Source organism: Talpa occidentalis, unplaced genomic scaffold (assembly GCF_014898055.3).
Source record: "Talpa occidentalis isolate TD23 unplaced genomic scaffold, MPIMG_talOcc4v2.1, whole genome shotgun sequence".
Lineage (NCBI taxonomy): Eukaryota > Metazoa > Chordata > Mammalia > Eulipotyphla > Talpidae > Talpa > Talpa occidentalis.
Window position 1 is genome coordinate 148,421,489 of NW_026555331.1, and position 137,638 is coordinate 148,559,126.

The 137,638-nt window shown below is 53.2% G+C and overlaps 7 protein-coding genes, 1 non-coding gene and 1 pseudogene across 13 annotated transcripts; 7 read left to right on the plus strand and 2 right to left on the minus strand.

Annotated features, from left to right (window-relative positions):
* The first annotated feature begins 529 nt into the window (after positions 1-529).
* Positions 530-2,988, plus strand: TMEM139 (transmembrane protein 139). Its single transcript, XM_037514954.2, has 4 exons — positions 530-542; positions 824-971; positions 1,607-1,856; positions 2,068-2,988. Exons 3-4 carry the CDS (start codon positions 1,624-1,626, stop codon positions 2,465-2,467), a joined length of 633 nt encoding a protein of 210 aa, XP_037370851.1. The 5' UTR covers positions 530-542; positions 824-971; positions 1,607-1,623; the 3' UTR covers positions 2,468-2,988.
* An 860-nt stretch (positions 2,989-3,848) lies between these two features.
* CASP2 (caspase 2) lies at positions 3,849-20,778 on the plus strand. 4 transcript variants are annotated; one of them, XM_037514974.1, is made up of 11 exons: positions 3,849-3,950; positions 7,172-7,322; positions 7,639-7,824; positions 7,922-8,033; positions 8,544-8,638; positions 8,846-9,022; positions 14,040-14,168; positions 14,295-14,385; positions 17,982-18,131; positions 18,268-18,377; positions 18,507-20,778. In XM_037514974.1, the coding sequence occupies exons 1-11, from the start codon at positions 3,877-3,879 to the stop codon at positions 18,636-18,638; spliced, it is 1,407 nt and encodes a 468-aa protein (XP_037370871.1). In that variant the 5' UTR covers positions 3,849-3,876; the 3' UTR covers positions 18,639-20,778. The 4 variants fall into 4 exon arrangements, with proteins under 4 accessions (XP_037370871.1, XP_037370881.1, XP_037370899.1 ...); XM_037514984.2 differs by having other exon boundaries at positions 7,952-8,033; positions 18,507-20,777; XM_037514993.2 differs by lacking the exon at positions 3,849-3,950 and adding an exon at positions 4,408-4,473 and having other exon boundaries at positions 18,507-20,777.
* Positions 13,219-13,361, plus strand: LOC119251892 (small nucleolar RNA SNORA43). The gene has a single exon (XR_005126637.1). It is a non-coding gene; the product is annotated as a small nucleolar RNA SNORA43 (small nucleolar RNA).
* Positions 20,779-24,005: 3,227 nt separating the features above from the next.
* LOC119251757 (U6 spliceosomal RNA) lies at positions 24,006-24,106 on the plus strand (annotated as a pseudogene).
* Positions 24,107-26,064: 1,958 nt separating this feature from the next.
* Positions 26,065-53,486, plus strand: CLCN1 (chloride voltage-gated channel 1). The gene is made up of 23 exons (XM_037521969.1): positions 26,065-26,244; positions 28,669-28,789; positions 29,154-29,285; positions 29,829-29,957; positions 30,194-30,327; positions 31,324-31,401; positions 32,342-32,420; positions 37,546-37,671; positions 37,974-38,058; positions 38,265-38,366; positions 38,680-38,764; positions 39,011-39,160; positions 43,256-43,325; positions 43,524-43,634; positions 45,546-45,759; positions 46,000-46,133; positions 48,409-48,653; positions 48,980-49,091; positions 49,381-49,460; positions 49,694-49,732; positions 52,295-52,399; positions 52,488-52,574; positions 53,041-53,486. The coding sequence occupies exons 1-23, from the start codon at positions 26,065-26,067 to the stop codon at positions 53,401-53,403; spliced, it is 2,961 nt and encodes a 986-aa protein (XP_037377866.1). The 3' UTR covers positions 53,404-53,486.
* Positions 53,487-55,219: 1,733 nt separating this feature from the next.
* Positions 55,220-63,226, minus strand: FAM131B (family with sequence similarity 131 member B). Of its 3 annotated transcripts, none has more exons than XM_037522093.2 (7): positions 63,184-63,226; positions 60,912-61,021; positions 60,586-60,621; positions 60,204-60,297; positions 59,747-59,944; positions 58,211-58,354; positions 55,220-58,003 (listed from the first exon to the last, which is right to left on the minus strand). In XM_037522093.2, exons 1-7 carry the CDS (start codon positions 63,209-63,211, stop codon positions 57,531-57,533), a joined length of 1,083 nt encoding a protein of 360 aa, XP_037377990.1. In that variant the 5' UTR covers positions 63,212-63,226; the 3' UTR covers positions 55,220-57,530. The 3 variants fall into 3 exon arrangements, with proteins under 3 accessions (XP_037377990.1, XP_054547906.1, XP_037377956.1); XM_054691931.1 differs by having other exon boundaries at positions 60,912-61,382; positions 63,184-63,221; XM_037522059.2 differs by lacking the exon at positions 63,184-63,226 and adding an exon at positions 61,865-62,025.
* A 13,726-nt stretch (positions 63,227-76,952) lies between these two features.
* On the plus strand, positions 76,953-86,217 carry ZYX (zyxin). The gene is made up of 10 exons (XM_037515038.2): positions 76,953-77,045; positions 77,810-78,035; positions 78,455-78,654; positions 78,806-78,898; positions 78,982-79,542; positions 83,347-83,467; positions 83,568-83,737; positions 83,837-84,015; positions 84,813-84,933; positions 85,386-86,217. The coding sequence occupies exons 2-10, from the start codon at positions 77,822-77,824 to the stop codon at positions 85,488-85,490; spliced, it is 1,764 nt and encodes a 587-aa protein (XP_037370935.1). The 5' UTR covers positions 76,953-77,045; positions 77,810-77,821; the 3' UTR covers positions 85,491-86,217.
* On the minus strand, positions 86,034-100,310 carry EPHA1 (EPH receptor A1). Its single transcript, XM_037515058.2, has 18 exons — positions 100,229-100,310; positions 99,253-99,320; positions 95,280-95,561; positions 93,968-94,376; positions 93,411-93,566; positions 92,791-93,135; positions 92,487-92,614; positions 92,144-92,294; positions 91,556-91,652; positions 91,262-91,320; positions 90,351-90,476; positions 89,478-89,663; positions 89,305-89,366; positions 88,990-89,196; positions 88,676-88,825; positions 88,251-88,444; positions 86,447-86,602; positions 86,034-86,370 (listed from the first exon to the last, which is right to left on the minus strand). Exons 1-18 carry the CDS (start codon positions 100,308-100,310, stop codon positions 86,292-86,294), a joined length of 2,937 nt encoding a protein of 978 aa, XP_037370955.1. The 3' UTR covers positions 86,034-86,291.
* Positions 100,311-121,829: 21,519 nt separating this feature from the next.
* On the plus strand, positions 121,830-122,729 carry LOC119251228 (taste receptor type 2 member 134-like). The gene has a single exon (XM_037518631.1). The coding sequence runs from the start codon at positions 121,830-121,832 to the stop codon at positions 122,727-122,729; it is 900 nt and encodes a 299-aa protein (XP_037374528.1).
* Positions 122,730-137,638: the final 14,909 nt, after the last annotated feature.

Below are 137,638 nucleotides of genomic sequence, written 5' to 3' on the forward strand. Positions count from 1 at the left end.
CAACTCTGTCTCCCGGACAAAGGACAACTCTCGTCACTCAGCACTCCCAGCACCTGCCTCACCTTCTGACCCACCCACTGAGGCTGGCCTAGCACTGCCAGTGTGGGGGGAGACCAGCAAAGGGGGACCTCCTGATAAAAGCATTCCACTGGGTTTAGTGAGCACCCATGGGGTCAGGGACCTTGCAAGAGATGACTGAAACCATCACCTGCCTTGAGCTCACAATGGAAGGAAGGTAGGCAAATGGAAAATTATCATATTAAGCCAGTTGATGGAAATGGGGAGTTGGCAGTGGAAGCCTGGCCGCCATGCCACACCTGGAGGGGCACACGCAGGGTGCAAGGCACTGTGTGCTACAGAGACAGGCCCTGGTCTCTGATCCCAGGCCCAAAACATGTCCCCCAAGGCTATGGCAAACAGCTGGAAACACTGCGCACACAGTGAAGGAGGAAGGAAAGGGGATTTCACGCTGATCCCAAGTACCAAGACGAGTGTCCCCTCCCCCCCGCCGAGCTCTGTGATTAAGGCACTCAGGCTAGGAGGTGGGTGGAGTGAGTAAAACCCAGAAAAATCAAGAATTCAAGGTGGGGCAGTAGGCAGGAGGTCAGCCTTGAGGAAAGGGAGGAGGGAGCCTGGGCTGGGACAAGGGACCGGGCAGAAGGGAGGGAGGGGCCTGCGGGCTCCAGCTCCTCCCTCCTCCGGTTCCCCAACAACCCTTAGGCGGAGCCAGGTTCGGACAGGTGAGGGAGGAACTCCTAAGACCGGAGCCCGGGAGAGCGCTGGGATTGGGGTTGGGTGTAAGGAGAGGTTTGGGCCTTCGCAGTCTCCCACTCCTTGCTGCAGCGCTCAGGGAACACCCGACAGCTGGTTTGGGGGTGTGGGCTGCGAGTCACTGTGTTGCAGAGGAAAGAAAAGGCTTCTCTTCACCAGCCTCCCAGCCACTGTGGTAACCCCAGCAGGAAACTTGAAATGTAAGTTTACTGGGTTAGAGCCAGTAGAGGGGGTGGGGAAACCCTCATAGGTATGGGGTGCAGGTATGGGGTGTCTGGGCAGCTGTGTCCAGGCCTCTGTTGTGTACATGAACGCTTGCTCCCTCCAATAGGGGCATGGGCTGACTGCAGAAAATGGCAAGATGACGTCAGGGGGTGTTCTCTCCCCAACTGGGTCAGACCGAGGTCCTAGTGGGGAGGGGGGGGAAGGGGTAGAGGTCCAGTTCCAGCAGTAATGGAGAAAGGGCAGGGCCTGCCCCATCACCTGGATTCCAGAGAGGCCATGAGCATAGAGGCCCCAGTCACGGCCCTCCCAGGACTGGCTCCTGGGTGGTGGGGAAAGATAAAGCAGGAGAGGCTGCCTCAGGAAGGAAGAAGGAAGGGCGGCAGGCGTGCTGGGTGTCAGAACTCCTGGGCTGACTTCCTGCTCACCCTGGGTCAGTGGTGATCCAGGACAGAATGACAGACCTGGAGGGGACCCCCCCCCCCGATCATTTTTTGGACCATTTATTTGATTTGCAACTGAGAAACCTGAAACCCAACCAAGGGGTCTGACACTCCACCGCGCGCGACGCCCACTGCTGGCTCAGACACAGCCACTGTGTGTCTCTTTGCAGGTGCCTGGGGCGGGGCCATGGTGCCCAGCCAGTGGTGGGGGAGACTGCAGAAGCCGCTTCTCTACCTGTGCTGCACCTCCTTCCTCCTGGGGCTGGCTTTGCTGGGCATACGGCCGGACCTCGCCCCTGTTGCTTATTTCTTTCTCGCCTTGGGTGGCTTCTTCATGTTTGCCTGCCTCCTGGTCTGTTTTCTGGAGTGGGGCTTCCGATCCAGGCAGACCGAGAGCCCGGGGGCCTCAGACGGTGCACGGTGAGTTAAGGGGCGGGCAGCATTCTGGAACCCCTTCTCCCTGTATTCCTCCCTGTGGACACCGCAACAGTGTCCACATTCCTGTGTCCCTGGTGTCACTGAGAGGTGGGATCGCGGGCTCCGTAGCTGGGTCATTTTGCCAGCTGAAGACAGGAAGGGGGCAAAAGGCTCTTTCAGGCACCCACCAATGACTTCATTTCTTCTCCCTCAGGGACAATGAAGTCTTTGAGGTGCCAACCTATGAAGAGGCCGTGGTGCTGGAATCACAGTGCCACCCCCAAGAATCGGATCAACCACCCCCCTACTGCAGTGTTGTCATCCCCCCAGGACTAGAGGAGGCACAGCCTAGCCACCCAGAGGGGCCGAGGAGAGCCAGACTGAAAAGGCGAGTGGTCTCAGAGGGGTCCATGGCTGTGGGCGGGAGCCCTGGAAGAACCCCAATTAGCCTTCGGCTGCGGGGATTGCGAGTCATGTCCACTGCTTCTGATATGCACAGCTTGGGTGTGCTCCCCAAGTTGGAGCCTCTGACTCCACCTCCCGCCTATGATGTCAGCTTTGGTCAGCCTGATGATGACAATGTTTTCTATGAAAATAACTGGACGCCCCCATAAGCGACTTTCCCAGGACACGCCATCTCTCTGCACCAGACCCACCATCCATTTGGCCAACACTCCCCAGTGCCTGCTGCGTGTCTGGAAGCTTCCACCTGGACATCCCCCATGGGGACTGGAACCCAGAGGGGCACCAGGTGATGGCCAGCCCTTCCCTGTTGAGTCGGGGTGGCCCACTCCGGGTCTTCAGGGAGCTTTCAGTGACCTACCCAGAGCCGACAGTTCCAGACTCAGATGAAAAGGTGCAGTGAGAAGGTCCAGGGAACCTGGAGAAGAAAAGCAGCAGCTGAGGGACAGCTGAGTCGCTGCTGCTGCGGGGACTGTCTCCAGCCCGTCCCCTGGTGTCCCGGCCTGCGAGGACCGTTACCCCCATTTGAAAAGCAAACGTCCCCGGGTTCAGGAAGACGCAACGCTTTGCACAGGGACCCGCTGCTAGTAAAGGAGCATAAAATGACTCGAGGGTCCCAGTGCCAGAGCCCCGTGTGCTCCCAGCACGAGGGGAGGGCAGCCGAGCCCGCACGCGTCTGGGGTGACCGCTGCGCGGGGTGGGGATCCCACGCGGGCAGAGTGGGGGGCCAGTGCAGTGGGGGGCGGCTGCAGACAGGGCGCGCTGAGAGCGGCCTGGAGAGCGCCCGGACCCCCCAAAGCCACCGAGGCTGTGAGCCCCGCCACGCGGGCAGCTGGGTCCGTCCTCCTGGGAGGGGGCGGCCAGAGGGGCGGGGGGGGGGCCACAGGCGAGCTGTCCGGCGAGGGCCGTCTCTGGGTCCCTCTGGGATCGCGTATGGGGGCGCGCCGTCTCCACGCCTTCAGCCTCACCCCGCGGCCCAGCGCCCCCCCCGCCTCGGACCCCGAGGGGACCCCAGCTTCTCCGGGGCGACCGGCCGCGCCCGTGAAGGTTTCAGTCACGCGGAGCTGCGCGGCCGTCGCCAACCGGCCCCCTCAGGGAGCGCCCCTCACCCGCGGCGCGAGCGCCCGCCTGGCGCCCCCTGGCGCCCGCCTTCCGCCCTTACCGGGCCCGGCCTCGGCCTGAATAAAGCGCGGAGTCCGGCCACGCCCGCGTCCGCGACGTTCCTGCGATAGGCTGAGGGGCGGGGAGGGCGGCGCGGGGGCGGGGACCGTGATTTCCGCGGGAAGCGCCGACCAATCACATCCCTGGGTGGGCGGGGCGGCCCTGCGCTCCGCCCCGCCCCTTCCCGTTCCGTCCGGCGCGCGCTCTCATCCCATTGGACGGCGCTTCGGCCTCGAGGGCTCTGCGCCTGCGCCGGCCCGGCGTCGCGTCCGGGTGGCGGCCGCGGCGGGGGCGCGCAGGCGCGTCGCGCGCGGCGGGCGGGGGAGGGATGCGGGGTCCGCCCGGTCTTGGGGTTTCTTGGGATTGTGGGCGGTGCGCGCTCAGCCCGGGAAAGCGGGAAATGGCGGCGCCGAGCGCCCGCTCCCGGCCCGTCCTCCGGCCCAAGGGGCTAATGGCGGCTGACAGGGGGCGCAGGTGAGTGCGAGAGGGTCGGGGGGGGCAGCGCGCCCTGGGTCCCCCGGAGCCCCGCGGGCTGGCCGGGCCGCGCGCCCCGCCGGGGGGGCCTCAGCCCCTTGGGGCTCGCGGGCTGCGGCGTCACCGCGGCCGCGCCCCGCGTGATCGGGGGTCGCCCGGCCTCCCCTCGCCCAGCCCGGGGGGCTCGGCAGCGGGGTTCCCGGGCCGGACCTCTTCCGCCGAGTCCCGGCTTCCCTTCGAGGGCACCCCGGCCCCCCGGGAGGGACGGGGCTCCGGCCCCTGGAGAATCCAGGAGACCTGCAGACTCGGGGCTTTGCGCGATGCGCGTTGGGCGATGAGCGAAGCCAGCGCGCCCCGCACCCCGGGGGCTTCCAGGGCTCCCACCGCAGGCCCCGGGCCTGAATACCTCGAGAGGGCGAGGAGGCCCCCGGGGCGCCCAGGGAGCCGGCCTCGTCCCCCGGCCCCCATGTCCTGGCAGGCATCGCCCCAGGTAACAGGTTCATGATCCTGGCCAGACCCGCAGGTTAGTGCAGCCCCCGCGGGGCACAGACTCGCGACCCAACCCCCCGGTGCCCTTCCTGCCACCACCTGTGCGAGTCTGGGTGATGGGGAATACGGGAGGGAGCAGGTGTGTGGAGAACGGATGATGCTTCAGATGAAACCCAAGTTCTTGGCTGAAAATTCAAACCCGGAGCTTGAAAGGGCGAAGAACCGGGTGTCCAGTGAATTCTGAGTGTGGCTGGGCTTGAATGGGGAGAGGCCCTTTGGGGGCACACCCCGGGAGATCTGAATGGAATATTTAAGGGCAGACCAAAGGCTTATTCTTGGGAAACCAAGGGAGGAGAAAACTTTGAAGAGGAAATGCTACCGGTGCTCTTTCCTCCCCTGCTGTGCGCCTCCCATTTGCCGGCTGGTTTTGTCTTTTTTTTGTTTCTGGCCCCTTGTTTGGTTGCCCTGTATTCCTATCCCCACCCCCCACACAACCTCCCTCCTGGGTGACTGGGTGGTGGAAATTTTATGGAGCTTACACCTGAGAGGAGAAATCAAACATTGTGCAAAAATGAACAATGACGTAAAAATATATGTATAGGTATATATGAGTATATTTTTAAAAAAGAAAATGCTATTGGTAAAGTAAGGTAGAAACCTGGGTGACCCTAAAGAAATGTTCTTGAAATGTATCCTAAAGAAATGTTCTTCTTTGTGGGTGTCCCCCCAGCCCCCAGCTGGTGTTTTAAATTAATGATAGGAAAATTATGAGCTGCAGAATGAGATGGCACAAGCCACCCACCCAAGAGGTGAGAGAGGAGTCGCATCTGACAGCACCCTCAGCCTCTAGCTCCCATTTTGGGGAACTGACCTCTCCCCTCCCAGCTCCCCACTTTTACTTGAGGACAGAGTTTCTTTCAGTACACTCACAAAGGAAGTAACCCACATGCACACACACCCCCCAGGTGGGCTCTTACAACTTAGTTTATAAGATCGCGAAGCTGTTAATTTAAAGGGTGCTTTGCTTCTGAATGCCCTACCTCTGGGTGTGAGCGGGACTGTCATAGTATAAAATGCCTGCACAGCAGTTCAGGAGCTTTTTTCTCATTACAAGCTTCCAGCTGTGTATGACGTTATTTTTGTGATTAGCCTTGTAGCACCTATTTTTACCAGAGTTCATGTGTGTCATCCGTGTTACTGCTTTGGTGTGTTCTCAGTTGATTCTTATGCAGGGTTTTTGATTTCTCTAGATATTTCTGTGGCTGCATTTATTGGTTTGGGATAAGAGGACTATTATAATAAAACTGAAGGAAGAAGTTAAAATGAAGTTTTGAACCTCACTGTCCCAAACCCCAAATTTAACCAAAGTTGGCTGCTTTCCACTCTGGGACTGTCTTCCCTGACTGCTTCTCTGCTTTGGGATCCCACGTGCTTCTTTCATGGATCTCTCTGAGCGCTTCCAATACTCTGCCTTGCCTTCTTCTATAAATCTCTCGCCTAGAGTCAAGCCCAGTGCGTCGTATAAATACATGATATTTCACCGATTCTAAGATGAGAATTTCCATCTTCCCCACTTAAGCATCTTTGAAATCAGGATGCTTTTCATCTAGATTTTTTTTTTTTTTTAAGATTTCTCCATTTATTCAAGCACTGGGCACAGTCAGAAGCGTGGGAGGGTGAGAGAATTCACCAGAGCCAGAGCGGAGAGCAGAACAGGCAGACTGATGAAATACACTGCTGAGGGAAGCAGCGGGCGTGGCAGGAGAGTTCTGTGGTGCCATGTGGGACCCTCCCCAGGGGCTGGGGATCAAACCAGCACTGCAGAGGCCCTGGGCAGCTTTGCAGCCCAGCGCTCAACTGTCGCGCCACTAGGGGAGGCCCTCGACTAGATTTTTAAGTTATAAACTGAAAATGTTACCATATCCCTTTCTCTCTGCCATCATGCCCTAACTGTTATGTATTTGGAAACTAAGTGGGCTGGCGAGTTCTAGATTTAGAGCTAGGCACATAAATGAAATACATGAAATGGAATTCATTTAGTTCATAAACAAAGGCTGATTTCTTTCCAAGCCCATAGTAGAAAACTTAGGAATCCCTGAGTAGAGACATCCCTGGTAAACAAAATTACCAGAGTAATTTAACTCTTTGAGTGATTTCCAGTTGATTGTTTATCTTCTACCTATTTACTGTGATTTCCTGTCATTTTCTACTTTGCTCTTATAAGATCCTTATCATTTCTAGTGTCACTTTGTCACAGGAACTAAAAAAAATCAGTTATGATTGGTATGAAGTGTGTAACTGGCTCATTTATTTTACTGTAAGATGATTTGAGTTTTTACCATTTTAAGGCATGTGAAATTTTTCTGGAGTGATCATTGCATTTGAGCCAGTAGAGGAGTAATCCCTCATGAATATAAAGTGCTGATATATATATATATATAATTATATATATATATATATATATAATTTTTTTTTTTTTGGTCAAGATAGATAATTCCCCTAGGCAGATCATTATATAAAAATGATTTTAGTTCAGCATTCTCCAGAAAGAATTACGCAGCATTTCCCTGTGTTCAGTGGTCTTAATAATTAATACTTCCTTGTTTTTAACCAGATTCAGTTAATCTTGGTTATAGTAAGTCGTATTCTTTTTGTTCTTCCAACCCACCCTTTTCCACCCCAGTCTTTTGTGCCAAACCTTGAATTTGACAGTCCTCCGCCTTTATCCGCAGGGTGCAGGCAGTGTGTGGCATGCATCCTGACCACCAGGAGGCTCTGAGGAAGAACCGTGTGGTGCTGGCCAAACAGCTGCTGCTCAGCGAGCTCCTGGAGCACCTGCTGGAGAAGGACATCATCACCTTGGAAATGAGGGAGCTAATTCAGGTATTTGGAGGCTAAAGAGGAAAGCTAAGAAAACAAACTGGCTGTAGGCATAGGAATAGAGCATGGAAAAGGGTAGAAGCCATGTAGAGCTACAGAAGGGATGTAGCACTTCCTAAGCAAGTGAAAGTACCCTTCGGAGCACTTAATAGAAATACACAGCATTCAGCGGTATCAGGAAGGACTTCACTCTGTGGGTGTTTTTCCTGTCAAAGAAATTCTTGAGACAGATGATGAGTTGCCGCGGAGGTCTTCTGGAGACGTAGAATAATAGCGCTGGAGAGGGAAAAGGACTTCATGTTTTATTCTTGCATCTCAGGCCAAAGTGGGCAGTTTCAGCCAGAATGTGGAGCTCCTCAACTTGCTGCCCAAGAGGGGTCCCCAGGCTTTTGAGGCCTTCTGTGCGGCTCTGAGGGAGACTAAGCAGAGTCACCTGGAAGATCTGTTGCTCACCACCCTCGGGGGTCTTCAGCACGTGTTGCCTCCAGTCTGGAGCCCGAGAAATGTATGTTGCGCAGGGTGCTTTTGCAGGAAGGGGCCTTTTGCACCAGGGTGGGGGAGACTACATTTTTCTGTTTGTTCGGACTGCACTTCTCCCTCAGCCTGGCACAGCAGGTCCTGATTTCTTACAGTTGAGCTGCGACTACGATCTGAGCCCTCCCTTCCCGGTGTGTGAGTCCTGTTCGCCTCACAAGCAGCTCCGCCTGTCCGCAGGTGAGGCCCACGGGAGTGGCGGGCCCGGCGTGGCTCTCTCCTCCACCGCTGGCTGCCTGCGCCACGCTCACTCTCGTGGGTTTTGAGAACCCTTTCCTCTGAATTTGTTGGGCCAGCATGAGAGTTTGGCTGGGGGATTCATTGATCCTATTTTCCTTCTATCACAAATGGTATTTTTTATGGTGATTGGCTCTTGGAGCAACTTCTGTGGGTAGGGAAGGGAGTCCCTGTGGTCGGCCTGTTCCTCTATAAAAGTGGACTCTTTTAGATGAGAAAAATGGCCCTTTGGGGCCTGATGACTGAGTAGCCTGGTGCCTGGAGCCAGGCTGGTGCCTGATACCCCATTCAGCCATTCGATAGACCCTGGCCAAGGGCAGAGGGTGCGGTGGGGAGCAGAGGCAGACCTTCAAATCGGGAGTGAGATATCAAAATCCTAGTCAGAGGGGTGCCTACAGTTAGATTGTGGTTCTCAGATTGATGCGTAGGTCTTTTCGGCGCTCTGTGCCACAGATACCGTGGAACACTCTCTGGACAATGGAGATGGTCCCCCCTGCCTTCACGTGAAGCCTTGCACTCCTGAGTTTTATCAGACACACTACCAGCTGGTGAGTTGCAGAATTGTGTCCTTTAAATGCCATTTAGTTTGCCCCCACATTTCCTTCCTGTTTTGCTTTCTGTGGGCATGTCTGTTTTGACCTGGTGGGGTTACGAAGATGACGATGTCTTTGTCTCCCTGGGACGTCTCATGTAGTGGGAGAGATGGAGTCCTTGTCCTCCAGAAGCTCACGGTCTTCTTGGCCTCCCCTCCCCAGGCCTATCGGTTGCAGTCCCGGCCTCGTGGCCTCGCCCTGGTGCTGAGCAATGTGCACTTCACTGGAGAAAAAGACCTGGAATTTCGCTCTGGAGGAGATGTGGACCACAGCATGCTCGTCACCCTCTTCAAGCTCTTGGGCTACTCTGTCCATGTTCTACTTGACCAGACTGCACAGGTACACGAGGCAGGGATCGCTGGTGTAGCCAGCAGAGAGTGGGCAACGCTGGGCCAGGACGTCTGCTGCTCTGCCCACTGGGCTATTTTCCCTCCTTACCTTTTATTTGCTCCCTCTGCCTCTCACCTTGTGGTGAAGTATAGAAGAGTTGGGGCATCCGCTGCTTAGCTGTTGGCCTCTGCGGCCGTGCGCTCCCTGAGCCGTGATATAGTCTAGGGTTGGCTTCGCCCTTCTACAGGTTCAGAAACTTGACTCCTAAATACTCAGGAAGTGAGTGATGAGATTTACCCAGCCAACTGAGAAGAGATATTTATAGTCAATACTACACAGGACATTTCCTTCTTGGATACTGTTACTTAGGAGTCTGGTGTTTTTCTAAAGATCACTGTGACAGATCATATTCTTACAAATGGAAGTTTGTTAAGAATTGTCCTGGTAAATGCCATTTTGTAGCAGTTTAATGAATTAATGTGCAGGGAGATTCCTTACCGTTGTCAGTTATGTGGTCCCAAGACAGATGTTAGGCTTTTTTACTTTCTGGACCTGATTCCTGTGCCTCGTGAGCATGTCCATGATGGGTAATATTCCCTGTGAACCTAAAATTCCTGAGTTGCACGACTCACTTGGTTACCGCTAGGTATTTCTGTTTTGAAATCTGTAATTGCCTGTTGTAAAATTGATACTAAATCTGTATTTTGATTCCAGAATAATAGTACTTCTCAAACTTGCCTTTGGAAATGTCAGTGGTAAAATTAAAATTTGGGGGAGAGTCACATTGATCTGTCCAGGTGGGGAATCTTTGTTTCGTCTTCATTGCTGTCTGCGGCCTGTTTCTCAGCTGTCCTGCGTCAGTGAGAACAGTTTCTGGGAAGTTCTCATCGCTCAGCACCTGGGTGCTGTCATTTTCCTGCATGTTTGCCGGCTTCCTGATCAGCCCCTGCAGAGAGGTAGCCCGCCTTTGCTTCAGAACTATACAGCTTCTATTCATCAGATGTTCAGGTCGGTTGTATGCTTTCCGCTGAGGTCTGCTGGACATGAAGGGGGCGAGGAGGGGACAGTAGTCATGTTTCCTGCAGAGAGAGTCCTGTTAGAAAGTCACTGACAAGATGAATGTATTTCTATTTCTATACAGGTTTGGTCTTGTCATTCCTTTTACTAGGGATTTGTTATCTCATGGTTTTCCAAATTGCGTGTAGTTGATAAGGATCATCCATGCTGGACAGTTGAAGATACAGCCCAGCATCGCCAAGTCAGCTCTACACCCTTGTGTTTTCAGAGACATTAAGTAGATTTGACAGGCCCATGAGCCCACTTCATAGACACATAGCTAGTTATGCTGAGACTGATCGACATTCGAGGGCTTTTATTGTTTAATTCTCTGGTAACACTGCTCTGCACCTGGAATTGTAGAGGTAAAGTTTAAGCACATAGCGGGGAGAGGGAGGTACTGGGTTAACCTCCAGAGATTTTAACAATGTGGACTGTGATTTCAAGGACCTCAGTTAGCTGAGTCCTGACATCAGCAAAAGAGAAAGCACGTACCCTATATTCCTGAGGACCAAGCAGGGTTAGAGACCGTGTCCTCTACGGCAGCAAAGAATTGCCTCAGGTCAGGAGCCTTAGTAAAGGACGAGAGATTTGAGCTGACCTGGAAGGGCAGAGGCTACTAAAGCGAGGCACTGGTGCAGGACCCTTCGCAGGTGGGACGGTGGGTAGACAAGAAATGTGTGTGTGTTAGGGACATAGTGGGTAAAGGAGTACCAAGAAGATGGGAAATGAAGGGCCAGGATGCACAGGGCCTTGAATGTCTGTCTCCCCCACTTTCTTGTCTTGCTATTAGACCACCTTAGTAATTTGTGAACAGAAGGGTGATGCATTCACGGTGATGGTTAAGAGAGGTATCCTGTACCCTGGTTCTTATATAAATAAAATCTTAAAAAAAAAAAAAAAAAAGAGGCTAATCCAATACCACTGTCAGGAATGAAGTAGAAACCTATAGCCAAGAATCCAGTTTGGAGTTAGTACAATGCCAATAAAAGATGGTAAGGGCCTGACCAGCCTAGCAGGCCAAAAGGGAGAGGGTTTATGGGCATAATAGTTAAGGGTGTGGCGCTCTGCCAGGGCTTGGTAGTTACAGGGCTACAGAAGGAGCAGGATGGAGAGATTTAAGGTGAGGAATTGAGGGCCTCAGGGTGTCAAGACCAAAGATGTGAACTTGGGGATTATATTACCTGTGAAAGGAAAATAAGTAATCAGAGGGTATGAAATTTCTGAGAAAAAGGCTAGAATAACAAAAGCAAAAGGCTTAGGACTGAACCTTGGGCTATAGCTCTCCTTGGTGAGATATCTCTAACTAATCCTCAGCTTTAGAGACTGAAAAATGTGAGGACATGGCAGAATCCATTTCTGACAGTGGCCAGTTAAACTCCCCACTGCGGGTAAAGCCTGGTAGTTCCAGTGGGGATGCTTACCTGATGCCCTGGACATCTGCACCAGACTATTTCTCCCTGGAAGCCTCTCGAGGCTCTATTCTTTATTATCTAATACTAGGTGAACAAAGAAACAGAATGGGGGAAAACTTAAGATCCTCTTCCCCCCATTACACTTTTCTGACTAGAGATAATTCCATTAAAAATGGAAAATGGTATCTCAGAGACCCCTCCTCCCTTGATGGTGCTGGAGAGAAGGCTGCGGTTCTCACTGTGTATGTCCATTTTCTGCATCATCAAAGCCTCTCCTCATCCCATCTCCCTCCTGGGGTCACTGGTTCTAGAATTACCACTTATATATTAGAAAATGAGATCCATTTGAAGTCGTGACTTCCCTTTTGCTGTGTGGTTTTGGCTTTTGACTTGCATTTGGGTCACAGACTGCTTTGAGAATGTAGGAAAAGCCACGGGTCATTCCTGGAAAATAAAGCTGCCCATAAAATTTTGTGTAATTTCAGAGGCTTCCCGCGTTATTCTTTTCTGGGGTCCCAGCCCCCAGGCAAAAGCACATGCAAGAGTTACAAACTCTGCTATTTATAGAAGTACTGCAGTCTTCTCAGAAATAAATCTATAGGTACTATTTTAAGCTATGCAACTTTTGGAAAAATTCCCCCAAATGACTAATCCCCATTTATTGACTGGTTTAGTCTTATTAAATTCAGTTATAAAGCATGGGCGTTCATGTTTTGGGCTTTGTTGTCCTTTATTAACTGACCTAATAATCTTACTCAACTTTAAAATGCTCGAGAGTAGGTGCCAAGCATATATTTTTATTTCCTTTTTAGAACAAAATTAACTTCCATTACTATATATTAAGTTTTACTATGGTAAATCCCAGAGGGTCATTAGTACATATCTGTCCTCTTGAGACTATCTACTCTCGAAATAAATGGTATCTTTTTGGATCTCTTATTGCATTAAGATTTTCAGAAAATCTCCTAGAAAATACATACTTTTTCAGCAAAACCAGCTTCTCCATTTCCAATTAGTTGCAGACTTACAAGTTTGTTTTGTTTTTTTCATCTGAAGTCCCAATTATCTGCAGCAAGAACTGATCTAAACAGATTAATAATTCTCAAACGTTCCCATGTCCGAATCACCTGGGGCCTGTAAAAACGCAGTTGCTGGGACCCAAGACACTACCTCTCCTACAGGGTCCAGGGGGTGCAGATGCTGCTATGGCGAGGCTCACCCCAAGATTCCACGCATGTCATATGACAGCTGTTCATATGGGGCCGTGTGGGGTCGCTGTTAGAGATGTGTGTGCTGAAAAGGTCCACCTAGAATTTGCTTCATTGTGTTTCACTCAAGTGCATAATAAAATGAACTTGTTTTTTCTCTGCTCATCTCAGAGAGGAGAGAGGACCTAGGCATCTTGAGTTTTCAAAGGAGACGTAGGCGTAACAGTTTGACTCAAATTATTATGCTATTAGAATAATTTTCCATTGAGTGGGCCAGTACATTCGTGGATGGTACTTAGTGGGAGATAAACAGGACTCCTGAGGTAGACTACACAATTGGCCAGGAAGAGGCGTAACTGAAAAAATGCTAACGTCGTTAGCATTAGAAGAACATGCACCTGATAGTAATGTGGGTCTTTGAGATATGTACTAGACAGGTACAAGTTCTTTCTCTGCAGTATCTCATTTAATCTTCACAAATGGAGCAAATTAATTTCCAATTATCTTCTTCCAAAACGAGCATTGGGGCGCCCTGCAGATGCCGGACCTGGGCACCACAGATGCAGCTTCTCGGCGGCACCTGTGACAACGGGGCGGAGAGAAAGTGGCTATTTCTACGCTCAGTGCTTAGAACCGTGAGCACTAAGAATGGTTTGTAGCCAGACATTCCTATGGAAAAAGAGGGGAACAACAACCAGTGTTAGTGCTTGAGGAGCTAAGTAGCTTTTCCAGTTACGGAGTCAGAGGTCAAACCTCTGTCCGTCTGATACTGTTGCCCATGATATAGGCAAGGCCCTGAGTACTGCGTGCTCTCCCCAAACTGCATGTTTTGACAGACGTCCGCTCTGTCTCCGGGAAGCGGCTGTTTCCTACCGCAGGCAGCAGAGCGGTGCTGCTGGTCTCTGCACTCGGGCTCCATTAGCCCTTGTCTGTTGTCTCGTTACTGTCTTTCTCTTACAGGCGTGTTGCTCACTCACAGCTCCCCTGGGGTCCCCCTTTGCCATTTATAAAGGAGGGCGCCTGCTCTGAGGCACGAGATGATTGATGAGTGGGGGATGGATGGTTTATGGCGGGCTTCGTTAGTAACTTGCTTGCTTCTTAACATATCTCTGTAAATCCGTGAATTCTGTGAAATTATAGTCAAAATTCTGTGTCTGAAGGCAGACATTTTTCTACTGCAGCCACAGCCTGTTAATTTAACCTCTCGAGCCCCTGACTTATCACTGACCACAGGGAAATGCCGAAGACATTTCCTCTTCTAATCGCTTAGGCTTTTAAACAGACACCAAAGAAAACCTTGTGTTGGTGCTAACTGCGGTGATGACACTCCGGGTGTCTTTCTTCTAGGAGATGCAGGAGAAGCTGCAGGATTTTGCCCAGTTACCTGCTCACCGTGCCACCGACTCCTGTATCGTGGCACTTCTCTCTCATGGTGTGGAGGGCGGCGTCTACGGTGTGGACGGCAAGCTGCTTCAGGTGTGTGCCCTTGTGGCCAGCAGCCGCTGGGTGCAGCCACCTCGCCTCCCCCATCTCTCTGTGTGGCTGCTGTCACATGGAGGAGCCCGGACACCCAGAAGCTCACCGCCTTCTTTCTCTTGGCAGCTACAAGAAGTTTTTCGGCTCTTTGACAATGCCAACTGCCCGAGCCTCCAGAACAAGCCGAAAATGTTCTTCATCCAGGCCTGCCGTGGAGGTGAGTGCCCTGCAGAGCGGCACCTGGGTGGCGGCTCCAGGGCGGCTTCCCACCAGCTCTCACTGTCCTGTTTGCTCCTCTCAGGTGCTATTGGATCCCTTGGGCACCTTCTGTTCACTGCTGCCACCGCCTCTCTTGCTCTGTAAGTGTCTCCCAATGCATGGGGTGAGCTGGGGCTTGGGCAGCCTTGGCTCTCAGGCTGTCAAGCTCTCTGCAGCGCCGTGTCCTTTTCCCAGGACTCTTTAGCGGTGTCTTTGTCATCTTTCCTGAGAACTTGGACTCTTTTCTGTGCTTATTAACCTCGATGTGCTTTTTTTTGTTACTCATTCCAGTTAAAGGTTTCTCTGTCTCCTGCGCCTCTTCTCTCGCCCCTTCCTTTCTGCCCTGCTCCCCGCTGTCCGCAGCCTCCTTTGACTTCTCTTTTAACCTGCTCTTCCGTTCTGGCGCCTTCCTGCTCTGTCATCCCGTGCCCTGCAGGACAGCCGTGGACTCACGCTCTTTCCTGAGCTGCTTCCAGTCGCTTCTCTCCTGCATGTGATGCATTTTACCCCCTCAAAGGCCAGGACTCTGTGACAAGGCTCCAAAGACTCAAAGGCTTTCTTCCTGTGACTGTTTGTGTCAAGCTAGAGAAGTGACTCATTGTCCCCCTACCTTGGCTTCCTCGATATAAAATGAAGCTAATGAACAGGCCTACTTTTAGGGTGTTGTGATGATTGAGTGAGAAACACATATAAAGGATTTACTTAGCATACACCTGGCTCCCAGTAAACCCGCTGGAAAATGCCAGCTCTTCCTGTTAGCTTCTGATCCATGGCCTCGAGGGGCTTATAGTTTAGATTAAAGGTCTCTTTGTCTAAACATTCCATTCTTTTCTTTTTTTTTAAAGATTTTATTTCTGCATATAAGAGCTGGGGTGCAGGCCAGAGATGTGGGGGTGAGAGGATTCACCAGAGACAGAGTGGGGAACAGATCAAGCAGATCGACCGAAGTACACTGCTGGGCGTGACAGGAGAGGTCTGCTGCGCCATGTGGGTTGCTCCCTGGCCAGCCTAGGGAATCAAACTCATGCTGCAGAGGCTGCGGAGAGCTTCATAGGTTGCATCTTAACTCGTCGTGCCATCAGGGAGGTTCAGTGAATATAAGTGGTTAATGTTGTTTTCCTCTGACTCCCACCAAAGATATAATTTATTAAGATCCTACGAGATGACTAGATCACACCTGGAGTGACCACAAAAGAAAATGTGTTCTCTCTTTCTAAGGAGCCCACCAGTTGCTGAGAAAAGTACAGCAAATCTACGTGAAGTAACAAGAATAGTTCAAAGGCCCTGGGTGAGCAAGGGTGAAAATGAGTGAGGTAGAACTAAATCCAAGGAGTAAGCAATAAGAAATAGGTCATCTTAAATCAGTTTAACACGAAGGAGTTTTGTAGAAGCTTAATTTGGAGAAGATTTATGTAGGTGAGGAATGGCAAACCTTTCAGAGGGGATGGAAGAGCCACTGTAACCAGCACACAAAGATTGACAGTACACATCCCCCCTCCCCACAAAACATGGTGAGCAAGGAGTTCGTGCAGGTCTAGTTATAAAGCCATATCTGGGGACTCCCTGGTGGCGCAGGGGTTAAAGTCAGTGCTATCAACCTATCACTAGGCACTGTAGCATGAGTTCAATCCCTTGCCAGGGAGCTACCCACACAACGCAGCAGACCTCTCCTGTCTAGCCCTCTCCTCCCCTCAGCAGTGTATTTCAGTCAGTCTGCCTGTTCTACTCCCCACTCTGTCTCTGATGAATCCTCTCGCCCGCTCACACCTCTGGCCTGTACCCTAGCTTTTATATGCATAAATAAAAATAAATCTTTTTTTAAAAATTTAGAAAATTTTAAGTAAATAAATAAAACCGTGTCTGTACGTGTAGAGACATGTCTGCCCCCATGGGACAGATCCAGCCAATCATAAACCTTAGTCACAGCTGAGATGTTGAACTTCAGCAGATAACAGGGCTGAGCCGTTAGAAGCTGAAGCAGGAAAAACTGTGATGACTTTTTCTAGGACGGTGTCCATGGCAGGAGCTGTGCTGAGAGTATGTGAGGGCAAGGACTTGTTATTCACCTGCCATAGCTCAGGCCCAGGACTCTGCTGACACAGGCAGCACTGAGTAAATATTGAGTAATGGATGAAAATTAATCTGCCTAAAAAGTTGGAGCAATAATGTGGAAAGCAGGTGTGAGGATATTGGGGTGAACACCAGTAACGTTTATTGACGAGGAGCTTCGATGCGAGTGTACAAGAGGGTGCGAGGCAGCATTTAGCTGCGCCTGCCCCTGTAGGGCTCTTTACCGCGCAGTGAAGTAAGTGCTCCTCGCGGTCGCCCCTCTGGAATCCAGAGAGCGCGCATAAGATCTGTATAGGGAGAAAGCGCTCAGAACTGGGGTGATAGAATCTTTCGCCCTGCCTCTCAACTTCTCTCTGCCGTTGTGCCCTGAGGCCACATCTGCACTCATCTCTCTTCTGCTGCCTTAGTTAATTTAATTGGTGTTTGTGGAACAACCACCTCTCCCGCAGCTGACAGGCTCCTGGAGGGGAGTGAGCTCCACCCCCGGGGCATTCTAGAACAGTGCCTGTCATGGGCATCTAGTCTCCAAACTTCTTCAGGTCACCCCTGCGAGCGAGCTCCCCAACCCCGCGCCCCAGAATGGGCATGGGGTGGGCAACCTGTGCCAGCGAGGGCACCACCTCCACCTCTGCTGCCCTCACCTTACCACCCACAGCACCCTGCCCACCCCTCAGACATAACGTCATCAAAATACACACCTGTCTGGGGGTACCCGAGGCCTGGGTCAGCAGGTGGGACATGTGCGCAGGGGGTGTTGAGATGCCCCTGCTGGAGTTGAATGATGTGTTCTTTTTTGATTGCTTAGGAGAAAATACTCCTGTTATCCCAATTTTGAGTGTTTCCTCTAAAATTTCTCTTAAATCTTGGCTGCCTGCTAAATTTGGCTTATGAAATTAGAAAGGTAAATTAAGTTAATTACATAAAATGTTTATATACAATTTAAAATATTGGAAACACTTTGGAAACAGCTGATCCATGCTTAGTTTTCCAGTTTTTTTCTGTGGATACATAGATTCAAAGTGGTGATATTTATACAGCCTGTGGGTAGTAATGTCATTTGGGGTTTATTAACTTTTTTTTTATGTAATGGAATTAAATGTATCAGTATTTTATGACTGAGCAACAAAAAGCACTGTGACTTCCAGGGGTCCTGCTGAGTGAACGAGGACTCGTGGCTGTAGGTGGTTTGCTGTGCGTGGACGCGGAGTCTCTGACTCACACTTTTCCTGTCTCACACGGAATAGAGGGTGCTCAGGCATGTGCGTGGCGCAAGCTTGGGCCGCGCACCGGCGGCTCCCCCGAGCAGTGGAGGGGTGATGCGCCCTGGGAAAGGCGTGGGAGTAAATGACATTTGACTTTTAGCCCCTCAGCCCTCGGTCGAGGCCGCAGCTGGAAGTGGCTCTTCCCGGTCAAGGTTGCAGGAAACTTGCCCCGAGAGAGATGGGAGGAAATAACATCTTGTCCTCTCTGTCTGCCCTTCTGCAGATGAGACCGACCGAGGGGTTGACCAGCAGGACGGGAAGCAGCACGCCCGGTCCCCTGAGTGCGAGGAGAGCGATGCTGGCAGAGAGGTGCTGCTGAAGGTGCGGCTGCCCACGCGCTCGGACATGATTTGTGGCTATGCCTGCCTCCGAGGTACTGTGCATTCTAGAAGGTTGAGCCTAGAGCGTCCTCTCAGACTCGCACTCCCCGAGCTGGGCGTGCAGTGCAAGTCTGCTGGGGTGCGCTGGCAGTGAGGGGCTCCTGTGACCTTCTGCTGCCCTACTTGCAGGGACGGCCGCCATGCGCAACACCAAGCGGGGTTCCTGGTACATCGAGGCCCTCACCCAGGTGTTCTCCGAGCGGGCTGGTGACACGCACGTGGCCGACATGCTTGTGAAGGTAAGTGGCTCTGCTTGGCCTGGACTCCGCCCCTCTTCCCCTGCGCCGCGCAGGGCCCTCTGCCTATCCTGTCCTGCTGGCCTGGGACAGCAGCTTCTCAGACTCGGCCCCTGCATTCCTCCCGCCCAGGTGAACGCGCTCATTAAGGAGCGGGAGGGCTACGCTCCTGGCACCGAGTTCCACCGCTGCAAGGAGATGTCTGAGTACTGCAGCACCCTGTGCCAGCACCTCTACCTCTTCCCGGGACACCCGCCCACATGAGGCCCTGTGGAGCCATCGAGGGAGGCCACCGCACCGCCCGAGGACGCTTTCTGTTCCTCCCCTCAGGGACTGGGACTCTCCCAGCCTCTGTCACGCCTGCCCGCCGAGTCTGGGAGGACAGGCAGCTCCTGCGTGCTCCGCCTTCCTCGCGGCTCTGGCTGAACTTGTGACAGGGGTGTGGACTGCCGGGGATGCCATGGACACGGTGTCTCTGGGGAGGGGGCAGGTGGCTTCCTTCTTGCCGGTGTTCAGTTCCTGCCCACGGGCTTCTGTGGGTGGCTCCTGGGTGGTTGCTTTGGTTACATCCATGACGAGGTCTCAGAAAGCAGTTCCTCTTTCTTTCCTCTCCCACCCGCTTGGCCCTGGAGTGAGTTTGAAAAGTGTCCTTGCTTGACGTAGGCGTTTGGTTTCAAAGGGGCAGACAGGACTGGAGCCACACGGCACGTGTGTGGGTACAGCCCGCGCCCCCTCTGCCTCCAGGTCCAGGGTGCAAGGACGCCTTTCCACCCCACACTTGGCTCCTCTGGGCTCTAGGAGCCCAACCTTTTGGCTGACGTTCAGGCCTAGGGGGGCCCTTGTCTGTAACTCACTCATCTTTGCCCGGGGACGTTCCAAAGACCTTGTCGTGAGCTGCCCTTCCTCCAAGCAGTGTTGCTGAAATAAGCCCCTCAGAGGCGCCAGCAGAGGAGAGGGGGCGCGTCCCTGAACCCTGCCACCCTCTGCCTACGAGAGGTCCCTTTCCAGAAAGTCTTCCTAGGTGTTGTTTCGTTCTGTTTCTCCCTGTCTGCTTCATTTCATCCTCATTTCAGGTTTCATCCTTCCCCAAACCTGCTAAATACGACCTCACTGGGCCATTTGACTGCTCAAGGGAAGAATGTAGAGGCCATGTTCCTGCCTCCTGCTCAGTGTTACGTCCCCTTTGGTTTTGTTCAGCTTATGTCTCCTGCTCCTTCTGGCTCCATTTCAGGAAGCCCATTGTCGTAGATGTGTATTTATGCCAGGCGCGCGCTTTATCTGTGCGTCTGTAGAGTTCTTAAAGAGCTTGCCTGTTCTTTAAAGCCTTCTCTTTTACTTCCATTCTCGCCCCCTCCATATACTTTTGGCTTGGGGGTTTTAATATAAATCTGATCATGTCAATCCCTTGCTTAGTAGCCTTTGGTTTTCTGTTACACCTTAAATAAAATCCATACTCCTGACGTTGGCCTGCAAGGCTCTGAGTTCTGGCCCCTACCTTCCCCTTGGACCTCACCAAGTACTCATTTCCCTCTGCCAAGCCCCGGGGTTTGCTTTGTTTCTCCAGCATTCTCAAGTCACTGCTGCCAGACCAGCACAGGCACTCCTGGGGGTCTGCTGAGCTGCACCCTCAGCTCTCTGGGCTTGGACTCATCTTGGCCAGGGCGTAGCCTGAATGCCTCGTTCCCAAGGAGGTCTTCCCAGCCCCTCTGTCCCTGAACAGGCTTCTGTGTTTTATTCCTGTGCCTGTCTATTTCCTTCATCACACTTGCCACATGTATTTGCTTGCTTCACCTATTCATTTCTGTCTCCCCTACTAGGTCGTAAGCTCCATGGGGACCGAAACCTTCTCTCTCATTCACTAATAGGTGCCCAATGCCTGGCATGTGTCGATCTTCAAGAAATGTTACAGGAAGAAACCTACTGGAATCCTACTTTTTTACAACATTCCCTCTCAGCATGCACAGTGAACGTATCTGTTCTCTATATTTTTTCCGTGTGTTTCGTTTTATCCACTGGTATCATTAGCTCCTGAAGGCAGCGGTCACTTGGGAGACGACTCCCTGCCGTCTCCCCCGGCACCTGGCTCAGTGCCCGGCCTGCAGGAGTTCAGGTGCTCAACGAATACTTGCTCTGAGCCAGGTGGTTCCCGGGGCTTGTTGCCAAGCCCTGCCCTTGGGTCAGTACCATATGGAAGTTTTGGGTGACGGGACCTTCCCACTGCCAGGATTTTGTATTCTACCAGGTGCCAAATAAATGTTCATATTTATTACTGATGTGTGCCCCATGTCTCTGTCTATAGATAGCCGCCTCCTAAAGGCCACGTACTTCACTCCCTTAGCCCCTCCTGCCTTTCTCACCCCCGCCCAAGGCCTGCCCAGAGCAGAGCCCCCTCTTACCTTGCTGCTGGATCTCCACATCGGCAGGTGCCGGCCCTTGGTTGTCACGGCCATAGGCAATTGCCCAAAATACGGCCGGCACTGGGGTTTCTCTCAGTCCCAGGAGATGGAAGAGTCCCTGGGCCGCATGGGGGGAGGTAAGGGGATGATGCTGTAGCTCCCCCAGTCCAAGCTGGATTTGAGGTGCACCAGGTGGGGTTAAGTGTAAGAAGTCCAGGGCCTGGCGGGAGGGGGGGGCAGAGGCTGTAAGTGGGGGCTCCTCGGGCACGACGCTTGGGAAGTATGTGGGCCTGGCGCAGCGGGTGAGCCAGCACAGACTGGGAGGTTGGGGAGAGATGGGGGTTCTGCAGGGCCGGTGTTTGGCAGCAATCCCGGGCCTGGTACGTTCACTGTCAGTTCAGGCAGACAGACAAAGAAGAGTCCTGGAGCACTCGGTGGCTTTCTTGGGCTTGAATGCTCTTTCTGCGCCAGTCGTTACCACACAAGCCTGCGGGCTGGCAAGGCGGGAGGTGAGGGTGGTGCCCGGGAGGCTGACAGGCCTCCTAGTCCCCAGCGAATCTTCACTCTTTGGACTTTCTCTGGCTGCTTCTCCTGGTCCTGCCTCCCTGTAGTCACTCTCCTCTAGTAGCCGTTCCGCTGCTGCCATCTCTGTGACGCCACCATCATGGCCGCAGCCTCCAGGCTCAGCTGTGACCACTCACGCATGCCCACACCACATTCCAGGTGTCCACCATCAGGCATGCTTGCCCCAAGCCCAGGCTCCCAAGAGCCTCCTGCACTATCAGCTGCAGGTGATAGCCATAAAGGCCGGTGTCGTAAAAGCCTGACCATCTCATTTACCCTCCAGGCAGTGTGGCAGGAAGCAGCTGGGGGACACTGAGGAACAGGAGGAAGAGCAAACATTACTTGAGCTGTGTCTCGCCACCAGGTCAAGGAAGGGCAATGGCCTGATGGACCCCAGTGGTGAAGAGCCAGGACAAGCGACCTGAAACAGTCGGCTACACTCTGGAGAGGGTCTGAAATGCCTGGAGCAGGGGCGGGAGGAGGTGCCACCTCCTCGGGTCGGGAGGCTGCTGGAGGCCTGCAGAGCGCCTGGCTCAGCTGAATCCCTTGTCCTTCCCACCCCGCCCTTGAATAAGGGTATGGGGTTGAGTTTCAGCTCTTTCCCTTCCCCCTGCTTCCCTCTGCCAGAGGATTCTCTTCTAAAATTATCCCCCGCCCTGAGCCGGGGGCTGCCCTTCCCTGCTGCCCTCCCCCAGCTGCTTCCTCCAGTGGGGAAGAGGAAACAGGAAGAAATGAAACCCACCGGCTGTCCCTGGAGGGAAGGGTCCCAGTGTGAGGAGGCTGTCAGCCCCGACCCTCCGAGCTCCCCAGGAGGGGATTGGGGAGGTCAAAGGCTTCAGTGTGCCCCAACTTCCCCACAGTCCACAGGACAGTCATTTTCCTTTTTCAGAAGAGGCAATCAAGGCTCAAGAGACCGCAATCATTTAAAAAGTAACGAAGCAAAGCAGTTTCCAGGGTACTGACTCCAGAAATAATCAGAAGTTGAATGCTGGCTCGGCCTTTAAGAGGCCTCAGGTAGCTGCCCTCACTGGACCTCGGCCCCCTTAGCTGAAAGTGAGGAAACGGCTTCCACCTCACAGGCCTCTGAGCATTAAATGTGGTGATGCCAGCAAGGCAGGCGACGTCATTGCGTCACAGATGCTTGATTGCGTTGACTGTCTCCCAGAATGGCTTCCTTTAGTACCGGTAACATTCCTTCACAAGGCATTCTGTTATCAGCTTGACCCTCTAAGCGACTGCCTTTCTGAGGAAACAGGTGGGAAAGCGAGACAAGACTGTCAGCTTAAGTGTAAACTCTTAACTGGCAAATTAACTTCTGTGACTTTTTTCCTAGCATGAGATTTTTTTTTCTCCCTTTTTTTGGGCTGCAGATGTGTCCCCTTTGAGCTGGGAGACAGTCTGGAACCAAAGATTTTATTCCCTCTTAGTCTAGTTAGGTAGAGACCAGGGACAAGTGTACCATGTTAGAAAAGCCAGAAGAGGGAGAAAGAGTCCTGTCGGGCTGTGGGGAGGCCCTCGTGTGCAGGCCAGGGGAGGAGCCAGGCTCCTCAAAGCACCTGGAAAGCAAAGTCCAACAAGGAGTGGAGGTGGCAGCGAGCACACTCCAGAGAAGGCGTCTTCGGAGGAAGTGGCCCAGCTGACGTTTCAGAAAGGGGGTGGCTGTAGGTTGGGGTAGTCTGGAAACAAGGGTGTCACCCGGACAGAAAGCTGGTGCTTGAGCTGACAGAGGGGTCACCTCACCCAACACATCTCCAGCACCTGTGTCCCAACAACCTTCCCGCCAAAAGCAATTCTGTATCCCTGTAGGTTTGAATCTTTTGTTATCAGGGACTGCAAGAGAATCTGTTTCAAACTCCAGATTTCCTTGAGCCTCCAAATTTCAGGGTCTGATTCTGGGCACGCTGTAGGCGCTTCTCCAGGGCTAGGTAAAGTGTGGGTCTTTCCTAGGCACTGGGATCTCTGTCTCCACCTCAAACCCATGCCTGGAGGGAGGAGGAAGTCTCTGCATTAGCTATTTGCAACTGGAGATTATCAACCCGCAACAGAAACTAGCTATGTCAGGAGCACCGCACTCCCTAAAGGGTGAAGACCTGTCTCTGAAGCCCTACAAAGAACTTCCCTTTGGCGGTCTATTTTCTTTAAGAAAGCTGTCCTTTTTTTTTTTTTAAAGATTTATTTATTTATGTGTATAAGAGCTGGGGTACGGGCCAGAGATGTGGGGGGTGGGGGCGTGAGAGGACTCACCAGAGACAGAGTGGGGAGCAGAGCAGGCAGATTGACTGAAATACACTGCTGAGGGGAGCAGCGGGCGAGACAGGAGAGGTCTGCTGGGCCATGTGAGTAGCTCCCTGGCCAGCCAGGGATCGAACTCGTGCTGCAGAGGCTGCGGATTTCTTCATAGTACGGTGCTTAAACCCTTGTGCCACCAGGGAGGCCCCAAGAAAGCTGTCCTTTCATCGCACACCAACTCTTACATCTCCTTCCTTATGTTCTACCTGCAGAGAAGGTGGACATCACAGAAGCTTCCATCCCTCAAATCATCATGTTTGTCACCTTTGTGGGTAGATTATAGGCCTTTGGGTTTGTGGGATTATGCTAGAAAAGGGGCATTCCATGATTCCATCTTCCTACCAGCTCTGGGCAGTTCCATTTATCCTAGATCAAAATTGAAGAGCTGGCTTCAGCTGCACTGACGCTAGACTTGGATCGATACAGAGATTAGCGTGGCCCCTGCACAAGGATGACACGCAAAATGAAGTGGTCCAGGTCTTCACACTAATTCCACAGGATATGTGCACCCTACGGGCACTGCAGCACTATTTGCAAGAGCTAAGATTTGGAAACAACCTGAGTGCCCATCGATGGACAAGTGGGCGCAGAAGAGGTGGTATATACACATAATGGACTATGACTCAACAAAATAAGATGAAATCTTGCCATTTGTGACCACGTGGATGGAACTGGGGGGAAGGAAGCTAAGGGAAATAAGTCAGATGGAGAAAGACAGCTTCTCCCTGATTTCACTCATACGTGAAAGATAAAGGAACAAATAAGAGCAAGCAGGTGCCTCTCTGGTGGCCTAAGGGGTTACGATGCAGCGCTGTGAAGCTATCCCCGGCCAGGGAGCTACCCACATGGCGCAGCAGACCTCTCCTGTCTCCCCACTGCTCCCTCAGCAGTGTACTTCGGTCAATCTGCCTGTTTTGTTCCCCACTCTGTCTCTGGTGAATCCTCTCACCCCCCACACTTCTGGCCTGTACCCCAGCTCTTGTATGCATAAATAAATCTTTAAAAATAAATAAATAAATAAATAAATAAAAGCAAACTCAGACTATAGTAAAAAAAAAAATCCTGGCTCTCTGAAGGGAAAGGGTGTAAAATGGTCTAATGTGTCAGCTGTGTGGTAGAGAAGGAATCTAGACTTCGGGGGGCCATCTTCATGGAGCGTCTGCAGCTGTGGAATTGCAACGCTGGACACTGAGGCCTAAATAATGTTACCAGCCATCGTCGCTTCAGTAACAATTCTTGTCATTTCATTGTAGACGGGATGTTTGGTGTCCCCACCCTGCTGCCCCTGAACACCTGCTGTCTGGGGCAGACCCCACGGGCCATGGGTTCTCAACTACACACAGGCTGATGGGGAATAACTTTGTTTTCAGCGAGCAGTTCACAGGGAAGGCCCTAGGAAAATTGGTTTGAAAAAAAAACCAACATGGTGCCAGACAGAGTGGCCTGACCTTGACCAGAGAGCATTTATTGACCTGAAAAGGGAAGAATGGCCGCGAGGACTTCCCCATTGTCTCTTACATCTGTGGGGCTCCACCTGAGAGCGCCCACTGCCTCTCCCCTCTGCTTCCCCTGCAGCCCTGGCCACTTCCCCTTCCTCCCCCCATTATCTAACCTGGCCTGATGGCCTGGGGCGGTGGTGCACCCCCATCTAGATGCACCTCAGTCCCTCCCCGAGACAAGAGTCCAGGCTGCTGGTATGACAGCATTGACCTGTCTGGGAATCAGGGAAAATGCCCGAACCCAGGGCTGTTCCCCACAAGTGCCCACACCCAGTGGGTGATAAGGTTGGCGTCATGGGGTGGCACCGAGGCATTACTAGCAGACAGAAAAGGCAGAGCTGGAGGCGAAAATTAAAAATTGTTTGGGTTGGGATTGCTGGTCAGACCAATGGGGACAAAACCCTGGGAAGAGACAGAACCAGGAACCACCCAACAGGGAGAGATGGCAGAGAGGCTGCAACTCCTGCGCCCGGTGAGTCCTCCCCACGAGTCCGGCTGGCAGCCCACCCCTCCTCTTTGCAGGGGCTGCAGAGAAGGGGTGTGGACCGAGCACCAGCTGGGCGCACGCAGGGCGGGCAGCACAGAGTGCTCCTCCATCCTGGCCTGGGCAGTATTTATAGAGCGACCAGTGACCTGGGGCTGGAAGCCTCCTGGAGACTAAGGAGGGGGTGGCCGGGCTGGCCCTGTGGAGCGGGCATTCCCGGTGGGGCTGTCCCGCAGGTTCCCATCCCTGTCCCTCCCCCGCCCTGCCTCACACCTGCTTCGACCCCAAGCAGATCAGATGTGTCAGTGGGGGGTCATGTGACAGCGAGAGGGCTATAAATAGCCGGGGTGGGCATGATGCCCCAGACGCCTTGGGGACGGGCAAGTCAAGAGGCTTAAGGAACCGGATTGGGGGGTACGGGGGGCCAAGCAGGCCAAGGCCTGGCCGGGGGAGGGAGCATGGAGCCACCTGGGTCCCGCCAGCGTGGGGACGAGCCAAGCTGGTGGGGTAGTGCCCCCCAGTACCAGTATATGCCCTTTGAACACTGCACCAGCTACGGACTGCCCTCGGAGAACGGGGGCCCTCAGCACCGGCTCCGCAGGGATGCAGGCCCCCGTCCCAACACCCGCCCCACACAGGTAAATTCTGGGAGGGTGGTGGACTCAGGGCGCTGCATGGGCGGGGGGTGGGGGTGATTCAGAAAAGGGCGAGAAGAGGGAGCAGTGTTATCCTGGTTTTAGCTTTAAAAAGTACAGTGATAGGTTCGACACAGCGAAGTCCTTCCAAGGGCTGGCCTCGGCTGAGTGTACGTTGTGGACACACACACTTTTACATAACTGCACGGACACTCTCTCGGCTCCGCTGCGGGGACGGAGCTCGAGCTTACATAACCCACATGAAGGGGCTGCAGCTCCTGTACGGGGCGCCCTGACACCCTCACTCACAGGCAGACAGCTGCAGATCTCTCCCTGCCGGCCTCAGCGGAACACACTCCCACAAACACTCCGCAGAAGGCAGAGAGCTGGCATGAGCCAGAGAGCAGGCTGGTGGCACATTAGCCATCAGCTACACCAGGGCCCGGAGGAGCCTGAGAGATGTAGTCAGACCTGCAGGCGGGGAGGTGGGTCCCCTAAGAGCCTATTTAGGGTTGGGGCACCTGAAAAGACAGAGATCGGGGCTCTCAAAGTTACAGGGGTGCCAGGAGTAAACATGGTCCTGGAGCGGGGTGGGGCTGGCTATGGGCATGAGAGGAAGGGCACCCTGCAGGGAAGGTTGGGAGATTGTGGGGTGAGCAATACAAGTTTGACTGGGGCGCAAGCATGTGTGCAGAGCACGGATGGGCTATGGCAGGAGGACCAGGAAACTGAGACTTTCAAGTGTCTGGGCAAAGGGGGGGCCATGGGTGACGGGGCTGCAATTCCTTTCATTGAGGGGACCTGGGTGGGGCTGGGAAGCTGAGGGGCCAGTCTGTGCAGGTCACCCCAGCCTGGGGGATGGGGAAGAATGGTCAAGAGAATCCACATCCCAGCCCTGATCAGCCCCCCAGGTGGCTGGAGGAATCACCCTGGAGAACACTGGAGGACATCAAAGCTGGAGGGGGTGGTCAGAGAAGGCTTCCTGGAGGAGGCCTGTGCGACTGGACAGAAAGGAGTCCCCGTGGCCCTGCGCCCACTGTGAGCTTGGGCCCGTCGGGGTGGGGAGGCAACGCAAGGGAAGGGCTGTGATGTCACTTCCCTGACAGTGAGGAGGCTAACGCAGGCAGCGCGAAGGTCAATATATTGGGGCGTCAGCTCAGACTGGCACCCGCGTGGCCTTGCAAGCCAAGAAGAGGAGTTTGGATTTAAGTTTTTCTCGGCTTCATTACGGCTGTGGAATATTTCAGACTCACACAGAAACAGAGCAGAATGATGACTCCCAAGTGGCCCTGAGCCAGCGTCAATGATTAGCGATCTTCTGTCCACGTGGTTGGGCCTGTCCATCTCAGCCTCACCCCTAACTCCTAAAGGGGGCACTTTGGTTCTAGTCCCAGGCGTGACATCCCTTCCACGGCCCGCCTCCCTCCCTGCCTCCCCAGTCTTGTCTGGCAGGAGGGGAGCCCTGAACCCACCAGCACAAATCTGGCCCTTCTCGAGTTTCCAGAGTTTCCAGCTGATGCTTGGGGTGGCGCGGGCCCCCCTCAACACAGCCAGCGGGCTGTGTCCTCTCTTTGGGTCCCAAGAGGGGCTTGGGGGGAAACAGTCTCCCTTGGTCACCAGCCTCATCCACAAAGACGAAGAGCCGTGGGCGGGGCATTCCTGGTGCCCCTGTCCAGGTGGCCCCACAGCTCAGCTGCTGTGTTGTGAAATCAGATCCACAACCGAGCTCTCCCAGAACCAGCAAGGCGGCCTGGCCTGACCCCGGACAGAGGGGGTGGGGAGGCTGAAGGCAGTTAGAGCCCTTGCACCCCTGCACCCCCGCCCTACTCCCAAACGCACAGGCTGGACATCCGGATGAGAGCCAGATCAGAGGGCACTGCCCTCCTTCGCATATGCCAGGGGGGCGGGTGCATGGCATGGTCGTGCCCTGGGAAGAAGGGGTCCAACTTGGCTTCTCAGGGTCGGTGGCTGTGGGGCGGAGGGGCTTTCTCTAAGCTCGACGGAGGCCCTGGGTGGGGGGCGTGCAAGTAAGGCTGGACACAGCAGGCAAGTGCAGCCAAGAGTCACTGGCCAATCCCCTCACCCTGTCCTCTGAGATTCCAGAAGGAAAGGGGTGTCTGGGGTGTTATCAAGAGGTGAGCTCTGCAAGCACAGAGGCACGGGAGACACCTGAGGGGCATGAGTGCCCCAGACACCGGCTCCTAGGGAAGCTGCTGAGACAGGCGAGGACAGAGAGACAAGGCTAGAGAGTGGCAAAAGTGGGGTGCAGGCCCCGCAGGCCCCGGTGACCCCATGTGAGGCCCTCAAGGCCCAGGGCTGCTGACTTGTTTTTGTTTTGGTTTTTTTCCTGTGGATTTATCTGCTTCACACTGTCCCTTCCTTTCCACTCTTCAACAAGACAGACATTTCCCTTCTCCCTCTGCCCAGATTTACGGCCATCGCAAAGAGCAGAGCCCGGACACGGAGCAGGACTTGGAGATGCCCAACAAGACGGGCTCCAGGGCCACCTTGGACAGCAAAGACGAGGATCACTGTTCAAAGTGTCAAGGTGATGGGGACCGAGGAGCAAAGGGCCTGGAGTAGAAGGAGGCACAGGAATCGGGACACTAAGTTTGGGGGTTCATTGCATGCTCCCCCCACCTGGCATGCTCCCCCCACCCCACTACGGCTCTCCTCCAAGTCCCAAGGAAAGGCGCCTCTCCCCACCTCCTCCTGCCTCGCTCTGCTCTGCCTGGTCCCTGCCCCCCTCCCAGCCAGCCCCAGGAATTCACGCACCCACTGGGGAGTCTGACTTTGGCACCTCTGAAGGGCAGAGAGGTGAAGGGAAACTCGGTGCCTGTGCCATACAGACGCACCCCAGCCTTGGTCACCCCTCTGGGGTGGCTAGTTAGCTGCTCTCCTCTGTGTTCTAGGCTGTATCCGCCGCTTGGGACGTGTGGTGAGAAGAAAATTAGGGGAAGACTGGATCTTTCTGGTGCTTCTGGGACTCCTCATGGCCTTGGTTAGCTGGTGCATGGATTATGTCAGCGCCAAAACCCTTCAGGGTAAATGTGACCTGGCCCTTTACCCTCCGCCTCTCCCAGCTAATGTGGCTGTTTCTGGAGTCTGGGCCTGGGGGTGCTGGGTGCTATGGGGAGGGGTGTGTCATTCAGAGGACCAGGCCCAGCTCTTCCCAGGACAAGGTCAGACCCAAGTCCATTTCTCCTGCCCTTCTCCCCGCTGCCAGCCAAGCTGTGGGTGTCCTCTTCAACGTGACCAACCCACCTCCATTTGCCAGGACTGTCCCTCTTTGGGCATTGAATATCCTGAGGCCCAGCCACCCCTCAGTTCTGAGCTAACCTGACAGTTGCTCAACCTGTGGCTTCTAAAGATGTGTCCACCAGCCCATATCTCTCACGAGGGATGGAACCTGAACAGGTCTCGTCAGGATCCTTGCATTTCCCATGGAAATAGTACCGTCTCGTGAGGTCACACGGGCAGCCGCTGCCACTGCCGAGACCCCTGGCACGCTGTCCTGTGAGGCGGGCAGGGTGGCGGTGGTGGCCACTTTCCCTCCGCAGGCGGCTGAGCCCGCGGTGTCCCCGCAGTCTACAAGTGGACCTACCACCGGATGCAGCCCAACGTGCCGCTGCAGTACCTGGCCTGGGTCACCTTCCCGCTTGTCCTCATCCTCTTCAGCGCCCTCTTTTGCCACCTCATCTCTCCCCAGGCTGTTGGTGAGACCCCCTCCCACGCCATCTTCCCAGACCAGGTCACCATCACCACCTCCTTGGCCAGTCGGCTGACGTCTCTGCCCTGCCCTCGCCCCACCCGGGGGTGGCCCTTTCACCCGCTTGGCCGCTTGGCCGTGTCCTCCCTCCACAGCCACTTCCTGAGGCCCACTCTCCAGACGCTTATCTCCTTCCAAAGCTCTGCCTGGGACCTGCAGCTACTGGTTTTTGAATCCTTGTAGGCTCTGGCATCCCTGAAATGAAGACAATACTCCGCGGGGTTGTCCTGAAGGAATACCTCACTCTCAAGGCCTTTGTGGCCAAGGTGGTTGCCCTGACCGCGGGGCTGGGCAGCGGCATCCCTGTGGGGAAGGAGGTAGGTGTGATGTCCCTGAGGAGCCAGCGGGGACGCCTCCTGGACAGCAGGAAACAGTCCCAGGGCACTCTGGGAGCAGCCCATGGGGACTGGGCCAAGGGTACTGAGGAAGGGAAATCCTCAGAGACGTCCAGCCTTGGGGGCGCAGAATAAGAAAGCACATTCGAGCCAGGAACAGTCACTTGTGCTCAGTGCTGCTTGGTTCCGGGGGGCTGTCCTGTGCATTGCAGGTGTTCAGCAACACCTCTGGCCTCTCCCCCCTAGATGCCAGTAGCAGCCACCAGATGTGACAATCAGAACATCTCTAGCATTGCCAAATGTCCTCTGGGGGGCAAAATCTCCCCCAGGTGAGACCTACTCCTTTAGGTAGAATCCAGATCCATCCCCGTTTTAATATGCAAACACTGGCCTAGAAAGAGCCTGTGCTTTTTTCAAGGTTATTCTCGCCCCACGACAGACCCATCAACACTCCACGCAGCCGCCAGTCATCTTTCCCAAATGGAACCAGCAGTGTCTGACCTCTGGTCAGGACCTTCTAATGGCTCTCCAATGTCCTGCAAATGCAACTCGAACTTCTCGTTGGGGCCCAAGAGGCCAGCGGTGGGGTGACGGCCCGACCTCTCATGCTCCCCCTCTGTCACTGAGGCCGGGTCACGAGGTCTCCCTCCTCCATCCCACAAGCTTGGATGTTCCACACCTTGGCACAGCCCTCGTCCTGACGCCCGGTGGCTCATCCTGTCATTTCATTCGAGCGCTGCCACCGGCTCTCCTGGAGCCCTCTCCAAACAACCCCCGCTCAGCGCTCTGCCCCAGCCCCTCACCCTCCCATCTTCTCACTGTCCTTAGCATTTTCTGGAAAGACCCACATGCCAGTCTATCGTGGGACTCACGAGAGCAGGACCCCTTCCTTAGCACCTTCCCAGCGCCGGGGCCAGTGCCTGGAGCAACTCGTGGCCCCATCCGGCCCCCACTCCTGACCCTCCCCGCTCCCTCCAGGGCCCCTTCGTCCACATCGCCAGCATCTGTGCCGCTGTGCTCAGCAAATTCATGGCCGTGTTCTGTGGGGTGTACGAGGTAAGGCCGAGAAAGTCAAACGAGGCAGGAGCTGTGTGGGCTCAGGCTGCCGGCCGTGGAGGGCTGCCTTTGCTCTGTGCTGGCTGTGATGCTGAAATGGGGCGCTGCACGAAGCCACGCTCCGCACCCACATCCCCCCAAGCTGCCTGCCCTAACCACAGCGGGCCTGCACTGTCCCGTCAGCCCTCTCTCCTTGACACGTGTCCCTGCATCACCGTCAGCTGCCCCTGTGTGGCTCCCCTACGTTTCCCCTACCCTTGGGGGTCCTGGCTCCTGCCCCATCTCCATCAGGCACTGCCCCTGCCCTACTCCCTCCTGGCCCCGCGTGCTTCTCTGTTGCAGACCGTGCCTCTGCAGCTTGACCTCCTGGTGCCAGCCTGCGCGGTGGGCGTGGGCTGCTGCTTCGCAGCCCCCATTGGAGGCAAGTCCTGCTCCGCCCTCCCTGGCCAAGCACCACACTCGAGGGACCACTGCTTGAGGGTGGAGGGCGGTGTGCACCGGAGGGATGAGTGGGTGGGCATTCAGGAGTGACCCCGGCCCCCAGGCCCTGCTCTCTGGACCCCCAAACCTCTACCAAGAGACCATGGTGCGGCCTCAAGTCTCTGTCCCAAGTCTCTCCCTGGCGTGGGCACCTCCCAACCTGACTGTCCCCACCTCCAGCCCCTCTCTGGTGACCCCTTCTTGGCTTCCCCGCTTCCCAAATGTTCGCTTAACTTTATGTCATTTTCTATGGTTGGCCTTGGCTATGAGGTCACTTCCTGTTTGCCCAACTCACTGGGTTTTTCTTGGCCTGGGGATTGCGGGGGGATGGGCCGACTACTGTGGTTCCCTGTGACTTAAGCCTCGCCTCTGCCTTGTCCCCCACCCTGCGTGTTCTCCTCTCTCTCCCTGCACCCCTTCCCTCCTCTCGCACCTCCCCTGTCTGTCTCTCCCCCAGTAGCAGCCCTACTATTACACCGACACGCTGACGGTGGGCTGCGCGGTGGGCGTTGGCTGTTGTTTTGGGACACCGCTTGGAGGCAAGTGATGCACCCCTCCTACCTCCGTCCACTCGCCTGGCCTTGCTGCCCGAGGGTCTGGCCAGCAGCACCCAAGCACCAGCTGCACCAGCAAAAACAATAATATAGCAGGAGCAGCTGACTTCCAAGGAGCATCTACTAAGCGCAGGCAACGTCCTGGGCACGTTTCCTTTATTCCTGCCGGAAGCCGCGCAGGCCAGAGGGCCGAGCTGGGCCACAGAGGGAGGGGCATAGCCGGGGTATCTCCCTGAGCAGGTGGCCGAGGCAGCAAAGACTCCAGGCACCTCCTCTGTTCCCCTTCTTACCTTCAAACCTTTTTGTGGTATTAGGCTTCAATTTTTCCATCTTCTAACAGGGGACTCCAGGAAAAGCTCACTTTTTCGTGTGTTATTAAGGACAATGAGGGCCGACTTTACTGAGATTCAGCCAGTTTTAAAGGAGGATTCTGAGGGAGTTAAAATGTAATTGTTCCTTGACATGGATTCACGGTTGAAGTTGGCTCTTTCCACATCTGTAGGGTAAAGAGTGACCTTTCTGATTATTTTCCTGGATGACTAACAAATGGCACAGTCAGAGAAAGCAGTCGTAGCTGCTTGTTCACAATAGATCAGCATCACGCCTTGTTGCCGGATGAACAGAGCAGGGGTTATGTGGATTATTCAATGGATTCATTGATGACTTAAAAAAAAAAAAGACACTATGCTAACAGCTGGAGAGACAAAACTGCGGGCAAGGCATAAGCTTCTAAAACACACCAGCCATGGGGAGGGTCCTTTTGATGATGAATATGCAATTGGTCCTTTCCTGACAGAATCTCTCTGGGTAGATCAAATGCTTGGCTCAGGAATGCTAGATGGAGTTAATAAAAATGTCACACTCGCTTGTCCCTGAGTCAAGGTGTGGCCTAAGGAGACAGGTCAGGGAGCAGGGCAGGTGGCGTGTCTGCACTTCAATTCTGTCAGCTCTTGTCATTCAAGTGACAGGTCCCCATCAGTGATGGGGTGGGGCGCTGGAATTTCTGCACGCATTAAACATTCACACTTTCACCTTTCTTTACTCTTTCCCTTAACAAATCCAGAAGCTCTAAAGAACATTTTTAGATGGCAAAAATTTGATAGGAGGATGGCAGAGGAGGGAGGTTTGGTGGTTAAGGAGATTCTTTGAAAGTGAAGAGAGTCGCAGTTTCTGTGTAAAACTGGAATTTCTGGGATAAATGAGGACATCCCTGCCTGGTCCTGGGTAGAGGGTGGGTTGGCAAGGCCAGAGGAAAGTTCAGATGAAGCTCCACTCTCGACACAGGAAAACTGCAGGCATTCAGAGGTTAGGGGTTACAGGATGTCTGTGTTAAGTGGCAGATCATAAATGTGCTTGCAGATAGCCTGACCTGATGGGTTCGTAATGAACGTAGATTAATTATGAAAGAAAAAGCAGTATCAAGATCAGTTATTCACTATGTGAACTCTGAATTCCTTAACGCTGATAAAAGAAATATATCACCATTCTACTAACATGACAAACAGCCTTTGCTTCCACTCCGTCCTCTGAGGTTCCAAGGTGCTCCGGGTGGGAGAGTCTGCAGACAGGCAGACAGGTCATCGCAGCCCCTCACAGAGACATCTCAGAGGCAGCCTGGGCACTTCCTTTGAAGCCAGGTGGCCAGGGCAACTTCACAAAGATGGAAGGTTGGATCTGACTTGGGGGAGTTAAGTGGGAACCTGTAGGAAGAGGGTGAGGGTGGGATAGATGGGTATGTCAGGGACATTTGCACCATTATAGCAAAGTCAAGAGCAAAGTCAATACCTCCAGCAGATGAGAATTTTCCAGAGGGTGCAGGGAAAGGAGTGACAAGAAATGAGTCTGGACAGGTAAACGGACACCACCTACATGAATGTAGATTCCGTTCATGGCGTCGCTAGATGGAACAGGGAAAAAGTTTCCCAGGTTAGGTAAGTTGGAGAATCTTCCTTGCTTGCTCACTGTGGTCATTTTTGAAGCTGGAGCTGTCATCAGGCTTGGCACTCTCGTGAGCATTGTGAATATTTAAAACCCAGCTTCCATGTAGCTTTCCCCCCACCAGAATCCCTCTGCTAAGGTCTCCTTCTCCGAAGGCCCGGTTGGGTCTGATGTGGGGAGATGCTGTCACAGGTGAAGGGGAGCAGGGAAGACTTTTGAACAAGGGAGGGACCCTCCAGCTCTGCATGTTTGTCTAGTCCCCGGGGCGGATGCGTGCGGGAGAGAACGGGCCTGTGGCTTCTCGGGATTAATCAAGATTAACCAGACTCTGGTCCCGATGCTGGAGGATGAGCGAGCGAGCTGGGCAGAGGCAGAGGAGATGGTGAGGAGGCTGACTGATCCACGTGGCGCCTCGAGAAAGTGAGAGGGGTGTGACCTGGCAGCTGCTGTTATGTGAGAATGTGAGGGTAAGAGGGAGGAGGAACTAGGCTAACTCCCAAGTTTACAACAAGGGAAACTGAGTGGGTGTTGGCGCTAGCAAGCTCGAGAGGGAACGTGGGAAGTGAAACAGGTCCGGGCAGTTGATAAATCAATCTGAATGTGTTGCATTTGAAGGTCCTGTGGCAGGTCCGGGAGATCCAAGCGGCGGCCTGGTCTGGCGCGCAGGAGCAGGGCTGGTTCGCTGCGTGGCTGCCCGGGAGCAGGCAGGTGGCAGGTGAAGCCACAGAACCGATGACATGGGGGAGAGAATGTGTCTGTGAGCAGCAAAGGTAGAAGGCCAAGGCCACAGTCCTGGGCGGGCCAGAGGCCAAGAGCCAGCAGGAGGCCAAGGAGGACACCTAGGGTGGGAGAAGACAGCAACCTGGCAGAGCCCAGACACCAGGGACACCCAGAGCCTTCCTAAAAGCTGTTTGTGTTTCCATTGCTTTGTTTCTTCTTAGCAACACATTTTCTGTTTGGCTCAGATTAATATTAAAATGAGTTCTTATTCCCGAATATACAGTGACAGACTGTTAGGGAAAGAGCCACATCTGGGGGAGGGGAAAAAAATCTAACCTAGGATCTCAAAAAGTGGCTGTGAAATAGTCGTGATCTGGGTAGTGTGCACCCCGACAGTCGGAGTTGTTTGGGGTTCGATTGCTGGTTTAAAAAAAAGGAGAGAGGCCGACTCCACCTGGCTGTGCCAAATTCTCCTTTGAGGCCAAAGTGGCAGCTGCCTTACCGGATGTGATTTGAGGAGCAGGGGCGGAAGGGGTGACTGGCAGAGCTCTGTGTGCCCCAGATTCCCTGCTCCCTCATTCTGTTTTCTGAAATTCCACCCATTCTGTTGTCTCTGGTTCTCTTCCTTCTCCGCTTTCCTCTCCCTGCCCGCCCCCGCCCAGCCCTTCCGCCCACTCCTGTTCACCCATAGAACAGGCATTGAGCCGGTTGTGTGCCAGGCACTGTATGAGGTGTTGGGTTCCCAGCAACTTTCAATCCTGGGGGATCTCAGGGGTGTGAACAAATGATCACATCTGAAAGCGGTAAGTGCTCTAACTGTGCAAAATCCTGAGAGAAGAAAGTAAGGGAGGGACTGTTTTGACCTGAGGGAGGAGATCCCCAGAGCAGGTGGCATGTGAGCTGACCAGCAGGAGTCCTCTGACGAAGGCCGCAGGCCACCACCCCCTCGGCATAAATGCCCCCCGTGGGAGAAAGAGCAGCACCCCCTCGGCATAAATGCCCCCTGTGGCAGAATGGGTGGGAGTCCTGAGGGCTTCCAAGCTGTGACTTCAACCACAGAACCCGGATGTCGAGGCTAGGCTGGAGATGCTGGCTGGACAGAGAAGGGGGTCCACAGGGGTGTCCTGGCAGATCAGCAAGAGGGAGTGTCTGGGTTTTCCCTGCTCATTTAATTTTATGTTGCGTTTTCCTGGTCTTCCTCGCTCACTTTCGTTAAGCATGTGGCTTAATTAGATATCAGGTGATCTGGCCGTCAGTTTTTACTTTGCTTCTAATCGAAGTCCACTCTCTTATCTTTAACACGGTGTCCTCCACCCCCATCCTCAGGGGAGACACCCCAAGGCTCCCTGAAACTATAGATAGCACGAACCCTATCGATTCAGGTTTTTACGATACACACATATATAATAAAGTTTAATTTATAAGTTAGGCGCAGTAGGAAATGAACAGCAATAACCACAAACAAAATAGAACCCGAATACCATTGTGCCGTATAAAAGTTATGTGAATGCGGTTGCTCTCTCAAAATACTTTATTAGACGTAATACTTTCCTACTGAGGTTGACCTCGGGTAACTGACACCTCGGAAAGTGAAACCACAGATAAGGGGAGACTAGTGTAGAGTCAAAGATTTTTTTCTTTGCGTCTCTTAAATCTTGCTTTTCAGCCCCCAAAGCATCCCTTGCTCTGTCCCTACCAACCCTTGCTATTTTTCTATGTATCTACCTCCTCGGTTTCTGCTATTTAGGACTACAGTACTATATAGGGCTCCTGATCAGCTTCCCTTCTAGCTCACCTACCTCTGCTAAAGAGAATTGCTTTTCATTTCTTCTGGCCTCTTGGATTTCCCCCTTGCTTTTAAGTCAAGTTTTCATACTAAGTTTTGAATATTCGAACGATTCCTCTGTTTTCATGGAGTATTAAGGATTGTCAGCTCTTGCAAAGGCTTTTCCTAGTCATTGTTCTGATTTCTTCTGATAAAGCTGCCCCAGGGCACAGAGGGGGAGGTAGGAAGGGCGGGGTGGTTCGAGACTGTGCGTCTGAGCTCTGCACTGTGCTGTACCCTAGCTCCGGCTACTTTCTCTCTTCTAACTTTCTGCAGAACGTTACCAAGGCCCTTTAAGTCCCCACTGCATGTCCTACCCACCCTGCTCTCTAAGGGAGGGAGAGGGCATGCCCACCTGATCCCCATGTTTGGCAGGTTGTGGCCCCCCCATTTCCATCCTCTCTGTGGCTGGTTCAACAAGGCCCGGGGTGGGGTGGGGGGTCAAGGCTCCCTGGCGCAGCCGGCACGTGGCTCCCAGCGGGCACCTGCAGGGCTCTCTACTTTCCACTGCTGCTTACCCGAGGGCTCGGGCCTCAGCAGCAGCTCCTCAATCCGGGGCGGGAGTGCGGAGCCTCCACTCGGGCCTGCACCTGACCCTGCACCTGACCCTGCACCCTCACCCGGCAGGAGTGCTCTTCAGCATCGAGGTCACCTCCACCTACTTCGCCGTGCGCAACTACTGGCGAGGGTTCTTTGCAGCCACCTTCAGTGCCTTCGTCTTCCGCGTGCTGGCCGTGTGGAACAAGGATGCGGGTAACCTGACCCTAGGGGAGGCCGGGGAGGCAGGGAGGCTGGCGATGGGGTGAGGAGGGGAGCTCTTTGGGCAGTTCAGGAAAGGAACGGGTGGCGTGACCCAGGCCCAAGGATAGTGGAGAAGGCTGTGGGTCGTGGAGCGTGAGGCGGGAGAGGTTGTCATTGAAAAAGGAAATGAAATAGAAGAGCAGAGCTTGGACGTGGAGAAAGAAAGAAGTTGGCCCTGAAAGCTGCTGGCCTCGGTTCCCTGCCCGGGGTCTCCGGACTGCTCTCACCGTGGCCTCGACCCTTCCACCCCGCAGTCACCATCACCGCTCTCTTCAGAACCAATTTCCGAATGGATTTTCCCTTTGACCTGCAGGAACTGCCAGCATTTGCCATCATCGGGTCAGTGGGGCCAGCCGCTCTGGGAGTGGTGAGCCAGGGCTGGGGTGTGGCTTTAGATTGGACGGGACCCAGAAGGTGGGGCGGGCCGTGATAAAGTGTCCCTTGTGGAAGTGAGGGTGGCTAGCTGGCTTGCGTGGTCTTTCTCCCCCCCGCGGGGGCTAGGGCCGAGGGCTGAGGGCTTCCTCTCTGCCTGACTCACCCCCCAGGATCTGCTGCGGCTTCCTGGGAGCTGTCTTTGTGTATCTGCATCGCCAAGTCATGCTGGGTGTCCGAAAGCACAAGGCCCTCAGCCAGTTTCTTGCTAAGCAGTGAGTCACTGCCCTTCCTTCGCCCTGCCCACGTCCTCGCTGCTTTCTCCAGGAGTTGCTCCCATTTAATCTCCATGGAAGGCACTGGAAGCCTTTAGGTGGCTTGTGATAATATAGAAGGAAGCCCTGATACTCTCCTGGGGGCAACTGGTGTGGTTTCTCCTTTGAAGAGAGCTTTTGGATGGAGAGGATGCTCTTTGTTGGAAAAAGTGAGACAGCAGCACCCTGCAGGAAACGTGGCTGGCCGGAGCGCCCAGCTGCACCCTTGGGGGCTGGCTCGCTTAGGGGAGGATTCACTCTGCTTCCCTTTCAGCCGCCTGCTGTATCCTGGCGTCATTACCTTTGTCATCGCCTCCTTCACCTTTCCCCCAGGAATGGGTCAATTCATGGCCGGAGAGGTCAGCTCTTGGGGGGGCTGAGGTGGGGGGTCAGCTCACGGAGCACACACCTAGGACCACGTGCTTGGGCTGCTGAGCATATACACTTTTCCCGAAAGGGTAGAATCGGTCCCTGGGAAAAAAGACAAGGAATCTTGGGGTAATGAAATCATGAGGCTGGGGGGTCATTTCTCCAGAAAGGGAAGTGCCCTGGAAAACAGTCCTCGCCGCCCCTTCCCCGCCACCGTTTGCTTCCTCCTCTCACAGCTGATGCCTCGCGAAGCCATCAGTACCCTGTTTGACAACAACACGTGGGTGAAACATGTAGGTGACCCCGAAAGCCTGGGCCGGTCTGCTGTCTGGATCCACCCACAGGTCAATGTGGTCGTTATCATCTTCCTCTTCTTTGTTATGAAGGTACTTCTCCCTGCACACTTGGCCCCTGAGCTTCTCCCTGCTTCAATTTAGGGAAACCCAGGGTTTGCATGGGGTAGGGAAGGATACAGCTTCCCCTGGTCTGCACCCAACCGGAAAAGACATAACTCGGATAACCACAGCACAAGTTCATTACTCATCTGTAGACGTGAACCAATGTCTGAGTTAATTGCTCCGTTCATGTCAACTCACCATGATGCCTCAATTATTAGAGTCCTTCTAATGGTTCCACTTGATAAATTATTAAGACATCACAGCAGCCAAGTAAACAAGGACAAGATAGATACAGCCGTGCAGATAACTGTGCACAACCTCAGATGAATTAGCCAAATCCCCCACATAGTAGATAATGAGGTACTTCATTCTCCATGTTTCTGATTACCCATTTTTAGATGATCTACATATCCATTCTTTCCCCCAGCCTAGTGGGTAATCTATTTTCTAGAATTGCAAAAGAGATAAAATATTGAAATCATTTTTATTAGTGACTATAAATAATTTTTATAAATGGTGTTATCCTTTGTTTGGGTAACAGGGCTGTGAGGATCTTGCGATTCTCAAACTATTTTCTTCTCTCTTCAGTTAGGAAACAGAAGCTGGTCTCTTTTACATACATTCTTTTTCTTATCTGCCCATCAAGGATTGTGTATTTATAGACTTCTCAATTACTGCCTATTACCATGATATTTTTATTTCCACCCCTGGTAGTGATATCTATTATAATTGCTGATTGCCTTTCTAAAATTTTCGGATGATTGCCTTATTATTAAGAGTATGTCTTGCCTGAATAATCCAACATTTTCCTCCGTATACCAGGGCTCACATTTAAAAATCTGTCCACCCTGGAATTCCATGACTTCAGATATTTTGCTATTAATCATGATACTTCTATGAATCTATATATTTACCCCAGGATATGAGTCACTAAGTTATATTTGTACTGTAATCACTAGAGCGAGTTTATTTACTTATTTATTCAATACATGTTACTGCGCACCTACTACATGCCAAATATGTAATAAGTGAATGTTGATCTTTGATGAATCTTATGCTTAGCATTGAAAACAGTCATTTGGAAATGTCCTTCCTTGTTTGTGGCTGTCATTTAACGTGTTTGTCAATGATCTTATGATCAGAGTCGCCAAGTGCTGCACATGCGTGGGCCCAAGTCTGTAACCTACATTCTCAGAATTTGCTGTGAGTTCCGGAAGCTTTTTGTGTGTGTTTTTTCCCACACACACAATGTAGGGGGCGAGGGGACTAAGTAAATCAAAGGCTTCCATGGTGTGCATGTCCACGCTATTAATTAGATCCTGTTGAATTCTTCTCTCAAAGGATTTTATTTTTTTAATCATAAGGAAGTTCTCAGTGTCTTGTTCGAAACGTGACTTCTGGCCTTTCGTTATAAAGTTTGTCTTCTCTAAATTATAAATCCCACTTCCTGTAACTGGTGGTAGTAGCCGAGTTCAAGTTTTGATGGCATCTCAGAATCTACTCTTCAACGACCATCACCATCATTAACATATAATTATTATATGTTATATAATAAAATATGCAACTTTATTATAATACTATATAACAATAAGACAGTGATAATGTTATAATATAATAACAACAATAAGCAGAGCTGTTGTTCTGACATTAATCTTGACTGAGCAATATGGTAACTTTGGCATCAGAGAGTCTTTCAAAATGTCAAGCTTTAAAAATTTTTTGAGAACTAAAATGCTGTATATTTTTCAACATTTCCCCCCACACCTCAACTCATCTCCCCAGATTCCCAAGTGTATATCTGGATTCCACTTCACGGGTAAAGTTTATTCTGAGAAACCTACTGGGATTACCTAAAAGGACTCAATTCCATGTCGTATCATTAATTTCTCGCTGCATTACATCGTTGATAAAGTGTACATCATACATTTTTCCGGAAAAGAAACACATACACTCCCTGAGCCATAGCTCAAACCCAGCAGTTTGCAACAGACCTATAATATTCTGTGCTATTTACAAACATAAAATCTCCCATTGCTATAAATCCATGATATTGCCTAGTAACACAGCTTCCAGCATTTTCACTGTTTACCACTAGCCACATAAGCATATCCTTATTTTTTCCAAGTGTGGGCAATAGCCGACCTAACCAAATAAAATATAAAAGTGACTAGAACTATTTTTCCACCGTCTGATTTGAATGTTAGTCTCTGTGGTCTTCCAACAATACCCCTGCGGGTGGTTAAATTTCTCATTTCAATAAAGGGAACTTCCCTCTTGCTCAGTCTCAAAACATGGCACATATTATCATGTTCTGAGTCAGGAACTTTTACAATGAGAGCAAATATTATTTCAGCCTCTCACTTTGCCTTTTAACAAGTCCATCATTATCACTTAATCTTGGAGTTGTCAGCACAGCCTGAGGTTCTGTAGGATTCTAGATGCCTGCTCCTGCTTGTGAAGCCTCCAAATAAAATGGGGTGTGTGATAATGGGTTTCTATGTTCCCAGTTCTCTAGAATTTGGTGTTTAACATCTTAGGGGTTACTTTTGTTCCACAGCAGAGACTTTGCTTCTGGAGCTTTCCTTTCCTGTGCTAATAGCTTAGAAAGTTTGCTAATCTTATGTGTCATTGTTTGTGCTGTGGGGGCTGAGAACTTCAAACCCTCTGATCCTGATACTGCTCTTATCTTGGAGGATAATCTAAAGATCATCCTCTGAAATCAGATCTATCCTTCACCTATTATCTGTATTACTGGAGCTTTCAGATGAAACTGAGCCTACGAAATCCCTGTGGCTTTCGTGGACTTATTCCAAAGAGCTGGTACAGAATAGTTCAAGGGGTCTCAAACTGTTACGTGTCAGAAGCACTTAAGAAGCTTAAAGTAAAAGTGCTTAGAATTCTGTCTCTAGACAGTCTGATGTGGTCGCCTCCAGCGGTATCTGGTCATCTGCAGCTTCAACAAGCTCCCCTGGCGAGCATTACCGTTAGGTGTTTTAGCAAATGTTAGCTCTCAGAAGCTTTTTCTGCTCTGCATGTGTCGGGGTCTCTAGACCCGACTCCAGTGAGTGTGTGGAGGCTTCCCCACCCCAACAAGCAACTCACCCAACACCACAGCAGGGTGCTGGAGAGCTCAATTCAGTTCTGAAACTCTCTACCCAAAGAATGCAACAGAACGCACAGGTTAAGGACTCAGGCTCAAGACCAACCTCCACTTCAGATGCCAGTCTCGAGCCCAGGCTGTTGACTGCTTCTGACTGGCTGCCTACAAATCAGAGGTCCCCACAACCTCCTCCTCAGGCTCCATTAATGTACGTGCTCCTTCCCTTCCCTCCTCCCTCCACTTCCTCCCTCCCTGCCTTCTCCCTTCTTACCTAGATTTATTGAGCCCTTAGAGCTTTGTTTCTTTCAGAAACACCTGACCAGGAAAAGGCATCCTTCGGCTTCTAGAGTTTCAGTGTCTTAGCTGAGGTGAACTTCCTGAGCTGAGAGTACCATGGGCTGGGGACCCTTGGGCGCAGTGACGGAGAAGTCCTCTGGGGCTCTGCTCCTTATTCTGATTGCAGGAGGATTTGGGTGAATCATCTCAAGGAACTTTCTTCTAGTACTTTTCTGGTGATCTCTTAGCCTGAGATTTTGTAACTTTTGCTTCTGGCAGAAGGGTGACAGCTAAAATGGCTTCCAGGAATGGCTATCCCAGGACTTCTGTGACTCTTTTTTTTTTAATTTATTTATGCGTACAACAGCTGGGGTGCAGGCCAGAGATGTGAAGGGTGAGAGGACTCACCAGATACAGAGTGGGGAATAGAACAGGCAGACTGACTGAAATACACTGCTGAGGGGAGCAGCAGGCAAGACAGGGGAGGTCTGCTGCGCCATGTGGGTAGCTCCCTGGCTAGGGATCGAACTGGTGCTGCAGAGGCTGAGGATTGCTTCGTAGTGCGGTGCTCAACCCCTTGCACCACCAGGGAGGCCCCACTTCTGTGACTCTTAAAGGAAGGAGGAGGATCGTGGGCAGGGGGTTGAATGTGCATACACACAGTGGGCAGAGCTGAGAGGGTGTGCTGATACCTCTTTTTATCCCAGTTCTGGATGTCCATCGTGGCCACCACTATGCCCATACCCTGCGGAGGCTTCATGCCTGTGTTTGTGCTAGGTAAGTTCTGATGGGGAGCCTGGGATCTCACTCACAACTGCAATCCAGGGTACCGGGAAAATAAAGAAAGGTCTGGGATGCTGGGATCTTGTATCTGGCTTTATACTCTTGAATCCCCAAGGAGGGATCGGCCCTGAAAATATAGAAGATAAAAAACTTGGATCTCCAACACCTGCCTTCCTTTTGTCTTTCTTCTAGGAGCTGCCTTTGGAAGGCTGGTGGGAGAGATCATGGCCATGATCTTCCCCGATGGCATCTTATTTGATGGCATCATCTACAAGATCCTCCCCGGGGGCTACGCAGTGATTGGTGAGACACATTCCACCGTGCTGTAAACAAACACAGAGTACCTCATCCCCACGCTCAAACTCTCCCATGACATCTTCATGCCAGGCTGAAAAACATGGCCTTGGGTTAATGCTACTTAATTCAATTTTCACTCAAATAATCAAGTATGGGCTCTGACTTTTATTCACTGTCACTGAATTTCTCTGAGCCTTGCTTTCATGATGTGGAAAGAGAAAGATGGGGATGAGATGAGACAAGGATAAAAACATCTAGAATTTTGCGTCTCGATGTCTGCGAAGGGCTTTTTCTTCCTTACAAAGAATCATGGGGGCAACAACACAGGTGACTGGCTTGGGTACTCCCAATCAGCAGGTGTGATCCTGTTGATGGGGACCAGGCTTATCCTGCCACTTGTCACCTGGATGAGCATGAAGCAAGTTAGCTGCCTTTCTGACCCTTAGTTTCTTTCTTCTGACATCTTGCTTTCTTCGGAGATATGTGAGGTAACATTCTGAGTGTCTACAATAACATTTTTTTTCCTAGTAAAATAATTGGCCCCAACCAAAATCCAACCAAAAGCCATGTCTAACCATCTTAGAGGCATGTACAATCTCCAGAACTTTTTTTTTTTAAGATTTATTTATTTATTTATGCAAGCACTGGGTATAGTCAGAAGCGTGGGAGGGTGAGAGAATTCACCAGAGCCAGAGCGGGGAGCAGAGCAGGCAGAAGGACCGAAGGACACTGCTGAGGGGAGCAGCGGGCGGCAGGAGAGGTCTGCGCGCCATGTGGGACCCTCCTCCGGTGGCCGGGGAGCAGCCGGGGATTGAACCGGCGCTGCAGAGGCTGCGGGCAGCTTCACAACCCAGTGCTCAACCGCTGCGCCACCGGGGAGGCCCAATCTCCAGAACTTTTTATGCCTCCTCCTTCCCTCTCCTTTTCACCAAAATCTTGTAGCACCTAAGGTCATGCCACCCTTAGATCTAGGACTGACCAGCTTTACAGCACACGTGGTCAACTTCCTTCCCCATCACATCCTTTATAAACGCCTCTTTAGTCAATAAAAATCATCTGCTCTTATTCCCCATCCTCCTGCTTCTGAGTGTTCCCCCATCCTCCCTGGTGGATACTTCCCAGTATTCAATCTCCCATGATAATTTGTGTGCTGAATTGTGATGAGTATGTTCTCAGGCACACTGTTGCACCATCCAATAGAATCATTCCTCCCTTTTCCTTGTTTCATTTTCCTGTCTGCTTCCCCAGCATCTTTCTCCTATTTCCCCCATATTAAAATAAGAAATATAGCTAACTCACAGGGGACTATTTGGGGTAATGGGAAATTATAACCAAAAATAAGCAAGACAGATTCTGTCTTCAAAGAGCTGATAGAATCATAACATTTTAGATCTTCAAGCATCTTAGAACTCATTTAATCACCCCTTTCCCCTTACCAGTGAGACTTGGGATTCCAGAAGAACTAAGTTCTACTTGAACAGTTGAAAGAAAGTGGAATCGAGTTCTAATGTATCTGGCCTTATACTCTTGGTCCCATTGCTCCAAGTCTGGGCATGAGCCGTGAGTTTCCCCTCTACTCATTCATAAATGGTTGGCATCAAAACCTGAGGTCTAAAGTAAAATGCCATAATCGGGTTTTAAAATGTTCAGTTAAGAATGAGCCAAATTTTCAAAAGCAACGAATAGGTAGGACATCATTATCTTCATTTTATTAATGACAATTTTGGCGCACAGAGATTCTGGGACTTGCTAAAGGTCACAGAATGAGCAAAATGATGATTTCCAAACAGTTCAACATTCTAGCCCCCACTCTTGACTAATGGTTACCATGGGCGTGTTGGCAATGCCAGAGGGTCAGCAGAGTGACCCTGGTCATGCAGCCTTGACCCACTGCTCCTTTCTCACGTCTCGTTCTAGGAGCAGCAGCACTGACCGGCGCAGTGTCCCACACCGTCTCCACAGCCGTGATTTGCTTCGAATTAACGGGTCAGATCGCTCACATCCTCCCCATGATGGTGGCTGTCATCTTGGCCAACATGGTGGCTCAGAGCCTGCAGCCCTCCCTCTATGACAGCATCATCCAGGTCAAGAAGCTTCCCTACCTGCCTGACCTTGGTTGGAACCAGCTCAGGTCAGGACGACCAGCTGCAATTAGTTCAGATGTGATGGGGTGGGGGCAGGAGCCTTGGACATTGAGACTGAGAACAGGGTTCATGTTTGGAAGCACCCCCTTTTATTTCTTTTTATACCCCATGTACTTAACGCATGCTGTGAGTGTCTGACGCCTGACAAACCTCTAGGGAGGACGGAAAGGGGCAGCAAAGGGACGGGTCCCTGGTGGGGCTAAACCCCATGCTTTCTCCCTCCATAGCAAGTACACAATCTTTGTTGAGGACATCATGGTGCGTGACGTGAAGTTTGTTTCAGCTTCTTGCACGTATGGGGAGTTGCAAACCCTGCTGCAGACCACCACAGTCAAGACCTTACCACTGGTTGATTCGAAAGGTCAGTGGCGAGGAAGGAAGCGGCTCTTGAGTCAGTGACTGCACAGGGTTCCATAGAGGTGGGGGCGGGACTGACTGTGACTTGAGCTTGTCCTTAGGGGACACCCAGTCTGCCATGGGACACCCAGCCAGTGTTCCTTAGGGACATACATAATCGTCCTTCAGGTAGGAAAAATACAGCGTTCACACAAGCCCAGGAAGACACTTAAAAATCCAATTAAGGAAATACAGTCATTTCTCATTATTCACAGTTGTGTTCTATAAAGTCAGCACAAACACTGGCCTTGGAATCCTACACCGAGCCACAGCGCTAGGGCAAGTGCAGGGTTAGGGTCCTGCGAGCCGCTGGTCACATTTCCTTCACCTAATCAGTGCATGAACATGCTTTCTGTATGCTTCTTTATAAATATGCCGGATTTAATACATAATGTTGATTCATTATCGTTGAATTCATGCCAACAGCACTTAACGAGCATACATACATATCTTCTCACATCACAGCCTGCTTGGGCTTAGGAACACTAGAAAACACTTTGGGAACTATGCTTGAGGGGGGATTTGAACAACATCATCACTAACTCAAAGCACAAAATTGCAAAACAAAGTGCAATAAAGAGGCGTTTGAAAGAGATGCTTGTTTACAATAGAACAGACAAGAAGGCAGAGGGTCGCCTTGGTCAACCACCGTTGGAAATACAGACCTAGAGTGACTCATAGGTTGTATAGTCCTGCACGTTTCTGGGGATGCTTTGAAAGCTCTGTGAATATTGATTAGGGTTACAAACGTATTTTAGACAGTTGGTGAAATTGCAAGTAGGGAATTATTTGTGAATAATGAGCTTCGGCTGTAAACCTTACAGCCTTTTATATGCTCTCTTCGTTAATTAAATCGTGAAAGTTCCTTTAAAAAAAAAAGATTTATTTATGCTTACAAGAACTGGGGTACAGGCCAGAGTTGTGGTAGTGAGAGGATTCACCAGAGACAGAGTAGGGAACGGAACAGGCAGATTGACTGAAATACACTGCTGAGGGGAGCAGCAGGGAAACAGGAGAGGTCTGCTGTGCCATGTGGGTAGCTCCCTGGCCGGGGATCGAACTCATGCTGCAGAGGCTGCTGACAGCTTCATAGGCTGCATCTTAAGCCCTTATGCCACCAGGGAGGCCCCAATCATGCCTGTTCTTTAGTGCTCGATTTGAGAGGTTGAAATGGTTCCATATGAAGTAGATTGTGATTTTAGTAAACAGTGACTTCATACTTCACTTCCTCCACCATCCTTTTTGGGCACCGCTGACACTTCATCATGCTTTGTAGTGTTCCTTTTTACAGCGCATACGCACATACACATATATGCCTTGTCTTCCTCACCAGACTGGCAGCCTTTGAGAATAGATACTCCAACTCCCATCGCCCTCAGGCTGCCTCCTTATTGGTATTCATTAGATAATAAATAAATACTTGCATAATGTTTGAATTTATGTAACAAAGAAGAATCTTACAGGGCCACATGGAGCCATTAAAATGGTTGGTTCTGATTTCAGATCATCAGAGTATCCAAATGGCTCATGTTCTATTAGCTCTAATATTTCCCCTAGTCCCAAATTCCTTCTAAGTGACCTCTAAAGCCATGGCTCTTTGCTGGAGCAGGGGAACAGCCAATGACGTGTCCAGAGTTTTCCTACTAATGACTGAGATGTAAGGCAGATTTATCTCAATAACACTGCTGCAATTTTATAGCCTTAAAATTTAATGAAAATGTTAATTATAGTAGCAGCATTTCAATAAAGATATGAAAGACCTTCCCAGGAAAGGCAGCATTTGGCTTGTATCCTGGAAGGACCCAGATTCTTCCAATGATTAAACATCAGATGTCCTTATAGACTTCTGGTGTGTTCACATCTGAGCCTGTCTAAAAGGCTTTGAAAGTTTTTTCTTTTTTTTTTGGACGAGGTTGATTAACTTATTTTAGTACCACGTTCACCGATTTGCACACAGGCTATATAAGAGCTGCATCAAAATAAGCCCAAGTTAGCACCAATTAGTGTCCTGTCATCTGGGTCTCCAAGTGCTAAATGGGTGAAATGAAAGGGATTGAGTGAGGTCAATCCTGGAAGGTTTTTGAAATGAATTTTTAGGAAGAGAGGCAAAAGCTGAAAAAAGAAACGAGGGGTAGAGACTCTGCACCCGAGCGAGCAAGCGAGCGTCCTGCTGAGCGCGCAGGGCTGGGGGCATTCAGCAGACCCTCAGGCTGAGCTTGGGGCGCCCCCCTCCCCCCCAGACTCGATGACCCTGCTGGGCTCCGTGGAGCGGTCGGAGCTGCAGGCCCTGCTGCAGCGCCACCTGAGCCCCGAGCGCAGGCTGCTGGCCGCCCGGGACCTGGCGCGCAAGCTGTCGGAGCTGCCCTACGACGGGAAGGCGCGGCCGGCGGGGGAGGCGCATCTGGGCCTCTGGCCCCAGGGCCGCCGCGAGTCGTTCGCCTTCGTGGACGAGGATGCAGACGAGGACCTCTCGGGGAAGCCCGAGGTGACCGCACGGGGAAGGCGGGGGACTGGCCAGACCCCGGCTCGGGAAAAGCGGGAAGAGGGAGAGGCGCCGGCGAGGGCGCACAAAGCCGGGCCCCCCGGATCTGGTGCCCACGGGCCGGGCGCCCTGGAGCCAGGAACAGGCCATAGGGCTGCGGGGGATGGTTGCCCTGCGGATTCAAGGGACGCAGGAGCTGTGGACTGGGGAGGAAGAGGAAGGCTGGATGGGTTCCCAAGTTCCCAAGACCTGCTGGAAAAGGCGGGAAAGCCGGAGGCAGCGCCCCTCCCTGACCGGCTCTCCTGTTCTCGGGTCCCCAGGCCTCACAGCCGCCCCCTCCCGCGCCTGCTCACGCCTCTCCCACCGCCTCGCTGCCTCCAGAAGAGCCCAACGGGCCCCTGGCCGGTCACAAACAGCAGCCAGAGGGCCCCGAGCCTGCAGGTGAAGATTTTGCCTTTATGCCCCCTGCCTTGGGGGTTCTCTCTGGCTCTCCCCAGCCTCAGGGAGGGGTGAGGCTAAGGGGTGGTTGGAGGGGGAGGGAATCCTTTTCCTTGCGTGTTCGTATTGCCCAAGGAGCTGGGCCAGGGCTGGTTAGGAGCTGGAAGAGGGGCTGCCTTGGAGGGGGCACCTGGGAAGAACAGGTACCACCGGGGAGCCCCCACACCTCGCCTTTCCTCTCAGGACGCACACAATTTTGTTTCTGTTTCCTTCCACTCACCGCTACATTCAGGTCAAAGACCCTCAGTCTTTCGGTCCCTGCTGCGCTGCCTGCTGGGCAGACCTCGGCCTCCGAAGAAGAAAGCCGCCCAGGTGACCAGGCTGCTGGGGAGCGGGTGGCAGGGACGGGGCTTGCCCTTGAGGAGTGAAGAACCATGGGCCTTGAGTGAGAAGGGAAGGGACCTCGCCCAGGAGGGAGAGTTTCGCCAGCTGGGAGGGGTGATTGGCCCCAAAGCCTGCATGTGTGGGGAGGGGCTTCGTGGCTGATGGGACACAGCTGCTGTGGGACCAAGGGAAAGACCTCGAACTATGTCTGTCTTCTCTAGGATTCAACGACTTTGGTGGATAACATGTCACCTGAAGAAGTAAGTAAAGGAAATCGCAGCCCCGGGGCGGATGGTTCTGCCCCATCAAGACATTGCTCATTTTTTTTTAACTTCTTTATTGGCCTAAGGATAGACGCGAGTCCAGGCGGGAGAGCATTTTCAGATTTGGGAAGAGGTGATTATGGAGAAAGGGTCAGGTGCCTTGCTTTAGAGGTGGGGCCCCACCGTGGACTCCGGAGGGACCATCATCATTTCAGAAGAGAAAGTTTTCAGGCTCCATGTGCAAATGGGATCGTGGTGCTGAGACGAGCCTTCGCTCTTGTAGATACTGGGGATGTTCTGGCCCTAGGCAAAGGAGATACAGGCAGGATGAGCTTTACCAGAAGAGAGATGGTACTGACAGCTAGCGTGCACACATCAGAGGAGGGGTGGAGAGTAACAGTGAGAAGGAGACGTTTAGCCTTCCACGGGCACCTCCCTCAAAACACACACTTCTGACAAATGACTTATGGAAAAGTTGAACAGGTGATTGCAGAATGAAAAGGAATTCTCTTCCCCCTGCCTGCAAGCAGGCCTCAGATGGGGCATCCCTGTCGTGAAGGGTGCCTTGCTACGATGCACAAAGCAGTGATGATACTTGTTGAAGAAACAAGTAAAGGTGTTCCCCCACCTCTAAAGCAAGGCGCCTGACCCTCTCTATATTCCAGATAGAAAGTCAGCTAGTTGGTTGGTATTTCATGACTACTGGAAATAAAGTGCCAACCAGAGATGATAAGAAAATTCTAAGTTTTAGCTTATGTCTTTCCCAAGGAAGATTATAGGGAGCTACTAGCAGCCATGTGACCCACTGAGATGTTTTGGAGGGATAGGATCCGGTGGAGTCACATTTCAGGTTATCTTGAAGGTTGTTTGCAAACTACATAGATGACACCATGGAGATAGTGAAGGAATTCAGTTACAGGTTGCAGGAGTCCCCACAGGTGGCTTAGGACCCACAGCCAGAGCTCTGATTGTAACTGGTGCATGCAGTGGGATACGTTAGACCCAAGAGCAGACCCCCTCCTCGCTTGGGACAAAAGCTGGGGTTGGGGGCTGGCACACAACCAGCAGTCAAGGTCAGAATTCTAGGTCCAGCTCTGTGTGATTTGGGGTGAACTTCTTAAGCATCCTGTGCCTCTGTGTAGTCATTTGTGAGATGGATGTAATGGCAAATGTAGTCATTTGGCGGAGAGGATTAAATGAGTGAAGACACTAAGAGCAATTAGACCACAGAGCAAGTGCTGGGGATGTGTGGACTGGAAATGGGTCTGTTGTGGTTGGTTCTGACAGGAAGGCAAACTTGGAAGGGTGGAAAGCAGGAAACAGAGAAAGACCAGGAGGACAGGACTGGCCAAGGTAGTGGAAGTCTAGCCCCTCATCCTATAAATCAGTTGTCTCTACAACACCCCTGCTGAGTGGTCATCTGTCCTGTGCTGTGTGAACCACTTGTCAGGGAAGGAGAGGGCACAGAGGAGTGTGACTGCAGTCCAGAAAAATCAGGAAGGGACAGATGGAGAGTATGCCACTGTGCAGTAAACATTGGACCCGGGGATGGTCTCCACCGATAGCCTCTGAAGCTTGAGGGGTGTAGATTTGAATACATTAAAAAACAAGTCAATTAGTACATCGTTCAGAAGGTAATAACAAGAGATTTCAGAGAAATTTAGGCTCATTTATCAAAGCCAGATCTCTACTGGATTACGTGGAGTCTGGGGGATTTCAGCATGTGTGCCAAAATCAAGTTGGTCTCTGCACCGTAATGATTTTGTCATATACAAAACGAAACCAACGAAAGCAATTTTGCTCAAGTCCATGAAGGTCGACAATCTAGTGGTCCAGTGCAGCTCTTCAAATTGATCATATTCGCTGTGATCTACATGTGAAAGGCAAGTGTACTAGCTGCTTCCCAGCGCACAGGTATCCATACCTTGTCATATGCTCGAGAAGTTCACGTCCTGTGGGCAGACGTAAGACAAATGCCAGTACAAGAAAGACAAATGCCAGTATAAGAGTGAGCGAGATCCATGGCACTTCTGCAAGGGAGAGAGCTGCAAAGTACTGTAGGAATTGACCCAGGGGCAAGAGCACACTTGCCTGGGGTGGCAGGAATACAATGTGTCTGTGGGGGGTCGGTGAGAGGGGGCAGGTGGATGCCCTTCAAGGAAATGCAAACCACAAGGACAGGGGCACAAAGGCAAGTCTGAGGAGCCCAAAGCTGTTGGGTTCCTCCAGAGTCATGGGTGTGGCAGAGTCCTGGAAAGAAAGGCTGAAAGATGGCTTGGAAATAAGTGTTTGGAGTGCCAGGTGCAGGAGAGAGTGGTGTTCTGTGGGCTCCAGGTGAAGGTTGATTTGGGGCCAGATGAGGGAGGGAAGGTGAGGTCCCACCCACTGGGAAGAAGGGAGGTCTAAGGATCTGGAGGGTCCTGGGGAGTCCATTGCACATTTCTGGACTCCGGGTGGGAGGGTAGGGTAGGCAGGAGGGCTGTGTGGGCTCCAAGCCGTGTAGCTGAGGTTGAAAGAGCTCCATGAAGATGTTGGGTCACTGCCCTGCTCTGCCCACAGATTGAAGCCTGGGAGCAGGAGCAGCTGAGCCAGCCCGTCTGTTTTGACTGCTGCTGTATTGATCAGTCCCCCTTCCAGCTGGTGGAGCAGACATCCCTGCACAAGGCACGTCCTTGCCTACCACTCAGTGCTTCATTCGGGGGAGCAGGGGAGGCGTGAGACCAGACCACTCACCTGCCGTCTTTCCTCGCAGACTCACACACTGTTCTCACTCCTGGGCCTCCACCTGGCTTACGTGACCAGTATGGGCAAGCTCAGGGGCGTGCTGGCGTTGGAGGAGGTAATAGCGATGTGTCCCCTCGAGCACCAAGAGGAAGGGTAGACGTGGGGAAGGAATGGCTTGACCCCCGAATGTCCCTCTCTGTTTCTCATACAGAGATTGCAGGGGGGCACAAGGGGTGCAGCAGGTAGAAGACAGAGGACTGCAAAGTCTATGGGCAGACGTGGTCCCCCAGGGATGGCATGGGTTTGGGATGAGAGTGGGGCATGAGTATTGGTCTTGCTGAAGTACCCTATGGGGAGGGTGTGGAGAGAGAGAAGAGAGGGGCATGGCTGAAGGAAGCCTGGCGTTCAGGGGAGTTGAGCTTTGATGCTCCGCGGGTAAGCCCCTGGCCACACCTCCGCTTTCCTTCCACGCTGTCTTTCTTGCAGGTTTCCTTTCCCTTCCTCTCTCCTCTCATTGTCTGTTTTCCTCACAGTTTTGTCATGTCTTCCCAATTTCATGCTCTCCTTTCCCCACTCCCCAGCTCCAGAAGGCCATTGAGGGCCACACCAAGTCTGGGGTGCAGCTCCGCCCTCCCCTTGCCAGCTTCCGGAACACAACTTCAATCCGAAAGAACCCGGGGAGCGCCCCTCCTCCTGCAGAAGCCTGGGGCCTGCCTGAGGGTGGAACTGAGGCTGCTGGAGCGGAAGAGGTAGCTCCTGCCTCCCCAGTGTCCCCGCCATCCCCAGAGCCCCCTGGGTCCCTGCCTCCGGCCAAGGCGCAGGGGGAGCTGGAGGAGCTGGAGCTGGTGGAAGGCCCGGGGCCAGAAGAGGAGTTGGCTGACATCTTGCAGGGCCCCAGTCTGCGGTCCACAGATGAGGAGGACGAGGAGGAGCTGATCCTTTGACACTCCCCGGGACCTCCTCATGGACTGCCGAGACCCCTGGCCAGAGAGGGGCTTTGTGTGGACAGAGCACGTCCTGAAGAGACCAGCAGCCCAGCCCTCTCTGGGAATGTGATAATCTTAGAGGAGTGGAGTCTGGGTAGGATCAATTATCCAGGCCGCTGCTCCCCACCCCCAGGCAGGCAGGTGGGTCTGAGGTGAAGGGCCTTGGTATTCTGTGGGTTTCCTGAGGGCTCCTGCTGGGTGGTAGGAACACTGCCTCCCCACCCCTCCCCCTGTGGCTCCCCAGGACTCTCATCCCAGCACTTTCCTGGCCTTGCCCAGATTCCGCCCCTCAGTGTCCACAGCAGTGGTGGTGGGAGGCCCGGATGGCTGGCCCTGTGCGTGCCATAGTACAAGAGACGGGAGTGCCTTGTGGCCTGGCTCACGAGCAGCCCCCTGCCCCTCCTCCCGGACTCCCCCCACATGCTCCCTCCTGCTCATGTCCTCTCCCTGAAATTTGCCTCCAGGCCCCATTGGGGTGTCTCATGTCTGTTCCGAGGCAAAGGGCCTCGAAAGGCCCATCCTATTTCCCCTCCTTGGTCCAATTTAAGCAGTGAAATGTGAATAAAAAGACCACCCTGGACGTGACCTAGAAGAGAGGTCAGAAGCTTCCCTGCAGAAGGTGCCTTTGCCCCCCTCAGCCATGCTGCCCACCCTGTCCCAGAGGCTCCGCCAGAAACCCCTATCACCCTGTGCCCCCACACCCTCCGGTTCCCAGGTCACTGCCCAGAAAACCGCTCCTCTCTCCCCACTGCAATCACCGCCTGCCCTGCCCAGCAGCCAGCTCTGCCTGCAGCAAACCTGCTCAGGCTTCTCCACCAAGAACCAAGACCCAAGGCAGCCAGGCCACTGGCTCACCCGGACCCCGGCCCTTCGTTGGCTAGCTCTTGGGGGTTCACTATCCAGGAAGCAGACCAGCTTGATGATCCTCCCCTTGGGAAACTCAGATCCTCATCCTCCCAAACGAGCCCCAGGGCGCCTGCCATTAGCCCACAGGCTCCTAAGCTGCCCCAGTGCCACGAGCCCCTGGGCCTGCACCCAGGGCCTTTCTCTTCACTCCTCTCATGCCTGGCTTAGCCATACCACCCCCCCACTGTCCCTTCCCCTCCCCTGTGTCCAGTGTCTTTCATCCCCCAAATAAGACGCTCACAGCAAGGGATGCTACCACATTGTTTATGCTGCAGCTCGCAGCCCACAGCCTGCTCCAACAGGACCCACCCCAGCCCGAGAGAGAGGCTGAGGCCTGGGGAGGCGCTGGCAGTGGGCATTCGAGCCCGTGCCCACCTGTATATAATCTATAATAATCGTATTTATATATCATTCTCTCTGTAATATATGTCATAGAGTCTCTCTTGGGCCTGGGGTGGGGGTGTCACATTGAGAAAACATGCGAAGACTGGCCATACAAAGGCTGTCCCCCACACCTGAGTATGGGGGTGTAGAGGTGGGGGCCGGGCGAGGGGAATAAACTCATTCACCGAAGAGTCCCTCCTTCTCACAGAGATAAGAAGGAAGGTGAGGGGGTGAGGTGGGGGCAATGGAAGGGGAGGAATTGGAGATTCGGATTTTCTTTTAATAAAGTAAATTGAAAATGATAGTGCCCCCCCCAAAAGAAAATCATTTAGCAAGAGCAGGTTCATTGACAGTAGAAACACAGCCCCGTCTGGGACTGTTGAAATACGTGCTGCACAGCCTGTCACCCCAGAGGAGAAGCAGCCCCCCACCCCCCACAGCCTCTTCCTGTACATGCCCCTCCCCTCCCCCTAAAATAGGCTATAAGCGAACCCCATGCGCCCTGCCCCCAGCACCAGAGAGGCGGTTCCTCCAGAAGAGCCCTAAAAGGCTCCCAAGCCAGCTCCCTCTCCTGTGGAAGGGGGGGTTCCTTGCATAATGCAGACCCCACCTGGCCTCTGTTCTGTGGAGGCTGGCACCCTGGGGATGGCAGCCTGCGCTGGCCAGTGACCTCTACCACATGCCTTCCGCTTTCTTGCCTTTCTGCAGGACCCCGTGGCTTCCTGGGGAAGGCAGGGAGAGGAAAAAGGAGGGAGAGAGGAGAGCTGCTTCCTTAACTCCAGGGCCCTGAGCAAAAGGAACTATAATGAGCGAACCCACTCGTGGGCTGGAAGATGGGGCACGAAGGGTGTTAAGACTAAGACGAAATGAGGCTATGTGGGGAGAACAGGTGGGCAAGGCAAGGGCGCAGGGACCCCAGGGGAGGAGGGCGAAACTCCAGGGGCCGAGGCAGCTGTCCAGGGCCAGGGTCAGCAGCTGGAAGGAGGGGGTGCCAGCTGGCTCCCGGGGGCTCCTGGAAGTCTGGGGCCTCCAGAGTTGGGCCACGGGCTCGATCACAGCGCCAGATTCACAGAGACGGCTTCAGAGCAGGGAAGTGACTCTCCACCCGCCTCACTGCGTCTGCTCCACGTCACCCCCAAGAACCGACCCCTTGGCAGCCATTGTCCCTCCTCAGGAAGACCTGGGGCCCTGCCTCGGTTGTGTTCAGTGTCATGCACAGTGCATGTCAGTGTGACCTCGAGGTGGGGAGCAGGGTCACAGATGGAGACGACCACCCCCAACTCTCAACCTCTTTGTTCCAAAGCAGCAGCAGTCTGGGGCCTAGAAGAGGGGGTGAGTTTGCGCCCAGGGTCTGGAAGAGGGCGAGAGTGCTCCCTTCCAGCAAAGGACGAAGCAATGACCCCTGACAAAGTGTGGGTAGGACAGAGACCTGGGGCCTGGAGCCTCGGGCATGCACAAGAAATGAGGGAAGGCGGGGCCAATGAACCCTTTGGCTCCAGTTTCCCCCGATTCTCCCCATGCCCAGGGCTAGCGAGGGGGTACCCCTGCAGCAGCGTGCTGGCCTGCTCACCCCCAATCCCCTGCCTGCCGTCAGGATCTCTTAGGGAACTGTTGCACTTTCACATACTGCAGAGAAGTCCCCGCCAGAATGGACACAGGGTGTGGGGGACCAGCAGTGTCAGGAGCTTATGCCTCACTGTCCCTCGTTCTGGAAGGAAGCATGCTCATCCCCGTCGCTCCCCTGCAGGAGCCTGGGGCGGGGGGGTCTCCCAGGAGAAGCTAAAGGAGGGGCGTAAGCGCCGATGCCCGCGTTGCCCCTCAGCACACGACCCACCCGGGCCAGGCCTGGCAGCACCGACTCCTCCCTCCACCCCGCTCAACCCTGAGTCCCCAAGAAGTTATAAAAATGTAGAAAAGGCAAAGAGAAAAGTGTAAACAGCTCCAGAGAATTGGGGGGCAAGGTATGGAGGGAGACACAACACTCATGATCCCCTTTGGCCGGAACACACGCCTTCCATGTCACCCCTCGGGGGCCTGGGGCTCCGCAGCAGGGGGAGGAAGAAGGCAGAAAAAAGAAACGGAACTGGAGGAGCCAGCCCCAGCCGGGTCCTTCCCCGCAGACTCAGCATCCTCCATTCAGCCCTGGAGGCTGGAGATCCCGCAACAAGCGGCCATGTTTGGCCTTGGCCTGAGCAGTGCCTTTCCAGCCTCTGGACAGGCCTCCGAGGACAGCATCACCTTTGCGCCCCCGCCTCGCGGCCACACGCCGTGGCTCAGAACGCAGAAGCCAAGTGACCCTCAGAGGGCAGCCTCAACACCCCCGAGGGAGACGTGGCCTCCCCTGAGCCGTCAGGCCAGGTCCAACAGGCCCTGAGGTCTGTTCCTCGCTGGAGATGAGTGGGGGCCACCGGCAGAGAAAACAGAGCCGGGAAAAGCAAGAGTGACATGGAGGAAGGAGGCATTCGGACAGCCACAGGCAAGGCTCCTGGAAGACAAAATCAGGGAGAGAGGAACTGAGATCCAGTCGACGGCCACCTGCATCTCAGGACACATGCGGAGCTCCGTCCTCGCAGGCCCCGGAGCCCGCAGCCAAGCCACGTCCACAGCCACCCAGGGGCCCGGCTCTCAGTTCCGGACCCGTGGCTCCTTGGGCGGGAGCCTGGGGGACGTCCGTCCTGGCCCGGCTTCCTGGCGAGGACTGGCAGCCCAGTCTCGGCTGTGCTGCTGGGGCGGGCGGGTGCTGCTGCAGCCATCCCCTCCGCGGGGAGTGGAAGGCAGGGCGTGCGCGGAGGAAGCTAGTTGTTGGCCTCACCCTCCTCCTCGTCAAAGGACTGCACACCTGAGGATGTGACGTCAGACACCTTCCGGCTGAGAGCAGTGGACATCTCGGGGTCTTCTCGCGGCGAGAGGGACTCCAGGTCCCTGCATCCTGCGTCCTCCTCTTCCTCGGGGGCCAAGGGCCTCTTCTCCTCCTCGGAAGCGCCCCTGGCCAGGTCCACCTCGCCCACCCCCGGAGCCCAGTCAGTGTCTCCCCCCAGCAAAGGCGGAGGCTCCTGAGTAGAGTATCCCGAGGCAGGGTGGGAAGGTCCCATCTCGTGCAAGCTCGGCTGCGAGTCATCAAATGCAGGGCCAAGATAGGATCCTGTGGCGGGAGAGGCAATGAGGGACTGGTCGCTCGCTTCCCAGGCGTCCGAGGACCCCAGACAGTACATGCCCTGGGACACGTAGGAGTGAGGCCATCCGTCCATGGGTCCTTGAGCCAGGGCATCTGTAAAGAGAATCATGACGGTCAGGGGCGTGCACAGAAGAGCCAAGGCAGGACCCCCAGCGCAGAGAACTAGGGGGTCGACACAGAGGAAGGACGGTTTAGAAGAGGAGTGGACAGAAGGTCTCGGGACAGAGATGAGTGGAGGGATCATATGTGGATGGGGCGGTCTCTCAGCCTTCAGGGTTGGATTCTGGAACCATCCCTCACCCTGACTCTCCATCAGCTCCTGGTAGTTGTCGCTGTAGTTGCAGCCCAGCGGCTCCTGGGTGGAGTTGACACTCATGTCCTCGCCATCCATGGAAGACCAGGCCATGAGCGTGGCCTCGGAGATGGCAAACTGCTCCATGACTCCTGGGAGGAGAAAGACAGTTACCACAAGGTACCCTGGGGGGCCCTTGGCGGCACTGGGGTGCGGGGACAGTGTGGTGCTGTTCAATAGAAAAAGGAAGAAGTCACCTATGCAATTTTAAATTTTCAAGTAGCCATATTAAAGGAAACAAAAAGTCGGTGAAATTAATTTTTTAAATATCTTATGTTAACTCAATATGTAAAAAGATGCTCAATTCAGCATAGAACCGATGTAAAAGGTAATGAGATATTTTACATTCTTTTCTTCACAGAAAAAGTCTTTGAAATCAGCTGCTGGCTATAGGTACAGCAAGCACAACTCCATTCAGACCAGTCACACGTCAAGTTCTCAGTAGCCACCTGTGGCCAGTGGCGACTGTACTGGACAACACAGTCCTTGCATATTCCCAGAAACAAGGAAAAATCCTGGGGGACTTCCCAGAGGCCAGATTTAGGGTCTTCCGGTGAGACGGACTAAGGGATTGAAGTTAGGGACTTCCAGAAATTTGCCTTTGGCAGTTTCTAGGAATGGTAGCCACTGCTAGGCCATCAAGGACAGACTCTAGACTGGGGGGCGGTGGTGAGAGGCAGGCGCAAGGTCAACCGAGCATCTTCAAAGGAGCATCATGGGATCGTGGGTCCACACTAATATGGAAAGTTGAAGAGATTCACAGGAGGGGAAGAGGAGAGAATAGTGAGGGTGGGTAGATCTGGAGGCTCCTGTTCGAGCAAAGCAGGTTGACTCTTACTTTGCCGGCTGCCTACCCCCATGTTTGTCTCCCCTCCCCACTGAGGACCGCTCCCCTCCCCTCTCTCAGACCCCCCACGCTCCCCAGCTGTCTTGTTGAGACCTGCCACTAGGGTCTGGCCACCGTGTGGGTGCATGAGTGCCTTCTACCTGTGGGTTCCTGGGACGGGGCCTCTTCTACCCGCCACCCTTCCTCACCCAGGAGCCTTGGCTCGTATCTGTCATGAGAGAACTGAGCCCAGGAAGTGAATCCAAGACTACTTGGTGCAAGGACAGAGGAGGAAGGGACCCCAAGGCCTGCCTTTTTTTCCCCTGATGAAACACCAGTGCAAGTCCAAGAAGTCCTTCCCCAGCCCAAGGTCTGGCCTGAAGGAGGCCAGGGTTGGACAGCCCCGTAGGCAGGAGAGAAGGCATGCGGGACAGGGGGGCCCTCAACCCCGTGTAGTTCTCCCCGGTTTCTCAGATGATAATAAAAGTAAGTTTGAGGACTCGTATCAGGATGCCCAGTTCAAAGTACTTGAAATTGGAGCTGACTGGGCAGTAAAGCCCAGGGGTCGTGGTGTGGGCAGACACACCCTGCCATTGGGGGTGGGGCAGCCTCTGGTCATCCCACAGCCGTGTCTCCCGAGGGTCCAGGGAACAAGTACCTGCCAGGAAGCGCGCCTCCTTCTCGCCGTCGCTGAGGTCCGAGTAGGCATCCGTGTCCCTGCGCACAGCTTCGTGGCTGTGCTGCGGCTGAATGGCAGGGGCCTTCCCCCAGCCCTGCCACTCGATCATGTGTGCCACCCGGCCTTGCCCCATGGCAGTAGGCTTCGTCACGTGGTCCTTCATGCTCCTCGAAATCCCTGAGGGGCCAGACATTACCACATCCTCCAGAACAGGTTCAACGCCCACCCCATGCGCCCCCTACACACCCACCCAGGCCCCAGGGGACGCCATCCCAGCAGGGCAGGTGTGCCCTAGGACTCCACGTGGGGGGCAGCCAGGAGATGGGCATGGCAGGCAGAAGGGCAAACAGGTCAGGGGTACAGAGATGAGGGTCTTCTTCAGGCCTGAGGAGCAGGGAGGCTCCTGTCTGGATGGTGCCTGGAGCAGGAGGCTCACCTGAGAATGATGACTTGGCCAGGGCTCCGATGCCGTAGGCGTTGGAGTTCCGCTTAAGCTTCGGGAGAATGGAAGTGGTGTCCTCCATGGAGAGCTGGGGGAGCGGACACAGGAGGAGAGGGAGAGGACTAAGAGGGTTCAGAGCGCTTTACATGTGGAGAGTGCTTGATCTCGGGGGAGGACACGCCAGGGCCGGTGACAGGAAAAGCATTACACGCCGGAGTCCCTACCCCCCACCCTAGGAAAGGTGGAGGTAGACAGAGAGCCTGAGGCCCTCCATGCCTGCTGGAGGCTGGGAGCACTGGGCTCTATGGACAGGCTGAGGGAGAATATAAAGAAGAGAATCCGGGGGGCTGGGCAGGTGTGGGGGTGCTGCACTCACATTGATGCCATCCCAGGAGAAATCCGTTCGGGTTTGCTGTGAGGGGAGAGGAAAAGAAGCGGGTGTCTTGCAATTTCTAGGAATGCAAGTACTCCCCCCAATTCCTCAGAGGGGCTTCTGGAAGGCCGTGAAGTGGGGTGCATTGCCCCGAGATTACGGGGTTACAGCAGCTGGCACCCCGAGCAAAGGCCAAATGTCCTGTGAGAGTGTGGGTCTGAGGGAGCCAGCAGGAGTGGCCTGTGAGTTGGGACGCTAACTCAAGTCTCGGGCAGTGGGGAGGCTGTGGTTGCGGGGTCCTGGAGTCTTTGGGTAGAGGGGGGTCTCACCTCCGTGGACGGCCGGTGGAGGCTGCTGCCGTGCAGCGAGCTGGTGCTGTCCATGTTGATTTGGTCAACATCCTTCAGGCCCTTCCAGTCCACGGCCATCACCTCGTTCCCTGAAGTGGCCAGAGGTTAGTTGCTCCACCTTCAGCTCCCTTCACCCCACTCACAGGAGGGGGTCAGCCCTGCCAGATGCAACTCTTCCCTTTGCTCAAGCTACCTCTCCTCCTCCTGACAGCCCCCCTGTCCTTTTGCACCCCATCTCTCCCCCAGCTGCTGGTAAGAAGAACAATCACGCTGCACCAAAAGATTCCATTTGTGCTCAAGCAAGAATAGCACGCGGGGAAAAGTGTTCTACGCCTTATTTGTTGTGGTGGTTTAAATGGACGGGTCAGTGGCTGGAAAGATGTCCACGCTGTCCTGAGGGACCTCAAGGCTTCTAAGTGGGAGTGTGTGGCAGAAGCATCTAGCAGGTTTCTACAAACAACAAACAAGAGCAGGGCCTCACCAGGGGAAGCTTCCCCAGGTGTGGGCTTGTGTTTGGGGGGCAGGAGGGGGGCACTGTATCTTCCTGCCGGACCCTCCAGACACCCTCCAGACTGGAAGGGGATCGGTTAGCAGCCCAGAGGCAGGTTGGGACTGTTCCCCCAGAGGCAGCAAGAAGAGGGATGGTTTTCCCCAATTGTGGGGACACGAGAGATGGATCAAAGCGAGGACAGCAGAACCCAACAGGAGGGGCCAGGGGCCCTTTTTAAATAGGAACAGAAAGAATGGGGGTTCAAGTCAAGAAGACCAAAGGCAACGGAAAAGCAGGGGTGGGCGGGATTCAGGGGCTGGCGAGGGAGCTGCAGGCCTAGGGGATGGCAATTTTAAGGTGAGGGAGGCCCCCCTGGAGGACCCGGGCAGAGCCACCCGGGAGGCTGTGGCCGGCTCCCAGCGGGCCAGCTGACCCGGCTCACCCTTTCTGCAGAAAGTTGTGGGGTTCTGCATTTAGGCTAGGGGCCTCCTCCTGAGAAGGGGGGCGCTGAGCGGCGCGGGGTGGGGGCATGAGGAGGTCCACAGCAGCAGCCACACAGCACCAGGCAGGCAGGAGGGTGGGCCCCGCCAAAGTGGGTCGCTTCTACCTCGGGGCACCTGGGGAGCCAGAGGCGGGTCAGGCCCAAGGCGGCGGCTGGCAGAAGGGGGGAGCCGGCCCCCCGGGCCTTGGGAGCAGGCGTGGGGCAGGCAGAGAACATCTCCAAGAGGGAGGGGGGAGCGCAGAGCGGTTGAAAGGCGAGGGAGGGGAGGTGGCCTTTGTAGAAGAGGGAGAGCTGAGTCAGAGCCGTGGGGGGCAGGGAGGGGAGGGAGCGAGAACCCGGCGCGAGGGGAGCGCAGGGGGCGGGGGTAGCCATGGAAATCGATCGGGTCTCCGAGAAATCAGGCTTCCGGAGAGAGAGTTTGTTTGGAATAATAACACGAATTATTCTCTCAGCCTGAGGTCACTGGGGCGTGTGGGCGGGAGAAGCTGGGAGTTAGAATGGCAGAAATCGGGGGGCTGGGGAGGGGCCGGATTGATGTGCCGCGCTGGGAGCGGGGTGGGTGCCTGGGATGGGGTGAAGGGGGCGGCAGCCGGGCGGAGCGCAGGGCAGCAGCCGGCCGGGGAGGCGCCTCCTCCCTCCCCCAGTGAAAGGTAAATAAAGAGGCGGCCCCGCCCCGCCGGCCCCCGCTGACAGGTGCCGGCAGGTCCCGGGGCTCCCGCGCCCCGCGCGCCCCACCCTCCCGGGAGCGGGCGCGGAGCCCCCCGCCGCGCTGTCCCCCGCCCGCGCCCCGGGGACCCCGCTCGGCGCCCCCCTCAGTCCGCCCGGCCCGGGGCCCTCGGGGCCAGCACCCCGCGCGCCCCGAGGCCCGGCTCGGCCGCCCCCGCCGGGGGCCGCGCACGTGAACAAAGCCGCGGGGAGGCCGGCGCCGGGCACGGGCGCGAGAAGGGGCCGAGCCCGAGGCCCGGGCGCGCGGGGAGGCTGGGGGCGCGGGAGGGGCGCGGGGCCGAGCCCCGGGCCGGGTCCCAAGCTGGGGGCGCGGGGCGCAGGGCCCGGGGCCGGGGGACGCGGCGGGGACGCTGGGGCGCGGGGCCGCGCGGGGGGACGCCGGCCGGAGCCGGGGCGCGCCGAGGGAGCGCGCGGGGCCGGCGGGAGGCCGCCCGGGGGCGCCGCGGGGCGCGGGGGCCGGGGGCGCGGGGCCGGGGCGCGCGGGCCGGGGCGCCGGGGCGCGGCGGGAGGCGGGGCGCGGGCGCGGTACCCACCCACGGTCCGGGAGCCGATGCAGCCCATGGCTCGGGCCTCCGGGGCCGGCGCTCACCGCCGCGGGGCGCGCGCCGGGGGGAGCGCCGGGAGCCGCGCCGCCGCCCCAGCCGCTCTGCAGCGCCGCGGCCGTCTCCGCTCGGCTCGGCTCCCCGCCCCTCGCCATCCCTGCGCGGCCGCCGCGCCCGGCTCCCCCGCCCGGCTCCGCTCGGCTCCCGGCGGCGGGGAGGGGGCGGCCCGGCGATTGGCTGCGCGCGGCGCCTCCCCGCCCGGCCCCCGGCCCGCCGCGCGCTCCCCGCACCCCGCGCCGCGCCGCGCTCCCCTGGGGGGCCGGGCCGGCCGCGCCGCCTTCCGCGCCCGCCCGGGGACGGCCCCCTGCGGGGGCTCCCCGGGGGCGGGGGGGCCGGCGGAGACGCGGAGGCTGGCGACCCGGGGTCTCAGGAACCCGGTCGAGGACCCAGCCCCCCGGCTTCGGCTCTGGTTGGTCCATTTAAAGGGTCGGGGCCGGAGGAGCCGGAGAGAGAGCGGGGTGCGCGGGGTGGGGACGAAGCCTGGACGCACGTCCCGCAAACGCGCACCCCTCCCCGGGCCGCTCCCGGGACTCGCGGACACGCGGCTCTGCGCCCCCGCGGGCCCGGCCCCCCAGCTGACCGCCGGCCCCGGCGAGGGGACCCGGCTTCACGCGGCCCGGCGTCGGCGCGCGCGGGGATTCGGGCTCGGTGCGGGGCCGGGGCCGAGACGTGCGCTCAGGTCCGACTGGGGATGGGGCCGCAGGACGAAGATCGTCCGATCTCGAGGAGGGGAAATAAAAATGCCAGACCCGAGCCTGGCTTGGCAGACGTGGTTTCAGAGCCACCGTAACTTCTCTGAGACACCAGGGCCAGGATGCGCCCAAGCAGTCTAGAGCGGGGACCTTGGCCCCCTGTTTAGCTTGGAGGGACCTGGCAGGCCCTCCTGAAATCTGCGGCTTAACCAGCCCATTTCCAAAATCTAAAAATACAGGACTTTGGCAGAACGCCCCAGCATGGAGCTGGCACTTCCTAGCTGGTCCCCTGTGGGGCACAACCCCAAGGGGAAATCATGCTCCTACCTCTCTGGTGGCTTCAGAGCGCTTGGGCAGCGGAAACAGCACATTCGTGGACCAACCAGGGACTCCTGTCCCAAGAACCATGGACAGAACCCAGAGGTGGTGTCCCTGCCTGGGGAAACTCACGTCTCTCTGTTCCAGACCGTGGAGCTGAAATGCCCACATATCTCAGTTACGCAGGCAGACAGCGAGTCTGGAGCCTCTAGTATGAAGGGTTGTATTATGTCCTTCTCCACTATAAAAATTACAGATATTTCTATGATACAGCAGTTGTTACAGATTTTTTTTACGGTGTCCTTTATGCTCACCATTACTTTGAAATTATGTAAGTATTGAATCTGCTTCTACATTTTCTCTCCAGTGCTTTTATAAAGAAGTTAATATTTAACTCTATCACAACTGTGTTACAATTTTATTACTGTCTTTTGATATAATTGGTTTTCTTTGTAAATCATGTATGTGCAAATATATATATATATATATATATATATATATTGCTTTATGTATTTAGTATTTTTCTGAGAGTGTTTTCCAGATCGCCAGGGGCTCCAGGGCACAAAAAGTTTAAGAACCAGCAACTCTGGTCCCTCAATAATATCGGGGGGTTGGGGGGGGCGTGGTGTTGGTGGGGGGGGTGTAGTTCTGCAGGAGCTTCGTGCTGTTAATAGTACCAATTTAAATGACGGAGCGAGACACCTAACATTGCATTTTGAAGGCTGTGTCCCCAGAACATAAAATCTGTCCCTTTTATCTGCAGGACTGAAAAGATCACACCAAAGCTTCCTGCCTGCTCCCCTACCATTGGAGAGACTCTAAAACACATCAGCTCCCTAAGGCATTTGTGTGTGTGTGTTCATGGAAGACTCTAGATCACAGTGATGCCCTATGAAAAGATGCAACCGAGGGGGGAGGTTCAAAGCATGAAAGAGGAAGATTAAAAGGAGCTGAGCACACATCCCTAAGGCAGCCACAGGAGCTGGCTGGAGCTCAGTGAGAGGGATGGGGCTCCTTGTTAGCCGACTCTTCTTTACTGTGGCAGAAGGAGAGATGGAGCAGCTGCCAGCAGGTTGCCTGCCCGTGTGCTGTCGCGAAGATGAGGGATTCCCATCTGAAGGCATCTATTTTCTCTGAGAAGTAGGAGGCAAGATCATCTACTCAGAGCCTGGGAATGGGGGAGACAGAATAAAATAATAATAAATAACATGCAGCTCTCACTCTACATCTACAGTTGACAAGAGTTTTCAGTCTTTTCTTACAACAACCCTGGAAGGGGACTTGCTCAAGACATGGCAGCGCTAGAAGCTAATTAACTTTCTCCCCCCAGATGATCCAGGTGGAAAGAGAAGGAGCCAGAACTTACACTCAAATGGAAATTTCTTTCTGGATCCTGTAGGAAAGAACATCTTTATGTGTATGTTTGTATATTTAAATAATCTGAGTTACTTGGTTTTGGAAATTTTATTTGATACACAGTTTCTCACTCTTTAATTAAGCTCAAGAGTGGGCTAAGTCTATCTGCATTTCTAAATTTTGAAATGGAAAAGCTGGGCTCTGCCATCGGGGAACAGGGAGCCCTTGCTGCAGATTGTTGGTGTAGGTCGAGGTACGGAGGGCAGGAGCCTCTCAGTTCCTTCTTGTCAAAGTCCTTGTATTGAGCAGAGTCACTCTCAGGCTGCCCCCAAGTTTAATCAGCTTTGAGACAGCTCTTCGTGGCTCACACTTTGCTGAAGCCACGGGAAGGGACAGGCTGACTCTGGAGAACCTTGGAAAAGGGGGCTGGTGTTGACTGTAAGGTGTAGCATGGGGTGGGCTGGGAGTTGGGATCTGAGAAGGGGCAGCAATCGGATCATCGCCTCATTACTCAGTGAAAGGGGCTGGGGCTGGTTTGTTGGTGAGTGCACAGACTCACAGCTATGGGTGGGTCAGGTGTTGGTACTGTGTCTGTTGTACTTCCACAGGGGAGGTCGTGCCCACCTGCTTCTGTCCTGCTGGTCGCCGGAGTCCTCTTCCCAAGTCAGCGGGATCCCAGAGGAATCAGCAATTGCGATTCCTGGACATTGCGCTGGGGCAGGGCAATTCCTGGGCAGAGCAAATTTGCTGAGGAAGGACAGTTCAGGGCTGAAGCTAGTTCTATAGAATGCCAAGTTCCATTGCTGAAGTTTAAGGTTTTGGTGTGGGTGGTGAGGACAAAAAGACCTCATGGGATCCATTTCTGATGTGTTGGACATGGAAGGAGACAGAACCTTTCAGTCCAGCCTCAGTCACTACGTGGCTCATTTGACTTTCAAGCAAGGAAGTTTGAAAACTTTGCAGAAAGATTAAGGCTCTAAGTCTAGCTCAGTCCAAGGCTGGGAGGCTTGGGCACTGGGTACGAGTCCTCCCTCCCAGCGGCAGACCCCAGAGACACCCCCTTGTGTGGGGCCAAAACCTGTGTGGACAGGTCAGCATGGCCAGCAGGGACGTGTAGGTCCTGATCAGCAGAAGAGAGGGCCTCGCCCACGTGTCCCTGGCGACCCCACTAGTCTGCCCGAGAGAACCAGGGGAATGCATTCATTAGAAGCAGGTCCAGGGGAAAGCCTGGTGGAGAATCACTTCAGATGTGAATATTCCAGCCACCCCTGTGGGCAAGAATGGCCACGCCAGGACCTCTCCCATATACCTCTCAGAGAAGGGGAGCGTTTGGCCCAGAGGGCCTGGGACAGTGCCAATACTTTCCTGCTGTCTCCTCATTAGGCCCCAAAATACACTCAGTTAGGGCTGGTGCACCAGCATCACACCCAGGTCGCAGGCAGCTTCAGAGCAGGCAGGATACCAGGGCTAGTGAAGCAGAGCCTAGAGTCTGGGCAACAAGGAGGCAGAGGCCAGGTAAGCAATACCGGAGTTCCTCAGTGCAGAGCCCGAACCAGAACCAGATGGGATCTTCAGAGATCCCAGCGGGTTGCAAGCACTCCACCCTCACACATCCCAAGCCCTAACAGAGACTGGATATAAAGGTGACCCCTAGGGCCTCCCCTGGTGGCGCAGTGGTTGAGCGCTGGGCTGCGAAGCTGCCCGCAGCCTCTGGGGCACTGGTTCGATAGGGTCCCACATGGTGTGACAGTCCTCTCCTGCTGCGCCCGCTGTCCCCTCGGCAGTGTATTCCGTCAGTCTGCCTGTTCTGTTCCCCGCTCTGGGTCTGGTGAATTCTCTCACCCTCCCGCGCTTCTGACTGTACCCAGTGCTTGTAGAAATAAATAAATAAATCTTTAAAAAAATATTAAAAAATGAAGGTGACCCCTACTTCCAACCCCCTGACCCTACCTACCAATGTAGGCTCCTCCCTCCTGGAGGACTGGTGAGAAACTGGAATCGGAGACTGGTTCTGAGCATCACAGGAAGTGTCTGGCTACAACTTATGAACTCATAGGGGCTGCCAATGTCATAGCATGCCTCTGGAGACCTCTTATCTCTCCTTGGGAACCCCTTGGGCCCCAGTATTGTGCCCAATCCTCCAGGAGAGATATTGACCGGCTGTTTACCAGGCATCCTCCTAGTGTGCCTCTGAATCACAGCATGATGGTTGACGCTCTAATGCTGACTGCCAGGTAAGAGCTGACAGCCCACCTCTGGGATTCCTGAATATCCCCCCCATCATGAGTTCCCCAGCCCTCTGGCTTCCCCCAGTCTCAATTTGGATTCCTTTTGCAAATGCTTTCTCGGACAAGGAATTGTTTTTGCTGCCAAGTAGAACTAACTTTCCTGCTGATCTGATGTGTTTGATACATGATAATGTGTGAAGGGCAGGTGTAGCTTCAGACTGAGCCCTCCCCAACGTGCCACCTTCTGTTTTAAACACGTTGAACAAGTCAAGAGGCATTTTCCTAATAGTGCAAGAGCAGCGGCATCCAGGGCATTAAGGACAGATCTCTCAACCTAAGTGAGACCTAAGAAGTCAAGTTTGATTTGTGCTTTACAGGCAAGGAACATTCATGTCTCAGACTTCTATGAACAGCTAGTAGTTAAGTGGCTCAATTGTGGCCAAATCCAGGTCCCATTGACATTCTTTTCCCTACTCTGTGATGTCTCCCCAAATCTATGTAGATTATTCTTCTGACTTTCATTATAACATTAAATACTATCGCAGTACGTTCAGGTCTCATACTCGTGTTACTCATCTAGACTGATTAGCTCCTTTGGGATAAAATGCCATAAAAGAACATTGTTCTGTGAGGGCAGATTTCATGTTAAGTGTTTTTACCACAATAACATTTTTTTAAAGAAAAAGAACGTGATTCATTCTAACTTAGGAGTTCCGGAGCTAATTGTTCTTTTGTTCTTTGTGTTTAAGATGGGTGTGTAATCCTTGTGTGTGTGTTCAAGTCATTGTTTGGTTCAAATGTTTTTGCTGTCATGAGCTGACAGGGCTGCTGGCTTTACTCTCCTGCTGGTGCTGGGGGTGGGCTGGTCACTGCCTGAGTGTATCATGACGGACTTGTTCATCGGCCGTAGACCCACCCAGATGGGACACCAAAAGAGTCCAAGACTTTGAATGCCAGCTGGTGGATCTGTGTTTCTTTCAAATAAGATGTATTCATTTTAGGAAAAAAAAGAAATATATATATATATATATATATATATATATATATATATATATACAAGACAAGGAAAAAGAAGCAAATCAAAGTCACCCCCTATTTCTTATACTGTTACCACTTTGACACATTTCCTTTCAAACTTCTTTGTGCATATGTATACAATAAAGCATCCAGTGTTAGTAGAAGTTGAATTTTATTACCACTGTTAGAAAACTGTTGAGGGAGAAAGTGCAAGGAATTTCTGCCTGCTAAGGTGGGAGCTGGGATTTGCCGCTTGATCTTTCCCTCCCTGCAACTCTCTAATTTCCTTCACAGCCAAAGGTTTTCACAGAGCTGTCGACATTCATCTTCATGTCCTCACCTCCATTCCCTCATCTCACTGCAGTCTGGCATCTTCGCTCTACTGAAGGAGGGTTCCACAGCCTTCACGTCAACAGGTTTTGTTCATTTCTGATCTTACTTGATCCATCAGGAGCATTCCATGCTGTTGGCCACCTCCTGTCCCCAAACCCTCTTACCCTCTTTCCTGATTTTCCTCCTGCCTTCATGGCTGCCCTCTCTGCCTTGTGTGCTAGTCAGTCCATCCATCCATCCATCCATCCATCCATCCATCCATCCATCCATCTATCCATCCACCCATCCATCCTTCTCTCACTGCATCCATTGATTGATTGATTCATTCATTCATTGATTCATTCATTCCACATGACAGCTATTTGTGGAGCCCCCACTTCCCGTCAGTACCCCTAGGTATTAGGGATAAAAACTCATGCCTGCATGGGACTTACTGCCTAGTGAGATGTAGTGAGGAGGAGACAACTATGAATAAAGAAATTAAATAAAGAAATTAAACAAGGGATATAATTTTTGTGGTGAGCCAGAACTTGGGTCTAAATGGCATAATATATATAAGGTGATAAATGTTATGAAGAAAAGAGAAAGAAAGGAGGGTAATAAAGGGTATTGGTATATGTAGTTTTAAATGAGTGGTCGGAGCTGCTTCATCCACTGAGAAGGTGGAGTTGGAGAAAAGATATGGAAATGATACTAGAGTGATCCAGGCAGATGTCTGGGGAAGAGTCCTCCAGGCTCATCTGTGCCTCCAGCAGGCACAGATGCCGAGGTGGGAATGTGCTTTGCACGCTGGAGGAACAAGGAGGCCAGTGAGATTGGAGCAGAATGAATCATAGAAGATGAGCCCAGAGAATATGTGAGACTCATTTGGATAGAGCCTTGAACTCTGTGAGAAGAGCTTTGAACTTCATTCTGAGTGAAATGAGGAAGGATGGTTTTGATCAAAGAACGAATATGATCTGAAATTAGATTAAAGGCTATCTTGGCTGCTATTTGGATGGCCAGTTGTAGGGAGGCAAAATATTGCAGTAAATCAGGAGAGATGATGGAGGCTTTGACCAAGAAGGTGCTGGCAGAGATAGTAAGAAGTAGTCAGATTCTGGGAATGTTTTAATGACAAAGTCAGAATGTCAAAGACAACACAGATTTTGGACCCAAATCAATGAAGGGAGTTCCTAAACACTGACACGAGGAAGATTATGGGTAGAACAGATTCTGAGGGGAAAGAGTAAACATTAAATTTTGAACAGGTTATTTGCTATTAAATAACCTATTTGATTAGGTTATTCATGAGTAAGGGATTGGATAAGTGCATGAGGTTACATGAAAGGTCAAATATATAGATACAAATTGGGGAACACTTAGCATGTAGATGACATTTAAAGTCTTGAGATTGGTGGAGTTAGGAAGAGGATAGAGGAAGAGAGTGATAAAGTCTCAAATCTGGGGAACCCCCAACATTTAGAGATAAGCTTGAACCAAAAAGGAGACTGAAAAGTATGAGCCAGTGAAATAGGAGAATGAGATGCGCTGAAGTGATGCAATAAATGCTTCACAACGGAAACAGTAAACAAAGGAATCAAACATAGCTGACGCAGCAAGTGGGAACTGAGCGTCATCCGTGACCTTACAATATGGAGGTCACTGCAGACCTTAGGAAGAGTAATTTCAGTGAAATGGCGGGGGGAAGGGGTGGGTGTGGAGGTTGGTTAAAGATAATTGGGTAAAAGATATTCTTATCAAGAATAAGGGGGGAGAGAGAAATTGAGATAGCAATTCTAGAAGACTCAAATTCTAGAAGATAGCGATTCTAGAAGGAGTTTTGTGACCAGCATGAGCAGAGAAATGGAGTGGTAACTAGAGAAAAAAATGGGATTTTTTTTTTCAAGTTAGAGAAACAATAGCATGGAATCCACACTCATGAGAATGATCTAGTTCAGAGGTAAAAATGGAACTTCAAGACAGCGAGTTACTTGTTGGAGCACCGTTCTGAGTCAGGTGAGAGGGAACAGGGTCAGCAGCTCAAGATGGCTTTAAACAGGACTGTGGGTCATTCACTCAGGGAGGAAAGAGAGAAGTTGGGATGGGGATGTGGGGGGAGTCCAGGCAAGGTCTTTGTGGCTTCTTCTATTTTCTCAGTTAGACAGGATGCAAGGTCATTAGCTGTTTGTGAAGATGGGGAAGAAGCTGAAAAGAAGGTCTAGGAGTCTTCAGAAGAGTGGGGGAGTGAATGGACAAGGGGTCTGGTGTGCAGCAGAAGGTGTGGCCATGATGTCTAAAGTAAACCTGGTCAGAAGTAGGTCCAAGGGTTTCCTCCAGCCCTGTCAAGCTGCCTGGGTACAGGGTGGAGTTGATTGAGTTGGACTGAACCCAGATTTGGGGTTTTGCCTGGTGAATAGCACAGGCTAAGAGAGAAACATCAGGGAGTTGAGAGCAGATGCCGGGGTCACTCTCCTGCCTGCCCAAGGAACTGAAACTGGGAAAGACGGGCAGGATGGGAAGATGGAGAGAAAAGTTGCCATGTGGGTCCCAGCAGGCCCAAGGATGAAGGGAAGAGTGAGCTGGGCAGGGAGAAGAAGGTGGCTGGAGAGAAGCAGGTTTAAATTTGAGACTGCCAGGGTGGTACAAAGTCCATCTAGAGTTGAGTTGTCCAATGCAGTAGCCACTAACCATGTGTGACCATGGAGTCCCTGAAGTGGGGCTCATCAAAATTGAGATGCCCCATAAGGTAAAATACACCCCACATTTCAAGGCTTAGGACCAAAACAAAGTAAAAATTTCATGAATAATTTAAACATATTGTTTACATGTTCAAATGATAGTATTTTGGACCTATCAGGTTAAAGTATATTATTTTTTTAAGATTTATTTATTTTTATACAAAAACCGGGGTACAGGCCAGATATGCAGGAGGGTGAGAGGATTCACCCGAGGCAGAGCAGGGAACAGAACAGGCAGACTGATGAAGTACATTGCTGAGGGGAGCAGCGGGCGAGTCAGGAGAGGTCTGCTGTGCCATGTGGGATTCTCGCCGGCCGGCCAGGATCGAACCCGCGCTGCAGAGGCTGCGGACGGCTTCATAGTGCAGCGCTCAATCGCTTGTGCCACCAGGGAGGCCCTAAAGTATATTATTAATGTTAACAGCATCTGTTTCCCTTTCAGTTTTTTTTTCTGTTACACACGTAGCCCACACCATATTTCTACCGGTCTGTGTTGGTTTACGTTATTACCATGGGGACGGTGGTTGAAGTGGAACAAACACTCCGGAGGAGAAGTTCAAGAAACAGAGAGGCAATGGGGATGAAGGACCATCTCTGTGGTATTGAAATCACCAAGAATTAATCGCAAATTCATTTTGAAGAGAGTCCCAGGAGCGAGGCATAGCCACATTGGAGGGAGGGGCGAAGAGTGGAGGGTTGTAGGAGGATGGGGCAGAGGTGCTGTAGGAAGTTCCAATCTGGAGGATTTAGGGTGGACGGGCAGTGAGGATTAAAGGGTCACCTATCTCTTCCACCTCCGCGCTAGAGGTAAACAGGCCGTAAGAGAAGCTGACTGCCGCTGCAGAGGGCTCATCCAGCAGGTGCTTCCATGGCCAGGGTCATCGCATCTCTGGGTGGCAAAGTAAATAACAATAAGGCAGTGCAGGAAGCTCTGCGGGTTTGCTCAGGGGTGCCCACTTCCTGTGACAGATTACCTCGGGGTTTCTTCATCTGAGGCCATTTTATTAAAGGGGGTGGAGATGGTTGAAGAATGTGGAGAAACCCAGAACCTCTCTTCTCAGGCTAGCTAGTTATCTACGTGTAACCCCCACTCCCTGAAGGCTCGACTCCCCTAAGTGGCTCAGGGGCTAACACTCCAGGGCCCAGGCCAGGCTCTCTTGGATTTGGGTGTCTTCTGCATTCAGAGAGAATGCAGGCAGCAGATGCCCCATTTAGAGGTGCCCTGGTGCCAGGATCCTGCCTGTGCTGCTGGGGGTGCCCCGGTCTCCTTTCCTGTCTGCCCTTCCCAGCTCCCTGGGCTGCTGACTCGGTGCCATCTGCCCATCTGCTGGCTCTGCACTTTTCCATTTCTGGACCTCAGTGCTACCAATATCTACCAAATAATGTTTATATTCTAAGCACTCTGGGTGTAAACATAAATAAAGTGTGTTCTTACCCTCAAAGAACTCCCCATCTAGAGGAAAAAGCACAAGGCACATTTCTGCCTGCTGACGCTGGCAGTGCCTTCGGTGACCATGTGACCTTGGCATGGATGCCACCCCTAACCCCTCTCCACCCCCCATCTCCTGCTGCTCCTCTGACCCCAGTGCAGGCTCCACTCCCTGCTCCCGGCTCCTTACTGCTGCTGCCCGCCTGCTGGGATGATGGCAATGAGGTTTCAGGGCGACAGGCCACTATTGTCCTTAGTGGAGCCACACCAAATGGGTGGGTGAAACTCTTTTTCCCTAATCTTAACACCGACCTTACTATACTAAGAGTAGTGACTTAGGTGCTTTTCCCTCTAGATGGAGAGTTCTTTGAGGGCAGAACTGAATTTATCTTGATATCCAGAGTGCTGAGACGCAGGAGTTATTTGGCAAATATTGGTAGCACTGAGACTGGAGAATGGAAAACCGTCCAGAAGATGAGGTTCTGGTGTTAGCTGACTGTGGAAGAGAAGGGGGCGCTGCTGCTTGTCTGTCTACCCCTCCATGTTTGTGTGTGTGTGTGTGTGTGTTGGGGGATGAGTGGGCAGAGCAGAAAGTTGTTCTTCTTTGGCCTGAGGTGCAAAGAACCCTGGGTCTTGCTGGGTGCTTCACCCCCCATCACCCCAACTCCCACTCCCACCCTCCCCCTCTTTTGTGTCTACCCCAACCCTGCTGGCTGATGGAAGCTTCTGTGGGGAGTTTGGGAAGAATTGGGAAAGTGACCATGTGCAGGGAAGACCCTCTGTGGAAGGACAAAGAGGTGCCAGTTCTGTCATTTATAACTACATTTTAAATGTTCCTAGAGAAAAAGGTAACAGTATAAAAGCCTTCTGCTTTCCCTTAATTCTCCACCCTAGTACCAATCACTTCTAACCTTCTCGGGGAAGGCCTCTGAAAATGTTCAGTTTCACAAAAACATACATATACACACACGCACACACACACACAACATGGATGTGTTTAGACACACAAATGGACAGACAGACAGACAGACAGGCAGAACTTGCTGGTGCTATGGGATGGAAAGCAAAAGCGGAGGCTGAAGGAGTAGGAGGCGCACCTGAGGAGGCTATGGCTGGGCCAGGCTGGGGCTCCTGAGGAATAAGTGATGACTCCAGGGTGCAAGTGGGGGGCAGAGGTGTCTTCAAATAACATACGCGTTGCCAAGGCGTTCATGCCTCTGTCAACATCATTTCCTCTACAGACAGATGTCGATTTAGAATGACGCACACCCAGAACCAGTATCATGTTGCAATCCAGTGTTACCGCAATGTCAAGTTTTCTTAAATAAAAATTCTGTTTTCTTATCTTCCCCTTTTTTTTTGCATCCAGGTGGCCTCAGTTTCCTTAACTGAAAAGTGGGAGAATGACGTCTGTTTCTCACAGGGCGACTGTGACGTTGCAGGTACTGAGGTGACGCCTTGCGCTAAGCTCCCTCTAGGCAAGTACTCTTGTGGCTGTCATGGGGCGGATGCTCTTGCTAGGGAGCCTAGCACAGCGCCTGGCACTTGATGGGCTCCTGTCTCTGGACAGCCGGCTTACAGAAAGGACCTCGTGACAGCACCCCTCGTCTTGGAACTCATTTTTCCACGATCTCATTCCTTTTCTTTCCCCTTGACTGCACTCTTTATGTTGTGTGCCCTGGAGGGACACCTCCTGGTACCTGGAGGCTGTAAGTCTTGGCAGCATGGAGAGCTGTTTTAGTAGCAAAGCTCCCCGCCCATTTTCTTACTTCCTCTCCCTCGGCTGGCCCCCAGCTATTGGAAAGGATTAGGGGGGGCATCGACTTGCTTGTTACACTTTCACAGGCTACCTGAGAGACGAGTTAGAACTGATTTCTTAAAAATACCTAAGAATCATGAGGGTCGCTCCTGTTTATTGTATTGTATTGACACTGGCCCTGTAGTGCCACTCGGGACATCCTGGCCTGGCGACTCTGCCCTTTTTGGACGCTCTGTGTGTTCCTACGTGTGTCGGGAATGGCTGGCTTGAAACGCTCAGCTGTAATATTCCGCATCCCGAATGCATTCAGTTGTCAGTAAAACTAGCCTGCCTACGCACTCTTCTATTCTAGATTTATAAATAGGTTCAGCTGCCTAACAATTAAACATACTATATTTTGCACATGCACATTCCTTAAGGAGATCGTATAGGGCAGATGGTTGTTCCTCTCATGGTGCTCTCTGGAAACCATCTTTCTTGCTCTTTCCCCCAAGGGGCGCGATTTTGAAGGATTGGCAGTGATTCTTTTGGTCTGTAAAGCCCAAAATACAATCTCTAACATGCACAGGAAATTCAGTATCAAATTTCTCGAAGCTCTTCACAGGGACAGGCCCAGGACCAGCTTCTACGTGTCAGAGAAGGTTTGCACTGCACTATTTAATACACACATGGCCACACATGTTTGTGGCTATGAGAAATTCGGGTGACAAAGACAATAAGTCGCTAGAGAAAAGCAAGATCTGTGGAGCCTGCGAAGGAGAGGTAGAAGTAGACTTAGGTCTAATTAAGTCTTTGATAAGTTGAAGGGAGGAGAGTGAGAGGCTAACGCCTCTACCAAAGTCCAGAGACGTCTGCCCGCAACCCAGAGGGAATGTAGCGGGAAACTTGTTAACTGGCTTGAATCTCCATTCTGGACAGAAGTGGGACTCGAGTAATGACATCGAGTATTCACTCACGCCATAGCACTTTCAGAACCGTGGTTCCACTGATTTCCCCATATACTGCAATAAGGTAGGTGGAATAGGGGTCATCACTCCCCAACACCTGGGGAGAATGAGGAGACCCGGGACTCAGGCTGGGGCCTTCCCCCTGACCTCTCTCTGTTCTTCTGTGCTGGCCCCCTGCCATCAGGCTGCAGGGAATGGGCTCTGGAGACAGCAGGTCTAAACATTCCCTTGCAGTCTGTCCCTGCTGCTAACTGGGTTAAGCCGGCACCAGGGCGGGCACATTTAAGCTCCCAGAGACTTTCTCAAGGTATATTTAAGGGGTGAGACTGCATGATCTCCACAGACAGGGGCCTGATGCTCCTTGGCGGGAGTGGGTAGCCTCTGGAGGGGCAGAGGCTGGCGCTGCCCAGTAGGGTGTGCACAGACTGGCCACAGCTCTGCAGGCCAGCAGCACAGGACCGGCTGGTGAGGGGTGCTGGGTGGTGAGCTGGGCTTAAGGCCACCCGACTCCACAGCTCGGAGGTAGTGAGTGTGGGCGAATTCAGGCGACAATTTGGTAAGTTTCCAGGGTCGATTAAAAAAAGGGGACAAACAAAAAAAAGGAAGAGCCCCGTTCCAGCCGCTTCCCCTAGCCTGGGGCCAGCGCAAGGCCCAGGAATCCGGCCGGGCCGGTGGGGGCTCCACCGAGCACGGTCTCGGGCTCCCCCAGGGCGCAGGGCTGCCCGGGGGCCCGAGGAGGGCTGGACCTCGGGGCAGCGGTGACCTGTCCAAGGCGTGTCGCGGGCGTCCACGTCGGTCCTCCGGGGTGGCGAGTGCCCCGCAGCCCCCGCCCGCGCCCCGCCCCCAGCTCCCTATCTCCGCCCCCGGGGGGGGGGCAGGCCCAGCTTCCCTCCCGCAACGCCGGACTCCGCAGCCGGGCGCCCGCGCTGCCAATTCCTAGAAACCTGCGAGGCTGCCCAGGATTTGCAGCTAGTCTCCCCCAAGGACCCTTAAGGTTCGTTGTGACCCCCACCCCGGGCCGCGGGCTGGGCGGGATGGCAGGGAGCAAGCCCCCCTCGCCGAGCCCAGCACCCCCGCGCCCAGTTCCGTCCGGTGCGGGCTGACCCGGGGGCTCCGGGGCGCGGAGCCGGCGGCGAGGGGGTGGGGAGCACCGGGGCGCGGGGCGCGCGCGGCGGCGGGCGGGGAGGGGCCGGCCGGGCGGCGGCGCAGCGGGGGCGGCTCGGGCACCTCCGGGCACCCACCCGGTCCCCGCGGGTGCAGCCGGAGTGGGGCGGGTGAGTCAGACCTCGGGCCCCCGCGGGTCGGGGGGGAGGGGAGTCAGGAAATGACATCAGAGGCCTGTGCTGGCGGAGGGGTGGTCCGGGCCGGGCCGGGGCGGCGGCCGGGGGGCCGGGGGGGCGGGGGGCGCGGGCCGGGGTCCGGGCCGGGCCCCTCCTGGGGGAGTTTCCTGCCCGCGCGCCCGCCGGCTCTCCCCGCCCCCTCTCCGGGCCGCTCCTTGTATGGTCTGGGCGCGCGCTCCGCCCGCCCGGCCCCCGCCCCGGCCCCCGCCCCCCGCCCCGGCCCCCGCCCCGCCCCGCCCCGCCGGCGGGACGCGCCCGGCCCGGGACGCGCAGAGCCAGGACCCCGCGCCCGGCCCCGACGCGCGCGCTCGCTCCGGCCCGCGGTGAGCGCGGGGAGCCGCCCGGGGGAGGGCGCGGGGCGCCCGGGGGGCCTCGGCCCCGCTCCGCGCCCGGCGTAACCCGCCCCCGCCCCCCGCAGCCCGGCCCGGCCATGGCGGCCCCCCGCCCGCCCCCCGCGATCTCCGTCTCGGTGTCGGCGCCGGCCTTTTACGCCCCGCAGAAGAAGTTCGGCCCGGTGGTGGCCCCCAAGCCCAAAGTGAACCCGTTCCGGCCCGGGGACGGCGAGCCCCCCGCGGCCGCCGGGGCGCAGCGCGCACAGATGGGGCGGGTGGGCGAGGTCCCCCCGCCGCCCCCGAAGGTATGCGGCCGGCGCGCGGGCCGGGTCCCCGCGGGCTCCGGGGCTGTGGGGGTGTCTGGAGAGGTGGCCGCGGGCGGAGGGGGCTGGGCGCAGCCACCCCGTCCCGACCAGATGTTCTTACCTCATCGCGGAGTCGTGGCGGGGAGCCAGGGCTCCTGGGGCGGTGCCAGGCCCGCCGGGGGTGGGAGGCGGGAGCGCGGGGCGCGACTCTGCCCCCGGGGCCGCTTTCCGAGGGGTCACTCGGGGCGGCCCCGGCCTGGGCCGTGCCCCGGGCGCGCGCCTGACCTGCGGCTCCCGGGGTGTCCTGCGGCCCCCCACGCCCGGGGCCCCCCGAGGGAGTTTCTTGGGTCAGGGGTAAGAGCTGGAGAAGGAGGGGAGCCGCAGAGGGCCCCCCATGACTGCCCCCCTCTCTCCTCCATGCCGCAGACTTCCCCTTGCCGCCGCCGCCCGTCCTTGGGGATGGCGAGGACGCGGAGGGCGCGCTGGGAGGCGCCTTCCCGCCGCCCCCTCCCCCGATCGAGGAGCCTTTCCCCCCTGCGCCGCTGGAGGAGGACATCTTCCCCTCCCCGCCGCCCCCGCTGGAGGAGGAAGGTGGGGCTGAGCCGCCCCTACCGCTCCCACCACAGGTATGGAGCCGGGTGCTGGGCGCAGCTGCCCTGGGACATCACCTGAGGAAGGAGCGCGGGGCCCTTTACTCTCGCCCGCCCTGCACCCCCTGCTGCTGAGGGTGGGGTGTGAGCGAGGATGGCGTGGGCCCTCTGACTCCTGACCCTCCAGCCCAGGGAGAAGGTGAGCAGTATTGATTTGGAGATCGACTCTCTGTCCTCGCTGTTGGATGACATGACCAGGAATGACCCCTTCAAAGCCCGGGTAAGGGACAGGAGAATAGGACACGCAGGGCAGGACACCTTCCAGGTCTAACGCCCGTCTCTCCCCTCTGCCTCCCCTCGCAGGTGTCCTCTGGATATGTGCCCCCGCCAGTCGCCACTCCGCTCGCTGCCAAGTCCAGCACTAAGCCTGCCGCGGTGGGCACTGCACCCCTGCCTCCCTGGAAGTCCCCGTCTAGCTCGCAGCCTGTGCCCCAGGCTCAGGCCCAGCCTCAGAGCCACACCCAGTTCCCTGTGCAGCCTCAGTCCCAGGTCAAGCCCCAGGCCAAGCCTCAGGTCCAGCTCCGCGTGCAGCCCCAGCCCCCGGCCCAGCCTGTGTCTTTGGCTAATGTCCAGCCTCGAGGTCCCCCAGCCCCAGCTCCAGCCCCGGCTCCAGCCCCGGCTCCAGCCCCGAAGTTCTCTCCAGTGACTCCCAAGTTTACTCCTGTGGCTTCCAAGTTCAGCCCTGGTGGAGCCAGCTCACAGCCCACTCAGAAGGCAGGGCCCCCTGAAGTTCCCTCGTCCACTGGCACAGGCTCCCCTCAGCCCCCCAGCTTCACCTATGCCCAGCAGAGGGAGAAGCCCCGAGTGCAGGAGAAGCAGCACCCAGTGCCCCCGCCGCCAGCTCAAAACCAAAACCAAAACCAGGTGAGGGAGGGTGGCAGGGCCAGGTGGGACTCAGTCAGGAACTAAGGAATGAGGGTGACACTCCCCGGGAGAGTGGGGTGGGCAAGGTTTGAGGTGAGGTAGGAGTTTTCCACCTCTCTGGTCACACTAGCAGACAAAGGTCGGAGAAAACTCTTGGGAGGAGGGCTTGGTAGGGCTGGGCTGGGTGGGCCTGACTGGGGGTGGCCAGGCTTTAAATTGGGGGGGGGTTCTGTGCACCTTTCCTCGCTCCCGCCCCAGGATGTTAAAGGGGCAGGGTGAGCTCACCCTCCACCCCACCTAGGTCCTGCCCGCTTCTTGGATTCTTGAGTTAATCTGTCCCCTCCTCACTGCCGGAGGGGCCTGTCTGGTGATAAGCCTGGAAGTTCGGTAAACACTGGCTGAGCCAGCTTTGCCGCTGAGTGTCAGGCTGGGTGCTGTGTGTGCGGGAGGGCAGGGATCCAGGGAGGTCTGAGGGACTCCACGGGCCTGGGATAGAATTCTGGGCCTTGATGAGCCTACGTGAGTTAGGTGAACTTGGAGTAAGTTGCCCCCTCTTTGAAATAGCACTGTGGTGGCTGTGAAGGTCAAGTGAGTTAAGGCACAGAAAGTGCAGGAGTCTGGATCTGGCACAGAAATGCTCAAAATAGAAAAGTCATCTTGTCTGCCTCATCAGGAGCTGATCCCTCCTGCCTGGAGGAACCCAGAACCTGGTCTAGTGAAGACAGCCTTAGGGTTAACCCAGAGGTGGCTGTGTGTGTGCACGTGTGCTGTGAGCAGACAGGCCTGGTGCCCATGAGCTCTGCAGAATCCTGTGTTACAGGAACTCCCAACAGGGAGTCTGCATGGGCAATCTGGGTGAGGCCTCCTGCTTGGTGTGCCTTCAAGGATGGGTGGGACCTAAGAATCCAGACAGGATCAGATGGGGAGACCATGAGCGAAACTCAAGGGTGCAAATACACTGGGGTGTTGGGAGAATAGAAAGTAGAGGCCGCAGTGGGGAAATGACAGATGAGGGGGCCAGAGGGGGTTGGACATGGTGGTGGGGGGTGGTTGGTGATGGCTTTGCAGGAAGGCCTGTGACAGCTCTGCTTTGGGGCAAGTTTTTCCAGCAGAGGTGTGGCTGGAGCAGGAGGTCATTGATGTGTGGGGGTTGCCTCCTGGGTGACTAGTAGTGGAGAGGAAAAATGAGGCCCAGGTAGGAGAGCTGTTAAAAAGGAAGCGCCTCCAGGCCACAGTAACCGATAAGCAGTTGGAAGAGGGCGGGGGAGGAGTAGGGAAAATGCCTGGTGTGTTGGGGAATTGCTGACAAAATAGAGAAGTCCAGAAGGGGAAATGGTTTGGACGGGAAAAGGAGGGGTTCAGCTGTTGGCGTGTTGAGCAACTGCTTCCAGGAGGACTTGCTTTCAGCTGGACGTGTCATTCAGCTAGAAATGGAGGGCCAGGTGCCCGAGAGGGCCTGCCGGGACGTGTGCGCCTGTGTGGTCGCCGGGCCCGACGGGCTGGCGAGGCGGCGGGGGTCTGCTGACACAGGAGGAGCTGGGGACCTGGGGGGATGCGCCCAGTGACCAGACCCCCCCAAAGAGGGCCAGAGAAGGGGGCACGGGAGAGACAGGCAGGGTGGGATCTTGAGGAGGATGCGATGGCTGAGCCCTTCAGCCAGGGGGTCAAGGATGAAGATTAAAATGAGGTCAGAGATTTGGCTGTCAGGGAGTCATAGATGGTCGTGGGGTGGCCTTTTTGTGCCCTGTGGTGGGGACACATTGAAAGGGGTTGTGGAGTGAGTGGTGGCGAGAGGATGGAGTTGCCAGAGTAGCCTGCTCTCCAGGGTTGGCAGGGAGATGCGGGCTGAGGAGGGCTGTGTGTGTGTGTGTGTGTCTGTGTGTGTGTGTGTGTGTTTCACTTCAGAGGAGGAAGACTGTAGTGTGTGAGGGAGAAGGGGTTGCTGATGCCTGAGTGAAGTGACACCCCCACCCCCAGGGGCATCCCCACAAGCAAGGACAGTCTCCACAGCATTTTCTGGGGAGAGGGGAGACGAGGGAGCTGGGGCTGGCGGGCTTCCATCTTCTCAGTCACGGAGGAGGTGAGGTCATCGGTGAGTGTGAGGGGGCGAAGCAGTTGGGGGCTCAGGCAATGGAAAGGTTTGGAACAGCTGCTGTGGGGAAGGCGACCGGGAATCGCAGGAGCCAAGTCACAGAGCTGGAGCCTGCTGGAGGCTCGGGCTGCACTGTGCTGTGATCTCGACACCTACTTTGTGCAGCTTGGAGAAGGAAACAGGAAGCCAGTGGTGGTGTGACCCGGGGTTGAGACTGGGTCAGATAAACCCTGGTGGCCTAGGGGGGTAAGAGTGACCCTGAGGCTGGTGGATATGAGTTGTCAAGGGGCCAGGCTTGGGCTGGGGGGTTGGAGGGCGGGGGAGGCCAGCTCGGCAGGCCTCGGCCCTCCACACACGTGGGGTGGACCCATGGGGTGCGGGGGAAGACCGGAAGCCCTGAGCAGGTTCATCTGGTGGTGTGATGGGAGGAGAGGAAAGGTGGTGAGGTAGAGACAGCTACCTCGGGCCCACGGTGTCCCCTGGAGGAAGGTGACTGAGGTGGAGGAAGGACACAGGCAGCGCTGGGGCTGAGGAGCTGGAGGGCCGCGTGGGATGCTTGCCGCGGCTGTGAAGTCACCGTGACATGAGTGTGACTTCCAGGCGGTGGGCAGAGAGGGAGGCCGAACCGAGCGTGTCCAGGATGGTGGAGACCCTGGGAGCTGGTGTGTGTGTTGTTCATACATGCAAAGAATAGAGCAGGGATGTGAAGTGACGGCAGAGAGCAAGGGCTCACTGGGTCCCCTTCTGTCCCCGGATACCAGGCAGGGAGGATGGGGCAAGGGAAAAGGTGACGCTTACCTGGCTGGAGGGGTTTAGGGGAGATGGTCAGGCTGAGCCTGGGGCCTCTGGCCCTGGGCTTCCAGTGGATGCCGTTCTGGGTGCAGCCTGCGGGGTGTGAGCTGGATGGATCCAGGGCTGAGGGAATGGTGGCCCTGGGAGGAGGCAGTTGAGAGGCCTTGAGGTTCCAGGCATTGTGGGACGGAGGCCCGGGGAGGTGGAACATTCTGTGACCTTGGTACTGGGGGGACTTACCCAGTAATGGAGAAGCCGACCAGCGCTGCTGTGGGAGTGTCTCCTGGGCGTGCTGGTGCAGATCCACCAGTCCCCTAAATAGTAGAAGTGGGTCTAGGGAGCAGGCCAGCCCAGAGGCCCAGTGGGGATGGCACCGGGTCAGGTTGCCAGGGCTCCTGGGGGGACCCGGCACCTCTGTGGGGAGCTGGGGGCTGGGGCCTGCAGACAGCTCTGGGGTTTAACCTGTGATTCCCACCTGTGTTGTCCTCACGCTGACAGAGTCTGCTCAGCAGCAGGTGGGACGGTAGGTGTGGGTGCGTGCCCCACTGCGTGCCAACCCTTGGGGGGGGTGATGCCCAAGCATGCTCTGTGGAGGTGGTGCGGGGCCTGGCGTGGTCAGTGCTTCAGTGACCTGAGCTGCTGTGTGTGTGACCTCTGTGACCTCTGTTCGCTTGTCATTCTCGCCTGTCTGTGACTGCTCAGGGGGGTTTGAGCAAAGGGGGGTAGGAGGACCACCCATCCCCCACCCCTTCATTTGGGTTGTGCTGGGGGTGGGGCAGGAGATAGAAGCTTTGGGGTCAGTCCTGAGCATTTGGGAAGCAGGAGGGAGTTAGTCCTTATTGCAAGGTGGGGAGGCTGGCTGGGGAGGCCTGGAGGAGGGGTGACCTTGGGGAGAGCATGACACTGTGTTGGGGTTTCAGGTGCGCTCCTCCGGGGCGCCAGGACCTCTGACTCTGAAGGAGGTGGAGGAGCTGGAGCAGCTGACCCAGCAGCTGATGCAGGACATGGAGCACCCTCAGAGGCAGACCGTGGCCCCCAATGGTGAGCCCCCCCTCACCCCCACCGCTGGAGCCAAGCCAGCTGCCCTCTTCCTGCTCACGTCCTTCCTCCTCTGTGACCTCTCTCTTCTTCGGCCCCCCAGAGTCCTGTGGCAGCTGCCACCAGCCCCTGGCGCGGGCACAGCCTGCGGTGCGCGCCCTGGGCCAGCTGTTCCACATCGGCTGCTTCACCTGCCACCAGTGTCAGCGGCAGCTCCAGGGACAGCAGTTCTACAGCCTGGAGGGGGCGCCCTACTGTGAGGGCTGCTATACCGTGAGTCGGGGTGGGGCTCCGTGGGGAGTGGGGGCAGCTAGCAGGCAGCCGGCTGCTGGGGACTAGCCCCTGACCCACCGCCTGCGGCTCCCTCCTCAGGACACCCTGGAGAAGTGCAACACCTGTGGGCAGCCCATCACGGAGCGCATGCTGCGGGCCACGGGCAAGGCCTACCACCCTCAGTGCTTCACCTGCGTGGTGTGCGCCTGCCCCCTGGAAGGCACCTCCTTCATCGTGGATCAGGCCAACCGGCCCCACTGCGTCCCCGACTACCACAAGTGAGGGCTCCCCCAACTCAGACACCTTCTAGGCTCCTCGCTGGGCTCCCGCCCTGATTGTTAGGAGGCCATCCCTGACCCTCAGACTGCTCCAAGCTCCCCTGTCCTATACAGCCTGTGTGCAGGGAACAGACCAGTTCATCGGGACTCAGCTGTACAAAGGCTTAGGCCTGGGAAGCTCGCTGCCCTCTGGCCCTGGGCACCCCAAGGCTTCTTTTGGGGTGTGGGCCTGTGTCCAGCAACGTGTGCAGAGTGACGTCATTGCACACCCGGGCTGCGATCTCAGAGTTCTTTGGAGGTCAGATGTTTGGAACGCAGGTTTCCCCTGGGAAGCAGTGTTTACACGACGGCTGCTTTCTCAGGCCCGCAGGGCGGAGCAGAGTCTGGCTCCCACCCCGATGGTGAACGTTTTCAGGATTCCACCTGGGGCCTAGGATCCCACGCCCGGCCGTCAGGCAGGGGCACCCTTGGGGTGGGGAGGGTTAGGGCCAGGACCAGGGGTCCAGGGAAGGGAGCTCAAGGGGGCGGCCTCTGTGTGATCCTTCTACGGGCAGTGCAGGGGTGGGGGGAGGTCAGGACCTAGTGGTCCGGGCTCCTGGGCAGATGGGGCTCTGGGAGGGTGAGGGGGGCCAGACCACACCCCTTCCTAGGGGCCACCGTGGCTGCCTGGGCTCAGGCCTTTCTGCTGCCTTCCTCCACCTGGAGATGTGACCCAGCCTCTCTGGTAGTCATTTTCCTCGTGGGGGGTGCCCGTGGTCCCTCGCTAATTTCTGTCCCTGGCCTTCTGCCCCCCGCAGGCAGTATGCCCCCAGGTGCTCTGTCTGCTCAGAGCCCATCATGCCAGAGCCTGGCCGCGAGGAAACGGTGCGAGTGGTCGCCCTGGACAAGAACTTCCACATGAAGTGCTACAAGTGTGAGGTGGGCTGGCCCTGGCGCCTCGAGGCAGGAGGGGCTGCTTCTCGGGACCCGGTGGCAGGTGCCCACCATGCCCACCAGCTCAGATGCTTCTGTTACTGCAGGACATTGGGGTGTGGGTTTCTGGAGGGTCATTTTGAGCTACTGATAAACCAAGAAAGGGAACTGGCCCATGGGAAGAAGGGTGTTGCATTTTGTGGTGGGAGGGTGGGGAGCCCAATGAGAATGGAGATAGGGGTGCTCTCCATCCTTTTTTGGGGGGCACTGTTAAAGCAGCTTTACCCAGCTTTCTGCAGGACAGAGTGACAATGCATAATAGAAGCAGGAGAGGACAGGAAGGGTGGGAGGGGGCGGAGGGTGTGGTGGTGGAACCCTGAAGCACAGGCCTCCCTAAAGATGAGGGGTTGTGGGGTACAGGGGGAACTGCCCTCCAGTGCTTTTGTCTCTCCTCCTAGGATTGTGGGAAGCCGCTGTCTATTGAGGCAGATGACAATGGCTGCTTCCCGCTGGATGGTCACGTGCTGTGCCGGAAGTGCCACGGGGCCAGAGCCCAGGCCTGAGCGAGGATGGCTCTCTGCACAGCGGTCCTAGTAGCGCACCACCCGCTCTGCCCCTCCACCTGTCCCGCCCCCTCAGTTATTTTTGAATGTCCAGCCCCTCCCTCCATTCCAAACCCCACCCCAGGCTCCTAAGGGCCCTGATCCAGGTCCCAACCCCGGTGAGGGAGTCAGAGTTCCTGCCCCTGCCCCGGCTTTCCAGCCCCCACCGCCCTGCAGAGACCACCCACCGACCTCCTCCAGGTGTCCATCTGAGGGGGCGGCTGCTGTCACTGCTGCACCCCTGTTCTCGGCTGGCCCCCAGCAGTCTGGAGCTCTGCTTGCTGATTGCAGGAGAAGGCCCTGACCCTCTGGGCGGTGGGCAGGGCTGGGCTGAGCTGCCCACACGCTCCCACCTGTCCTGTGCTGCCAGGTGTGGCTAATGCTACAAATAAAAAACCTTGTTTTCCAGAATTCTTAGTAGTCAGCTCTTTTATAAGTGCTCACGGGGTGGAGGAGCTTCAGGGATCAAAAACAAACAAGCAAATAAACAAAAAAAAAAATCAGGGGTAAAGGTGACAGCTCAGTCCTGTTTATTTACAAAAATAGATATGTATATGTTTATATATTAAACCCTCCCTCTCCCTCCCGAAATACCTTTGTACTTTACCCCACCTCCCCTCGTAACACAGAGGCTCCCTGGCCCCCGGGACCAGCTCCCGGGAAGGAGGGGCCGGAGCAGCACCAGGTTGGCAGGTGGAGGGCCAGGGCGCGAGTGACCACGGGCCCAGCCTGGCTCCCTGAGAGGCAGGCGCTGCTGGGGGCTCAGTCCTTGAAGCCCTGAATACTGCACAGGATGCGCTTCTGGTGTCCTGGCAGCGTGATTCCCATCTGCGCCAGGTCCCTGTGGGCAAAGAAGGGGGCAGTGAGTCTGCAGCTCGCACCCCAGCTGCCCTCCCGGGCCTGGCCCCGGTCCTCACTCAGCCGTCAGCTCCAGCACACACTCCATGGTGTCCAGCCCGGCCGAGCGGAAGTGCAGGATGTAGCGCTTCATGCGGATGGACTCCAGCCACTCCGGCACGCTCCGGTAGGGGATCCCATCCGAGCCGCTCAGGCTGGGCAGGCGGAGCGTCACCCTGCGGGACACGGGTCACCTCAGTCACACGGGGACGCCGGGGCTGTCCTCGGCCTTCCTGAGCGGGGGCTCAGCCCAGGAGCCGCTGCTGCCAACATTCAAACTGGGTGTCTGAGCAGAGAGGTTATGCAGACCTCGTGGGTTAGCCCGGCCATTGTCTGTGAACCCATTTCCTGGCCCGCTTCCTGGTGTGTGTACAGCCGGGGCAGGCCGGCGGGCCTGCCGCAGAGGCCCAGGGGAAGCGGTAGCCCGGACATCCCCAACAGACGCGGCCCCCCGGCTCATCTCCATGGAGAGGGCAGCGTGGGCAGCTGGCGGGGTGGCGAGGCCGATCGGCACCAGCATCCCGGCTGCGTGGAGGCAGGAGAGTGGGGGCTCTGGCCGCCGGGTGTGGTCCCGCCTCAGCTCAGGGTGGCCCTGGGCTTCTGGGAGCAGCCCTGGCTGGCCACCTCCAACCCCCGCTGTTATTCTTGCTCTCCGACACCCACAATACAATGAGTGTTCCTGTACTCAAGCCAGCCCGAGCCAAAAACCATTAGCAAAGTAAATCTGCTGGGGGAAAAATATCCAACATTCCAGAAAGATTAGCACATTCAGTCTCCAGTGTGCGAGGGAGCTGGGCTCCAAAAGATAGTTTCAAAAGTTGGAACTTGAAACACATTTTCTCCCAGGAACAAGGTTATATATGGCGGTCTGATACGGAGGCCGGCACGCCAGGGCTGGTTTCCCTGATAAAGCACAGCCCGGCCCGTCGCCCCACCGCCCGCCTGCTCATTCTCCACATTCTGTCCATGTTTTTGGTAAAAGGCAATTCTGACCATGTCCCTCCCATGGATAGTTTTTAAAAAGTTGGTCGATAGCGCTCTGTGCTCAGGATAAAGTCCAAACTTCTCAGAGCCGGTCCTCCTGGCATTAACCTGCCAGCCCTCCAGCTGCGTGGCTGGCCACTGACCCCGCAGTGGATCCTGCAGTCCGTCCGCCCAGCCCCAGCTCCCCAACTCGGGCGATGCCTCCAGGCTGCCCTCCCAGACCTGACATGCAGTTGCTGGTGTCTCTCTTCCCCAGCCCCAAGTGAGCTGCCCAAGCTCCCTGCAGCTTCTCGGGACATAAGCCTGGCTGTATCACCGATGTCCGGGAGAGCTCAGTAACCAGAAGGCTCTCCACAGCGTGTCGAATGAATCCCCCTTTTCTCCAAATGCAGGGGGTTTTATAGGGGAGGGGGTGCATTCCGCTGAAACCCCTCAGAGGAGAGGTGCTAGCACAATGCAGTGGGACAGCCGCATGGCCCCAGGAGGGTGCCAGGTCAGGCAGCCTGAAGAGGGAGAGGACCCAGGCCAGGTGAGGCCAGGTAAGCTGGGGTCTGGCTGCGCCCGATCTCCACAAAGGTGGGTAATTGGAACTGACCTCTAACTACTTCTTTTCAAATGCTCCATGTGCCTCCCGGTCACTGTGCTCCTATCAAAATACAGCTACTGGGGGGAAGGGCAGCTCCTCCATCAGAGTGGCGCCCCGTAGATGTCCTTTCTCACAGGTGGGAGTCTAGACCCCAGGGGGGTGGGGCCGGTGGCGGCTGGTGAATGTGGCTGAATGCCCATTTCCCTCTGCCCACGCCTGCCTTCTGAAACCCCAGCCCTGCCCAGCAGCCTCACCTGGGATCAAAGTTGGCAATGGTCCGCAGTGGATGGGGGTTGGCCAGCAAGTGATCCAGATGTGCCTGCAGCTGGTGGAAGTGGGGTCGACGGGCCCGGTCATAGGCCCAGCAGTTCTTCATGAGCTCATAGAGAGGGGCAGGGCAGTCCACTGGCGGCGGCAGCCGGTACCCGTCCTCGATGCTCTTCATGACCTGCGGGGGAGGGGAGGAGGCTCACCTGGCAGCCCATGAGACACCGGGTTCACGTATGCTCACTGCTATGGAGCCTCTGGACACCCCAAAGAGAACAGGGACTCAGACGGGAGCGTAGACAAACTGGGTTGGGAAGAATTAGTAACGGCATTTGCAGGAAAGAGTTGGGAGGATGTGGAGAGGAGATGAGAGGTGAGTTAAGGACAACTGGGGAGCAGCATCCGGGCTTACCTCCTGATTGCTCATCTCCCCATAGGGCTTGTCCCCAAAGCTCAGCACCTCCCACATGACAATCCCAAAGCTCCAGACGTCGCTGGCCGTGGTGAAGATCCGGTGGGCGATGGCCTCAGGGGCTGTCCAACGGATGGGGATCTTTCCTCCCTAATGGGGCGTGTTGGGCAAAGAGGGGACATGTTCCAGGGCATGGAGGGGTGGGGAACCCCTGTGTGGGTTAGTGTTAGGGCTAGTGTCCACATGAGGCCGAGTCCCGTCTGACACATGGGAGCGCGCTCGACGAGAGGCTGTGGTGGGCGCAGGGCTCTAACCTGGGTTTCGTAGGTGCCGTCAAAGTTGTCCAGGAGGCGGGTCAGGCCAAAATCAGACACCTTGCAGCTCAGGTTCTGACTCACCAGGATGTTCCTGGCAGCCAGGTCCCGGTGGACATAATTGTGGTCGCTGAGGTAGTTCATGCCAGAAGCTATGCCCTGCAGCATGGCCACCAGCTGGGCAGGGACCAGCTGGTCCTCCCGCTCCTGCAGCGGGGGAGTGGGCTAGTGAGGGGCTGGGTCGTCCTTCCTGGGCCAACGCCCAGGGCTCCCGAGGGCACATCTTCCCTCCCAGCTGCTCCTCACCCGCCTCACCCGCAGGAAGGCATCCAGGGCTCCATTTTCCATAAACTCCGTGATGATCATGATGGGCTTTCCTGAGACACAGAGCGCGTCACCACGGCAGCTGCCACCCCCACCCCCACCCCCTGCCCTCGCGGCCCCCCTCCCCAGCCGCCTCCGGTGGTCTCGAAGCCCCCGCCTCGTACTCTTTGTGACCACGCCTTCCAGGTGCAGGATGTGCGGGTGGTTAAACTGGCCCATGATGGTGGCCTCGCGGAGGAAGTTCCACCACTGGCCGTCTGGAGACGTGTCTTTCAGGGTCTTGATGGCCACGGTCTTGCAGTCCTGGCTGGGGAGCCTCAGGGTCCCGCGATATACTTCCCCAAACTCTCCTGGGTGGGCAGAAAAGGGGCCACGGCACGATACACAGGCGGCACTATCCTCCAGTCTCCCCACTCCGACCTCAGCGCGGGGTGCCCGTTCTGGTGACACGGGCTCGGCTGCACTTCCAAGGGGCAGGGGGCCGAGTCTGGACAGGGGTCAGCAGGACCCACCAGGGCAGCCGGCTGGCTCACTGCTTGCGCTCAGACGAGGGTGGCCATGGCCGCTGTCTTCCCCGAGCCCCCCAGTCACGGCTTGGCCGGCTGGGCTGCATAATCGGCAAGGACACTGCCCAGCTTTGTTCTCCCCAGATCCATTTCCTCTGGTGACCCAAGGGATCAGGGCAGCCCAAGGACACTAGGCCCCTGATGGGGTGGAATGTGGGGCGAGGGAGGTTCCAAAGCTCTCCGATGATTGGGAACCATCTGTAAAAAGTCTGAGCCTGGCACTGCGGCCCCTCTCTTGACAGACCAGGTATTTAAGCCACTGTCAGGAACTCTACAACCACCGGAGCAGACTGTGTGGGGCTCGGGGCTGCTCCAGTGCCCCTGGTGGGGGTTACAGCACGTGCCCTGCAGTTCCAGAGGAGTACGGGGTAGACAGGGGAAGTCGCCACAGGAGAGGCCAGCCGGCCCCTTGGCAAAGGGCTGAAGGGCCGGCTGGCTGGCAGCTCGGTGCCCCACACAGGGGAGCCTCACCTTCCCCTATGACCGTGTCCACGATAAGCCAGCCTGGGTCGAGCTCCTGGGTGAAGTCCAGGGCTCCCTGGGCAGGGTCCTCATAAGCCTGCAGGTCCACGTACGGCTTCAGCCACAGCTTGTCCTCTGCAGGGAGGGGCAGTCACGGGCATACCCATGTCAGAGCTCTGGAGTATTGGGGGTGAGGGAAGGGGAAGCGGCCAGCAGCAGCCCCCAGACTCATGCTTCTGTCCTCTGAGGACTCTGGTTTGGGCTGAACAACGAAGTCTCCACATCCCAGCCGCTCTTCTTCCCGTCTCTGTGCAAAGCTCCTGTGTCCTCACCCCCAAAAGGCCTGGGCAATGAGCCAGGGCTCAGACCCAAAATAGTGTCCGCCGCCTCAAGTTTCCCAATCTCCTGTGGCTCCTTGACCCGCTTCAAATTCCTTGCCTTTCCGCCTCACCCCTGACATGGCCCTCCACTCATTCTCACCTCGTCACACTCCCCCACCAGCCCCTCCCGCTGCTGCTTGGACACATTAAGTCCCCCCCCCCCGGCAAGGGTACCCCATGAGGTGGCCAGCAGGCACCCCGCAGGCCTTGGAGGATGTCAGGGAGACTGTTGGGCAATCCCCCTCCTGCCCAGCCTCAGCCTCAGCCTCAGCCCCAGCCTGGCCAGCCCGGAGGGGCTTGGAGACCCAGCGCCCAGCTGGGGTACGGGGGCCCATCAGCTAACAGGCAATTGTACTGAGCCTCTGGGGGGCTGTCAGTCCAAAGTTAATTAGCCAAAGTTAATTAGGTAGCAAAGCACAGATGCCCTAGAGACGATAAGGCCCACTCATACCCCAGAGTTGTTCTAGCAAAAGCAAGTCTCTGGCTCCCACCCAGGTACCCCAACATATGCACACCCAGCCACGCATGCTCCTGGCTCACCCCGGTCCACGTCAGTGACTCGATCCCGTTGCCTCGGCTGCCGGCGCCGCTGGCCATTCCTGCGGAGTTTGGGGGGCAGCTTCTTCAGGGTCCAGGACTGCCCCGGGGGCCCAGTGGACTCAGGCTGAGTTTTCCCCAGCAACTTTGTGGGGTGGGCGCACAGGATGGGTGTGGGGACATGCTGGCACATTGGCACTGGGGGGTAGGAGGGTCCTTAGGGGCATTCAGGGGCTTCTGACAGGGCAAAGGGACCCAGGAAGGGTGGATGGAAGGGGAGGTGGGTAGGAGCAGCACCTTGAACGGAAGACAAGAATCCCAAGCAGCAGAGCCACACCAAGCAGCACCCCAAAGATGATGGCGACGGTCTCTCCTCCACTCAGCCCCCTGGAAACTGTAGACACATGGGGTGAGCAAGTTGGGGGGGCTCAGGATCCACAGGGGTGATGCACATCTGTGGCACACCCTGAGTCCAGTGCCTCAGGGGACCTTGAGTGCTCCCCCTAACTGGGGAGAGGGGTGCACTGGCTTGTGGCTCTCTGCTGATGAGCAGTAAGCTGAGGGGTTAGGAGATCGGGTAAGATCCAGTGTCAAAATGTGTGTCTGAGGAGGGGCTTTGGTGTAAGTGTGAGTTCTTCCCTCGGGCAGCTTCTGTGCCTGTGCATGCTGTAGGGGTACTTGTGCATACATGGGGGTACATGTGCACACGTGTGGCACACAGGCATGCTTGTGTGCAATGTATACATGAGCACACGGTGTCCATGTGGCCAAGCCTATCAGTGCGTGTGCACGTGTGTAGAGGCCGAGGCAAGCTCCTGACTGGAATCACAGAGGTCACAGAGGCTGCCGTGGACGGCGGGTGCAATCCCAGGAGAACCCGCCCACCTGGAGGGCTGGTCCGGAACTCATGGTCAGGAGAGAAAGGGCCAGGGCCCAGCGGGGTGAGCATCCGGACTCGGACAATGTACGTGGTGTCCGGCTGCAGTTCGGTCAGCAAGACCCTGGGTTCCAGAACCATCTGGTGCCGTTCTTCATCCTGTGGATGGGGACTCGTGTTAAGCCAGCCAGGCGGGGTGACGGCGAGGGGCAGGCTGGTGGGAATGGCGAGGGCTCTTTCTAGACTTTGTGCTGAGAAAGCCACAGTTAGTTCACTGTGGAAGTTTCCCCCGAAGCTGCGCCCCAAGCTAGGAACGTTGGCGTGTGCGGGCACTGTCTGCTGTGTCCTCACCTGGTTCAGCACGTGCAGTTCATAGCTGAGGTTCCCCCCGGGGCTGCGGGGCCGGGACCCCGCCCAGGTCAGCTCCAGCTGCCGAGGCTCCTTCTTCACCAGCCGCAGGGACAGGCCAGACAGGGACTCTGCGAGGCGCGGGTTGCGGTTGCATTTGGAAGGAAAGAGGAAATAATTCAGCCGCTGCTGGGGTGCTTCCCGCCCAGCCATTTGCCCTGGGGGTCCTGAGCCCTTTGGTTTCGTCCCCGGGTCCAGCTGGCTCCTCCCGGTGCCCGGGCCCTCACCTGCGTGCCCCGGCCCTCACCTGCGTGCCCCATGCTGATGCTGAGCGTGGCGCTGCCGTGCCTGCTGCTGCCCAGCCCTGACACCCCGTTCCGGGCCTTCACGTTGAAGGTGTAGTTGGCATAGGGTTCCAGGCCGTCCACGCGCACGGCAGGCGCCGTGAGCCCGCTGGCCGCGGGGGAGAACAGCACACTTCCCCCGCAGGGCTGGCAGGGCCCCCCATCCACTGCGGCTCCCCGACACTGAGAGCACCCCACACTGTACTGGACGTCCTGGCGCCCCCCTGTGTCTGCTGGGGGTTCCCAGCGCAGGGAGATTTGAGTTCCAGAAACAGAGAAGCTCAGGTTTCGGGGGACTGAGGGCGGGCCTGTGGGAGAAGAGGACTCATCAGTAGGAGCCTCTTTCGCTTCCCCCCAGCTGCTGACCCCTCACCTCCTCCGACCACCCCAACTCTTGAAGTCCCCGAAAGACTGGATTCCCTCTAAGAAAAAAGGGACTTAACCACATCTCTGCATTCTGCCAGGGAGCGTGGGGGGAGGGGCTTTCAGCAGGACATCCTGGCAGTCCCCAGTATCAATAACTTCTGGGCACTTCGGACCCTAACAAGGGCTCACGGACGGCCAGGCCAGCCCCTGGACTCACGTGTGCATGCCACCTGGGGGCCCTCCCCGGGGGCTCGGTAATGGCCGCTCTCACAGGTACAAATGGTGGCGCCCTCAGGCTCCGAGGTGCTGTGCTGGGGGCACTTGAGACAGTGGGGCGTGTCCCCGTCAGCCCGGTAGGAGTCGCTCGGGCAGGCTGGAGAGAGAAGGAGCAGGGCTGAGCTTCCTCAGGGTTCCCGGGCACAGCCCCGCCCCTGTCCCTGGCGCAGAAACATCTCAGCACGCACATCTCTAGGGCTCTTAGCCCCCCCCCAGTTAAAAATATCCCTACGATATGAAATTTGCTTCCAGGGACATGCAAAAGAAAAAGAGGAATGCACTTGGGAGGCATGGCAATGCAGTGGAAACTTTTGGGTGATTAAATCTCTTAACATGTGCAAAGATGTTTATACTTAGTTGCAGGAGAATTGCGTGAACATCAAAAATACAATAAAAGTCTCTGAGATGGATCAGCGACTTCCTTCCCTCCCCTGGCATCCCGGAGACCCTTCCCCAGGGGCCCCGGCCGGGTCTCCCCACCTCCTGGAGTCTCCTTACCCAGACAGCCCTCGCCTTTGAGGCTGCTGCCTTCCTCATAGCCGGGCTCACAGTGGCACCGGCCCACGGGCACCAGCCACTCGCCCTCGGGGCTGCAGTGCATGCGGGGCGTCCCCGAGGGGCTGGGGCCGGCCCGGGCATGGGGCAAGCAGGTTCCCGCCACTTCCACCAACCCGCCAGGTCCAGGGAGCGTGTCGGGGAACCAGGCCAGGCCGTGCACAGTCTCCGGGCAGCGCTGGTAGAACACCCGGACGGACACCAGGGCCACGCAGGCACCTGGGTTGTGAAAGGCCAGGTAGAGGCCTCGGCGGGTCAGGCGGCCCAAGGAGCAGCGTTCCACGTTCAATTTCACAGCCCCGGAGGCCAGGTCTCGGACGGTGAAGCTCTGGTCTGCAGCCACGGTGGTTACCTGGAAGAAGGTGCGGGGGAGGCGAAGGGATGTGCTTTGTTCCCACCTAGCAGAAAAGGTGGATTGTTTCATACTTGACGATTTAGGCAACCGGAAACTGGGGCCTTGTTGGCTGTGTGTTCCCGAGCTAAGGGTTTTATGTGCTTTATGCTGTTGAGGCCATGCGATCGTCTTACGCTGTGGCACGGATAACCACCCCCAGGAAACGTATCAGGAAATTAAGGCTCAGAGAGGTTAAGCCCTCATACGAGGTCGCACAGCTGCCGTGTGATAGCGCTGGAATGAGCAGGCAGCGGGACGCCCATAGACGTCTGCTATTCGGAGGCGTTCCCAACCTCACCGTCAATGAGGTGATCAGTTATAAAGTGTGTCATCGTTAATTTATTACTAATAACAAATTTTACAACATCTCTTTGGAAAATAATCAGAGCACATCTTATGTAACCAGCTCCTCACTCTGCATTCCTGCATGCTCTCCTGAGAAGGAAGACACGGGACCAGAGGGCGAGCCTGCAGGGAGCTCTATTCCAACCATCCTCATGGGGGTGTCACATGCAAACTTTGCTGTTCTGGAAGGTTCTTGCCTGCCTCTACCATGGCATGGCATTATCTCAATGGAGGCTTGCAAAGCTTCTAAAAAAAATGAGAGGCACTGTCACCACTATTTTAAGATAAGGAAATCAAAGCTCGGAGAGGGTCAGTGATGCAGCCAAGGTTGGGATATAGCAGAAAAGTCCTCAAATCCATCTCTTCTGATGTCTCCTCGCACCTCCTTTTCATCATCCTGGACCTACACTGCCTTCTTGGTTCTGCCTCTTGCCCTTTTTGTCAGCTAGTGGGTGAAGGAAAGGTGTGAGGCAGGGATCAGCCTCAGGACAGAGAGGGGAGGAAGGATAGAAGCACCTTCTGGAACAAGGGGCGTCGGAGCTGGATGCCCACGTCCTGGTCGCTCTCCATGAACAGGAGGTTGAAGGTCTCTTTGCAGCCCAGGGGCCCGGCCCCCCCTGGGAAGCTCTTGCAGTCCCGAACAGTGAACTGCAGCTCCACGTGCACTCGCGAGGCCTCCTCTCCCCGGTAGATCCAGTTGGTGCGCAGCCAGTGGTCTGTGTCTCCACCTTCCTGCCCGGGGCAGTCCTGGTACATGTACAGGGGCGTCCCGTTCAGAATCTGCTGCACCTCGCCCCACTGCAAGAGGAAATCAGAGTCAGGCTCAGGTAGTCCCAGACTCCCCAAACTCTGATTTTCTAGAGCTGAGGATAAGGAAGCCATGTCAGTGTTACCCAGATTCATGCTACTTGTCCCATCCTCCCCCTCCAGTGTTTAGGGTTGGGGATTCCTTAACCCCTACACTCCCCCTTAACATCCTTAGCCAGCCCTGGTTCCACCAACGCTCACTCCAATTGCAAGAATCTGAGCACCGACTTTTACCTATTTCATCCCCAGAAAGTCAGCAGTCCAAAGGCAGACTTCCACAGCAAAAGCCCAGAACAAAACCTTCCTGCCTGCTTGTTTAAGGAGGAGCCGGCATTTCCCCCAAGTGGTTGGAGGGCACAGGTGAGCATAGACTCTTTGGAATAGGGATTCTCATTCTCTCCACTATACCTTTCGGTTATCAACATCAGCAAGCCTCAAAGTAACTGCACTCGGGGGCACCAACCAGCCCACCTCCCCAAATCTCTTCTTACGTTAGAAAAACGTAAACTCAGTAGTAATGAGGGCTAGCTGGGTGCTGGTGCAGTGCTTACTGGGGACCAGCCGCTGCTGTAAGCACTGACGAGGAGCAGCCCAGCCTTGGAGTTGGGGGCGGGTGACAGGAGCACCCAGGTACCAGAGAGCAGGCTTTAATCACCCTCTGAGCTTACGACAAAGAGCCGAAGAACAAAACCCTAACTAATAAAAAGGTAAAGTCCTCTCACCCATCCACCCCCATTCTTAACAAATTGAGGCAAAACATTCATAGACCATTTTCCGTGCCAGAGAGAAACCCTATAATATTAAGTGTGCTTTTAATATACATTTTTAAAGCATGCAAATGATTCTACAAGCTGCCTTTTGTTTTTAACAGTCTTTGAAAGGTCTTCACCAGCGTGTATGAAGAGCTTCCTAACTCATTTTAGTAATCCACAAACCAGTGTTCCATTGAATGGATGTACCCTAATTTATTTACTCATCCACCTACTGTTGGCCATTTAGGTAGCTTCTAGGTTTTTCTTAAGCATATCCAGATTTCTGTAAGATTTCTGCAGAATTGCTGTATCCAAGGGCGCATAAATTATAAATGTGATGAGAAGACATTGCCAAATTGTCCCCCAAAAAGACTTGATCAATTTATACTTCGACCAACAATGCACACATTTTTTTCAAAACCTCATCCACACTGGATAGCAATGGTCTTTTTGCCTTGGGGTCAAACTTACAGACAAAACACAGCCTCCTGTGCTATGCTGATTTACATTTCTTTGAGGAAGTTTTTGTTTCTTTTGTTCACTGGCTGTTTGTATTTGTCTGCAATTTCCTCTTCAGGACACTGCCTGATATCCTAGTATTATCTTTTGATTGTTGCTAGATGCTAATGATTTGCTTGAAATGTACATTTCAAATATTTCCTCCCTGTCTGGCAAGCCCTTCCTTGCTGCTGGGGTATTTGATGCTGAGGTATATTCTAAACTTTAAGAGACTAATACCTAGTCTTTCCCTTCATGATTCTGTGTATTATGCTGGAGAAGCTCTCCCATCACAAACTTATGAAAACCTCCTTTTTTTTTTCCTCCTAATATTTTTGTGGGTTTGGTTTTTCAGTTTCAATTTAATCTCCCTAGAATTATTAAGTTGTGGGTAGTGTGAGTGGAAATGGCACGTTATCTTCCTGAAACTATGGACATTCTTTTGTCAATTTATTGACCAGATCTCCCCCTTGACTGGAGAGTCCCGTGTTGCCAGCTAACATCTCATGTGTGGATCTGCTCCTGAATGTTCTATCCTGTTCCACTGACTGTGCATTCTTGTGCAATGCCGCATGTTTCAATTAGGGTGGATGCACAGGATGTTCTGCTATCCGGCAGGACGAGTATCCCATTTCATTGTTCTTCCTTTTGAAATAAATTCTCGGCCGTCCTAAGTATTTTCTCTGCCAGAAGAGTTTAAGGAAGAAACTCTCAAATTCTATAAAATATTCCCTTGATAGCTTGGTCACAATATCCTTATTTTATAGAGCAGAGACTGAGGTCCTTAGAAAGTTAATTTTCCCAAGGCCTCCCATTGCTACCCTCAGCTCCGAGACAAGGCAAGAAAAAAAAACACCATTAACTAAGAAATTGGGGTGGGGTGGGGCAGGGGCAGGAATATAAACTGCTGCGAGGCCCATATTTTCACCTTTTGTTGGGGAGCTCAAAGCCTGGGCCCAGGGTGTGAAGGCCAAGAGGCAGAGTGAGAGAAGGCGCCTAGAGGTTCTGGGAGCCAGCGGGGCATGGGGTGGCAGTCAGGTGGAGGTGGTGGGCGGTTCACAGCAGCTCATTAGCTGCCAGGGCTGCAGCTGGAGCCAGGGAAGCCAGGTTCCCAGCTGCACCTCGCCCCTCCCCGCTGCAGCTGTGACAGATGGGGAAAGCCACCAGGATGTCTGCTCATCCCTAGGGCGTTGGCGCCGCCATGGGCACATCCTGGGGAGCTGAACCTGAACGTGCGTGGTGTTCTGAAAGGAGGCAGAAGAGGGGGCCTGGCAGACAGCGGGCCGTGGGACAGCCGTGCCTTCTCGTCCTCCTGCTTAGTGCGGGGCTGTTCGGCCAGAGCTGCGCCGGGGCTGGCCTTGGATATCACCACGCAAGGGAGGGCCGAGCTGGCACAGGCAGGCAAGGGCCCGAGGAAGGCCTGCGGAGGCCGCCGCGGCTGGACCTGCGGCCCTCACGTGGAGTGATTAGCAGGTTTATGAGCTGAAGCGCCTCTGAGGGCTGCTAAGCCAGGATTTTCCAGGCCGCCCCTCCTGCAGGATGTCTACGGTTTAGTCTATTAATTCTAATTACAGGCCACTCTGCAGAAGAGCTGAGAGTGGAGACGGGACCTGCGGACCTGGAAGGGAAGCAAGCAAGGAACCTGAACCCAGAAATACAGGCTGGGGGAGGAAGAAAGGGGAAAGGGATCCCGAGAACAGGAACCTCGGAACAGAGAGGAGGGGCTGCCCGCATCCCCCCCCAGCTCTGGGGTCAGCTCTGTGATGCGGGTGGAAAGTGCTCTCAGACTCACAGGAACCCCTGCTTGCCCCTTCTCAGGTGTACCCCAGGAGGGCCTGGCCTTGGGGGGCAGAACACGGGATGTTTGGGGTGGTGGCGGGAAGGGCAGAGGAGGTGCCCAGGCCTCAGGGATCTCTACGCCGCCGGCTGCTGGTAACTGGGCAGGGAGGGCGGGGGAGGCCAAGAGCCTTTGAAGAATTTGATGAAAGCTTTGACTCTCTTCTCCAGTAAAAAAATTGCCTGTCTACATAACTCAGAATACATGTGTGGGGTCCCCTGACCCCCTGAAACCCACGGATGGGGCCCCAGATTGAGGACATGTCTGTGTTTGGGGCTCAGTCCTCAACTTTCTAGAAGGCCCATCCTCTCCCAGGGGGGTGAGCGCCTCTCGCCAGGCCTCCTTCTCCAGAACCCAGCCTCCCCCAGGGGGTCAGCAGGGGGAGGAGCGGGGCCTTGAAGGGTTCCCCAGGGGGTGAAGCCTGACCCTCCCCCCCATCCCATTCAGAAGGATCTGACTCACCTCCCCTCCCCCTCCCAGAGGAGCCACTTCCAGTTTTTCCAGCTCTTTTCCCCGTTCCTCCACCCACCTCTCCGGCCCGCTTCTCACTGGCCTTCAGTTTGCACCTTCGGGGTCCCCCCTCCCGGACACTTACCCCATCCTCTGGGGGGTCCAGCAGCCAACCCAGCTCTCCCTGCGCTGTGCTCGTGTCCATCAGAGTGACTGAGGGGGGAGAGAAGGGGCCTGTCACCTCGGGGAGGAGACCGCACACGTGCACCCTCCGTCCTTACTCTGGACCCCCAAACCCCAGGCTGCCACGTCCCCTCTCTGACAGCGGAGCCATCCTGGGGTTTAGGGAAGAAAAAGGGCCCAGGACCGAGGCGGAGTGGCAAGGCTGGAGGGCTGCACCTCTGAGCCCAGACACGGCAGGGAGCCCGAGGAAGGGCAGCCCCACTCAAGCGGGCACCCTCACACCAGGGGGCTGTGGGGGGCCCACCCGCTGCAGGATCCGAAGGGTGGCCCTGGCGGGAGTGGCTCGGCCTCTGGGTGGGTGGGGGGAGTGGGTGGCGTGCACAGGGGACCTCAGAAGGGCTGGATGGGGCGGCTCTCCTCCTCTGGCAAAGGGCCTGCTCTGCCGAGACTGGGGGTGCCGGCTGCGGCTCAAAGCACAGCTCCAGGCCTGGGAAGTGGGGATAGCAGGGCCAAGAGGGGGCGTGCAACCCCCCACCTGTAAGCCTTGACCTCTACTTCCCGGGCACCCCAAGTCCCAACTCTCCGGCGGCGGGTCTCTGTCCCCAGCCTGGCGTCCCACGCGCGGCCTGAGAGGGTCAGACCCGGGGTGGGCGCACAGGCTGCAGCTGCCTGGAAATGGGGAGCCCCCACGATTGCTGGTGGGGGCCCGGACACCGCTTCCTCGCGGACTCAGGAGCTCACGCCCCATCCCCAGGCGCACACTCGGGCCGGCGGGGACCGGGGTGACTGACCCCGGAAAGCAACTGTTCGGGGTTAAAGAGCAAAGACTGGCCCGGCCAGGCGACCGCCGGGCGGCGGCCCGGGCGGGCCGGAGAGGGGCGCGCGGAGGCCTCCTCAGGAATGCCGGGGCCGGGGGGCCGGGGGGCGGGGGTCGGTACCTTCCTTGGCGCGCGCCCCCGGGCGCGGCGGGGCGCAGAGCAGCAGCAGCAGCCCGAGCCCCAGGGGCCAGCGCCGCTCCATGGCGCGGGGCCGGGACCTGGGACCGCGGCCCGGACGGCGGGGCCAGGTCGTGCGGACTGGGCGAGCCCGGCGCGCCGCGCGGGGGCGGGGGGCGGGGCCAGCCCCGGGGGCGGGGCCCCGGCCTCACCTGGCTCACCTTCTTAAAGGGACAGGAGGACAGGAAGGAAACTTGTTAGACAGGTAATAAACTTCAACCGCCGGGGGCGTCTGCACCGGAATGAGACTGCTGGCGCCGCCTAGTGTGTGGGATTAAGAATGGGCTCGCACGGGCCCAAATCTAATCCTGAACCCCACCCAGCCCGGATCCAGGCTTTTGCCTAATTCCACCTCTGACTGGAATTTCACCTGAGCGTTCCTCCCTCTGCCTGGCTCCAGGGCCTTGCAGGGCAATAGACACGGGGAGGGCAGCTCCGATAGGGTGGACTAAGACCACTATCATGAACGGCAGGGGTGCATCCTACAGAAGCTTCTGGAAGGCTGGAGGGAAGGCCAGACCACGAGGTGGGCACATTGGGCCGGGCTTCAGGGAGAAGAAAGGCAGCAGGGTTTTCAGGGGCAGAGTCTGGGAAAGGCCTGAGCCGGGGCCTGAAGGCAGGGAGCCCCAAGGTGCTCTCTGGGAGTGGCGAATGGACCAGTTTGACAGCTGGGGCACAGGATTTGTCCCGGGAGCCAGGCTGAAAGGCAGGTGTGGACCAGACCTGGGACGGTCTTGTAAACATGATGAGCAGGAGGAACTGTTCCGTGCACTTCGCGGAGCAGACCTGAGGAATCGGTGAGGTGTCCCCAGTACAGAGGGGAAGGACAGTGTTCAGCCCCCTTTAGCTTCAGTCCTCTCTGGAGAGCCAAGCCCTTCTGGAAACGGCCTCACATGATAATTAATAGATATTTCTTAGGTGTCTACTCCTCATGCTGCAAGCTCTGGGAGCATTAAAGGAGAGCAAAGCAGTATTGCCCCCAGCCAGCTGTTAGTCTGAGGTGTGTTGGGGTCTAGGGCATCATTTGGGGACCCCACCAGAGCTGCAAAACAGAGGCTCAGAGGAGGTTGATGCATGAACCCAGGAACAGGCTGGCTGCAATACTGGGGCCCCTCCCCTGGCACCCCTCCTTGGCTCCATCTCATCTGGGTGAATCACTCATAGTTTTTCTATCATTTAAATTGTTGCCTGTTTCGGTCACTGCGAGGAAAGGGAGGTGGGGCATCGCAGGTGCTAATTTTACTTTTCTAAAATTGATACTTCTCAGGGTTTTGTCTTTTTTCTATAAACAAGGAGTAGAAGAAAGTGGCTTCCATTTTCCAGCCTAGACTGCTCTCACTGACATAACTAAATAAATGTAACTCCACGTGGGTTGGAAAATTCCCATGGAACAGATAAGAAACAGGAGAGGGGGCTCCTCCCTCCCCCACCCTGCTCTGACTAGCCACCATCCGCTGCTTCTCGTGCTGGCCCAGGGTCTTAGCCCTTGTGCACGGCTCCAGCCTCCCTCTCCTCCCAAGCACAGGCAGCCTTTTGGAAAACGCACAGAGAGGCGCTGCCCTGCAGGGGCTCGCCTTCCAATGTCAAGGATGTGAAGGACTTTGGGAAGGAGGTGAGGCCCCGTGGGCTCCCTGGGTCAGAGCTTCGTGATTTCAGCGGGGAGGAATGGCCCAGGGTGCAGAGCCAGGGAAGGGGGAGCAGAGCGAGCTTTGGACCGCTGCTGCCAGGAAGAAAGCCAGACTGCGGTGAGTCATGGACATGCATTCCAGCCACCAGACCCTCGGCCCTCCGGGGGGCCTTGGGGTTGCTCTGAGCCTGAGAGGTGAGGGACGGAGTGGGGGGGGGGGTGTCAACATGGAGCCTGGCTCTGGTTTCTAGATGCCTTTCTGTCCTGGCTGGGAAGGGTTGCAGGAGCAGAGGGGAGCCCACTTTCTGCCTCCATCCATGATCCTGGTCTGCGGAGTCTTCTATGTGCTGTGGGCATTGGTGCCAACCAATCAGGTTGCTTTTATCAAGTTGCTGACTGTCTCTGGGCCTCATTTTCCTTAGGCCAGGATGGTGCTTCATTTCCAGGAGTCAGGAGACTCAGCCTGACTCTTGTAGACTTCCTGAGTGGCTGTTTCCTTTGCTATAAAGTAGGATTAATCATGCCCACCTGGAGAGCATGATGATCAAGAGGAGAAAGTGCTTTTCTACCTGTCAAGCCCTGGACAGACCTTCAGCTGTGTGTGTGTTGGGGGGAGGTCAAGAGGACTTTGACTTACTGGTTCTTCCATCAACCCCCCCACTTACTCCTCCAGTGGGACAATCTCTGTAACTAAGACATCAGATTTTTTTCTGTCAAAGGCAACTTTATTGTGGGACAGTTTGCATAAAATAAATGGCACTGCCCCATAAAATAAATGGATGCAGTCCAGTGGATGCTGACAAATGCCTGGGCCCTACCGCTTCTCAAGATACTAGCGTTTTTGTGACCCAGCTATCCCCTCCTGCCTCTGTGAGGCTCAGCCACTCTGGCCCCAGGAATCCTGTCCCCATCAGCAAGGTTTGCCCGGTGCAGAATTCATGTGGTCTCTGTAGTCTGGTTTTCTGGTCAGCCTGATCCCCGCAGTTGCATCCTGACCCGCATGCCCTGAATGGATGCCGAAGACATCACTTAGCAGTAGCCAGTCCAAACCCCAAAATCCTCCTCAGCTCTGTTCCCCTGGGACCTGCAGGTCTCTCAGCTCGTGGGGCTTCCCAGCGGGACCCCCATCTTCTTGTCAGTGGATGGAAGCCAAGTTTGCATTCTGCAGGCAGGCAGTGTGCCACCTGCCCTGTTTATGTCGCCTCTCTACCCCTCCCCTTCCTGACCTGGATAAGGTGAAGTTCCTCCCAGCCCAGATCCAGACCTGATATGTCCATCAGGCTCTGGTGAACCTGCAGTTTAACCAGGAGGGCAGCCCTGGCAACCTCCACGAGCCCATTGCATAAGTGGGCTTATCCGATTCTTATCAGGCCCCGACCTGCACGGATGGACCAAATCAGCTTGGTTGGGGCTGCGTAGGGCCGGTTGGCCCTTGCAGGAGCACATCTGGAAGACCGCGTGGGCACAGGGAGGGAGGGCAGAAGGCCTCTGTTGTAGCCCTTCGGGTGGATTCTGCATGTCTTTGATCCTTGGCCTGTTCGGTCTTTCCTTTTCTTCTCCCCTGTTCTCTGATCCTGGCTCCCCGTCCAGCAGGGGGGCGGGATATCGTGGCTACATTTATTACAGCGCCTACGCAGGCTGCCCAGCCGGGCCCTCACACACATGATTTCATTTACTTCTCACACCAACCCTTTGGGTAAGGTATTATTAGTCCCATTTTATGGACGGAAAAACCTGAGGCACAGGAATTTCAGTAACTTGTTCAAAGTCCCTCCAGTGAAGAATCTGGATTGGAAACTGCCAGAAGCAAAGCAGGAAGGGAACGGCTTACTTTTGTTTTTCTCTCACCTCCATCCTTCTGCAAAGCAATTTGTGTCCTGTCTTAGGTCGCCACGGATTTGGTTTGCCCGTTTGGGGACTTTATAAAATGGACTCGTTCGTCTGCTGTATGTCCGTTGGTGTTGGAATTCTTTGACTCAGGTTCGGGAACTTTCTTCCTGGAGACATCGCACTGTGCTGGTTCACTTCAGTGTGGTCTTCCCTTGGATAAAGAACACCTTAGTTTGAAAACCTCCTTCCAAATTTGAATTGATCCCTGGCTGACACCCCGCCCTTGACTGGGGTATCTGGATATCTTTAAAGAGGCTAATTCTTCCCATAGTGGCTTCCATTTTGAAATGAGACTTTTTAACAAAACTCACAAGCTCCCCAGGGATCTGAGGCACCCAGCAGGGGAAGGAAGAGCACGGGGGACTGTGGTGATGGAACTATGGGGCCTACAGCTGAGGGAGAAATCAAATACTGTCCAAAAATGAATAATGAAGTACCAAAAAAAAAAAAAATACAAGAAGAAAAAAGAATAACCAATGATCCCAGCACAATTGATTTAAAATTCACTTTTCTTCCACTGATTTGCAATGGAAGTCCCGTCATAAACCAAGTTTCCATACATGTCATAAAGCAAGTCAATTTCTGGGCTATGTAATTTGTTCCTTTGGTTAATTAGTTTGTCATTATGCCGATATCACCTTTTCTTAATTACGTCAGCTTTATATGAAGATTTGTTATTTCAAACCTCAGTTTGAGAACTAAAACATCAATTTTTGAAAATAATGATAATAAATTAAAAAACAAAATCAGCAGGAAACTATAAATCAGAGACACTGTGGGGAGCGGGGAGAAGAATCACAGCAGGGGCAGGAAGAGCACAAGGGACGACGCGATGGTGCACGGGTGACTTGGTGGCGGGAATTACACGGGGACGGCGCCTGAGAGGAGAAAGCACGCATTGTGCAAAAAGGAAGAATGATGTAAAATATATGTAAGAGGGGCCCGTGAGTAGTGCAGCCCCCTCCCCCTCCCGCCTCCTGTCAGCCTGAAGTTCTCCGAAAGGAAGCAGAGGAATGGACTAGCCAGTTCCTGTGTCACCTCATGGCCTTTTGCTCTCGGGCAAATCACTTCACCTTTTATAGCCTCATCTTGCTGATCTATGGGTGAATGGTAACAAGGCTGGTCCCTCACACGGATGGTGCAGGATATGAGGCGAGGACAAAGGTGACAGAACAGGCAGGTAGACGGTCCTGTTCCCGCCCTACGGTCTCAGGACCAGCCTTTCCTGTCCTAAACTGGGGCTGGGAGAATGGAGGGAGAAGTCTGCTCTAGGAGGGAGGAGACTGAGCAGTGGCAGCTGCTGAATGAAAAGGGGTGTTGCCTGGTGGTGCAAGGGGTTAAGTCTCAGCATTGTGAAGCTATCCAGAGCCACTGCGGCACAAGTTCAATGCCCGGCCAGCGAGCTACCCACATGGCGCAGCAGACCTCTCCTGTCTCACCCACTGCTCCCCTCAGCAGTGTATTTCAGTCAGTCTGCTTGTTCTGCTCCCCACTCTGTCTCTGGTGAATCCTTTCACTCACCCTCCCTCTACCTCTGGCCTACACCCCAGTTCTTGTATGCATAGATAAATAAATCTCAAAAAAGAAAAAGAAAAGAAAAGGGATGGTGGGTGGAAGCTAGCATCTCGGGAAAAAGCCAGAGAGGAGTAAAGACAGAGCTGTGAGAAATCACCTCATCCATTTAGATCTCGGAGTGTAGGAGAATCAAGACTTTCAGGACACACTCCAGGTCTCCCTGCACTCTTTTTTTGTTTTTGTTTTATTTTGCTTTTTAAAATGCCACCTGTCTTTGTGATATTAAAATCCTCCAAGCACTCTGTCTGTTTTGGGGTCAAGAAGGTAGTGCAGGCACTGCGAGCCTGTGCAACCTTCACGTGGGCCCCACGGCAGAGAGATCAAGGGGCAAATGGATCGTAGTGGTAGCCACAAGGAAGGAGAGAGGATTGCTGTGGTGCTGGTGGGAGAGAAAAATGGGATGAAATGGGACTTGCTTGGGGTCACTGAAGTGTGTATTTAGGTACAAACTTCCCCTTACCCCTATTTAGATACAAGCTTCACCTCACCCCTATTCTAACTGATCTCACCCCGAAATAAAAATAAAACCAATTCACAGTCACCCTATTATTTCATTAAATTGCTTGTGGGTTGACATGAAAAAGTGGAGGGGTCTGTCCCACGAAAGGGCCGGGACTCAAAATTCCTTGCCCTATCACGTGTGTCTACCGTAACCTGCTGGCTTGGCTGCCTGAGAAGATAGTTTTGGGTACCTGAGAAATTAATTAATGCTTTAATGCTTGGGCAGGTAGAGGGAGGGAGGGAGGCAGGGAAAGGAAGACAACAAATATGTCTCAGTCAACTGGGGCACGTCAGACATTTAATAAGAACAAGTCAAGACAAGTGTCTGAACAGAATCCCCTGGGACAAGAGCCATAGTTTGGTCCTTGTCAAAACGTTTACTGCTTTGCTTGCAGGAAGGCAAGAGAAAGTGGCAAACCAGCCGCATTTTCTTTCTTTTTTTTTTTTTAAAGATTTATTTATTTATACAGGCACTGGGTACAGTCAGAAGCGTGGGAGGGCGAGAGAATTCACCAGAGCCAGAGCGGGGAGCAGAACAGGCAGAAGGACCGAAGTACACTGCTGAGGGGAGCAGCGGGCGGCAGGAGAGGTCTGTGTGTCATGAGGGACCCTCCTCCGGTGGCTGGGGAGCAGCCGGGGACCGAACCAGTGCTGCAGAAGCTGCAGGCAGCTTCGCAACCCTGCGTTCAACCGCTGCGCCACCGGGGAGGCCCCATCAGCTGCATTTTCAAATCCATTTTAGTGTAGCTGGTGTGAGAGAGGAGAGGACTGAAGCACCAGCTTTGTCTGCTGGATCAGGCTGATGTTTTTCATTTGAGAAACATACAATCTGGTTGCTAGTCTTCCATAGGAGCCCGGGCACATGGCAGGAGGGGAGACAGACACCACCCCCTTCCAGATTGAAGTTTCTGGTTCTGTGCTTCGGCGGTAATAATACCTTGTTGTGTTATAAAAGACATATTTGAGGTATGGGGCATACATTTGCTTCCTTTTAAATTGTGCTTTGAGGAAGTTATTTGCACATGGATTCTCGTAGGCAATCTTCAATGTCTTCAAGTTCTAGTGAGAAGCTGCTGTTATAAGTAATACAGGCTGAAGCCCACGATTAGAACATACAGGTTCCAGCCACCTCTGTTAAGAAATGAATAAGGCAAACTTTCCAAAAGATCCCCGAGCTTGGGAGAGACCTGGGTGGGTCCCAGAAAAATGCACGCACCACCTGGTGAAGAAAGAAGGTAACTGCACCTGCACCTTAGATTCGGGGAGGCTTTCACCGGAAGAGTTTCTAAAATCTTAGGGTATGGTGGGAATATTTATCAACAGGACGTGAACGTGACAGAGGTGTCTATGCAGTCTCATAATTATGAACACGGGTGGACTCTGGGCTGGAGAGGAGGCTGTGAGAGGAGGAGAGAGAGGAAGGGAGGGAGGGAGGAGATGCCAGCACCTACCCCCTGATGCCCCTTTTCAAGGGGCCACTCTAGGTGGTGTGCAGAGAGTAGAAGGGGGTGAGTTAGGGGGCTTAGTCTTGGCCCAAGGAAGTGGGGCGGCCCGGAGAAGATATTGGTGGGCTGTGCAGGGGCCCATGAAGGGACACCCTTCAGTTAGTCCCAAGGTTGTTCCAGGCCCTGGAGCGCAGCTGGTAACTGTAGAACGGAGCAGTGGGGTGCAGGGTGGAAATAACGCGCCCTTGGCCTGGCGGACTGGGCTGGGGTGAGGAGGGCCGCAGGGGAGGGAAGCTGCCAAGGCAGGTGGGATTGGCTGTGGGGGCCAAAGTGAACTTGATTCTCTGTGTCTCCTGCAGGCAGTGGGGGGCTTCAACCCGGGAGCCAGGTGGGCAGCCAGGGGTGGCGCTCTGGTGGCCAGTGGAGGGAGGCTGCAGGTGGACGGCCAAGTGACCGCCAGGGGAGAGCAGAGCAGGGCTCCCAAGATGGTGAGTGGGTAGGACACAGTGACATGTCACTGGTGGTTTCACAAGGATGTGGGCTGGTCAGACCGTGGCTGGTCACAACCCTCAGCCATACTGTAGAGTGACCAGTGACCAAGAGAACTCCATCTTCCTGGAAGGCTAGGCATGCTGCCCCCCGAAAGCACTGTCAGGATCAGGGATCAGTGGGGCTGACGGGGTAGGCCGGTGTCAGACAAAGACCTGGGGCAGGAGTGTTTGCGAGAGGACCAGAGAGTATGTCCAGAGGGGGCTGGCACCTTCCAGGAGGTTCTCAGGGGATATTTGTGAAGCTCATTAGAGAGACATGGCCTGGGAGGTCACCTCCTCCTCTGTCTCCCCTCTGAGCCTCTTGGAGAAACCGAGTCATCACGCGGTGCTTTGGGGTCCAGATTACTGGTTTTCTGGGCAGGACAGAGTGCCCCAGAGAGGTCTCCGTGACCGGGTCAGGTTTTGGTTTGCTCTGGGGCTCGTCAGCTGGTTGGAGAATGAAAGGCGCAAAACTTCAACTACACGCTGAGATTTCTCTCCTTGTCTGGTTAGTGTGTTCTATTCCTGCCGGCCCTGCCAGGCCCCTGGTTTCCCTCTACCCTCCGTGACGTGCGTTCTGCTGTATGTCTCCCTGCTGTATGTCTCCCTGCTGCGGTCTCACTGGGCTGCAAATAAATAAAGGTCAGGATCTGCCGCCTTTGCTCTCCAGTGCTCCCCCTCAGCCCTGTCTTCAGCAGCCCTCCCTGGGGGTCTGTAGCGGTCCTCCCTACAGCGGTCCTGGCCTTCTGCTGAAAGGTGGCACTTGTCCAGAAGAGTCACTGAAGCTGGCTCAGTCACTGAAGCTGCTTGTCTTATTTCCCGGGGAGGATTTGTTTTTGTTCTTTCTCCTTTTATCACCTGTCCAGCTTGGAATACATTCCCCGCTGGCATTTTGCAATTCTCAGATCTGAATAGAAAACCGATAGGTTACAGAAACAGCGACCTTGACCTGGTCATTATCATAAGCGTCGTTACCTGTCCGTGGCCTGCGGAAATACAGCAGTGAAGAAGCAGCACGGCGGCAGGCGTCTCTACCTCCACCCCAACTCACTTTCTGCTGCACTCTGTGTAGGCACCGGGCTCTGACTAACGTGAAGAGCTGGTCAGTGATGGCTGGGTTCTGGCGACTCTGGGGTTTACGTTGTGTGAGAAAGAGAGGAGGCGCAAGGAATGTCCCCTCCGCAGGTGTGGAAGGCGGGAGCTCACATCCAGGTTTGGAGAGTGAAGCCGAGTGTTCCCGGGACACCAGTCCTTATCAGCAAGGAAGTTTCCAGGTGTCTGGCTCAGAGCCACCTGTCTCAGGTGTGTGTCCAGCAGGAGGGCAAAGGCCTGTGTGGCCGCTTAAAGGCTTGACTCTCTAAGGTAGAGGGTGCCTTCTGGGAAGCAGGGCAGCTCCTCCTGGGGCTCCGGCCCGAGGCCACAGCAGTGACATCAGGACAGGGCAGGCGGGCAGTGGATGGACAGCAACAGCGGGGAACCCAACAGCTGTATGGGGGCGTGGAGTCTCGTGGGGGGCTGGCCAGGGCCATTGTGGTGTGTCACTTGTCCCCCAGGCTGTCATGACCTGGTGAAAGTAGCTGCTGCTTACAAATGGGCCTTTTCTGTTCAGAGCCTCTTCCTCCAGAGCGGGTGCTCGAGTCCTGAGTGGGCTACGCTGGGTCCCGCTGGAGCTGCTGTGCCACAAAGTGAGCACCCACTGCCCTGTTGTGCTTGACATTGACCATAACCCCAGGGTGCTTGGAAAGGGGGGCAGTGTTTGCTGATCATACCCCCGAGATGGTGGTGCTTTAATCACATGGATGGTGAGGTCCAGGGCCCTCTTCAGAGCACTTGGACCTACTCTGTATGTCATGGCGGAGGGCCTGGCACTCTAACCGCCCCCCCAATACACAAGCCCCTTCCTGTTATGTGTCCAGGTTTCCTATGCATAAAAGTCTTGATCTGCAGCACGAGGGAGAAGCCCAGTCGGGCTCAGTCCAACCTTGCTGGCCGCTCAGCACTGGCCTCACATCCGCCGTGGGCAGCCGGATACTGGCTGCAGGAACATAACTGTGATGCAACGCCCCACCACCAGTGCACGCCCAGCGGGGGGCTGCCCTGCACTTGGCTGAGCCTAAGTTCAAGTTCTTTCTCTTCCTGTCTCCAAGACAGGAGGAAGGGCATCTGGGGCTCAGCGAGCCTGGGAACACCCTGCCTGCTGCAGTCTCCCCCGCAGGAGCTGCTGCCAGGGTCAGGGAGGGGGCCTCGCTGTGCAGAGGCTGTTCCTCCAAGCCCCCACCTGCACTTGCCCCAGCACTTCAGGCCAGGAGCACAGGCATGACAACTGCGAGGGTGCGGAGAACCCATCTTTACAGCAATTTTTTTTTTTAAAGATTTATTTATTTTTTATACAAGAATTGGGGTACAGGCCAGATGTGCAGGAGGGTACAGGCCAGATGTGCAGAACATGTAGACTGACAGAAATACACTGCTGAGGGGAGCAGCGGGCGAGACAGGAGAGGTCTGCTGAGCCATGTGTATTGCTCCGTGGCCAGCGGGGATAGAACCAGCACTGAGAGGCTGCGGACAGCTGCACAGCGCTGCGCTCAACCACCTGCGCCACCAGGGAGGCCCTATAGTAATGCTTTTCAAAATTTTTATTTTAGGAACTTTTAAATTCTGGGATGCAAACCTGCCTCTATTTTCTCTGCATATATCCACGCTTTGCAAATAAAGCTGAAGTCCACTTGGAGGCTCACTCCTCTTCATTCCCTTGTTGGGATTCACCTTGCAGACTTTTAGAAGTTTCCTCCATCCGTTTTCTCTTCTCTGTATCTCATCCTAAGTAGTTTGGTGTGTTTATATTTTTTTATCTAATTTGTATCAGTTGCATATGTACTGTGCACTTTCTCTGAAGCAGTCATCTTTACTCAGCTGCCTCAGAGATTTCTTCGCAGCAGTTTACATGGGTTTTTGGAGAATCTTCCAGAGTATTAATTAAAGATGCTCTGTCTGGATCAATGCCTCCTTTGTAGAAAAAATATTGGGGACTATCCTCCATATTGCCCTGTAATGAAATTCAAAATCAACACAACTGACTTAAAATTAGATTAAAAATCAATATGATGTTTTGACAGTAACACAGGGATAGGATAGGAAGAAAAGCAATAATAAGCAGAGATGTGTTTTGAGACATCCATGGCCAGAGCTCAGAGCCGCAGATGACAAAATAAAACAGATGCTTACAGTCTCTCCGGGGTGCTGGAGAAGGCGGCTGCCCTTCCCGTGGACAGAGCTGGGTGTGTTTTGCTGCTGATGTGGGGTTCCCGGGCTGCATTACCATCCACTGCACACTTTTTCTGGGATGATGAACAACTAGTGGTAAAGATGAAAACTAGGCACAGTCCAGTGTCTCCATGTGTCTGGTGGTTTCCGTCATGCTACAAAATGTCATCGTGTATTAGAGTCGTGCAAAAATGGCTTTGCTGAGGGCTGCAGAGATAAGTTCTCAGCTTAGATGTTTTTCACCCAAAGGCCTTGCTGGGTGGGAATATTCTTTGCTGTGTGGGATGCCTTGTGGCCCGAACGGATGAATGCCAGTAGAAACCACAAAGATGCTGACAATCAAAGCCACCCACGTGCGTGTGTTAAATACCTCCTAGAGGCGGTAGTGTACGATCCACCGTAACGACATCGGCGCTTTTCTTTCTTTCTCTCTCGTTTTTCTATTATAAGCACAACAGCGAGAAGCATCATCCGGGAAAGCTAAATCCCTAAGGGGTTTCAGCTCTGGTGCTGGGGGGGCCTGCCTGGAGGGTGACTCCCCAGAGGAGGGCCGTTTCAGTTCCACTCGGAATCTTCTCCACAAGGCTCCCAGACCTGGGTCAGAGCTGATCCTGTTCATGGGGAAAACACAGAGCCACGGCCCCAGCGCCATGTCTGGATGCAGCCTTCTCTGGGGGTGGCGGGGAGGGGGCACCCTCACCTGCATCCTCAGGGGGTGACACTCTCAGGATTTCAAAGAGCCCGGCCACTCTTCCAAGAAGGTCCTTCTCGGCCGTCAGACCCGCCTTGAGATGCTAACTCACGTGTCCTCCTGTCAGGTGTGCGTGTGGAGGGTTATCGCGCCCTGACCCGATATCTGGTTCCAAATAGGAGCAAGAGAATCCAAAGCTGTTAGAATAAGTTTGGTTTTCTGATGAAGGAGGTGTCTCAATAGTGCATGCTGGGCATTATGAGCAGCTTGAGGCATTTTTTGAACAGGTGGTAAAATTGGACCTCACCCCAGAGAGAGCGGCGGCGTGAAGGAAAGCTGTCAAAACTCCCCATCAGTGGCCAGGACAGGAGGCAGAAGCTTGGATTCTGGGGCTGGCAGGAGCCTGGAGGACATTTAGCCCTAAGTCTTTGATGCCCTTTGCCCAAGGGAGGACCCTTCGGGGGCTTCAGATGAAGCAGGTACTGCTGAATGTTCTAAGAGAAAGAAGCAGGTTCCTAAAGAATCAGTTAGAAGATTTGAGATTTGTCCATTTGTTAGAAACAGAAAAGCCTCTTGCTTTTTTTTTTAAATGAGAAAAGCGTCTTGGAGCAGGAATGCTGTGGGTGTAAGTTTCCCTTCAGAAAAGAAAAACAACAGATAGATAACTTCAGGAGTTTACATTTTCTTCCTTTTGCTTGGTCTGCATGATCTTCTCTGGGTTGTGCTCATTTGTTTTACTTACTGTACTGAGGTATCGGGCCCAGCCACGGGCCCAAACACTTTATGTCTATCGCCTTCTCAAAGACACACAGATCTGCCAAGTATCATTAAATCGTGCACATTGAATTGAAAAAGAGGAGCTTTGATCACAGGTGACACGTTGAGAAGTGACAGGCCTTTAACTCAACCGAAGTTCCGAGTCTGCATCGCGTACCCCCTGACAAGCCAGCCCTGAGTTCACGGAAACTTGTCAAAAGCTATGACGAGCGTTTTATTTTTGTAATTTTCTTTGGAATGTCATGATATTTTCTTAGGTTCCTGCTAATGTTTGTCTGCCTGGGCGTATTTACTCATTGCCACCTGGTGGTAAATAAGAAATATTATGGGGAAGCGGGGAAACACTTGTTGGTTGGGGTTCAGAAATTTGAGATTTGGTCACTGAGAAGTGGCAAGTGGAGAAAGCTGGTCTCTTCCGGCCCTGCCAGCTTCTGGAAATCACTGGCATTCTGATCTGCTATTCGGGGCAAAGGCAGTTTTGCAACAGCTTCGCTTTATTTTCCTAAGAAAAAGGCAGAGGCATAGACACTGTATCTAATAATAAAGAGCAAAAATCTGGAGCGCATATGGCATTTTAAAGTAAGATTAAATGAGAAAATGATGTATGCAAACGTGCTTAGCATAATGCCAGGCACAAATTAAGTTTTCAATAAACGTTTGTTCATTTTGAGATTGTATTTCATTCCTAGAACTCCATTTTTCTATTTTTCTGTTCTACTTTTATTATCATGTGGTCTGATGGTGGGGGTGGGGGAACTAAAGAATCCACTGAACTCGATACCTGGGCACCAGTGCCCACTCCCTACCGGGTCTGCTCACCTGCCCAGTGTCCCCACAGCCATTCTGCAACCCTTCCCTGGGCTAAGCCAGTTGGAAACTCCACCTCCGTGGCTGCATCTGCAAGGGCAGAAAAATCATGGCGCTCTCAAGGGGGGTGTCAGGAGGGCCTGGAACACTGAGGATGCTTTTCTAAACCATCTCTTCTCCATGGCTTGTCAGCAATACGGGCAATGTATGTGCTCCCATGTCATGTGGACACAGTGGATGGGGCATTGAAACACGGTGGATGCCAGGAATAGAGTCAGCACCCTCCCTGCCCCTGGCGTCACTGACAGGGGACAGGAGTCCGCACACCTTGGCCTCATCCTGTGTTTCCTACCTGCTGCCACCATCATGATGATGGTGATCATGGTGATGGGGGTGATGATGATGATAATGATGATGGTGGGTGGGGATGAAGGATCCCCACAGGGATGACATAGGGGGGAGTGGAAAGAACAAAATCTGGAGAAAAATTGCCATTTGAAAAATGGAAATCTTAGATAGTGATTTTTTTTTTTAGCAAGATGATTAAGTCATTTTAGAAACATGAGTCATTTATTGACTTCTGCCCTCTCTCCCCCTGAATGCTTATGAAAAACACATACTTGGAAGATTTTTATAAAGTTATGAGTAATATTAGATCATTATGATTCCTGTTTAGGGAGGACAGCAGTCCAAGGCTTCGTCGCAGGAGGAAGATGAATCTGAGCTGCCGGGAGGCGCCTCCCAATTTGCCCACCAAGAAAAGAAATTTGAGTCTTTTTGCTTGAAGCCCTTTCTTTCTACCTTTTCCCATTTTCTTTCTTTTTAAAAAAAGATTTATTTTAATTTATTTTTGCATACAAGAACGGGGGTGTAGGCCAGAGGTAAGGGGTGGGGAGTGAGAGGGTTCACCAGAGACAGAGCCAGGAGCAGAACAGGCAGAGCAACAGGCAGAGCAACGGAAACACACTGCTGAGGGAGCAGCGGGGAGACAGGAGAGGTCTGCTGTGCCACGTGGGTCAGCTCCCTGGGCAGGGGATCGAACTCAGGCCACAGTGGTGATAGCGCTGAGACAGTAACCCCTGCGCCACCAGCGAGGCCTTTCCCCATTTTTCTTAAGCTTTCCTCAAGGTTATACAAACATCTGGCTGCAAGTGGCAGCTATTTCTACCCTTTTGTTCCAGAAAACAGTGGTTCTTGCTCCTGTGCTCCTTCATGCCTCTTCTAAGACGCCCATCTGCATCTCCTCTAGCCCGTGTGTGAGTGTGCATGCATGTATGTGAGTGTGTCAGTGCACATGTTTGTGTATGCATGTATGCACACAAGCATGCACATTTGTATGTGTTTATGTAGAGCGTGCATGTGTGCATGTGGGTATGCATGTTTAAGCGTGTGAGTGTGTATGTGTCTGTCTGTCTCTAAACTATGTGATTGTGTTGCTACTTTTGAATTTTCAGTCTCCGGCGTACTTTCCACTACAGAATATAAAAACTCAGTTTTTTCACATCCCATCCCCATAGCAGATCCTTTCTAGCCTACTGTTAAGTATAGTTTTATTATAATGCTGGCTAAACTAACATTCAGTGCTTAAAATATTATGGCTGTGGTATAGTAAGAAATGTAAATCTGGTGTCTGCCTTTGATTCCTGACATAGAACTCCTAAAACTCTTGTAATGTTGTGAGTTACAGGAGCACAAGGGGTGCCTTTTGTTTTAATATGTGGTCTTTGATCCTAGAGCTTCTAAGACTCTAGGAATCTCAGGAATGTCTTTTGTATGCTAATGAGATACCTGGTGGCCAGGCCCCAAGCTTCAGGATGGGGGCTTTTCACCCGAAGGCCAAGGGATGTTTGTAAGGTGGGAGGCTTCAGCCCCATCTCCAACCTTGGGGCTTGAGCTTATACTAAGTGCTCAGTGACTTAATCAGTCATACCCACGTAATGGAGACTCCTAGATGAAAACCCTAGATGAGGGGCTTCAGAGAGCTTCCAGGTTGATGAACACAGCACAAGCTGTGAGGGTGGGGAGCCTCAACTCCAGGAGATAGACTCTCAGGCTTGAAATCCTTCTGAGTCTTGTCCTGTGTTTTCTTGATCTGATTGTTTTCCAGAACCCTTTATAATAAACTAGCAAATGTAAGTAAAATGTTTTCCTGATGGTCTGTGAGCTATTACAGCAAATTACTGAGCCTGCTGAGGGAGTTTGGGAAACCCCCAGCTTATAGTCAGTTGGTCGAAAGTACAGGTGGCAACCTGGAACTCCTGTCTGAAGTGGGGAGCAGTCTCGTGGGATGGAGCCCTTATGCTGGGTCTGTACTAACTCAGGGAGAGTTAGCATCAGAACTGAATTGTAGGATGCTCAGTTGGCATCCAGAGGGTTGGAGAATTGGTTGGTGTGAGAAACACTCCCACACATTTGGTGTCAGTGTCGTGAGTAGAAAAACAAGTTTTCTTTAATGACAATGTCAATGCTATTCCTGATGGAACCACGTATTAAACAATTACTTTTCTTTTCCTATATACATTTTTGTTTTCTCTTGAGTTAATCATTGCCTTGTTTTGTTTGCATTTGGTCTCAAACTCCTCATCAATGGTCTAAATCTGTCTCAACAATTTTAGATGCACCGGGTATTCTAAGGTATTCTATTTGCCTGAGAAAATCTCTCCTATCACTCATGTCCTGTTCCAGCTGGACATCTTTGTCCAGACAAGCACCACCCTACATCCAGGGATCCACCTTTACAATAGTCCTGGTGATCCCCTTCTGCTCCTGGGTCCTGCATTGTCTGAACCCCATATCTTCCTTTATCCTGGTCTGCTCTAGCTTTGAAGGAGTAGTTCCCAGAAAAAGAGTAAATGGATAGAAAACTTTTTTTTGAGAGTTGGTTTGTTTGAAAAGTCTTTATTTTTTGGGTCTCCCCGGTGGTGCAGCGGTTGAGCGCTGGGTTGCGAAGCTGCCCGTGGCCTCTGCTGCGCCGGTTCGATCCCTAGCTGCTCCCTGGCCACCAGAGGAGGGTCCCACATGGCGCACAGACCTCTCCTGCCACCCGCTGCTCCCCTCAGCAGTGTACTTCGTCAGTCTGCCTGTTCTGCTCTCCTCTCTGGCTCTGGTGAATTCTCTCACCCTCCCGCGCTTCTGACTGTGCCCAGTGCATGTACAAACAAACAAACAAATAAATAAATAAATAAAAATACATGCCTCTTTAAAAAAAAAAAAAAGTCTTTATTTTTTTCCCTTGTATATGAGTATCCAAATAGATACTTCTAGGATAGAGATAATTGTTCATTGCCTTCCAAGTTCCAAAATTACCTTTGAAATGTCTAAAACAATTCTGAGTCCTAGTATTTTGAATTTGGTATCCTACCCAGCCGTCTTCATTTCTCTAGAAGTTTTGGGAAACCCCCCCCCAACATTTAGTTAGTTGGTCAAAAGTCTAGAAGAATCTAGAAGGATCTTCTCTTTATGCTCTGTACCCTGAAATGTTGTAAGGATGGCAATATGGTCTTGCAATATGAAAACTCAACCCTTTAGTTTTGGAAATTTTTCTTCAATTATTTGGCTAGGAGTTTTCTGTTCTCTATTCTTTCTTTCTTTTAAGAATCCCCCTTATTTGGATGTTGCATGTCCTGCTATTTTTTTCCCTCTACTGAGTTTTTCTTTGTTTTGTTTTTTTTCTTGAATTTTATCTTCTGACTCTTCTACTGAGTTTTAAATTTCAGATATTATGCTTTTAACTCCCAAGAGCCCCCTTTATAATTTTTAGAGTGTTCCTTTTAAAGACACCATCTAGTTATTTCATGTGGTTTTGCTCTAGTCTCTTAACTCAGAATATTGATGGAGTGGGGATTTCTTCTCATTGCACTTTTTTCTTCTAAGTTGTTTTACTTTCGTTTTGGTTTGGTCTTTCATCTTTCCTCAGATGTCCCAAATTCCTTGTTTTCTGCTCATGTGAGTCAGGGAATGATTAGAAACTTTGAACTTGTGAGTGGGACTTGTTGACCATGGACTTCTTTGGAGAGTGGTTAACTGGGCCAATTAATGGAGGAACCTCTGATACCTGCGCCTTTAGAACCTCTTCAGATTTTTGTAGAGACCATGCGCATCTGCTGCCTGGAAGGGGAAGACCTGACGCCAGATATCTGGGAGCCATGTGAGGGAAACACATTTATGCACCCAATTTCCCCGCTCTCAGTCTCCTCTTGCCTCTGATGTGTTTGATACACACTCAGATCCTGCTCCATCCTCTCCAGAGAATATATCTCCGGCCTTTGCCCAGTTACAACGCCAAAGAGGAGAAGTGATCCAGGAATCTAAATCTTAAGCAGACTTTAACCAAACTTTCCTGATTTTTCTCCAGGGATACCTGGTATACCTGATAATTTCAAACAATCCCTTTGCAGTCAACTTAGAAGAGTTTTGGGGAGGGAGTGAAGGAGACGCACTGACTCCATCTGTCTCCCTCTTGGTAGCTTCTGGTCTAGGACAACAGTTTCAAGGCTGTTTTATGCAGTGGAGTCCTGTCTTTAACTGAAACCTTATGCAGGAACTCAGGCTATGAAGTAGATCTAAACGGAGCAGCTCTGATTGAAGAGGGGATGAGGGCTGCTTTCTCAGCTCTCCTGCTCTTTTATCACTGTGAGAACCTCCGGGAAATCATAGCTTGTACATCACTGATTTCGAAGTTGTTGAACACGTTTCATCCCTCTGGTAGACGGTAGACATTTGAGTGATGTTTTTTCATAATGGAAGGAACATTTTTTTTTTTTTCACTTAAGAGATTTTTATTGCTTACAATTTTTCAAATGGTATCAGGCATTACCAAGGTAGGCCTTACCAAGGTAAAAATACTTGGATTGGAATGAAATTGGACTCTGAACCTCCTTAGAGACTGAACTTATAGTTGCAAAATAACTTAAAAATTAAATATTTGAAAGTGTGTAAATTTACCTGCACATTAACTGATACTTAACTGTACCTACACATTTTGATAATTTGAGGATGATGGAAATTCCCAAATTACTTTCAGAAAGCTGAAATTTGGTTTATACTGCATTGCTATTAGATATACTGTTTTATCCAAAATTATTTACTTGAATATATGTGAGAGGAGGTCTGTGGGGCTTATTCTATATGGGAATTATTACTAAAGTTCCGCATGACTTAGCTTACTATTTATGTGCCGTGTGACCATTGAAACCTTGTTATTTTATCCCTCCTCCACCTCTCTCTGGCACAAACCATCAGTTACCTGAGGATGGAAGAATATGGCAGGTTTCACACATAGCAGATGGCTCTAAGGTCCAGTGGGAAATGCATGTCAAACTTTACAACCCCTGGCAAATGAAATGTATGTTCCATGTCTCTAAAGTGACCCCATGTGGTTTTTTTTATGTCATCAAGAAAGAAAAAAAAAAAGAATAAGCAGAAATCAAAATGTAGAGAACCAAAGTGAAGGATGTGAGTGTGTTTTCAGAATCACCCACTTGGAATCTGATCTGTTGGCACTTGTTTGGCACTAGAGTCATTTCACAGAGGACTCCGGCATCATGCTAAAAAAATATTGCCAGTTGTGCTACAGAAAAGCATCCGTCAGCTTGATTTGCAGGCATGAGACACCTTTAGAAAAGAAAACCATGACCCAAACTCCTCTGAGAAACACCTCATATTTTGATTGGAAGGACTCTTGAGCACAACTGAGGCATTGTTCTGCTGTGAACTCACTTTGGAAGGGTACGGGAACCTTCTATGACCAGTCCATGAGGCACGCAGTGGCGGATGGAGAATGAGCAGCTGCCTGAGGAAGGGCCCTCTCCCAAACTTCTTTCAGAAAAGTGTTGCTTTTTTATTTTGCTTTTGGGTGAAGCTGGTCAAAAGGCATGAAGACATTAAACAACTTGTTTCTAATTATAAAAATAATTACGTCCTGGGGATGTCATGTGCGGCATGGCAATTACACGTAATAACACCGTATTCCATATTTGAAAGTGGCGGTGAGACTAGGTCTTGCAAGTTCTCACCAGGAGAAAATGAATATAAACAACTCTCATAGGGATATCTGTGCCAATGTGGAATCACCATGCTGCCCACCTGAAACGAATCAATGCTGTAGGTTGATTGTATCACAGCTGAAGTGGTGGGGACAAAGAGGAGACTGTTGGCATGGTTGGAAGGATGCATTTTGCAGAGCTGTCATCTCTACAAGGTTGAGGACGGGTCATGAGAAGGTGGGTCCTGGCCAAGTGCACGCTTTGATGACTGTGCAAGTCACAGAGGCTGCCTGTGAGCACACACGGGATCGTCCCTGGTTCCATGCGACCGCAACAGGGCGTGTGCACCATGGCCTCAACTTGCTTCCTGATGACAGCATGAGGCTGGCCTTTTGCCAAAGGATTCTGAGAAGAGAGAGCCAGGATGTTGTGAAACCTGCAGGAGCCACTCACTCATGCATGCGGTTGTGCTAAGAAGCCAGAGGAAACACATGAAGCTCAAAAAGTCTCTGAGGCTGGGCTGTGAAACCGTTGGTCAGGCTGGGTGATCTGCTGTGGACAGTGTCTTGAGAGTTCAGCAAAGAGGAAGCAGCTCTGCAAGCACGTGCTGTGTCCGAGAGGGGGGCCTCCCCTTCCTGAGGTCTCCTCTGTGGCTGTCTATCCTTATTCTTGTTTCTTTTCCATTATTCACACATGGACCTCCCATATGTTGACTCTTGAGAGACACCATGTAGAGGGGTCCTTGGGGAGACCACAGAGAGGGGCGTCTTGAGGGAGACCACGTAGGGAGTCTTTGGGGGAGATCATGTAGAGGGGGGCCTTGGGGGAGCCCATGAAGAGGGGGAGGCAAGTCCATTTCCTGCGAGTGGTCATGGACGAGGTCCATGTGACTTCAAGACCTTAGACATCTGAAGAGGCCAATCCCTCCCCTGCTTTCCAGCCACTCTTCTCCCTGCTCCCCTCCTCTCTCCCTCATTCCCCCTTTTCTTGTCTGATTTGTGTCTTCACAGACATTCCTGCCTTTTGCTGCCACCTTAAGTGGATCTTTCCTCTTGGTTGCCCAAGCCTGGGCTGGCTGACCAGAGCCCATCTCAGTCTGTGTGGTTTCTGGGGGAGGCAACATGCAGCACCTGGAAATCGCTTTATAAATGGCAAGGTGACCTCACAGTTTGGCTGTTAACTGCTTTAGCGGGGTGGCTCATCCTACATACAGGGGCCCCTCCCGCGGGCTTTGTTCCCAGCTTTGTTCTGAGCCCTCTGCCAGCCCACCAGCGCTGGCTCCTGCTGGGGAGCCCATTCTGGGTGAGAGCTCCTGTTTCCTCTTCTCCCTCTTTTCTGTTCTTTCATCTTGACCTATGAGCCCTTCTGAGGGGAAAAGGCTGTCCTAAAGCTATATCCATACAGGCTTTGTGGACTCCACCCCCACCCCAGGCCAAAGCCAAAGGCACTGGGAACTCCACATCCCATCCCCACCCAAGGGAAGGTGTCTGGGACCTGAGGGTGGGGTTCAGCAGCCAGGTTGGTATAAAGGCAGACACGTGGGCTTTGGGGGGGGGTCCCCCATTTTGGCTCTCCGCCAGCTCGCAGCGTCTGGCCAGCTCTGAGAGTGCCTTTGGGTTTCCAGGTCGGCGGATCGGGTAGGACGCATTAAAGACTTTATTTCCCTATTTTCTCCCTGAGGTGTACATTTTCCTTATTTCCTTTTCCCTTGTAAATAAACCTTTTATGAACCTTTTGTGTGTGTCTGTAGTGGAGTATTCATAAGTCCCTTGTAAGCGCGCGGGTGAGGACCCACAGCCAGGAACCCGTTCAATATCGGGGCTGCCCTACAACAATTCCGTGTCTGAGCACACAGACACTAACATGTTCACGCTTAACAGGTTTATTGTGAACATGTCAGGGAAATTCACATTTGAACTAAACTCCCCTAACTCCAATAGGGAAACTGCCAGTGACATTTTAAGCATCAGCAGGGGTCAGGGGCGGGGGTGAGGACTGGGAGGTTCGCCTTTTCTCAGTGCTTCCGAGAGCTGAGCAGTGGGTGACGTCTTACTCCCCACTCCAGAGGGGGGCCTTAACAGAATGTGCACAGGCCAATGCACAAAATATGAGCCCAGGACATGAAGGTCAGGGGAGGTGTGTAAGGCATGGAAAGGGGGCATTTTGAAAGGAAAATTTAGCCGAGAAATAGTAGTTAAGATACAAAGTGTAGAATATGCATATTTCAATCGCCCCTGAAACCTTATTCTCTTAACGCCCCCACATCTGGCTCTGAGAAAAAGCAGGCAAATCCAGGGTATGCAAACACAGTTAGTGTCATTGAGCCCACAGTGATTTGCATGTAGCCTGGGAGGTGACTAGTGTCCTCTTTTCCAATCCCAAGAGACTGGGGTGTTCGTTCTTGTCCGAATCCAGGGGAGCAGGAGCCAGGTCTGAGCTCCTCCCTGGAGGCGATGCCCTCCTCGTCCATGCTGACCTTCATGGTGGTCTTTTTCCTGGAGTCCTTGGCCGCCATGTTGCAGAATGGATTCATGGCGGCTGTGCTGGGCCTGGAGTGGCTGCGGTGCCGGACACTGCCCACGGCCGACCTGATCATAGCCTGCCTGGCCGTGTCCCGCTTCTGCCTGCACGGGATGGCCATCTTGAATGACCTGCTGGCCTTCTTTGATTCCAAAATGAACTATTTCAATGTTCCCTGGGACTTTATCAACACCCTCACCTTCTGGCTGACGGCCTGGCTGGCCATCTTCTACTGCGTGAAGATCTCCTCCTTCTCTCACCCCATCTTCTTCTGGCTCAAGTGGAGGATTTCACGGTCAGTGCCCAGGCTGCTGCTGGGCTCCCTGATGGTATCTAGTCTGACCATCAGCAACTCGGCCATTGGGAACAGAAACCTCGCGTCCTTGATGGCGTCCCACGGCGACCATGGGAACACCACCCTGGCCGATAGGATATGGACTTTCCATCTCTGCTTCTTCCTTCCCAGTTTTATGCTTCTGACATCAATTCCCTTCTCCCTGTTCCTGGTGTCCATCCTCCTCCTCATCTTCTCTCTGCACCGGCACCTGGGCCAGATGAAGAGCCACGGGTCCTGCCAGCGTGATCCCAGCACCCAGGCCCACATTGCAGTCCTGAAGTCTCTCTCCTTCTTTCTCATCTTTCACACCTCGTACTTCCTGTCCCTGATTGTTGTGACAACGGGAATCACCACCTTCCAGAATCCCTGGCACTGGGCCTGGGAGGTGGTGACATATGCGGGCCTCTTTCTGCACTCCGGCACCCTGGTGCTCAGCACACCCAAGCTGAGGAAGGCCCTGAAGACCAGGCCGTGGAAGGCCCTGCTCAGGGGGTGACTGGTCTGCACTGATCTGTATCCGTGACCAGCGTCAGCGGCCCCGCCCACGAGTGGGGGGACTGCCTGGGTTTGGGGATGATCCTCTCCTTACATTCCTTCTTCCTTTCATGCTCTCCCCATGCCCCGGCAACTCTTTTCCATCCTCCTCATTCCTTCCATCTCCTCTGATGTTCTGGGCCCTTAATCTGGATCCCCAAAGCACCTTAGACTAGGGTGGGGGGGCCTCTCTTACCCTGTATTCAAGGAACCCCAATAAAGTTCTCCAAGCATTGCCGAGGCCTGTACTCCCTTTCCAGAATCCCGAAACGGTTGTCAGTGTCTTCTGCGGTCAACCTGAAGTTTTATTTTTTATTTATTTTTAAAGATTTATTTATTTATTCAAACAAGCACTGGGTACAGTCAGAAGCGCGGGAGGGTGAGAGAATTCACCAGAGCCAGAGCGGGGAACAGAACAGGCAGAGTGACGAAATACACTGCTGAGGGGAGCAGCAGGCGGCAGGAGAGGTCTGCGCGCCATGTGGGACCCTTGCCCCGTGGCTGGCCGGGGATCGAACCGGCGCTGCTGAGGCTGCGCGCAGCTTCGCAGCCCAGCGCTCAACCGCTGCACCACCAGGGGAAGCCCCTGAAGTTTTATTTTTTAATGTGTCCCACACCATCCCGCCACGCCACTTCCCTTTCTCAGCCCACTAAAGTGACTTTCTACACCCCGCACCCTCTTCTCTCTTGTCTGTGGTCCGTTGGTCCATCCGACAGGTCCTTATTTCCTCTCCCTGACACCTTTTTCAATCCCTTCTTTCGTGTTCGACTCCAGGCCCGTTCCACCCCTGGAGCTTTTTCAGTTCACCCCCATGGAATGTTGAGGGTGTGCATGAGTTTTGCGCCAGTGTTGGTCCATCGGTGATTTTATGTGTTCTCTGTCAGTTGAATTAAAGAGTTGTCTGCTGTGGAAATGCTTCTGGCCCACAGACGATAGAGAAGGAAAACAAAGGCAATTCACACAGTCTTTAACTTGGATGATTCAACTCTTCCTGTCTGATCACTCTGGAGCTGGACTGTGGAGGCCGATGTCTAAGACGGTGGTTTTCAGACTGGGGTGTTTGCATCCCGGGGTGTGTGCAAAATGACCCACTGGATGGAAGAAGAAAAGTGAGGCGCCTGCCGCTTGCGTTTGTTTTTGTCTCGTCCTTTCAGTTTCTATTTGTTGGGGTCATTTTATGATGCACATAAGGTGTTAAATAGTACATGCATGTTTATAATTAAAATAAATAAATATGCATATAATAGAATGCATGTTTGTAATTAAAAAAAAAAAAGGATGGAGGGACTCCCTGGTGGTGGAAGGGGTTAGGGCTCAGCACTATGAAGCTGTCCTCAGCTACTGCAGCCTGAGTTGGATCCCCGGCCAGGGAGCTACCCACATGGCGCAGCAGACCTCTCCTCTCTCCCCGCTGCTCCCCTCAGCAGTGTATTTCAGTACGTCTGCCTGTTCTGTTCCCCACTCTGTCTCTGGTGAATCCTCTCATGGCCCCCCAACCCTGCACCTCTGGCCTACACCCCAGCTCTTGTATGCATAAATAAATAAATCTTTAAAAAAATGGATGGAGTTCACTATGAATGAAGCATAAAGACCAACAGATTAGCAGGGATTAGGAAAAGCACCAGGCGTGGTGAGAGAGCTAGTCAAAATAGGAGCAGAAAAATAACAATAACAGAGGTTACAAAGAATTTTCAAGTTAATAACTATTGTACAATGTGTTGTCTTACAGTCCTGGAAGCTGAGCCCCTCACCCCACACCCCCCAGCACATTGTTATAATGTGAGCTGGAGGCTGACCTATGGCAGGAGGAGCAAGAGAGGCGCAGAGATGAGCTAAGAGGGTGAGGCCTTTTCGCTTGGACAAAGATGAAAGCGTTCAAAAAGGAGAGCCCCAAATTGCTGGAGAGGAGCACGGGGGATTCCCCAGAGAGCAGAGAGAGGGGAGAGCTGGATAGGGGCACCTGGGAGGCTGATTCCATCCTAAGGAGATTTTCTGCTTTCTTTTTATGCAGGAGTGTGAGTGAGCAAATGTCTTCCTCCACGGAGGGAGATACTAAATTGTGGGGCCTGAGACTTGAGGCTCGAGCCATAAGAAGACTGGATAGAAGCAAAGGCAGGCACATCAGCAGCCTCCTCTGTCCCTTCCACTCCAGTGGAAGCATGTGGAGGACTACCCTTCCCTGAATGGTGCTCCAGTTTCACTTGTATGGTGCTCCAGGGCATTTCCTTTTTTTCTTTTTTGTTTTTAAGATTTAATTTTATTTATGTATCTAAGAGCTGGGGTGTGGGAGGTGAGAGGATTTACCAGAGATAGAGCAGGGTGCAGAACAGGCAGATCAACCAAAGTACACTGCTGAAGGGAGCAGCGGGCGAGCCAGGAGAGGTCTGCTGCACTATGTGGGTTGCTCCCTGGCTGGCTGGGGATGGAACTTGTGCTGCAGAGGCTGCGGATTGCCCCATAGGTTGCGTCTTAACCCCTTGTGCCAGCAGGGAGGTCCTCCAGGACATTTCTGAAGGTCTTGGGTGGGGAAGGCATAGGGAGACTCTGATGCTTTCTAACATTTTCACAGTATTTGAGTTATGCCCATCTAGAGGGCTCATCAGGAGTTCTTAATTGGTTGATAGTCTCAAGCTATTTTTCCTAGGATCTAGTTCAGAAGAGTTTCAAAATATTTGGTGGTTCCATCTTGCCCAAAGACACAACTCCTATCTTACCTTTACTCTCAAGACTCATGGTGATCTTTTCCCAGCCTCTGTTTTCACACTTATGTGAAGCCTCTGCTGGGGCCAAACTTATTCCCTAGACACCATCACACTTCTATGTCTCTACAGAAGCTATGTTGTCTTCTCTCCAACACACCAGATGCATCTCTGCTGTCCCATAATGAAGGGGAACTGCTGTGGAGCTTCCTGAGAATTGTAGGGGTGACACTAGGATGACTCATGGCATTCAGAACCACAGCCCAGGAGCCCTCCTTGTCCCTCCCTCTGAGAGAGAACTGAATTGAGTGTTTCCCATCTAGGGAACTTACTCAGGTTCCTACCCTACAGCCCTCATCATTGCACCTATGAAGACCAGCTGTCAAAATCTTTAAAATTTTCAGCCTTGGATTCCACTGAAGAAGAGAAATCTGAATAAGAGAAAGCACGATGCCACAAACAAAAACAACAAAAGACTCCCCATGAAACACCACATATTTAAATATGAGGGATTATTCACCCCTTCGATTTAACTTACTCTGCACATAGCACATGCCCAGCCAGTGTGTGTGGCTTATGATCAGTGCGTGAGTGCCATTCCTGGGCAGAGACTGAGCTCCTGGTTGGCGCTCCAGTGCCTTTCCCAGGGCCACCGTGACATATAGGAGATGCTAATGGACTTGATAGATGAATTGAGGGTGAACACCTACCTTATTGCATGAACCATGGCAGATGTAGGGAGTATCTGGGAGACAGGACTTTTCCATATTGAGGGGTTTGCAGCTGGCCAGACTGCAGAGATGTGAGTCAACTTTGTTCCACTGCTCCAAGCAGGAAACTGTCCAATGTCAGCCAGAGAAACAGGGCAGGGAGAGCAGATGGGGACAGGATCCCTTGGAGATTTGCATCTTCATGGAAAGGCAGATGACTGAGTTACCTCAGTGCTCTCCTTGACCTGAGACCGTTGTCCTAGAGTTCTGCATCCCATTCTCTTTGGGGAGTTCTATGCATGGAGCTGCTGGCCAAGAGTGAGCGTACTATGAAACACTCCCTCCCTCACGTGACTTCATCCTGAGCCTTTCCTCCTGCTGCATCTGACCCAGAACGATTTCGACTTGCCCAGCTCCCAGCGACACGTTCACCCAGACAAGTCAGCACTCACCTGGTCGCTGAGCTTTTAAAAGCTCCTTGAACCTCACTCCTGTAGAGAAGGTAGTCACTACTCACTACGCTTTCCTCTGGAAGAAGTAGGTGGTCCTGGAGTGCCCTGCAGCTCCCCTCCACTCCCTCCTCCCCATGCTCTCCTGAATGCTCCTTGGAGTACTTGTCACGCAGAGGCTGGAGAGGAAGATAATGCAGTGACAGCTGTCATCATCACCCTCACTGCTTCTTAGGCTTATGCAGAGACTTAGAGTTTCCAGAGTGCATATGTGTGAGAAATCACACATCTTCAGGTGAAGAAGAGGTGTGCAGAGAAATTCAAAGACTAACCTGAAGACACACGATCGTGGTTGTGACCAGACTCAATAGCCACTCTTCTGACTTCAGTGGGGGATAAAGAAGATGGCAGTCGACATGCCGGGCTGGCTGTGGCACTTGTCTCTGGTCCTGAAACCAGGTGGGTCTTGGCCTTTCCTCCTGTGACATTAGGTTGAGTCCATCTCTGATTTGAGGCCTCACTTCTCTCATCTACAACGTTATTGCAATGTCATGTGTGCTCAAAAAACTGAAATTCTAGCGGTAAATTCCAGTTTAATCCGCTGAATCAGCACAGATGATACTTTTCACATCTTACAAATGGAGAAACTGAGGCACACAGGGGCTAGCTAACATAGCCACAACACACCCTGAGAAGTGGAACTTGGGTGAACGACTATGTTGATTCTCCCTACCACAGCCCACTGGCTCTATAGCTACTCAGGGCAGCTTCCTCAGGAACTTGCCACTTTCAAGGTCTCTACTTAAAAATCATTGTAAAAACATGCAGCAGCCTGATGCTCTACAAGTGTCCCCTTTGTCTGCAGTTAATCGTGACCGTGACCACAAGTAATAGGATTTGAATGAAACTCTCTCAGCAGGTTTTGCTCTGCTTTTCCTCTGGCTGCCACAGGTGTATTCTCGAAGCATCTACTTCAGGGTCCGTAAAGCCCTGGATGCGTGGAGAACACAGAACAGCGCCTGCCCCCTCCCAGACGCACGCTGACTGTCCGCCGGGGTGCCTGGGTGCATTTGCTCAGAGGCAGGTGTGTGGTCCTGTCGTAGGTGTCGGCTCAGTGTAGCACGAGCTAGATGCTGGATGCAGCATCTGACACATTATCCTCACAGGGCCTACACGGGCCGGGGGCAGGCAGGGATGGGGCAGGCAAATTCCGGGGGGCTCTGGAAGCTGAGCCTTAACCACATTTGCATCTGTTCCGAGAAGAAACCTCTTCAGACAGACCTGTCCTCTACTCTGTCCTCTGTGCGTGGGGCAGCTGGAGGCCCAGACATCATACGTGGTCTCCCAGAGCAACGTTGTAGTGAGTCCTAGGGCAAGTTAGGGATAATGAGGAAAAGACTCCCAACTCTTTGGGCTCCACCTTGTCCACAGAAGAGATAAATGGAGGCGGCGTGGCCCCAGGGCCTCTGGTGGTGGATGAGAGCTGTTGTCTGGCTGCCGTTTCATTCCTTCTGTGCCTGGTGGCCATGCCGGGCAAGGGTGTGATCACCGCTGCCCTGGGCAGGCGGCCGCTGCGGAGGACATTGTCACCTTGCGACCAGCTGCTGGTCAGCCTGTGGGCCTCTCGCTTCTGCTGGCAGTGGGTGGTGATAAGCAAGAGCCTTTATAGTTCCCTGGACCCGAGCGCCTTCCCTGACAGCCTGCGGTGCAGTGTGGCGCCCTCCGGGGGTACCTGAACGCAGTCTCCTGTGTCCTCCACCTGGATCTGTGTCTTCGATGGCGTGAAAATTGCAAACTTCACCTACCCCGTCTTCCTTAGGCCACTTAAAAAGTGATTTCTTTAAAAAAAAAACCAAACCCTGTGAAAATATTTTCACCAAAGTGATACCTGATCTTTGTAGAAGATTTAAAAAAAGAAGAAATTAGCACCACCCTCAAGCGCCTATGGCATGACTTCCAGCAAGGCCTTCTCTTGGCTTCTGAGAGGCCCATAGTCTCTCCCCTGCGTCTGCCTCCCTCATCGACCCGCCCTCCTGCTGCCTGGTTCTTCCTCGGCCAGCTGTCATCTTCTTTTCAGATTAATCTACCTTCCCTCTGCCCCTCCCCACCACCCCACCATGTATACATCTATTATGACCTTCCTCAAATTCCTAACCTCTAGTTAGTAAATCAGGCTCGACTTTTCCAGCCTGGAAAATTCACCTCTGAGTGAATTTCACTCCCTGCACCTGCTGAGTTCTTCTGCCTCTTCAGCTCTGTGTCTTCCATGGTGACCGCTGCAAAGTCTCTGTCGTCTGTCCTCTTCCTCCAGACCCAGTTTTCTCTCCTGCTGCTTCCATTTCTTCTTTGCCACTTGCTGCATCACACGCTCCCCTCCCCCCAGTGAGAACTGCCATTACCAGATGCACCTGCTGAGGGTGTGTCTGACCATTTCACCCACACTCATCTCTAGAACAGCCCCAGGGACCTGGATTCAAGGAGGGGAGTTTGGATGATCAACTTTATCCTCCTGCGGGACATCCATGCGAGCTCCTCCCCCGACACGCCGCCTGGTGCTGTCCTATCCCATATGGATCCATAAAGTCCTACTTATTCTTACCTATATAACTTTTAAAAGTTATTTCAAATGGCTCCTTCAAGGGAAACTATTTTTTAAAGATTATTTTTATTTATTTATGCATACAAGAGCTGGGGTGCAGGCCAGAGGTGCAGGACGGTGAGAGGATTCACCAGAGACAGAGGATTCACCAGGGAGAAGAACAGGCAGATCTACTGAAATGCACTGCTGAGGGGAGCAGTGGATGAGTCAGGAGAGGTCTGCTGTGCCATGTGGGTAGCTCCCTGGCCAGAGACCCAACTCCAGCTGTAATGCTGTGCATAGCTTCATAGTGCTATGCTTAACCCCTTGTGCCACCAGGGAGACCCCCTTCAAGAGAAACTTTTTAGCTGTCCCCCAACACCTCCCCTGTTTAATTTTCCCCACCTTTGAAGACATATAAGTGGGGTGTCTCATCGTGACATGAATTTGCCATTTGGGGGTATGGTCCGTAAACTCGTTCATTCTGCTTAGCAGATTTTGCAGTTCTTGAAGGCATGGCTGCCTCACCCGCTCCCTGTGTCCCCTGAAGCGCTGACAGAACCTGCTACATTGAACACAATCGTCCCAAGCACCTGGAAGTACCTGGAAGCTCCTGTGCTTCTGCCTGCACATTTGTCTCCCGGCTTCCTACGACTTCTTTATGCTTCTGTGCGAGCTGTATCCCCATCTCTGCCTGGCCAACTTACTTTTGGAGGTCAAACTTCTATTCTGTTACTCTTTGATTTATACACAAAGTAGAAATAATAAATGGATAAGTGAGGAGTAAAATTGAATAGCTTTTGTGGTGCCTTTACCTCTGATCCTCTCGCACATTTCCATGTTGCTAAGCAACTGTGGACAATGAGCCTTTAGCTTCTTCCTATGGGGATGTAAGTGAAGCGCCAGCGCTCTGTTACTGACCCAGGCTCCCTTCCCAAAGTGTCCCATATAAGGCTCGCTTAGCTCCTGCCACTCTTCACATCGTTAGCCCAGGAGAACGAGACATTTACCAGAAACTGAATGATCTCCCCATGGGGACAAGCTCCTTTGAGGTTGAACACACAGGAAAATGTAAAAGAGAAGTAGGGCTTATTGTATTTTAAAAATATCTGGTAGCAGGACCATCAATGTTTGCCTGCAGTCTAATTTCATCATGAATTACGAAGGTGTTAATAGCAATCGCAAATGCTCATTTTGTGTGAGGTGCGGGGCTAAAAAATGTGTTCACTTAAATCCTTTATATACTTATTCCTTATCACTGTGAAGAGGAAACTGAGATTTAAAGAAGTTCACTGAGGTTTCATAGTGCTAGAGTACTAAAACAGGGTGGTATTGATGTAGGGGATGGATAAATACATTGGCAGAGAGTCCATGGGAAATTATATATGATAAGTAAAGCATTTTTAATCAGTGATAGAAAAAAAAGGTCATTTAATGGTGCTTCAGTATCCTGGTGCTACAATTAACAAAAATAAAGTTACAACATTTTATCCTCAATTCCAGATAGATGAGCCTTAATCGAAATGTTATTTAATTTTTTGAAAACTTTCTTTTAATGATAATCCAATTCTTTCTATATTTTATTCCATAAACACTACCTCTAATTTCACAGGAAAATTGGCTTTTCTCACCCCTTTTTTGGATATCATTGCAGAATACATAGATACTCTTCAGCTCCCACAAGCCACAGAGGCCTCGTTTTTTGGGTCCTTTTAAAGGAAGACTTGAGATATCAAGTTATAATGGAAATAGTAGGTAAATGTGACTACAGAAAAAGTTAAAACTTTTTAATGGAAAAATAATATAAATTGAGGGATCACTGGAGTCCTTTTCAATTTTAAAGGACAATAACAGATTGCCAGAAAATATTTACAAACATTCTTAAAAGAGAGAAGGTAATATCTCTATATGCAAAGTTTCTACAAATCAATATGAAAAATATAAGCAAACAAGTAGAATGATGGTTAAATGATAACATTTGATACTACAGATAGCCAAGTAAACATGTGGAAAGAAGCTTATCCACATGGTTGGCTGGGGAAACGCAAAATTAAACAATAGTGAAGTATCTGATACACACAGAACTCATTCACCCAGTGGTTTCTACTCTTTCCCCTGGAAATCACATAAAAGCAACAAGAAAGTTGGAAAGACACTGAGACTCAGTGTAAGGGCCTGGACAGGACATGGTGCAGGTTTTCTGATCCCATGCAGACCGGGTAAAGGAGGAGTCAGAGTCCTCAGTGGCTTTTTGCAGGTCTTTTATTGGGGTTACCAGGTACACAGCAGGCAGGGGTGTTGGGGGGCTGGGAGGCTGACAGGTCTCCCAGCCCCCAGCAAATCTTCACTCTATCTGGGCTCTCTGGCCCTCTCTGCTTCTCTCTCGGCTTCTGCTGCTTCTTTCTCGGCTTCTCTTTTGGCTTCTCCTGCCTCTCTTGGCTTCTGCTCGTTCTTGCTTCTCTTTCGGCTTTTGCTGGCGTCTCTGTGACGCCACCCTTAAAAGCCCAGTCTCAGCCCAGGTGAATCCCATCTACCTCTGCCCACACCCTATTCCAGGTGCCCGCCATCAGGCATGCATTCAGGACCGCAAGGATCCATCATCTATCCTGATGGCGGGAGGGCAGAAAAGCCTGACATTTTTTCCTTACCCTACACTCAGTTTTTAGTGAAGTTAAGGACAGAATCCTCAAATTTCAAATTATGTGAAATCATTGCAAATCATAGCTCAGAGATGGTGGAGCCAAGAAAGCAGAAAGCAGAAGGGCAAAGAGAAGTGAGAGCTAGTGAGAGAGACCGCAAATTCCAGCAAAAATACTTCTGCAGAAATGAAACTCACCCTGAAATGCAAAGGCTCCTTTGTATGCATGGATTATTTATTGCTGCTTAACCAATTACCCTGACTCTTAGTGGCTGAAGCTGACTTTTACTAACTCACTTTCTGTGGATCAGGAATGCAGGCAGGTGTCGGCTGTTCTCTGGCTCTTGTTCTCTCGCGGCCTGCAGATGTCTCCAGGCTCAACCGGGAGGCCCCACCTCCCAGCTCGCTCAGGTGGTTCTGCTGCTCATAAGCTGTTGGTCGAGGTGCCTTCTGGTCTTGCACGTGGCTCCTGCTTAGAGCATCTGAGTGTCAGAGGGAGCACCTGGGAGGGGAGCAGTGTCAGCAACAGAGAGAACCAGCAAGACCAGGGCACAGACTTCGGCCGCCTGGTTACAGTTTTCGTCACCGCTGACAAGTGGTAAATAAGAGAGGAACAGAGGGTTAAGGATTATATAAAATTACCATTATAAATGTAAACACTAGAATAGAAACATGTACTTTCTTTACAATTAAAAGAACCACAAACAAAAATGAAGAAACATAACAAATATGAATTTAATAAAAAGCCTTTTAAAACAAAGCACAAAACATTAACATATTGCACCAGAGCTAAGACTATGGATATGATGTGTAATTAAATTAAGATGGGTTTTATACCTAACGATGGTTTCAGATTGACTCAAAGGCAGCATAACTCTGTGATATCTATAAGATCCTTAAATAAAAGTGTTTTAATTTTTTGAAAATAAAAAAATGATAACAAGGGCAAGAAAATCAAATAAGCACAAACAAAAGGAATCCATAATCAAAAGGAATCCATGATCAAGTAAGGGAAAAAGATGTTTTTAAGAGGTAAAAGGGGGGCCTCCATGGTGGCGCAAGGGGTTAAGCCTCAGCACTGTGAAGCTGTCGGCAGCTACTGACACACAGGGCACAGCAGACCTCTCCTGTCTCCCCGCTGCTCCCCTCAGCAGTGTATTTCAGTAGATTCGACTGTTCTGCTCCCCACTCTGTCTCTGGTTATTCTTCTCACACCACCCCCCACCCCTGGCCTGCACCCCAGCTCTTGCATAAATAAATAAAATCTTTTTTTTAAAGAGGTAAAAGGCACAACTAAGATAGAATTGATAAAATACCTATATGTCCAATAGCAAGCAGCTATATCTATGAAGAAGAAACTTCAGGAAATATAAGAAAAAGTAGACAGAATCACTAAAAGATTTTTATTTTGTCAAGCAGAGAAAAAGTAAGTACAAGTAGGTAGGTTAACTTTTATTGGCAGATATTAAGCCATGCGTACACCCAGAAAACACATTTTTTGAATTTTGGAAATGCCAATGTAATCATAAAAATTGAGATAACAAAAATCACTGAAAGTAGAAATATCACAATCCAGTCTCATTTATGCATACAAAATGCTAAAAAGAAATTGAAAAGCAAATTCCAACAATGTTATCTCATTATTGAGTAGAGTTTAAAAGATGATCCAATATTAGGAAATCATTATATAAGCTATCATATTTATAAATTTAAAGGAAAGTTATATAATCACTTCCCAAAGTTCTAACAGGCAGTTGAAAAAATTTAATACTAGTACTAAAATATTCCATAATATATATTCCATAAAATGAAAAACATCTCAGTCCTAAACCTAATCATATTTAACAAATCTATAGGCATAATTGCAAACGCAAGACAATTTTGTGCATGAGTACTGTCACCATTGTTTACATTTTAATGGTGGTAATGCTTAATATAGCTAAGAAAAACCCAAATAAGTAACAGAAAAGCTGCCACAGAACAATAAACCTTAATAAACCAATGGGGTGCAAAATGAATAGACAGAAATCGATATTTTCTTCTTTTTTTAAAAGATTTATTTATGCATACAAGAGCTGGGGTGTAGGCCAGAGGTGCAGGGGGGGGTGAGAGGATTCCCCAGAGACAGAGTGGGGAGCAGAACATGCGGATTGACTGAAATACAGTGCTGAGGGGAGCAGCAGGGAGATAGGAGAGGTCTGCTGTGCCATGTGGGTAGCTCCCTGGCTAGGGGATTGAACTCAAGCTGTAGTGGCTGTAGATAGTTTCATAGTGCTGAGACTTCTTGCACCACCAGGGAGGCCCGAAATCGATATTTTCTAATATGCACAGCTAATTGCCAGTTAAAAGATAAAATGAAAGAAAAGATTCTATTTGTGATATTGAGAAAAAATATGTAGATTAATTTTATAAGAAATTTGTAAGATTTACATGAAGGAGGCTTTAAAACACTTAGGAGGGCATGAATTAATGAATGTAATCCCATGTTCTTGGAAAAGCAACTTAGCACCATAAAGATGTTAATTATCCTGAAGTTTATGTGTTAATTTAATAGAAAGCTTATGAAAATGGCAATTTTCTTTTCTCTTTTTACATTTATTTTTAAAGAGCTTACACATTCTAAGGTTACTATGGAAGTTGAAAGAAGCCAACAAGAAAGAACAAAGCTAGACAAGCTCTATTATAAGTTAAAATATAGGACTGAGCTGCAAAATTTAAAAAGTAGGGGTGTGACTATACCACAGGAAATAATTGAGTGCAGAGAGCAAATTCATATAATATCGGATTTAGTATGAATTCAGTATAGATAGAAATATTTCAAATCAGAAGAAAATGGATTATTCAATAACTGATGTAGAGAAAACAGGATCACCATTTAAAAAAATTAAGGAGTTGCCCAACCTCAAACCATATACCATTATAAAGTCCAACGATTCAAATATTTTAATATTAAAAATGAAACAATACAGGGGCCTCCCCTGGTGGCACAGCAGTTGAGGGCTGGGTTGCGAGGCTGCCCGCAGCCTCTGCAGCGCCAGTTCGATCCCCGGCCACCGGCGAGGGTCCCACAAAAAAAAAAAATAAATAAAAATAAAAATACAATTACTTGAAAAATTGGGAGGATGAAGATTCTTTTAAAACCTTGGGGCATGGAGTGTCTTTTAAACTCATAAAATGTTGAGCAATCAAACTTAAAAAATTCTGCATGGTAAAAATTAATAAGAAACTTATGAAAATGTAACAAAACTAGGAACCCATCTGCACTTCATAACATAAATTTAATGTCTACCATATAAAAAGATTTTATCTCTTATCTCTTGCTGGGTTATTAGTGGGAAAAAGGCGAACCACTCCCATCCCTACCAGAGAAAAGCAAGTAACATGAATATGTAATTCATAGAAAATGAAATGTAAGGAAGGGAGAGAGGATGGCCTCTCCAAAGGAAGGTTTGACAGAATTTAGGGGTTCATTTTTCAGACAATCTACACTTCAGATCTCCCCATAGAATCAAAGTGAGTCTAGATGAAGAAAACCACTTTTGGGGTTAGCTTTGGTCTAGCGTCTTCCCTTGCCCTGTCTGGTGACTCTGAACCCTCTACAGCATTTTCCTAAAAGCAATTCCTCAAAAACTCACTTGTACAAGAAACTCCATCACTGATGCTGCTTCTGGAGATCTTGGTCCACGGGACCTAAGCTTCAGTATCTCTCCGATCTGCTGGTTTCTCTTTTCTGGAGATGCGCCATGTGGGTGTCTAGTAGGGTTTCAAACGTACATCCCAAACTGAACCCCTGATATTTTCCCACGCCAGCATGGGTGTGGGAAAATTTTCCCCTCTCTCGCTGTTTTTGTCACATTCAGCCTGTGGCAACTCCATTCTTCTCGTTGTTCTGGACAAAACATTTTACATTCCATGCCCAATCACTCAGCAACTCCCGTGCTAACCTATTTAACTTGATGCTACACAATTTTTAGATACACTGCTTCTGAGTTGGGGTTTCATATGTAGCCAGCAGCTACTTCACAGAATCTATTGAAAGTCAGCCCTAATTTGAAAAAATTTAGAGTTGCAAATTCAACTTTCAAAATGAGCCTGGGATTCCACCACTTATCAGCACCTCCACCGCTGCCAGGAGGGAGCAAACCACTCTTATCTCTCCCTGGATTACTGCAGTGGCCTCCTAACCGGTTTTACGGCTTCTACTCTCATTTGCCTTTGGTCTATTTTCAACACGGCAGTTATCAGGACACTTTAAAAATATAAGTCAGATCTTGTTATGTCTCTTTCATAATCCTCCATTTGCTTTGCAACCTAGAGTAAAAGCTTACATTGAACTATTCACAGTGAACTATTATACAATGGCCTGGATGATGTTGTCTCAAACTCTCTATCTCTGAATTCTCGGCCCATCTCCTCTCTACTGCTGTCATCATTTTGGCCTCTTCGATGTTCCTTGAACACGAGCTAGCAATTCCCCTAGAATTCTGATGTGTATCACAACTTCTCACGGTCACAAGTTTTGTCTTACCCTCTTGGCCATCTTGGCCAGGCATGTAGTCTTCCTTAGAGACTTCAAGTTTGGGGTTCTCATGGGTTGGCCTGCTCTCCCCAGATATTGGCAAGGCTCGCTCCCTTGTTGCATTCGGCGCCATCACTGTTACTCTAGGCTGCAGTCCTCTGTACTATTTTCTGTCCGACGTTTGCCCCTTGGCATCATCACTCATTGCTTCATTCATATTTTGTTTCCCTCACTTTCGTGTAAACCCCCCAAGGACAGAGATTTGTGTCTTTTTTGTTTCCCATGTGCACATGGTGGACACGCAATGGATATTTGTTGAACTGTTGAATGCACTGTTTTATTATAACTAATTAGATTACTTTATTAAAGCAAATCTTCACTATCTCTCTAAGAATGGCTCTATCTAACTAACTGGGTCATCAATGGACAATTCAGACGCTCCTGAGATTTTTCCTGGCTGATGGTTATAACACCCAGCCTTCTCATTTCCTACAGTTGTTACTGGAGCCAGATGGTTGCTGCCATGTTTCTTTCATATTGAACAAGAATTTATTGAATGTCAATATATGGAAGTCTAGCTACTTGTGAATTTATTGAACATCGATATATGGAAGTCAGGCTATTTAGCCACATTAAATGCATTGGCGATATGAAAGTGGGATCTAAATATTCAAGAAATCTTCCTTATAACCTACATAAGCCAGTTAGAAAAATACAAAATGGTGAGGACTTAAATGATCGTTAGTCAAGTACCAATGGTTCACATTTGATCCTGGTACTGAGAGAAACCAACAGTGGAAATTAGCCAGTCAATGTGTCTAGCATAATCTATTTATAATGTTTTGCTGAAATTTTTTGTTTCAAATATATGATATTGTCTGTATGGGGGGATAGATAGGTAGACAGAAGATAGTTTCTGCCTACCTTTGAGAGTGTGAGAGTCTGCTTGTGTCTTTTCTTAAGGTCACAGCTGGCCTCTTTTCTGAATACCTCTAGATGGATGACCCATGTGTCTGACCACTCTTGTGTGGCTCAGGGGGAGGAGAATCCTCTTGAGATGAAAAAAGTCACAAAAACCAGGGCTCATGTGGGGGGACACCTGTGAGGGGAACTAAACTTTGAAATCAGATCAGATCAGAACCGTGAAGCAGGAAGTGAAATCAGGATGTGGGTTCTGGTGGCAGCTCCTGGGCCCGGCCGGTCACAGGCTTAAAATGGATCTAAGTTCTGATGGTTGGAACAGTTGGCCTTGGTAACAGCACAGCTTTTGAAGCTGG

Bases quoted from the DNA above. Each gene is read 5' to 3' on its own strand.
- TMEM139 (XM_037514954.2), top strand. From the start codon at position 1,624: ATGGTGCCCAGCCAGTGGTGGGGGAGACTGCAGAAGCCGCTTCTCTAC. The intron at 1,857-2,067 runs GTGAGTTAAGGG...CTTCTCCCTCAG, and splicing joins GGGGCCTCAGACGGTGCACG to GGACAATGAAGTCTTTGAGG.
- CASP2 (XM_037514974.1), top strand. From the start codon at position 3,877: ATGGCGGCGCCGAGCGCCCGCTCCCGGCCCGTCCTCCGGCCCAAGGGG. The intron at 18,132-18,267 runs GTACTGTGCATT...CCCTACTTGCAG, and splicing joins TGGCTATGCCTGCCTCCGAG to GGACGGCCGCCATGCGCAAC. The intron at 18,378-18,506 runs GTAAGTGGCTCT...CCTCCCGCCCAG, and splicing joins TGGCCGACATGCTTGTGAAG to GTGAACGCGCTCATTAAGGA.
- CLCN1 (XM_037521969.1), top strand. From the start codon at position 26,065: ATGGAGCCACCTGGGTCCCGCCAGCGTGGGGACGAGCCAAGCTGGTGG. The intron at 29,958-30,193 runs GTGAGACCCCCT...GAATCCTTGTAG, and splicing joins CATCTCTCCCCAGGCTGTTG to GCTCTGGCATCCCTGAAATG. The intron at 49,092-49,380 runs GTGAAGATTTTG...CGCTACATTCAG, and splicing joins AGAGGGCCCCGAGCCTGCAG to GTCAAAGACCCTCAGTCTTT.
- FAM131B (XM_037522059.2), bottom strand. From the start codon at position 61,895: ATGCAGAACCCCACAACTTTCTGCAGAAAGG. The intron at 60,298-60,585 runs GTGAGTGCAGCA...CCGCTCCCCCAG, and splicing joins TCTCCTGGGATGGCATCAAT to CTCTCCATGGAGGACACCAC. The intron at 58,355-59,746 runs GTACTTGTTCCC...TTCTCCTCCCAG, and splicing joins GGAGGCGCGCTTCCTGGCAG to GAGTCATGGAGCAGTTTGCC.
- ZYX (XM_037515038.2), top strand. From the start codon at position 77,822: ATGGCGGCCCCCCGCCCGCCCCCCGCGATCTCCGTCTCGGTGTCGGCG. The intron at 78,036-78,454 runs GCCGGCGCGCGG...TCCATGCCGCAG, and splicing joins GCCGCCCCCGAAGGTATGCG to ACTTCCCCTTGCCGCCGCCG. The intron at 79,543-83,346 runs GTGAGGGAGGGT...TTGGGGTTTCAG, and splicing joins AAAACCAAAACCAAAACCAG to GTGCGCTCCTCCGGGGCGCC.
- EPHA1 (XM_037515058.2), bottom strand. From the start codon at position 100,310: ATGGAGCGGCGCTGGCCCCTGGGGCTCGGGCTGCTGCTGCTGCTCTGC. The intron at 95,562-99,252 runs GTAAGTGTCCGG...TTCCTCTTGCAG, and splicing joins TGGACCCCCCAGAGGATGGG to TGGGGCGAGGTGCAGCAGAT. The intron at 89,664-90,350 runs GTGAGGCTCCCC...CTGCCCACCCAG, and splicing joins GGACACGGTCATAGGGGAAG to GAGAGTTTGGGGAAGTATAT.
- LOC119251228 (XM_037518631.1), top strand. From the start codon at position 121,830: ATGCCCTCCTCGTCCATGCTGACCTTCATGGTGGTCTTTTTCCTGGAG.